This window comes from Pinus tabuliformis, chromosome 1_2 (genome assembly GCF_031772625.1).
Source record: "Pinus tabuliformis cultivar Carrire ecotype Pingquan chromosome 1_2, CPIR1, whole genome shotgun sequence".
Taxonomy (NCBI): Eukaryota; Viridiplantae; Streptophyta; class Pinopsida; order Pinales; family Pinaceae; genus Pinus; species Pinus tabuliformis.
In genome coordinates, this window is record NC_142298.1 from 747310327 (window position 1) to 747454505 (window position 144179).

General features: G+C 39.4%; 1 pseudogene; it reads left to right on the plus strand.

The window, feature by feature from the left end:
* The first annotated feature begins 58236 nt into the window (after window positions 1-58236).
* Window positions 58237-113286, plus strand: LOC149207924 (protein ASPARTIC PROTEASE IN GUARD CELL 2-like; annotated as a pseudogene).
* Window positions 113287-144179: the final 30893 nt, after the last annotated feature.

Sequence of the window (144179 nt, forward strand, 5' to 3'; positions counted from 1 at the left end):
ACAGTTTGAGGATTTAGATCCCAGCACTGTTAATAAGGAAATTCCTTCAGAGATTAATACATCCCCTTGTTCAGTTAGTTCCCCTTTGAATATCAGTCCAAAGAGAGCTTCCCATACTGTCCTTAAGTTCCCTTTGTCTCTGCCATCCATAACATTACTTCCTACCATTCAATCTGCCAATGTTCTTCCACATATCCCATTCATGGCTGGACAGCAAGCACCCACGAGGATAGAAAGAATTATTGCTACTAGATATGGACCTTTGGTCTTGCCTGTTCCTTTAAATCCCATGCCTATGGGAGAATATCAGAAATATATGCCCAGTTTCACTGGCACAGAGGGAGTAACAACAGAAGAACACCTTGAAGCTTTTTATAGTTATGCTTATAACTTAGATATAAGTGAAAATGATGTGTGGATGAGAGTTTTTGTCCAGAGCCTTGATGGAGAGGCCAGAAAGTGGTTTAGAGAACTAGCCCCTAGATCCATTGCTGATATTGAAGCTCTAAATGATGCGTTTTTGAAACACTGGGGAGATAAAAAGGATTTGCTATATTACGATATTGAGTTTGGCAACCTAAAGAGGGAAAATGGGGAATCATTGCCGGATTTTAACAAAAGATTCAACTGTATGTATAGTAAGATACCAGCTGAGGTAAAGCCTACCCCAACCTCTGCCAAACTCACTTATGCCAATGCTTTTGACTTTGATTTCTTCCTATTGTTGAGAGAAAGGAGATGTGCTACTTTGGCAGACATGCAGGATGCAGCACTAGAGGTGGAATCCAATATTATGGCTGCAGAAAAGCTAAAGAGTCATGCTGATAGAAGGAGATAGAGAGGTGAGGCTTCTACTTCCTTTGCATCATATTCAGAGCCTAAATTAGACAAAATGACTAAGATGATAGAGTCATTGGCTGCTGAAATTTCTAAGCTAAAGGTTGAGCAAAATTTAGGAAAAACAAGGCAGCAGAACACATTTGCTCCAAGAAATCCAAATCCATTCAGAAGAGCAAATGAACAGTTACAAATAATTCAGAGGGGTGAAGAAACAAAAGAAGAACAGAAAGTTAAAGCTCCTTTCCAAAATGTAGTCATGGAGGAGGAACAATTTGAATATGAGGATGAAATTCACTGCATGGAAGATAAAGGCAGTGCTGCGTTTTTTACATTGGCTGCGTATGAAGAATCATTGCTGCAAGAACAAGACAGTCAACAGTGGGACAAAGAAGCTGTTCTACAAACTCAGGAGTAGCAGAGATATAATTTGAGGTCAAATGCAAAAAATGTCAAAGAGAATCATGTCCAAAGAGCTGCTGTCTAAATAGAGTCACAGAATATCGGATAGAGAAGACCAGTAGCTGATCCAGTCATTCTCAAAGCTCCAGTTCAATAGGTAAAAGGTTCTGATAAGTTGTCTTATTCTCTCAGCTTTGAATCTGAAGTCCAGAAGATGAAAATCTCTGTGTCTCTGATAGAGTTGGTAAAGAGTGAAGTATTTAGAAAGCCTATCCTTGACGCTCTTGAGCTGGAACCACACAGACCTCCACTGACTCAGTTAATTTGCAAGATGATAAGCCTGTTGTTGTGCTTAGCCCCATGATTGAACCTGCTGATAATAATTCTCCATCTTTTTATGTCTCATTGACCATTCATGACAAAATCCTCCACAACTGCCTGCTAGACATAGGGGCCAACCACAATTTGATGCCTAAAGCTATCATGGAAGAGTTAGACCTTGATATCACCAGACCCTATCATGATTTATTCTCTTTTGATTCAAGGAAAGTGAAATGCATAGGATTAATCAAAGACCTGGCCATTACCCTAACTCAGCTGCCCATGAAGAGTATGATTATGGATATTGTGGTAGCAGATGTCCCTCCTAAGTTTGGCATGTTGCTGTCCAGAGGATGGATTAAGAGGCTAGGTGGGACATTACAGAATGATTTATCTTATGCAACAGTCCCAGTTTTTGGAGGAGAAAGCAGAAGATTATACAGAGAAGCACAGTTGGCATACATCATCAGTGATAAAAAGAATCCTACTAATCATCCCATATATGCTGTGGACACTGATTTTGGAGCATGTATCCTCCAAATAGAAGAATCTCAGAAGTCCTCAATGCAGCTCAGGAAACCAACAAATCAAGCAAAGGAAGAGCAAGGAAGTCAAGTTTGGGAGATGTTCTTTGATGGAGCATGTTCCAGGGAGATTGCAGGAGCAAGGGTGGTGCTGATATCTCCATAACAAAAAAGCACACAACTGTCTTTTAAGCTGGCTTTTCAAGTCAAAAACAATATAGCAGAGTATGAGGCTCTGTTGTTGGACCTTAACACAACAAAAGACAGAGGAATCAGAAACTTAAGACTGTTTGGAGATGCTGATTTGATCATTCAGCAAGTACATAAAACATTTCAGGCAAAGCACCCAAGGCTGAAAGCATACAGAGATGAGGTATGGAGACTCAAAGATTCCTTTGAAAATTTATGTATTTCATATATTCCTAGAGCCCAAAATCAGCTTGCTGATTCCCTTGCTGTGTCTGCTAGTCTGTTTATTCCTCCCATGCCTCCCAGACTAGTCTATGAAGTCCAAATGAAGTACAGACCATCCTTGCCTGATAATGTCTAGCATTGGAAATTTTTTAATGATGATGATGAGTTAAATAGGTTTCTTCAAGTCATTGATGAGTTTTTTGAAATGAAAATTGACCAAGATAATGAAGCCTTGGAGGAAAGTCCCAAATCCCAGCTTAGAAATAAAATTGGTAAAGATAGTATTGTCTAGCTTCCCAGCAATCATATTCCTAAGGGTTTAATTCCGCTAGAAAGACTGTTTGACCAGAATGATGTGCCTTACAAGGCCGCCCAAAAAGAAGATCAATCTGCAGTCTGTAAGCATGATATAGGAAGTCCAAGTCAGCCTAGATACATAAATCTATCCACTCATTTGTCTGCTAACCAAATTTCTGAATACTGCAAATTAATGAAGAAATTTGCTGATGTGTTTTCCTGGGAGTATAGTGACCTGAAAACTTATGATAATAAGATCATTCAACATAAAATCCCTCTGGAAAAAGACACCATTCCTTTCAAGCAAAAGCTGAGATGAATAAATCCTATGCTTCTTCCTCTAATTGAAAAAGAAATTAAAAAGTTGTTGGCTGCTAAAATCATAGTTCCTCTTAGATATTCCAAGTGGGTAGCCAATCTAGTAGTGGTGAGGAAGAAAAGTGGAGAAATCAGACTGTGTGTTGATTTCAGAAACTTAAACAAATTCTCCAAGAAAGACAATTATCCCCTACCAAAGATGGATCATTTGCTGCAAAAGGTCTCAGGAGCCAAAGTAATGTCTTTCTTGGATGGTTTTTCAAGCTTTAATCAGGTTGTTGTACATCCAGATGACCAAGAGAAGACTGCATTTACCACTCCTTGGGGCACTTTTATGTATGCTAAAATGCCTTTTGGGTTGATGAATGCTGGAGCTACCTTTCAGAGAGCTATGGATATAGCATTTGTAGGAGAGAAGGATAAATTTGTCCTTATCTACCTTGATGACATAACAGTTTACTCCAATAGCCATCAAAATCATTTGCAGCATTTGAAAAAAGTGTTTTTGAAGTGCAGAAGGTTTGGGATTTCAGTCAATCCTAAAAAGTCACAATTTGCTTTAGAAGAAGGCAAGCTGTTAGGACATGTTGTTTCTGCTACAGGTGTCCAAATTGATCCAGAAAGAGTAAAAGAAATACAGACTTTGTCTGTCCCTAGATCAAAGAAAGATATCCAGTCCTTTCTGGGAAAAATAAATTTTGTGAGGAGGTTTATACCAAATTTTGCAAAACTGGTGAAGCATGTTACCTCCATGTTGAAGAAAGGGTCAGAGGTTAGATGGACTGATGCAGCAAGAAAATCATTTGAGTCTATTAAAAAAGCCATTATGGAGGCTCCCACATTAATGAGTCCAGATTACAGCAAGGAGTTCCATATATTTTCATTTGCCTCTGAAGACACAATTGCAGTAGTTTTATTGCAAGAATATGAAGAAGGTTTAGAGCATCCGGTAGCATTTTTCAGCAAAAACTTGAGGGATGCTGAACTGAGGTATGACATTATAGAAAAACAGGCATATGCTCTTATTAAATCCTTGAAAGCTTTCAGAGTTTATATCTTGCATTCAAAGATAATTGCATATGTACCCTCTGCTGCAATAAAAGATGTCTTAACAAAACCTGATGCTAATGGAAGAAGGGAAAAATGTATTGCAAAGATGATAGAATTTAATATAGAATTAAAGCCCACCAAACTTGTTAGAGGTCAAGGTCTTGCTATGTTGTTAGCTGAAGAAAATTGTGGATCTTTGGATATTGATTCTCTGTGCACAATTACAGAAATTGGTCAGACAGATAAATAAGAGGAAACATCTGAACCAAACAGAGAGCAGTCAGTGGCAGAAAATATAGCTTCTTATGAGTGGTATTCTATAATAATTAATTTCTTGCTGAAGCTAGAAATCCCTTCAGGATTTACTCAAAGTCAAGCCAGAACTATTAAGCTTAGGGCAGCTAAATATTGCATTATTGAAAATCTGCTCTACTGGAGGGATCCATCTGGAGTGCTTTTGAGGTGTCTGGACAAAGAACAATCAATAGAAGTTATGCAACAGTTTCATTCCAGCATGTGTGTAGGGCATCATTACTGGAAGACTACAGCCCATAAGATTCTCAGAGCTGGGTATTATTGGCCCACTTTATTTTCTGATGTATTTTCTTTTATTAAATCTTGTGACAAGTGCCAAAGATTTGAAGGAAAGTAGCAGTTGAAGTCCCTGCCCTTAAAACCAATACAGGCAAAAGGACATTTTCAGCAGTGGGGTTTGGATTTCATTGGAGAAATCAATCCACATTCCAGTGGCCAACACAGATGGATATTAGTAGCTATTGATTATTTCACTAAGTGGATTGAAGCAGTCCATACCAGGAAGGCTGATCATAATGTGTTCATGAAGTTTTTAACAGAAAATATCTTTACCAGGTTTGGTTGCCCACATAAATTAGTCACAGACAATGCAGCAGCCTTCAGGGCAAAGGAATTGGTGGAAATGTGTGATTCAATGGGTATTAAACTTGTTCATTCCACCTCATATTATCCTCAAGGAAATGGTCTAGCAAAATCCTCTAATAAAAGTCTGATCAGGATAATTAAGAAGTTGTTAGAGGACAATAAAAAAATTGGGAATCAAAGCTCAAGTATGCACTATGGGCTGACAGAGTGACCATGAAGAAATCCACAGGGAATTCTCCATTCAGACTGGTATATGGCACTGAGGCTGTATTCCCAATTCAGCTAGCTCTCCCTATGGCAAAATTCCTTCAAGAAGATTAGAATGAAGAAGATGACATGGCAAAGAGGATCATTGATTTAGCAGAGGTACATCATATTAGAGAACAGCTGGTTGAAAAGGCTGTAGCACATCAGAAAAAGATCAAGGATGCTTTTGACAGGAAGACAAAAACAAATAATTTTCAGGTTGGAGACTTGGTTCTGAAGTGGGATGCATTGAAGGAAAAGAAAGGCAACCATGGGAAGTTTGATGCTTTCTGGACAAGCCCTTTTATTGTTTCTCATATTCAAGGGAACAACACCTTCATACTGAAAAGTATGGGAGATGAAGCAGTTTTTGATGGCCCGGTTAATGAGCGTTTTCTGTAAATTTATGTGATTTAAGGTCTTTTGGCCTTATAGGTTGTAAATATTTGTTTTTCTCAGTTTTAGTCAGACTCCATGCCCAATGGAAATCTAGGAATTTTTCTAATTTGTTTTCATCAGGAAGGCATTGATCTGCAGGTTCTTGAGACCTCACAGGGAGGATCTTATCCCCAGAAGGAGCCAGTGTTAGCTCTACTACATAATTTGGTTTTTGCCGGGTCAGAGACACTGTGACCGTGTGTTTTTTGTAAAAAGGGAGCTTGCAACAGTTCATTTGATCCTTCCCCATTCATTTGCTTTATACCCTTATAACTCTCACTACCTTTGTTTCCTCCTCCCCTTCCGTGCTCCTTATTCTCCCTTAACCCGTTATTGCTATTTTCTTCTATAATCCTATATAAATCCCATATTAACCCTTTTTTCCCCTCAGTCCCGAGTGCAAGGTTAAACCTATGTGACCGCAGTCATATAACCCCGCGCATACAAAAAATCAATACCACCGGGGCCCTCCCCTGTCACATCAATCAACAGACGTGTGCATTAATCCACTGTCGTCTGATCCTCCACCTCGTGATCCGATGATTTTCACAGCTCCTACTCCATGAACCTGCACGAACAATAACCCGCGGGGAAAGCGGTTTCCCACTGGACCCACTAGCCATGCATTTCTCGTTGAATGTGCTCGTGCCCCCACATATGGATACTTCCCACCTCCGATGAGCAGTGCGGGGAAACCACTTTTCGCCCACATGTATGTCCCCCGCCCATTAACGCCCGCACACCTTTCTCTTGCGATGACCGTTGGATCTGCTGCTCCCTGATCTGACAGCCCTCGTTCAACCGTGCGTATACCTCCCGATAGCCTCCGTAAGCTAATCTCCACCATTCAATTGCACGATCCGACGGCCCATGCTCCTCCATTCACACTTTCTCCCGATACCCCCTATGAGCTGATCATAGCCGTGCATCTGCGTGATCTGACAGCCAAAAGCTATTCTCATCAAACTCAAGCCCCTGCCATGAAGTCTACGCCACCTTAGCCTGTTCTCTTCTGCCGAAGAACGAAGGTGATCAGCTACCCTGTACCTGCACAGTTAATATCTCAACAACCACATTAACAAGAAGCATGGCCGAGGAAGAAAAGTACAGGAAAGAGCAATTAAAAGCATTTATCAGGCATGGAATTTCATCCATAGTTCACTCTAGCTGCCCAGGAAGGACAACGGAGTACAGAGAATGTCAAATTCACTCAGTGGAAGCAGCAGATTGTATCAGAGACCCATATCAGACAGTTAATGTGGTTGGTGGTCAGTTATGACCCCTCCACGCATAGCATAATAGATTTTTTGTAACCAACCTCCATGTATACCTAGAAGGAAGATGTAATGAGGGTTGATGAATGTTATTTTGATTTAAAGTTCAACTTCTGGAGACTGTAACTACTATGATACTTGCAGCTTATGTTCTTCATTTCCAGTTAATGCAAGCTTATTTTGCTGTTAATTGCTCATTTTCCACTTCTTCTTTGTTCCAAGTTGTGCCTTTTATGCATTTTTCATGTGCTCTTGATGTTTAGCATTAGAGGGGCTGTCATCCCACCTCTATGTTAGAATCTAGTTAGTATTATTGGATGTGTATGTAGGTTTCTGTTGTTTTAATGCCAGAGAGCTGTCATCATGTCTGTGCATTAGGAAACAGATTTACAGACCTTTGAACTGGTTGCAGCTAGCCATCACAGGGTCCTGTGCATCTGCTGGTGTGATCAGTATTCTCCATCTTCACCTGTTCCTCAAACTGTGAGTAATTGGTGGTCTAAAGCCTTGTAGTCTAGGGGTGTTCACCCATGTCTGGGGTTAAGCATAGTAGAAGTGGTTATCTGGCTTGAATATGCATCATTCCTTGCATTCATCCACCATTTTCAAACATTTTTGTTGAGTTTGTAATGTTCCCGAGCATCTCTGAGATACAACCTAGGAGAGTTTCTTGGGGTGACAATAACCATAATAGTACATTTCCAAAAGGTATTTATGTATGAATTACTTTTTGAATTTCTTTCATGTGGCCTTCATCTCACTAATCCTCTTCACTTTTTTTAGATCTTCCAACCAAATAGGATATTGACCATTCAAATTAAAAATTGTCACTCTTGATTTCATATTCCTATAATAATCATGCACCTGAAAGGTATTTCTTGATCCCAAGAAGCCACAATTCTCCTTCTTCACATATATTTACTCTAGAATCAAAGGTGGGCATCTTGGATATCCTAAATTCCTCTTGAAAGGGATCTTCGCAACACATATGCTTCCTTTTATGTTTATGAGATGTAGGTTTTGTGCCATTACTAGATGATTCATGAGAAATAATTACATCCTTATTAGAGGAATATATCGATGTCTCTTCACTTGATAGATGAACTATATCACTATAATTTCTTCTCCCAAAAGAACTCTTTCTTGCATTTCTCATGATTAGTAGCTAATATAGTTATTTTTTAATTTTAGATAAACTATGTGGTAGAGTAGTGTTTATCTCACTTTTTTGCTTAAGATTTTATTATCTTTTTATTATTTACTTTTCAACTTTATCAGGTTCTTGTATTTTCTCCTGAATCTAGGCGGTTTCAAAATTTATTTCTTCATTAGATTAAAATTATTGGAAATGTGATGAACCTTCCATGATGAATAGTATACCATACGCTATTCACTATGAGTCTTCACTTATTTCATTATTTGTGCTGGAAAAGGAAAATTATCTTCTTATCTTTATCTTAACATAATATTTTATTTTAAATTTTAATCCCCTTTATTGATCTCATATAAGTCCTTTGCTACAACAAATATTTGGTTCCTAGCCCACAAAATTCTAGTGTATGAGCTTGATGCAGGAGCGTTCGAGCACTCTTCATTAAAAAAGGAATCCAAAGCTAAGAAGGAGGAGACGTGGACAAATGTGCAAACCACGAGGCAAATTCTGTTACAACAGGGCTAAAATGATGGAATGGATAAAGTCTCTAGAAGGCTTATTTAATGTAATTTAATATGCCATGTATGTATATAGAGATATTTAGAGGTTTGTTGAGTGATTGTGGGAGAAATTCATGGATCGTAAATGATTCCTCCCTATTGTAACTTATTATATAAGAGAGTCTATGTAAGGACGTGAGAGAGAGAACGACAAATAGAGATTTGTATAAACAAAGTGTGGATTCAATGTAGTCGAGACGAGAAAGTGTGACCAAGGCTGAAATGCCTTAGTCAATGTAATCAAGTTCTGTGTAATATAAATCTGTGTGTGTGTGTGAATTCCATGTATCTATGTATGTATGCCTTTTTCAAGTTATTATGTGTTGTTGGAGTGTTGATCGACCATCGATCACTAGAAGGATCGATGGCGATCAAATGTTAATCAAATTATTGTTATATGGGTGTCGTGTGTGAAAACATAGTATGGCAGAGGAACTGTGTTTTAACGTAGATTCCATCAATAGCGAACAAAATCAAGTCAAAGAAGGAATAGACGGAGTAATGCACAGGAGCCGTCAGATCTTGTAGATCGACGGTTAGTATTGACAATCAATGGCGAAGACGAGAACTGATCTACATCGTCAGATTTACAGATGGTTGAAATCGACAGATATTGGGTCAGAAGATGCACGTCAGTTAAGTTAAAAACCAGACCCAATATCGATTAAATCATAGTTTAATATTCCCATCAGCTTTGTCCAAAGGAAATAGGCACGTGGAAAAAGTCAGAGCCGACCTTCTATAGATCGAGTGCTTATAATTCTCATCGACTCTGTAAGGGTGTTAAGTGTCGGGCAAGTGATCCACCCGATATCATTGTGGACCATAAAATCAAACGGATCTTGATCAATGATCATAAAGCATCGGGTTAATTTGTTGATCGGGGAAAGATATCAACCGTCGGATCAAGAACCAAATCGACGTCGTTGATTTAATCGCAAATTGCATTCGGTAAAAGAGTTTGGGTCTACGACGATGTTGCGAAGGACTATGGACCATTAGATCAAAGGGTTGATCGAACGGAAGAGGTTAACTCTCACATTTCACAGGGGAAACTGCGATGTGCGATGAGCCGAGAATGCGATGAAGCATCGACTGTTGGATCGTGAATATGATCAACAACAGAGATTGAAGAATAGCAAAAAGGCTTGGAAATATCAGATCCGAGAAGTTTATAGATGCGGGTTTATTCTATTTGAGATCCGGCCTTAGGCGTTCATGGTGCGGTTTCCATGTGTTTCTATGTATTTGCGCTGACTATTGTTGTCCTGGTTTTTAAGGCAAAAGCACCAATTAATGCTTTCGATAGAAACGTGGGCCCATAACCCATAGGTCCATGATTGATATTATAGAAATGAAATAGATATTGCCTTAGGGAAATTTCTCCTTTCCTCAAGTGGTATCAGAGTAGGGAAATTTTTTCCTGCGTAAACATATTTCTTGTAGAAGAAGGAGTGAAAGCAGAAAGAGAAGGAGGTACAGTTGTGTTAAAGCTTGGCGATTTTATGGTCTTTACTGTCATACAGATAGTAATAGAAGAAGGTGAGAAGACTTGCAACAACCTAGAGCAAGGAGTTCTTAATTGGTTCTAGAGGAGAGAACCAGAAGGATGCCAAAAGACTAAGCTCAAAGGAGAAATCTTGGTCAGGTATCATGTAGCAGAGAAGACTATTACTGTAGAGGTTTGGTTGCAGCTTACAAAAGATCATGAAGGCAGTTCCACTAAGGAAGTGGGTAGAATTGCTATGGCGTTAAGGAGAAGCATATGACCAGGAGGTCATAAATTTTTGTGCCTCGGGAGTCTAATGCAGGAGCATCTGAGCGCTCTTCATTAAAAAAGGAATCCAAGGCTGAGAAGGAGGAGACATGGAAAAACATGCAAACTAGGAGGAAAATTCTGTTAAAACAGGGCTAAATTGATGGAATGGATAAAGTCTCTAGAAGAATTATTTAATGTAATTTAATCTGCCATGTACGCATATAGAGAGATTTAGAGGTTTGTTGACCAATTGTGGGAGAAATTCATGGATCGTAAACAATCCATCCCTTTTGTAACTTCTTATATAAGAGAGTCTGTGTGATGAGGTGAGAGAGAGAGTGACAAATAGAGATTTGTGTAAACAAAGTATGGGTTCAATGTAGTTGAGAGGGGAAAGTGTGACGAAGGCTGAAATGCCTTAGAATGTAATCAAGTTCTGTGTAATATAAATCTGTGTGTGTGTGCGAATTCCATGTATCTGTGTATGTATGCCTTTTTCAAGTTATTCTATGTTATTAGAGTGTTGATTGACCATCGATCACTAGAAGGATTGATGGCGATCAAATGTTAATCGAATTAGTGTTATATGGGTGTCGTGTGTGAAAACAGAGTATGGCAGAGGAACTGTGTTTTAACGCAGATTCCATCAATAACGAACAAAATCAAGTCAAAGAAGGAATAGAAAAAGTAATGCACAGGAGCCATCAGATCTTATAGATCGACAGTTAGTATTGACGATCAATGGCAAAGACGAGAACTAATCTAAATCATGAGATTTGCACATGGTTGAAATCGACAGATATTGGGTCAGAAGATGCACGATGATTAAGTTAAAAACCGGAAACGATATTGATTAAATCATAGCTTAATATTCCCATCGGATCCGTCCAAAGGAAATAGGCACGTGGAAAAAGCCGGACCCAAACTTCTATAGATCGAGTTCTTATAATTCTCATTGGCTTCGTAAGGGCGTTTAGTGTCGGGCAAGTGATCCACCTGATATCGTTGTGGACCATTGGATCAAGCGGATCTTAATCAATGGTCATAACGCATCGGGTTATTTTGTTGATTGGGGAAAGTTATCAACCATCGGATCAAGAACCAGATCAACGGCAGAGATTTAATCACAAATCGCATTCAGTAAAAGAGTTTGGGTCTATGACGATGTTACGAAGGACTATAGACCGTTAGATCAAAGGGTTGATCGAATGACGAAGGTTAACTCTCACATTTTGCAACAGAAAATGCAATGTGTGATGAGCCGAGAATGCAATGAAGCGTCGATCGTTGGATCGTGAAGCTGATCAACGACAGAGATTGAAGAACGGTAGAAAGGCTTAGAAAGAGAAGATACGAGAAGTTTATAGATACGGGTTTATTCTATTTGAGATCCGGCCTTAGGCATTCATGGTGGGGTTTCCATGTGTTTCTGTGTATTTGCGTTGACTATTATTGTCCCGGTTTTAAAGGCAAAAGTGCCAATTAAAGATTTCGATAGAAACATGGGCCCATAACCCATAGGTCCACAATTGATATTATAGAAATGAAAGGGATATTGCATTACCGCAATCTCTCCTTTCACCAAGTGGTATTAGAGCAGGGAAATGTTTTCCTGTGTAAAAAGATTTCATGTAGAAGAAGGAGTGCAAGCAAAAAGAGAAGGAGGTACAGTTGTGTTAAAGCTTGGCTAGTTTATGGTCTTTACTGTCGTATAGATAGCGGCCGAAGAAGGTGAGAAGACTTGCAACAACTTAGAGCAAGGAGTGATGAATTGGTTCTAGAGGAGAGAACTAGAAGGATGCCAAAAGACTAAGCTCAGAGGAGAAAGCTTGGTGAGGTATCATGTAGCAGAGAAGACTATTACTGCAGAGGTTTGGCTGTAGCTCACAGAAGATCATGAAGGTAGTTCCATTGAGGAAGTGGGTAGAATTTCTATGGGGTTAAGGAGAAGCATATGACCAGGAGGTCATAAATTTTTGTGCCTCGAGAGTCTAATGTAGGAGCGTACGGGCACTCTTCATTAAAAAAGGAATCCAAAGCTGAGAAGGAGGGGACGTGGACAAACATGCAAACCAAGAGGCATATTCTATTAAAACAGGGCTAAAATGATGGAATGGATAAAGTCTCTAGAAGACTTATTTAATTTAATTTAATTTGCCATGTATGCATATAGAGAGATTTAGAGGTTTGTTGACCGATTGTGGGATAAATTCATGGATCATAAATGATCCCTCCCTTTTGTAACTTCTTATATAAGAGAGTCTATGTAAGGAAGCGAGCGAGAGAGTGACAAATAGATATTTGTGTAAAAAAAGTGTGGATTCAATGTAGTCAAGAGGGGAAAGTGTGACTAAGGCTGAAATGCCTTAGAATGTAATCAAGTTCTGTGTAATATGAATATGTGTGTGTGTGTGTGCAAATTCCATGTATCTATGTACGTATGCCTTTTTCAAGTTATTCTATGTTGTTGGAGTGTTGATCGACCATCGATCACTAGAAGGATCGATGGCAATCAAATGTTAATCGAATTAGCATTATATGGGTGTCGTGTGTGAAAATAAAGTATGGCAGAGGAACTGTGTTTTAACGCAGATTCCATTAATAGCGAAGGAAATCAAGTCAAAGAAGGAATAGACAGAGTAATGCACAGGAGCCGTCAGATCTTATAGATCGACGGTTAGTATTGGCGATCAATGGCGAAGATGAGAACTGATTTGAATCGTGAGATTTACAGATGGTTGAAATCGACGGATATCAGGTCAGAAGATGCACGCCAGTTAAGTTAAAAACTGGACCCGATATCAATTAAATCATAGTTTAATATTCCCATCGGCTTCATCCAAAGGAAATAGGCACGTTGAAAACATTGAACCCACACTTCTATAGATCGAGTGCTTATAATTCTCATCGGCTTCGTAAGGGCGTTAAGTGTTGGGCAAGTGATCCACCCAATATCACTGTGGACCGTCGGATCAAGCGGATCTTGATCAACGATCATAAAGCGTCAGGTTAATTTGTTGATCGGGGAAAGATATCAACCATCGGATCAAGAACTAGATCGATGGCGGAGATTTAATCGAAAATTGCATGCGATAAAAGAGTTTGGGTCTACGACAATGTTGCGAAGGACAATGGACCATTAGATCAAAGGGTTGATCGAATTGTGAAGGTTAACTCTCGCATCTCATAGGGGAAACTGTGATGTGTGATGTGCGATGAGCCAAGAATGCGATGAAGCGTCGACTGTTGGATCGTGAAGCTGATCAACGATGAAGATTGAAGAACAATAGAAAGGCTTAGAAAGAGCGGATCCGAGAAGTTTATAGATGCGGGTTTATTCTATTTCAGATCCGGCCTTAGGCGTTCATGGTGGGGTTTCCATGTGTTTCTGTGTATTTGTGCTAACTATTGTTGTCCCGGTTTTTAAGGCAAAAGCACCAAATAATGCTCCCAATAGAAATGTGGACCCATAACCCACATGTCCATGATTGATATATAGAAATGAAAGGGATATTGCCTTAGGGCAATTTTTCCTTTCATCAGAACTTCACTCTAATGCCACCTGTGACATAACCAATGCCATAATCACTATTAAGGAGGCGAGGTAATTAATCTCTATTTTAGTAAACCATCTTCCTAACATGATTGCAAGGCCACATCTAAGCTCATGGATGCCTTATTCTCATCAAGAGCTTCCTAAAAACTATACACTTTCTGAAATGTAAGCTCCAAATAAGAAATTACGGCCTTATAATGACTTTCACCTTCTTCACTTGATGACATCATCATTCCTAAATGGAACTTGAACTAAATTAGAATAATACCATGACATGTCACTCCTTTCATTTTTTTGGAGTCCCTCTTGTCATATCACACCAATATTCTCTTCTTGAGAAACATTTATTCACAGCATAAATATTTCCTTCTATGCCATGTCACACTATAGAATTTTATGGTGAAACATATAAAACCTACAAAAATATCTTTCCAAAAATAAATGAATCCTTTCGCCATTTATCACATTGTATAAAAGTTTATTTCCTTGCATAAAGGATGCAATTCACCATCATCCATTACCATATCACTTGTCTTCTTATGGTGTATCGTGCCACAAACGTTTTTTGCACGATAAGCCACACAACGTGAAATTTTCCTCTTGTGTGATGAAGAGAACCCTCCACTTCTTGGGCACCTTATCTATATCACACAAATATTATTTTTAGTTGTGTAAAAAACAATATATTACACAGATTATCCTTGTTTCATATGCTAAATTTCTCCAATTCCTCCTCTTTCCGTTCATTTCCATATCATTCCTCCAAAATTTAATCCTCATATGTATCAAACCTTCATGATTTATTTTTCCATGGCATGTCACACTTTACATTTTCAATTGCAGTGACTTTATCACACCAAATAATTATTCATTATTATTTATAACACTACATAAATTTAATATGTGCAGTGTATCACACTAGAAGTATATTGTTCTAATACAATTCATCATCAATCTTTAAATTTTATTTTTCCTTTGAAAATTTTAAGTATTTTTCTCCCTTTAGCTTCATTTTTCTTCGTCTTCCTTTTCTCTCTTAGTTAGTGTCTTTGTTGTATCACACAAATATTTTATTTGTATAATAAGAATTATATAACAGAAGGAATATTTTCATTCAAAATGTGCTTTATTACATGGCGATATTTTTTGTGCAACACAATTTTTTTCTAAGTTTTCCTTGGTAAAAATTCTATGTTTTCCTTTCCAAAAGCTATGTGATTTTACCCCAAGTTAATCGAAGGCGGTGGGACATCTTTTAAGTCATGTTATCTTCATAAAAGTATGGACTACCTAATTATTAGGTTCAAATTTTTCTAAGGCTTTCTGGCCAAAATATACTAAGTCCATATTGATATGTGTGTGCTTCCTTTCAACAACATAAAGTAAAATTCCAAGGTTCAACTTACATTTCCTTAAGAAGAAAGACTTGGATATTATGACCCCTAGACCCCGAGGATTTTAAATCATTGTTTATAATATTATAATACATAATTTGATAAAGGTTTGCAAGAGTCTCTTTCTTTTAATAGAGATAGATCCCACTTTCTAGGTAGTATGGATCATTCAATTAATTTTATAGGGAATAGTTCTTCAAAAATTAACCAAATATAGGGTCCACCTAAACCTCTTAATACATAATAAAAATTCTTAGACATAGAATATCTATTTTCGAGTAACTTTAGGTCTCTAACAAATAATTAATTGTCTCGTTCCATATCATTATATTAGAAATCAAATTTATAACACTCTTATTTCTGGTTAGAGAAACATCTAAAACTTAAGGCATTCAGATTGAGTATGATGGAAAACTAAGCTTAAATCATTCATACTTCACACTATAACACCAATTGATCCCTTAAAATTCAAATTCTAAATATAATAACATCACAAGATTATATCAATTGAGAAATCATAATATAACACTATTTTGAAGCATGATTCCTACAAGATACAAGCTTAGGAAAATAAACTTAATTCCTAAAATGTAGTAAAACAAATTTTACCCTTTTCCAAGCTTTCATAATAAATTCCCCCAAATGAATTCCTTGCCTCAAAGTCATGCTTGAATTCTTTCACATTTACTAGGGATAAACTATACATGTGATAACATAGAATTTCAAACACTTATCTATATAGAATGGTTTTCCAACCTACTAACTAGGGGTGAGAAATTTTCCACAAAACCATAGGCATAGTACCACTTTGATTTTATACAAATAACCATCAGTTAACTATGTGATGATACAACAAGGGAAAATTATAGCAACAATTAGATTTTTGGGGGGAATTTATAGTCTTTCATAGGTAAAATTATTCAAGAAAATCTCACCAATAACTTCACAAGGATCCCACGACTATTTAATTCCCCCTCTATTGGCCCTACATGGATCAAGAACGATATTTCTTCCCTACTACACAATCCCTTGAGAGTGTCCCCTTCAGACACAAGTATTGTTGTTGATGTTTTAGAGCCACCAACTAGGTCCATTGCCAAGACATGAGATAGAATCAAGAGCAAAGCTGGAATAAATGGTTAACTAGCCACCAATAATGGCATAGTCTAAAACCCTATAGCCAACTAGAGATAAAATGTAGCTGAGTTAGAATGATTTCAGAGTTTACGCTGCTTGCTAAAGCGTTTGGAAATTATGTCCTTATCCTTATAGTTTTTCAATAAGCCAAGATTTGTAATTTTATTCTAATTTTAATTGGAAATTATGTCCTTGTCCTTATAGTTTTTCAATAAGCCAATATTTGTATATTTTATTCTAATTTTAATTCTCATATTCTCAAGTAAACGAACTTCCCAACGAACGCCCCTTCCATATCGGTATGTGATTGCAATTTTTAAGTTTCTCTTGTTGAGAATGTTTATTAAGGAATGAAGATCCACATATGTGAGTATTCTTATTGATGTTTTGGAGCTACCAAGAAAGTCCATTATCAATACATGAGAAATAATGAAGAGCCTAGGAATAATAAATAGTTAAGTAGCCACCAAGAATAACACAATCTGAGACCCTATAGTCAACTAGAGATAGAATGTAGCTGAGTTAGAATGATTTCAGATTTTATGCCACACACTAACACATTTGAGAATGACACGTGTGTCCCTATAGTATTTCAAGAAGTCAATATCCACAATTCTTCTTGTAATTCCAATTCTTATGTTTTTAAGTAAATAAGATTCCCTTTGAATTCCTCTTCCATATCAAGCTATAGTTGCATTTTTTAAAGTTTTTATGGTTGGAGTTATTTTTTAGAAGCAATATCCATAGATGTGAGTATTTTCATTGATGTTTCAGATCCACCAACTATTTCCATTGTGAAGACATGAGAAAGAATTAAGAGCATGGGTGAAATAAATAGTTAACTAGCCACCGAGAATAACGTAGTTTGAAAACCTTATGGTTGACTAGAGATAGAATGTCGTTGGGTTTGAATGATTTCGAAGTTTATGTTTCATACTAATGCATTTGGGAATGACACACTTGTTACTAAAGGATTTCAAGAAGTAAATATCCACAACTCTTCTTTTAATTTTAATTCTCGTGTTTTCAAGTAAATGAACTTCCTTATAAATGCACCTTCCATATCAAACTGTGATCATAGTTTTTAAGTTTTATGGTTGGAATTGTTTATTAAGGAAGGAAGATCCATGGATGTGAGTATTTTTTTGACTTTTCAGATCCAGAAACCAGGTTAACCAGGTTTATTGTCAATACATGAGAAAGAATGAAGGTCAAGGACATAATGGATAGTTAACTAGTCACAAAAAATAGTGCAGTTTGAAATACTATACTTGACTAGAGCGAGGGTTTAGTTGATCTATATTTTTTTTTCGAGTTTATGTTTAACATTAACGTATTTGAGAATGACATAGTTGTCCCTATAATATTTTAAGAATTCAAGATCCTCAAGTCTTCTTCTAATATTAATTCTCATATTTTCAAGTAAATGAACTTCCCCATGAATTCCCTTTACATATCGAGCTCTAATTGCAATTTTTAAGTTTGTGTGGTTGAATTTCTTTATTAAGGAAGGAATATAAATAGATGTGAGTATTGTCTTCGACAATTTATAGCCACCAACCAAGTCCATTGTTAAACATGACAAAGAATAAAGAGCAAGGGTAGAATAAATATTTAACTAGCCACCAATAATAGCGTAGTATGAAACCTTATTGCTCACTAGAGACAACATGTAGTTGAGTTAGAATGATTTTAGGTTTATGCTAGATGCTAATGAATTTTGGAATGACATGCTTGTCCCTATAGGCTTTCAAGAATTTGAAATCTACAATTCTTCTTCTAATTTTAATTCTCATCTTTTTATGTAGACGAACTAACTCAGCTACATTCTATCTCTAGCTAGATATAGGGTTTCAAACTTCACTATTCAATGACTAGTTAACTATTTATTTCTCTCCCAATCTTCATTATTTCTCATGTCTTAATAATGGACCTTGTTGGTGGCTCTAAAATGTCCATGAAAATACTTACATTTGTGGATATTCCTTCATCAATAAATAACTTGAACCACATAAACTTCAAAACTACAAGTTCCTCTTCATTTTCCTTATCATTCAAGCTTACCAAAGCTTCAACCATTGCTAACACTCAATATCTTTATGAGAATTTTCCCACATGGATTAAGGTAGAAAACCAAGGGTCGTTGACTAGGTTCCATCACTAGTCAAATTTCTCACCACTTGGCTCCTTTCCAACATGGAAACTCTAATCCGCCCACCATTCTCACATGCAACCCAACCAAATTATAATTTTCCTTCTCCCTTGAAAGTTTGGTCATCCACATTCCCTCAAGAATGTCGTAAACCCATTCATTATATTTTTTATTGATAGGACTCTCTCAAATACCAGTGAATGCTTTCATAGTTTTGGGAGGTGACGACTTCCACCAACCTCCTTACACCCATTGAATGATTCGCTTGGATAAAAGAAAAATAAAGGGAAATTAAAAAAATTGATCTAGAAAGGTGGCTTGGGATCTAATAGACATGTAGAACCCCCTTATTTCCTCCCTCATTATTCCGTTATGGTAACATGGCCCCTATAAGTGTTTGTGCCTCAGTCAATTGATTATATTTTTCATTAATTGAAAAATTTAGATACATACAATGTTTTGACTTGCCTAGTTCAACTTCGCATGTAATGAAATATTCATGTTGAAATAAGACGATGCTAAACATAATAAATTACAATTAATTATTGGATCAAAATGGGGACATGATATTGTTAGGGCACATAAATCCTATACAAAATCCATCCTTTTTTTCAAATCTGTCATTTTCTTTAAAAAATTTCCTACAAAATATACTATATGGTATTTGTTATGCGCTCATCTAATAATCATATTTTGTTTTACAATTATAATGATAAAACAATATTCCTCTTCTTCCTTTCATAGAAAATGAATTATAGTAGTTTATGGAGTGGGTGTACTAAGTAGACAATGTTGAGCCTTGAGACAAAGAGAGAGGTACACAACAAAATTAATAAGTGATTCTATGCCAAACAAGGAGATACCCAAACATGAACAACTAAAATAAGGAATTAGTCTCGAGGGAAGCATGTAGAGACTGAGTAAAAATGAAGAAGCAACACAAATATGTGTAGATCACAAAGAGAAAAAAATTAGGTTAAACAAGTATAAATTACAAAGCATCCATAATATGGAGAGACATACCATACTAAAAGACGCTAAAAAAAATCTATGTCAATCTAATACAAATGACAAAGCATCCAAAACATATAGAAAAAAATTATGGCAAAAAACAAACTAAATAAAATAAAAACCAAAAAATCCATAATAAAAAAGATAGACAACATTAAGAAAGAAAATTAGTCAAATAATTATAAACCAAAAATCATCCACAATGAAAAGAAATTAGAAAAACAAAAAGCATCCACAACATAAAGAAATAAACAAACTATAAACTACAATAAGGAAATAGAGATTGTGTTGGGAACCAAAAAGAAAATGCAAGCATGCACCTCCAACTTTGATATATATAAACTTATTATTAAAAAATAAAGTAAGCATGCACCACCAACTTTGATATATATAAATTTTTATTAGTAAAAGGGAAAGTTCAATTGACATAACAGTGGCAAAAACAATCTTCCAATACCATTAAAAATTAACAATTTGGTTAGAATAATATGATTTTTTTTATATAAAAAATATATTTAAAGATGTTTCTAAGAATATGAATATTAGTGAGAAATTTTTATTTTCCACTTGAAAAACTTTATTACATGTCCCATGACAACTCATGTTATACAATCATTACCTCTGTTCATGAGGTCATGTTACACAATCATCATCTCTATTCATGAAGTCACCTACTATTAACAATAATTCATATGTTCTTTACCAAATAGATATATAAATGCATGGGAGAGTTTTAAATTTTATGAAAAATTAGAATTTTAATTTAATTAATTTAGGATCCACAAAAAGTGCATTACAAAATGACAAGGAAAATGGTCGGTCGACATCATGGAAGCAACTCAATAAATTGTGACATTTGCACTAGCATAAATTTATAAACACGACAACCACGAAACTGCACTTACTGTGGCATTTTCACATGTAAATTTATAAATATAACAAGAAGGGCTGCAAGGCAGCAAGTCCCTACTAATTGACCTTGCTAATTGACCTTGTGCGCACTAGATACTCACAACGAGTGGTATACTGCACAACCAACATATTCATAGTCTGGAAACATGAGTAAAAGCCCTTCAATTTCATACCATCTCACATAGACCTCAGTATGAACAGTTGGTGTGCTATTCAATAGTCACCAATCTCCTCATGAACATGACAACGCTACCACGTGTGATCGAACTAATGAGAAAGATCTATAGGGCCCCACAAAGACCCATGTATTTACAGAACTCAGTGGCGAAGAGGTTAAGTTTTCATGACGAGATAAGGTATGTATTTTTCTACAGCGTGCTACCTATAAGTTTGACGGGCCACCGATGGCATAAGGGAATGATCAAAGGGAATGCTAATTTTGCCATTTTATGTTTGACATTGACATTTAACAAAAGTGTAACCTGGTTTTTAAAGTATACTTATTGGCTCTTACTTTTTTTCTTTTTTACCCAATTTGACCCGAGGAATAACACCAGAACCCTATCGAGACTTCCTGCTTTAGTTACAGTGAGACTTTCTGCTTTAATTAACGCCCATAGAGACTACTTGCTTTAGTTCCAGGAAAGCGTCTTCTCCGGAGGACGCCCACCAGTACCTGCTTTAGTTCCAGAAATGCTTCTCCTCCAGAGGATGCCCACTAGTCTCATTTATTTCAAGTAGAAGAGAGAATCTGTGCATGGTCTTAAGTACCCGGTTGAGCACTAGTACACTCAAATAGGAGTGAGCGATACATACCGAAGATAGGAGCACCGGAGCGTGACCTACCTTTTTTGGCAAGCAACAGGTTGTATCAGTAGGCTTAGAAGTTGGATTGATTTCCACGTCTGGACCCCTAAGGGCAGCAACCTGTTCAGGGTGCAGAGGGATGTGCACTATTGGGAGCTTATAATGCCTGCATTGAGCGACTTTTGGTTTCAACACGTACAGCCTGCCAGAAGACTTCGTGCTACTGACGAACTTAAATATGTATCGAAGCTGAAGTCGGCTGCGAGGCATAAACTATTTGATGTCATAAGGAGAAAGAGTGAAGCCCTCGTTCAAGATTCCAGATTGCTGGTCAGGGAATTCTATGGGGACGAAGATAAGATCTTAAAGCCTTTGTCCTAAATACAATTATTTTATATATAATTCTAATCGATTTCGGGCCGCCTCCTGTACTTAGTAAATTCCAAGTCCCCTGATTTGTGTTTATGTTAGATATTGGCAAAATGAAATTCTGAATAAATTAGCCAGTGCAAAAGAAGACGATAAAACTCGCCATTAAATTCGCAAAGCTCGGCAAGGTTCAGGATTTAAACAGAAGTCCGAAAGGTTCAGACAAAGGGTTGAAATCATGGAATTTGTAAAGGCTTGAGAACATAAATTTGCACGCATACTCATAACAATGCAAAAATAGTTATTCATCCAGTGCATTAAGAGAATTTATCACATGATTTATCTATTGTTTAGAGCCCAGGTTCAAATGAAAATTTAAACAACTGCAACATCAAATCTGTTTCAAATCAAAACCAGTGCCAGAGTTTTCATGTAATACACCATTAATAGTTTCATGAAATATATTTACATAGTCATCATGTTCAAAGCATTTACGAATGTGAGAATTACCATTTTCATTTTGAAGACCTTGGTGTACACTTCGTGACATAAGTCATAGCATAGTTACATCTATTTGCCCACCAGTTTCTTAATTATACCACATGCCCAAGAATGAGGTGGTGACTTACAAGTGTCAGAGGCAACGTCTCTCTTGGAATTCATTATTTCCAACAAGTTTCCTGATGATACCACTTTCCCAGGAATGAGGTGGTGACTTACAAGTGTTTGAGCCAACGTCTCTCTTGGAATTCATTATTTCCATCCATTCCTGACAAAACACTTGAACAGATTGAGCAGGATAGCATCACCATACCTATTACAAGGGCTTGAAGGTACCGACATGCCGAGAACAACTTGAGCATGATAGCATTACCATACTTGTTACAAGGGTTTGAAGGTACCGACATGTTGAGAAGAGTAATACTTGTTACAAGGGCTTGAAGGTATCGACATGCTGAGAAGAAATGAATGACACGCTAAGAAGAAATGAATGAGCAGGCCGAATACGTATCATTTTGCTTTTTCTGATCGGTCTGGCTCATACGCTCCCACCAAGTGCACATAATGCATCGTTTACCCCCGGTGACAAATTTAGATCGAGCAGCAGTTGTATTTTCTCCAATACCTGTAAAATAGCTTCTAGATCCGTAGACCGCTGCATACCGCCTATCATTATAAGAAGCGAAGGCAGGGGCAGGAGCCAACACTGGGGAAGCAAAGGTAGCATCTACGCTCATTGAAGTTTATCTGGAACCACCAGCAGCATTAGTGGCAAAGCCAGAAGTGAAAGCACCTCTACTCCAAATTCAATCGAGGACTGGAAGCTGGGTCTAGCTTGCTGACTTAGAGGTCAAGGGAGCCAACCCTCCATCCGGTCCAGATGTATTTTCACGTATATAACAACCTCTTCATTCTTTCACACCATAGAAATTGCGAGTTGTAAAGATCAGTTCATGCAGATAGCAACAAATAGCCGTTTGTCTTGACAGGTGGCCAAACAATGTCAGTTATGCATGCATATAGCCACATATAGCCGTGTCGCTCAAGTGGCAAGTCAATATATACGTTTCCAAACCAAACATTCTGAAACCCAAACCAAATATTTATAGTTAAGAGACTAATGTCTACATTACTTTCCGATAGAAAAATATGAAGTACATAAATCCTTTGATACAAATAAATTCTGTGAAGAATATAGAGCATTGCCTGGGAAAAAGGCCAAATGAGATGATTAAAAATCTTATTGGCTGGGAAAATTAGTACAGCGTTCTGATAGGTTGAACCACAATATTTTATAAAATATGAAATTGAAACTTTGGTTAATTGTGACCTGAACTAATGCTACGGCACCATATCGATTACCATAGTCCCATGCTGTCAGACAGCAGGGACTAAAAATGAAGAAAATGTTATATAAAATCAAATTGTAATTTTTAAATGTGTTTTTAAAGTTGGGAATTGTTTTTCCATTCAACTGATGTGATGTAATTATGATAATCATATTAAAACATAGTTACTTTATAGCGTTTCATAAACTTATGGACTTCTCCATTGATTAATTCTATCATCCCAAAGGAGCCTAAGGAATTCAAAAAGATTCTTTAGAAAGGTCATCATCCATCAAGTTTAATTCCTTGTATATATGCTTAAAAGAAAGGAAATAAAAAAACATGTAAGGTCATGGTATGATATGTAATGGAGAGACAAGAAGCAAATTTCACATCGAAATTCTCTTATAAGCCTATTAAATAATAAGTTAAAATTCACCATGAACTTGAAGTCCATAAATTTAACCTTACTGTTAGAGCCCATACTCAAAGAATATCTTACATTAAAATAATGAGACTAAGAGAGAAATATGACCACTCTTACACCACAATTTAGAGGATGGCCCTGGCTTGGACCATCAAACATTTCCTAGGGAATTCTTCCACCTAAACAGCTATGAAAGGGAAACATTGCATCTTATTTTTGGGCTCAACCATATGTTCGTAGCTAATATAATAACCGAAGTTGATGTAGCTTCTAGGGGAATTTCAAAGCTTACAAAAATGTTAGAGTTCCTATCCCGTCAAATGAAGAACAAAAAAAATATCAGGAATCTTCAACTAGAGAAACAACCTTATATAAAATACATTCCCACATACACTCACTAAGAGTGAAAGAAATTTTCTTGAACTCTTGCAAATAAAACAACATAACAACATAAGGAAATGAAATAAAGATATGAGAGGAGGAATTCTCATGGGACTTACACAATGCGTGATGACTAAGATCAACCCATCCCCTCTTTACAACATTGTACTAGACTAGCAAATTGTTGTTCCAAGAAAGCCATAAAGATATGTTGCATTTCAATGGGGAATGAAACTTCCAAAGAGAGCTTCACTAATACTACACATAATCAAAGAAGATTTGCACCAAGATAGACCCACAAATAATATCAACCTCATCTTCATTTAAGTTAATAAATTTTAAATCTAGCTTGCCTATATATTACCTCCATTCCTCTACTTCCTTGTAACACCCCCTGCCACCCCCTAGTTCCTTCTAGGCTGAATGGGAGGTGTTACTTTATCCTAACCTGAAATCCATGGTCTCATTATGGAAATGGGGTAATAAAATTCCTACTTCTTCAAAGCTTGTGGAATTAACTTTGGATTACATCACCATACTCAACTAGTTAAGTGCTTTTCGAAATCACCCAATTAATAAACCAAACACGCCCAGTGGAATTACCACAAACAACCAACTTTGCACAAATAGATATCATCAATTAAAATGGCCCACCCAATTGACTTACTATGACCATATAGGATTAGTTGAAATGTCCCAACCAATTGAATTACCATGACTATCTGACCTAACACAAGTAGTTGACTTGACATGACTAGTCAAACCCCTAATCTAGGTCGATGAAAACTTAATGCTGACAATAAGTTGAAACCTTCGCATAGACTGACAATCAGTAATATTAATGCATATAATTGAATAAAACCCTCATAATGTCGGTCTAGGATAACAACATTGAATATGTCCCACGCTCTTCAGGCACCCCTACCCTACGTCGACATCTTTATACATGTAAGTAACGAAAAAGCCACACCATCATCGGTTGGTAACGTCACATGAATTGGGTCCCCAAAAATTTGGGTCTACCCATAATGGGTCCCATGCTAGCTATTGAGCACTCATCATCGAAATAAAACTACTTCCTAATGATGAACAAGGGGTGACTCATTGTAACCACCCCTCCCACATTTACCCAAATTCACCGACCTGTCGAGGTAAATGATCCAGGTGGATATTGGTGGCCACCCGCCAAGTCCACTTGGACCCCCACCATTATTTCTTTCAGCTTTTTAGTTTCCTTAATTGTAGCATAATTTACTATTTTTAGCAGTTTTTCGGGTCCTGAACTTCCGAAGTCATTTTGAGACCCTAAACGACGTTTTTTGGGAAAACTAGGAGGAACATGGGTCCATGGATTGATCTTTCTCTTCACAAAGTTGTAGTTCTCGGATAGATCTTTCTAACGAGATATTGTGCGCATCAAACAGAGATCGTATGCCAAAATTACGACCCCGGGAAGTTGATGTAACAATTTACCTAAATGGGGCCCACAGTTTGGCATTTCATCTTCTAAGGTTAGGTTTTTGGATGTTTAGGGTTTTCCATTGTTTCTCAACAATAAATAGGCCTTCAAGCCTCATTTTAACAGAGTTCAAAGGCATGTAGCCGCCACATCTCTTCTTAGAGATAATCTACCATCGCCCTCGTTGGTTTATTTCCATTTCTGTTTGTAAGCATATTTCAGTATTTTGCAGTAATGAAATGAAGTATTATTTCCATTGCATCTCTATATTTATGGTTATCTCTATGTTTTATTACGTTCCTGCTTAAATCTGGATCAGTGGTATCAGAGTAGTCTGCTTTTTCTCTATTTTTCTTTGCATGTCCCCAACGAGGTCGGGATATAAGGAGTTAGGGCTTGAACTGGTCAAACCTTTATATGACTAGCCTCACAAATCCTGACGGCCTCCCATGGCGGATGAAAAGAAAGATGAGGGGGAAGGAGATCCTATCAAAATCTTGCTCGAAGAAGCCCTCGAGTAGCAAAGGAATGCGATGATGGACAGCGTGGCCCAGATCCTTCAGTGGCTACCCAGAGGCGACGCATCGGCTTCCAACAGCTACTCTGGAAATGCCACGCCCTTTAAGGTACAAGTTAATTAAATCCCCATATTCGAGGGTCAAATAGACACAAATGTCGTAGATAAATGGTTAAATCTGCTAGAAGGGTATTTTTCTGTTCATGATTTTTCGAGTCGGGAAAAGATTATTTTCGCTCTTCTCAAAGTAGCCCCCCACGTCAAGGACTGGTGGGAAACCTACTGCGAGCAGAAGGATGAAAGTACGGGCTCACTATTTTCAGCCACACCCACTTGGAATTCATTCCGAGCTACCATTAAGGAGCAGTACTACCCTGTCGGAAGCTATGAGGATCAATACATAAAGTGGACCACACTACGGCAGGGAAGGGACCAAGACGTGCCAGAGTTTACCAATATTTTCCATACCCTTCACACAAAGTTGGGTATCAAGGATTCAAAGCAGCATTTGGTACTCAAATACCACAGTTTCCTACACAAGTACATCCAGGAAGAAATAAAATTCCTGAACATCTCCTCGCTCGGCACGACATACCGATATGCCGTCAAGGTCAAGCAAAAGTTTAAACAAAAGAAGCGAGACTTTGGATCTGCGAATCCGAAGTAGGGGAAAGGTGCCCCCAAACCATAGAACAAAGGACAAAGCCAAGGCGGGGCGGCCCAAGACAACCTGCCAAAGCTGCAAGCAAAGAACAACGTCGCGAAGCCGAAAAAGGACACGGGAAAGTGGTGTGAGTTCCATAAGAGCTCCACTCACAACACAAGTGAGTTTCGAGCCAAGTAGTCACTGGTGGCTAAGCTAAGGGTTTCAGAATCAAATGCATGTTCTGAATCTAAGTTAGAACCCAACAAGGGGAATGACAAAGGGAAGAAGATTATCAATGCAGAGCCCAATGCCACCGTTGCCACCACAAAGATCCAGAAGGAGGAACTCGAAGATCCATAGGAGGAGGAGCATCTCTTCCACTCCTAGATGTGGGTAAAGGGCTCCCCGCTACAATTCATTATCGACAGCGGGAGCCAAAAGAACCTCATTTCGGCAGAGGTTGTGAAGCAGCTAGGCTTACCAACCACAGCATATCCACTACCGTACACCATTGGGTGGCTTCACCAAGGATGGGATCTTCACGTAAGCCAGTAGTGTCGCCTTCCATACAACATCAAGCCCTTCACGGATGAGGTATTGTGTGATGTTGCTCCCCTTGATGTTTGTGATGTGTTATTAGGAAAACCATACTTGTGGAAGCGGCATGTTATGTATGAATCAAGGCCCCGTGCTGTTATTGTTACTTTGGGAAATAAGTTGTACAGGATACCGGAGGTAGCACCGCCTACTGTCATCTCTTTGGTTACTGTAAAACAATGCAGTAAGCTCATTTCCAAAACTGGGAAATTTGTTTTCCTAATGATACGCCCTCAAGGAAAGAAGAAGACAGTGGCCATGACCTCTAGACAGGGCCCCTCCACATGACAACTACAGATGGACAAGGCCGTGGAGGAGTATGAGGACATATTCACGTCCCCCGCCGGGGTTCCTCTACACTGTCAGGTCAAGCACTCCATCAATATGACCCCAGGTGAACCACTGCCTAATGGACCAATCTATCAGTGCTCCATTCTGGAGAACGATGAAATCAAGAGGCAGATTCAGGAGTTGTTGTAGAAAGGTCACATCCGTTCGAGTTCATCGCCTTGTGGGAGCCCGATCATGTTGGTACAGAAGAAGGATGGGACTTGGAGACTCTATATTGACTATCGGGTGCTGAAAAAGATCATTGTTTGTAATAGGTACCCGATCCCATGGATTGATGACCTCGTGGACCAAATTAAGGGGGACAAAATATTTCAGCAAGATCGATTTGAATTTAGGATATCACCAAGTACCAATCGAACCCTCTGATGTGTGGAAGATTGCCTTCAAAGCCAAGGAGGGCCTTTTTGAATGGTTGGTTATGCCTTTCGGATTGACGAATTCTCCTGCAACCTTCATGAGGCTAATGGATGACATCTTGTGGCCATTCACCAACTCATTTGTAGTGGTATACTTATATGACATCCTAATCTTCAGCTAGAGTTGGGAAGAGCACCTACACCACATCCAATAGGTTCTCCAAACATTGCGGCAACACAAGTTATGTGCCAATTTGGAGAAATGCACTTTCGGCATGTCCCAGGTTCAGTATCTGGGATACATTATTGATAACCGGGGGGTGCATGTGGATCCAACCAAGATCCAAGTCATTTGGGATTGGCCATCTCCAACCACTCTGACATAGCTCCGCAGCTTTCTAGGTCTTTCCAACTTCTACCGTAGGTTCGTGTTGGGATTTTCTTATATCACTTGGCCCTTGAGTCAAGTCACCAAGGGAGGAGCGAAAGCAAAATTCTTTTGGTCTAAGTCTCAACAGAAGGCATTCATAGAGTTGAAAGATCGCCTCTGCTCAACAACAGTGCTCGCATTACCAGACTTGAAACAACCATTTGAGGTTGAGACAAATGCCTCTGACTATGCTATTGGGGCAGTCCTTAGTCAACATGAGCATCTAGTAGCATATCACAGTGAGACACTTTTAGACACAGTCTGGAAGTATCCCACTTATGGCAAAGAGATGTATTCCATTGTACAGGCCCGTCAACAATGGAATCATTACATTTTGGGGAAGGAAACGGTCATCCAAATAGACCATTGACCCGTGCAGTTCATACAGACCCAAGGGAAATTGCATAATGATCCCCACCAGAAGTGGTCCACATACCTGCAACAATTCCATTTGAATATCAAGTTTAGAAGGGCAACACCAATAATGTTGCATATTGTCTTAGTTGACCACCAATCATGGCGTTAACCACTGTGCTCAACTCTTGTGGGCACGAGACTTCTGATTGGTCACTTCTCTACAAAAGCGACCCATAATTTGGCCACGCATACCAGACACTCTTGGAGGGTCAGCATGTTCTAGATTTTCACCTCCAGGATGCCCTGTTATGCCACAAGGGTCACCTTTGTGTTCCTTCAAGTGAGCATGCCAAGATGATTTGGGAAGCACACTACAGTTGGGCTGTTGGGCATTTCAGGGTCGAGAAAATAGTGACAGTACTGCAGAAGTATTTTTATTGGCCGAATCTTCGACAGGATGTCAAGAAGTACATCAGATCATGCACTGCTTGTGCCATTTCTAAACCAACCATCAAGAAGCAAGGCCTCTATACCTCGCTGCCTACCCCTAGTCGACTTTGGCAATCCATCTCCATGGATTACATATCGGGCCTTCCTTCTACTAAGCATGGAAACGACTGTGTTTTTGTGGTCGTCAACAGGTTCTTGAAGATGGTCATTATGGTGGCCTGTAAGAAGAATATCACAACAGAAGCCACTACTAAACTCTTCTTTGAACAAGTGTGGGTGCACTTTGGGATCCCATAGCCTATCATCTCAGATCAGGACAGCAAGTTCCTTAGTACATTTTGTTCTAGCCTCTGGTTGATGCTGGACACCAAACTCACTAAGTCCACAACCTTCCATCCTCAAATTGATGGCCAGCCAGAGGTTGTGAACATGATGATCATACACATTCTATGCATGTACAACTCAAAGCATCCACGCACATGGGATGAGAGCCTCCCCTATGTTTAACACAGCTACAACTGAGCTCTCCATAGCTCGACTGGCCACAACACTTTTCAGGTGGGCTTGGGATTCTAGCCACTATGTTGCATTGATGTGGCCATGCCATTTGCAGCTACTCACGTAGATTCGGCTCATGTCCAGTCTGAAATAGATAAGGCAAACAGCTTCATTGAGCACATCCAACATATTCGCCAGTAGTTCCATGACATTCTGGAGAAATCAAATGCCAAGTACAAGCAGCAACATGATCAACATCGGGTGCCACACAAGTTTCAGGTGGGTGACAAAGTTTGGTTGCATTTGCAATAGGAACGCCTTACCAGAGCCTATCAAAAACTCAGACCACTCTGATATGGTCCTTACACCATTACCAGAGCTGTGGGAGACAATGCATTTGAGCTTAGCATTCCCCCATTCCTTGGCCTGCACCCAGTGTTCAATGTGGACCACCTTCGGCCATACTTTCCACCATTACTGGACACATCCGACATTGTAGAACAACTCACACCCACAGAGTTAAATCTATATTGCATGGAACAAGTTGCAACTTATCAGATCATGGACACATAGATCAAGCACACTTGCCAACAGAATATCCAACTGTATTGAATTGTCAAAGTAGGCCAACTCCTTCACTAGGTCAAGTGGCTCACCATAGACCAAGTTCAAGAGAAGTTTCCTCATCTCATGGGGGAACTCAACGCAATGGGTACCATTGCTTCCTAAGGGGGGAGGAATGATCTAGGTGGATATTGGTGGCCACCCACCAAGTCCACTTTGACCCCCACCATTGTTTCTTTCAGCTTTTCAGTTTCCTTAATTGTAGCACAATTTACTATTTTTAGTAGTTTTTCGGGTCCTGAACTTCCCAAGCCATTTTGAGGCCCTAAACGACATTTTTTTGGAAAACTGGGAGCAACATGGGTCCATGGTCCAATGTTACTCTTCCCAAAGTTGTAGTTCTCGAATAGATATTTCTAATGAGATATTGTGCGCGTCAAACGAAGATCGTATGCCAAAGTTATGACCCCGGGAAGTTGATGTACCAATTTACCCAAACGGGACCCACAATTTGGCATTTCATCTTCTAGGGTTAGGTTTTTGGATGTTTAGGGTTATCCATTGTTTCTCAACAATAAATAGGCCTTCGAGCCTCATTGTAACAGAGTTCAGAGGCATGTAGCTGCCACATCTCTTCTCAGAGATAAGCTACCATCGCCCTCGCTGGTTTATTTCCATTTTTTTGTGTAAGCATATTTCATTATTTTACAGTAATGAAATGAAGTATTATTTTCGTTGTATCTCTGTATTTTATTGTGTTCCTGCTTAAATCTGGATCAGTAAAGATGAGAGGAAGAGCTAATATGACATGACCTGACCTCCTAGATCCAATTAAGGAAGTGGGGCTAACTACTGATGAAAAAATAACAACTCACCACATCCTATAAGGGCTACAAGTCACTCAGAGGTTGAAAAAACACCCCAGGTGGCCAAACCCTGAGTTATACCTCTTTTTCTCATCCTCACGCCCATAAACACACCCACAACAAGGCATCGATGTGGTAGGGAGCCTCCAACCACATGTGCAACACTGCATCCATGTGGCTGCAACCCAATTTCTCCAATTCAAAGGGTGCGGTCCCAGATTCTAAGCCTAAATTCCAGGTCAGCCTCCAGACCACTTCCCAGAACTCAGTGAGACTTTCCAAAATGATAATTGACATCAAGACAAAACTTGATCAAATACTTGACCTATCCTAGCCTAACCATTATAGTCATTTTGTCAAACATATAACGAACATGTAATCTATAGGTCATGAATGCATATACAAACATAAGGGTCTAAAAATTATCCGAGAATCACCAAGAAGGTCTAATGGCCTCTCATAATAGCTGCAATAACATTTTTTAGTTCATGTATTCATTAACCATTTATCAACTAATCATAATGTATCAAGAGTCATAGACAATATACATCATATAAACAACATATTAACCCAAAAATGAACAACATATAAACTAGGATAGAACAACCATCAAAGTCACATAATCTCAAGTACAAGTACTCATAAAATACAATACGAAAAGATCTCTTATTAACATATGCAAAATCCTACCAAGTTGGAGACTTCCACATACCACCCGACCATAGATTGGGTTGAACCAATTCTCTCTTTTAGTGAATCACCCCCACGCTATATTCCAAGCATGAATGTTGGATCTCATGGAATAAACCAAGTAGAACCAAAACAAGACTTCCAGAGGCCAAACCACCTCATCCCTCAACTAGTGATTCCACCTCACTAGCAGACATCATCAACACCAACCATATCGGTCTCTAGCCAAGTTTTCCAGAGTTCCAAGAACTAGTAACTCAACCCACAACCTTCCAGGGCTCTAGATCGTTTGTCCAATCCAGTCTCCAGAGCTGGTAACTCAACCCAAATTGTAACAAGGCTCTAGAGTGTTTGTTCCAACCCACAGCCATAAGTAATTATGAGCAGCAACTAGAAAACAATCAAGTGTAGAAACCCACAACACCATGGCTATCTAGGAAATGGCAAGGCAAGGCTAAAACCATTTTCAATCCAAGAAATCATCTACGCCAATGACAAATCATAACCAAATAATCACATGCATCTATAAATCAGAAAGAAAATAACAGATGCAATTTGTTACCTACAAAACAAGCCAGCTGTAGTTAATTATCCACCTGTTCCCTTACGCTTTGATGCTTTTCCTTTCTTTCTTTCTTCAAATCCAAAGTATGCCAAAATGCTTCAAGAGTGCTCCATGAAAACTCTAAGTGTGCAATATTATGAGAGAATATAGAGAGAGATCCAAAACTGAACTGGAAAAATATAGACCAAAATAACTTGTGAACTAATCCTTTATTGAGGCCTCTGTTTTCTTCAATTTCCACTATTTTTCCTTCAATTTTTCTCACATGAAAGTATGTGACCTTTCACCTTCCTTTTCTCCTACTTTCCATTATTTTGATAAATAAATGTCAACTAATGCCACTTTTCCTTTTTCCAATGCCTTTGCCAATTTCCTTAGCCATTAATTAATGGTCAGCGATAACACATCATTATGTTTTTCCCAACATTCATTTTGGAATACATGTCCCATGACCTTGGTTTTATTTTTTCCATTATTAACACTATTACATGAAAGTTTAACCATGGGTTATTACATACCCCTCCCCCTTAGGGGAACATAGTCCTCGGTGTTCACTGACACCTATGACCAACAAGAACGTTGAAACCAAAACATACTTCCCATGGAGCTTTATAACACAACTTGATGCAGTATTTACAATGAACATCCTGCTGAAAATAATAACTGACATAACAACATGACAACATAACAACCATACCACTTATTGGATATTTATAACAGAAGTGATTATGGTATTTACAATAACAACCACACACACACACGCATATATATACCAAAACTCCTTTTCCTCAATCGACAAACAATGAAGGATACATAACTTGCATTTGACCAGACATATCCCATGCAGCTTCATTGGGCCCAAAGTGCTTGCACTGCACTTTAACTTGCTTTATTTCTTGATTCTACAGCATGCACATATTTCGCTACAAAATGAACTGAGGTTCTAGCTAGAATTCTCCTTTTGGCTCCACAAGCAATACAAACCAATCAATCACATTATCAACATATTTCACATACTTCTTAAGAAATGACACATGGAAGACATTATATAATTTCACTGTCAGAGGTAGTGCAAGTCGATAGGCCACTGGTTCAATCCTATCAAGGGTCTCAAAAGGCCCGCAATACTGAGGTGTCAACTTGGCACATGACCCAATCCTTAAGGAGATCTTCTTGGGATTTATGTGCAATTACACATGTTCCCCAACCTAAAACTCCTTAAATTCATTGTGTTGTTCTACATAACTCTTCTTCTTGTCCTATGTTTCCTTTATATTCTTCTTGATAACTTACATTTCATGTTCCATTTATGCCAACATGTCTGGTCCAATCAATAGCCTATTCACTTGATCACTCCAACTGATAGGAGTATTACAACTCTGCCCATAAAGTGCCTATAATAGACTCATCCTTAGTGAACCCATTATTATAAGCAAACTCAACTAGTGGAAGGTACTCCTCCCACCTCCTTTGCTAGTGCATATCATACATCTTTAGCATGTCCTCCAAAATCCTATTAACTTCTTTGTCTATCAATCCATCTGTAGATGATAAGTTGTACTAAATGTCAAATCTATACCCAATCCTACAAAAAACTCCTTCCAAAACCTGGAAGTGAACTTGGCATCTTTGTCTAATACAATATTCATAGGAATATCATGCAATCTCACTATATCCCTAATAAACACCTGAGATACCTCACTAGATGAATTCATAGACTTCAATAGAATGAAGGGAGCTACCCTTTCAACTTGTCAACCACAACAATAATAGAATCATGTTTTATAGATGTCCTTAGAAAACTTGTAATGAAATCCATGGAAATGACATCCCATTTCCACTCTGGAATCGGAATCCAGTTCAATAAACCATCTGGATGCTTACACTCTACTTTTACCTATTGACAATCCAAGCACCTAACAATGAAATCTGCCACCTCTTTCTTCAAGTTTGGCTAATGGTATAACCTCTTAACCAGTCTCAATGTCTTTTAATATCCCAGATGAACTGAATATGGGTTGACATGAAATTATCACCTGATATATGATTCTTGGTATAATGTTGTCTGGCACATAGATCTTGTCCCTAAATCTGACCAAACCATCTGTCATGAAATGATAGTCCACATCTTGTTCATCTGTACCCTGCTGCTCTAACACATGCCTAAGCTACTGGTACCTATAAACTCATTTTCCTCCCTCCAAGAGTTGATCCTGTAAATCTATCCCATATGAACTCATAGTTGCAATGTGATTTACCTACACTCTCCTGCTAAGAGCATCTTCAACCCTATTCTATTTTCCATTAATGTACTTGATCTCAAAGTCAAACTCACTGATCAACCATCTAGCTTCCCTGGAATTCATATTAGGTTGGTAAAACAAGTATCTCAACCCATTGTGATCACCCTTCAAAATGAGCCTCGCGTCAAGAATATATTGCCTCCACATATTTAATGTATGGATGATCGTTGCCAATTGAAGATCATGCGTCACATACTTCTGGTCATGCTCATTCAACTTCTTTTACATGTAGCATACTACCTTTCCTTCCTACATCAAAAATCCACCAACTTCTCTCTTGCAAGAACCTATACATACCACAAACTCTTTGACTAGATTTGCAATATTCAAGACTAGAGAATGTGTAAGCAATTGCTTCAACTTCTCAAAACTCTCTACACATTCCTCTATCCATTCAAATTTCCCTCCCTTTCTCTGCGAGGATGTAATATGATAGAAAATCCTAAGAAGTTCCTAACGAACCTCCTATAGTAACCTGCTAATCCCATGAATGATATGACCTCATCCACATTTCTAGGAGCTACCCATTCCATGATAGCTCCGATCTTTTCCAAACCCACTGCTATGCCTTCCTTGGAAAAAAAATGTCCCAAGTAATATACCTTTGTCTGAAAGAAACTACATTTATGAATCCTGGAATGAAACTAATGCTCTCTTAGTAATCTCAATACTATTTCTAAGTGTTTGACGTGTTATTCTTCATTCTTAGAATATATCAATATGTCATCAATGAATACAATCACAAACTTGGCTAGATAAGGACATAACACATTATTCATCAAGCAAATGAAAGTAGATGGATCATTAGTCAAACCAAAAGGAACCACAATAAACTCATAATGCCCATACCTGGTCTAGAAAGAAGTCTTTAGATGTCCTCTTCTTTGATGCGTACCTGATGATATCCTGATCTCAAGTCGATCTTTGAGAACATTGTTTCTCCCTTCAACTGGTCAAACAAGTCATCAATTCGTGTCAAAGGGTACCTATTATTAATCATCACCTTATTCAACTTCCTGTAATCAATGCATAACCTGATAGTACCATCCTTCTTCTTCACAAACAACACAGGTGCACCCGAAGGTGACACACTTGGCCTTATGTATCCGTTTTCAAGCATCTCCTTCAATTGTATCTTTAGTTCCACGGACTCCAAAGTGCTCATCCTGTAAGGTGCCTTCTATTTTGGTGTTACTCCTAGCATCAACTCAATAGAAAATTCCACTTCCCTGTGAGGCAGTAACTCTGAAATATCTGCTGGAAATACATCCTAAAATTGCTACAAAACTAGATACCTCTTCAAGACTTTAGCATCTCAACATCCTTGCCTTTGTCACTAGAAATATGAACTGAAAACAATACACATCATTTACTACTACTACACTTGGCCTGCATATCTTTAACCATCCTCTCTGATGTAGGCATATTATTACCCTGTAAGATTCTCTTCTCTCCATTATTATCCAAACACTCAATATCCTTATCATAGAAATCTACCTTAGTCCTGAGAATGTACAACCAATCCATACCCAAAACATACTGTATGATATCAACAGAAGCACATTTAGATGCATTGATGTAGACATACTGTTCAACTCAAATGGACAAGATCTTACCCTTTGATGAAGTATTTTCTTATCCCACTCCCCTTTATTCTTCTCATTACCTTTCTAATCATGCTTAGACTCAATCTTGTGCTTCAATTGCTCATAACAATGCTTTAACTTTCTGATGGATTCCTATAGTGATCTAGGCTCATCAAACTCAATTTTTTCTTTGAATGATAGCGACAACCCACTGATGAATCTCTGAATATTTTATTTCTCCTCCTTAAGATAAGGCACATTTCTTAACAACTCTAAGAATATTCTAGTATATTCCGCATCGGTCATAGATCCCATCATCAACTATTAGAATTTATTTTCCCTGTCATCATAATATATCTCAAATAGATACTTCTTCCTGAGAAGTCTCTTGAACTCACTCCAAGTCAACTCCTCTTCCAAAATCCCTTTGACATTCTTTACATCTTCCCATGAGATGTTTGCTTTTCCTTTAAGACTGAAAGTAGCTATCTCAACTTTCATATTCTTTGAGTAAACATGAAATTTGAAAAACTTATTCATCGTAAGCAACTAAGCTTCTCCATCCCCTAACTTTTTCATTTCTCCATCAAATGTAGGAGGCTTTTCTTTATTGAACTCCTACGGAAAGCATTGTTTGTCACTCCTCCTATACATATGGTGGCAGTGATAATGATGTTGTCTCTCTGAACCAGAACTAGAATAAATCCATGGTAATTGCCCCTCTTATCAGGTGTGTCCCAAAACCTACCATCTCTAACTGTATCATCCCTGTCAAATTTGTATACTGATTGAGACCTACTGCCATATACCCATTTTCCATGACTGATCCTAAGTGGTCCATGTCTCTGCAAATTTGATAAACTCTAAAGGATGATTATATTAACCTCTAATTGCTTCTCATGTGCCCTAGAAAGTCTTTCCTGTGACTGAATGATTCTGTCATTATCTGCCTTACAACTTCTGATCTCTCCTTTCAAAATTATCAATATATCTGGTATGTCAAGGGAGTACTCATCACCATATTGTTCATATGATCGATAGGGAGTCATGTGAACTGTATTCCACCATTTTTGTTATCGTCTTTGATACTCTACTTCTTACAAACATATCATTTCAGATAACCAAATATAGACATGATCAAACATACCTCAGGAAGTTCAAGGGAGGTTATCTCATCTCCTTAGTTACTCCAGATTAGCATGACACATGTATATATAATAAAATCAACATATCAATCATCTCAACATCAACATAATCAAATTCTACAATATGACACTACTAAAACAAAATCTATCACAATATGCATAATGAATACATAGACAATGGACATGCATGCATGACGAATGCATTATGCCCATCTAGTCCAAGTTATTGAACTTGGGAGCTCTGGTACCAATCAGTTGGTATTAGATATCACCCAAAGAGAACAAAACCTGCTCTCATACCAACCTATAACCACCCCTCCCACATTACCGAAATTCACCGGCTTGTCGGGTAAATATGAGAGGAAGAGCTACTATGACCTGACCCAACCTCCTAGATCCAATTAAGTAAGTGGGGCCAACTATTGACAACAAAATGACAACTCACCACATCCTACAAGGGCTATAGATCACTAAGAGGCTGAAAAACCACCCCAGGTGGCCAAACCCTAATCTATACCTATTTTTCTTAGCCCTAGGCCCATAACCACACCCACAACAAGGAATCCATGTAGTTGGGAGCCTCCAACTACATGCAAAACACTGCATCCATGTGGTTGCAACCAAATTTCTCTAATTCAGTGGGTGTGATCCTAGATTCTGACCCTAAATTCTAGGTCAACCTCCAGATCACTTCTAAGAAATCAATGAGACATTCTAGAATGGTAATTGACATCAAGAAAAAGCCATTCATACAAAACTTGATTAAATACTAGACTTATCAAAGCCTAACCATGATAGTCATTTCGCCAAACATGTAATCTATAGGTCATGAATGCATATCTAAAAACAGGGGTATGAAACTTATCTGAGGATCACTAAGAAGGCCTAATGCCCTTTCATAATAGTAGTAATAACATCTATTATCTCACGCATTCATTAAACATTTATCAACTAATCAGAATATATCAAGATCCATAGATTTTAAAAATCATATAACCAACATATTCACAAACAAATTAACAACATAAAAACCATAAAACCCACATAATCTCAAGTACAAGTACTCATAAAATACAATAGGAGATTAGATCTTATTAAAATATGCAAAACCAACCAAGCCAGGGACTTCCATGTACCACCCAAACATAGATTGGGCTTAACCAAATCTCTCGTTTAGCTAATCACCCTAACATCATATTCCAAGCATGAATGTGGCATCTCATGGAATAAAACAAGCAGAAAAAAACCATGGATTCCAAAGGCAAAACCACCTCAACCCTTAACTAGTGATTCCACCTCATGGTCGGACATCACCAACACCAACCAGATCAATCTATACCCAAGTTATCCAAGGCTCAAGGAACTAGTAACTAAACCTACAACCTTTTAGGGCTCTGTTGTAGAGGCTACAAACACCCTCCAAAATTTTTCCTTAGCTTCGTTTTGGAGCCTCCCTACCAACCTTTCACATCAACATGTCTTGTCTTGTCAAGTACATAAGCTTCAATGATTTTCTTGCAGAATGACAGCCTGTCCATCAAAGCTTGTTTCATCCCCCTCACAGGTTGTTTCATCAAACTTAGGCCAACTACAGGCTGAGCAGCTCCCTCAAGAAATTGTGCAATTTTTGAGGGAAACCAGCCTTTCCTCCAGAAATTGTGTGATTCTGTCTGGAAGCCTGCTGGGCTCTAGAATTGCACAAATATGCCTATCACTGTTCACTCGAAAAATTGTACAATTCCTCCCAACAGGACTACTCAACCCAGAAATTGCGCAATCCTGGGCAGCAGTAAGCTGCTCTGCCCAGAAATTGTGCAATCCCTCTAGACATACAACCCATCTCCCTCCTAGAAATGCACATTTTTTCCTTCCAGCCAAGCAAATTGTTTCATGTGTAGTTGAGTTGATCGGCTCCCTCCAAGACCGAGAAAAATTGTTTTTTATGCATGATCTGCTCCTCCCAAGGAAGCATACAAAGGCATCCCTTGATTAAGGGATCTATTTCTAGCAGTTGGAGGTTACATGCAAGTATCATTTCAGAAACCTCCCACCAAGTGTCGCTTTCCCTAGATTTGTGGCATGCATGTCGCAACCTGGCTTTTATCAAAACTCATCAACCCTACACTATGAGTCGTCGGCAAATTCAGCTCAGTTGTTTTGGGGTAAGCCCGCTTTTCACATCTCGCGCTGCGTTTTTTACGCTTCTTATGTTTCGCTTCATATGAATGTTGTCTACTTGATTTCAGTGAGCGCTTGTTGTCATTTTGATACATACTGGCTTGTACTAGCACCATTTCATTTTTCATTAACATCTCACATTTTTTGCATGTATGATACTATTTTGCACATACGGTCGTCGTTGGGGCGACCCGATTCAAACTCTTGCTTGTTTTCCCATTTCTTGAATCATGCGCTTGTTTTTTGCATGAATGATCATTCACTCTTGTTTGCACTCATCTCATCATGCATTCACACTTCTCATGTTTTCAGTCACCCATCATCCATATTGGGCTGCCTTGGCCCGGACCATGCCTTCCCTCTAGAAATTGTGCAAGTCTAGCCTGGGACTAGACTACAGGCTTGCATTGCAAAATTCTTGGAGGCAATGTTGTGTTGGCCCCATAAATTACGCAATGCAGTTTGCTGGTTGCCTGTCACTGTTGACTAAAATTACGCATTGCACAATTTCAGTCCTTAGCAGGCTAGGTTGGACTATGCATTGCGTAGTTCCAGCAGTCAGTTAGCCTACTGACAGCTCGGACTGTGCCTTGTGCAGTTTTGGCAGTTAGTCTCCTGACCTCCCGGCGGAAATTGCGCAACCTTCATGATCAAGAACATAGGTATGTTGCAAGTCAGTTCCAAAGTTCATTTTGGTTTTCGACTGACAGATTGTTTTCCATCAGTGTTTCCCTATCTCCAGGTATCGCAGGTGTTCATCTACCTCTCGGCAGCACAGGTATAATGCTTTCCAGGAGAGTAGAGTTAAAGACACCATTCAGAGCACACTTGGGGATGTAGTCGATCAAGTGTATATGAAATTTCCTACTCACAAATACATCGAGTTGTTCGTAGAAAAGGACATCAAGATATGACGGCAACATCATCACAGCAAGCAGCACCATCCAACAGCTGAAGGTAGCATACCGGATGCAACGAACTCCGAAGGAAGGTTGTTGACAACAGAGAGGCGAAACAAAGTTGCAAACTTAAGTAGATCCACTTGTGAGAAAGAAACTTTGGAGACTGAGGCCATGAGGTGACAGTACGACATGAAGATTGCGCGAAGGTAGAGAACGGAACAGAGAAGGAGTTGCATGTGCTGAAGCAGCAACCCAAGGACAAACATGTTGGGTTGTGTTATATTCTTTCCACGTAGTTAACAGGGGGTTTGAGGGGCACCCGTAACCCCACTTTATGGGGTCCGGGGCAGCGCCCTGGAAAATTTTGGTTTTGGACCCTATGTTAGGTTAGGCGGACCCACATATGGTTTTGTGCATGATTTTTGCACATGTTTTTTGGACGCGATGGTTTTTTGGTCCATGGTATTGGACATGATGGTTTTCGGTCCATGGTATTGGATGCTTCGGCATGTATAAATATGTATTATAACATTGAAAGGAACATAATGAAAAATCAAGCTGATAGTCCCGTTTTGGGATCCAGGGGAAAATCTTTGTGTATATGTGTTTTATTTGTTCTGCTCTCGCATTATTTATTTTCTGTGTTTTAGAATTTGTATGCAGGTAATTTCTGTACGGGGTTAAAACCTACATTTGGTATCAAAGCAGATTTGGCTTCAAGGGGACGCCTTTATTGCTGAGGGGTTTTGCTCGAGCCTATGGTAGACCCTGTTCAGTGGGAGATCTGCAAGATCGATTCTAGTGGTGAAAAAAGATGGCGAGCAGTGGAAAGATAGAGATTTAGAAATTTAATGGTCGGAGTTTTGAGTTGTGGAAACTCAAGATGGAGGATCTATTGGTGAATAAAGATCAGTGGATCGCTGTAGATCCGGGTACTAAACCAACGGGAGTGTTCGATGAAGAATGGAAGAAGTTGGATCAGAAGGCAAAGAGCACAATAAGATTGTGTGTCTTAGATTCAGTATTGCTGAATATATCAGGGGAAGCTACAGCAAAGGCTTTGTGGGACAAGTTAGGGACTTTGTACCAATCTAAGTCTCTGGTGAATAAACTGTTCCTGCGGAAAAGGCTGTATAACTTGAGGATGAAAGATGGAGACTTGGTGACAGAGCATCCGAACGCATTTAATATTGTGGTAAGTCAGTTAGCATCTGTTGATATTAAAATTTTAGATGAAGATAAGTGCATCATTTTGTTGTGTTCTCTACCAGATCCATGGGATAGTCTGGTTATTGCAATAGGTAGCAATGCAACTATCTTGCAGTTTGATGAAATAGTCTCAGCCTTGCTAACGGAGGAGATGAGACGGAAAAACATGGAGAGCCAAAATAGTGATGCCTTGTCTATACGAGGACGGTCCCAGTACAGAAACAAAAATAAGTCATCGAGTGGGAGATCTAAATCTCTAGGAAAACCTGTAAAGGTGGTGTGCTAGAAATGCGGAAAGGAAGGCCACTTCAAAAGGGATTGTAAATCTAAAGCTCCTGACAAAGGAAAGGGATCTGATGAGGCTCCTTCTGCAGAGGTAAAAACCACCTCAGATGAAGGTGGAGATGTGTACTTGGCTTCTTCAAGTACACATGTAGATCATGAGGCATGGTTAATTGACTCAGGTGCATCCTTTCACTTCACTCCCCATAGAGAGTGGTTCTGTGAGTATGAGAAATATGACGGTGGTGATGTCTTCTTTGGGGATGACAAGAAGGCTAGAATCATTGGTCATGGAAAATTAAAGTTGAAGCTGCAAGTTGGAAGGGTTAGAACACTTTCGGGTGTTCTGCATATTCCTGCATTAGCTAGAAATCTGATTTCTATTAGTAAGCTGGATGATGCAGGTGTAAAAACAGTGTTCGAGAAGGATACCTGCAAAATGGTTCGGGGAGAACTGGTATTGATGTGGGGAGTTCGGATTGGAACTCTGTACAAGCTACAAGGTAGCACTATTGACGATGGGTGCAACAGTTCCGTGGTTCCTAAAAGTGGAGCAGAAAATCTAGTGGTCTCTGGAGAAAAGACCATGCTATGGCATCAAAAGCTTGGACATATTGGAGAGAAGGGCCTTCAAATACTTCATGGTAAAGGTATGGTAGAAGGTATGAGTAATAGCTCTCTGGATTTTGATTTCTGTGAAAATTGTGTATACGGGAAGCAGAATCGGGTGAGTTTCCCCTCTAGTGGTAAGAGGGCAAAACATATATTAGAGCTTGTGCACAGTGATGTGTTTGGACCTGTGAAGGTTCCATCACTAGGTAAGTCTGTGTACTATGTATCATTTATAGATGACTTCTCAAGGAATACATGGATATATTTCCTTAAGAAGAAATCTGAAGTCTTTGATAAGTTTAAATAATTTAAGGCTCTAGTGGAAAACCAGATAGAGAGGAAGATAAAGGTGCTGAGGACAAATAATGGTGGAGAGTTTTGCAATAAGGAATTTGAAGAATTCTACAAGAAGTGTGGTATAACACGGCAGAAGACTAATCCATATACACCTCAGCAAAATGGAGTTGCAGAAAGAATGAACAAGATGTTGATGGAAAGGGCAAGAAGCAATTGCTCAGTGGTGTCGGGTTAGGACAGCAATTCTGGGCAGAGGCGATGGATACTGCATGTTATATGGTCAACAGGTCACCTTCATCAGCGTTGGAGGATAAGACTCCACAAGAGGTATGGACTGGTAAGAAACCCTCCCTTTCACATCTGAGGGTATTTGGATGTGATGCATATGTACATGTTCCAAAGGAGAAAAGAACAAAGTTGGATAGTAAATCTGAAAAGTGCATCTTTATTGGGTATAAGGATGGTTTAAAGGGTTATAAACTTTGGAACCCAGTAACAAGGAAGGTTAGGTACAGCCGAGATGTGGTGTTCAGAGAGGTGAAAGATGTTATTAAACATGATGACCAACCAAAGGAACCTGAGAAGATAGAATTTGAGCTAAAGAAGGAAGAATCGGACTCTACAGCAGAGGAGGAATCAGAAGATGAAGAGCCACAAACTCCGGCTGTGAGAAGATCAGTTCGAGAAAGAAGGCAGCCAGAAAGGTATAGTCCATCTACTTTCTGTTCAAATTTTGCTTTGTCTGTTACTGATGATGATCCCAGAACTATGAAGGAAGTAGTGGATTCAGAGGATGGAAAACTCTGGAAACAGGCCATGGTTGATGAAATGGCATCTTTGCACAAAAATGAGGCTTGGGATCTGGTGGGGTTGCCGGCTGGAAGGAAACCCATTGGCAGCAAATGGGTGTTCAAAAAGAAGAAAAATGCAGAAGGAAAAGTGGAGAAATACAAAGCTTGGTTGGTAGAAAAAGGTTATTCCCAAGTGCCAGGAATTGATTTTGGTGATATTTTTTCTCCTGTTGCCAAGGTAACTTCTATTAGATTACTTTTATCTATTACTGCTTATTTTGATTTTGAGGTAGAACAGATGGATGTGAAGACAACATTTCTTCACGGGGATCTGGAAGAGGAGATCTACATGAAGCAACCTGAAGGCTTTGCGGTGAAGGGTAAGAAATAACTAGTATGTAAGTTAAAGAAGTCTCTATATGGGTTAAAACAGTCACCAAGGATGTGGTATCAGAAATTTGATACATTTATACGGGGACTTGGCTTCACCAGAAGCAAAGCAGATCACTGTGTGTATTTTAAATTAATTGGTGACCGTGTTATTTATCTGGTCTTGTATGTGGATGATATGTTGTTGGTTGGAAATGACAAAGAAGTTATCTAGGATTTGAAGACCCAATTGTCCTCCAAATTCGACATGAAAGATCTTGGTGCTGCAAACTATATTTTGGGCATGGAAATTAAAAGAGATCGGGCAAAGAGGAAGCTCTAGTTAAACCAGAGGAAGTATGTCGAGACAATATTGCAGAGGTTTAATATGCAGGATAGTAAAACGGTGAAGGGTCCTATTCCTTTAGGTGTGAGGTTATCTGTTGAACAGTGTCCCAAGACATAAGAAAAGGAAGAGGACATGTCCCGTGTTCCATATGCAAGTGCAGTCGGTAGCCTGATGTATGCAATGGTCTGTACTAGACCAGACATTGCACATGCAGTGGGAGTATTGAGCAGGTTTATGTCAAAACCAAGGAAGGAGAACTAGACAGTAGTGAAGCGGGTTTTCAAGTATTTTCGTGGCACTAGTGATTATGGTTTGTGCTACCAAGGAAGACCAAGATTGGATAGACTATTGGATATTCATGGCTTTGTTGATGCAGACTGGGCTAGAGATCTAGATCAGAGAAGATCTACAAGTGGGTATGTGTTTAACCTATCTGGAGGTGCAGTCAGTTGGATGAGTAAGAAACAATCTGTAGTGGCACTGTCAACTACAAAGGCAGAATACATGGCAGCCACTCATGCAAGCAAGGAAGTAGTTTGGTTGTAGAGATTGTGTTCAAGAATGGGGTTAGTATAGGAAGCTATAAGGATAAACTGTGACAGCGAAAGTGCAATTTTCTTGGCAAATAACCCCGCATATCATTCAAAGACAAAGCACATTGATGTTCAATATCACTTTGTGAGGGATATGATAAAAGACAAAAGGTGTTGCTGCTAAAGGTGAACACTTTGAAGAATACTGCAGATGCATTGACAAAATCTGTGAGCTCTGAGAAGTTCTCTTGGTGTAGAGAGACAATGGGCATTTCAGGACTGGAAAAATGACTAAGCTCTCTTATGGCCCCTTGTGGAAAGAAAACAACAAGTGGGAGAACGTTGGGTTGTGTTATATTCTTTCCACGTAGTTAACAGTGGTTTTGAGGGGCACCCGTAACCCAACTTTATGGGGTCCGGGGCAGCGCCCCAGAAAATTTTGGTTTTGGACCCTATGTTAGGTTGGGCGGACCCACCTATGGTTTTGTGCATGATTTTCGCACATGTTTTTTGGACGCGATGGTTTTCGTTCCATGGTATTGGATGCTTTGGCATGTATAAATATGTATTATAACATTGAAAGGAACATAATGAAAAATCAAGCTAGTAGTCTCGGTTTTGGGATCAAGGGGAAAATCTCTGTGTATATGTGTTTTATGTGTTCTGCTCTCGCATTATTTATTTTCTATGTTTTAGAATTCGTATGCAGGTAATTTCTGTACGGGGTTAAAACCTATAGAACATGGGCTACATAGACAATAGAAGGATTTGCAGTAGGAATAGGTACAATAGGGGGCACAACATGCACTCACGGATGAAATTGTGCCCATACAAGTTATAGATCCATCCCAGAAGTTGGCACAAAGCAGACAAGGTGAGTAGTGTTGTTGGTCACATGCAAGGGAATACATCAGCATGCATGTCATTGTGCACATGCATGTGATCCCACCCATTCGACACACTCATTGAGGCAAAGACAAGAATCAATTTCGACTAGAGCTGAACATGTACTCCAACAAGTTGATGCACACGGCCACCAGCACATGGCTGGAAAGCAACGTAGACATTATCCATCAACATGTTGCATGTCCAGTCGTACCAGGATGACCATGTGCATGATATCAGATGAGTTGGATAGAGAAGCCATATCAATGCACCCAGATGCAATGAAGGCAAGAGTTCGCTTAAGCAAGATGTCACCATTGAGTGCACGAACACCATCACAGACAACCGAGATTGGCATCAGCTCACCACCTTCGACCATCACAAGCATGTAAAAGAGTTGGTCTCACCACAATGGTCCGAGTGTCAATGATGTCTTGCATGGCTTCCTCAAGCCATTTTTTCTCACATGAGTACATGTGCATTGTAATGTAACGTCTTGTCAAGTGGAAGTTCAAGTTTCGATAATTAGATGTAATAATCATAGAGTATATGAAGAGTCATGAGGGTAGATGAACTCTCATAAATGGGAATGTCAAGGGTCACCCCACCCTTTGCTATAAATAGAACCTCATCACTCATTGTAAAGGCTTTTGGTCAGCCATGCTTTTGATAGGACTATCTTAGAGAAAGCTTGGACAATGTTGTAATGAGCCTTGGCTTCTCCACTGCACATTGCTAGTACATCTCTTTGGAGGAGCAAGCAGTTTTGGTTGTAATGTTCTGATGTCGGAACTAGTGGTTGGACATGGTTGTATTGTATGAATGGAACTTACACTTCTTAATATAACGGAGCCAACACGTATCATGAATATGTTGTATTATATTCTATGCTATCTGGTTTACTCTAAATGATGTATGTATTTGTTTGCTTACGCATGCATGTATGGACTATTCTGTATAAGTCTGTATGAATATTTCTTAAATGTGTTGTTGGTTTAACCATCACTTTGGATTGCTCGCTAGCTTGCTTTCCAGCTTGTGATGCATCTTCGCTCATGTGTTCCCTTACAAGCCACGTACTATTACAGGTTTCCAAGGGGCGCACTCACTTCATCCTCAATGTGTTAGAACCTCTCATGCACCTTCCTTGACTTACTGCAGTTGTCACACCCTTGCTACCAATAGGGACATCTTGCTTGCCTCTATGAGAAATCGCGGTCAAGGCATTACCATATGACCCACTGCTAGGACTTACACCAAATGGTCTGAGATCTAATTGGGACTTCTTACCCGGGAGATCCCCTTACATGTTGGCGGGTCCAGCACCATCAACATTTTGGCACTAGAAGGAGGGCCAGATGACACGTTGAGTCCTCACATCCATTTTGAATCTCTACATATCTATTATGAATAACTACCAAGTTCCTCTTCCAGACTGTAAGTCTTATGGAAACGACTTCATTATCTAGGAAGATCTCTCGGATAACTTGTCACATAAAACACATGATGGTGGAGGCCATGTAGCCTTGGTTAGGCACACGGTCAGTTTTGTAGGCTCATGCGAAAGACATGGAATCTTTAAAGAATAAATGAGTTACGCGTTGTTCATCTACACACTTCGAGGGAACCCAATGCACTGGTGTGCCATGCTGCTCGAAAAATCTATTCATTCTCTTGCTCATCTGGTCGCAAAGATAGACCATGCTTTGAATCACCTTGACCGTAAAGCACCCAACAAAGAAACTATGAAATTATGGAAAGCACCCGATGAATCCGTTGATTAGTTTTACACATGCTTTTGTAATATTGCATACCGATTCCCCAAAGATGATATTGATTGGGAATTTCTCGATGGAAGATTTGACTATCTTCTTCACATCTTCAAACCCCACTCAGAACACTTCAGTGATGGAGCTGCACAATCATAGGTAGGCACAGTTGCTGTCACAAGTGATTGTTTGCCTTCACCTCATCAAATAGCTCCACCACTGTAGAGTGATGTGGGAGAACATGGACACACATCTATTGAACTATCACATCCTCCCACCCCACCTGCTCTTGATATCTACATAGATTTGGAATGCAAGCCTGTTGGTTGTCACGTGGATTCACTCCCTCAACCTCCGTCCTCGCATTCTACTTATCCTCTGAATTGTACTATCTTGTGTTCTCCCATTCTGGACTTCTCACCTGTTGTGAACGAGGATCAAGTTGTCGACAGAGTTGGTGTTATGCAGCCAACCTGCTCCATCATTCATGATGAGTCTGTGCAGGAATCTAAAGAAGAACCGCAGTGAAGGATGACTCCCTTTCAACTACGCCTCATCTGCTTTTGACATCCCTTGTGATTCTGCCATTGCTGATTTCCCCTGTGAAAACCCATTTCCGGATGTTTCTACTTCCGATCATTCACAGGACACGTCAGATGTCAGTTTTTCATTACAGTGTGGAGAGGACACATCTTCCTCCGAAAATCCATCCAATATGTCATATGTCATTTCTGAAAACACATAGGGTGAACATCTTTGCTTCTCATCTACCCCTCTGCCCAATTCATCAGATCATGAGGATGCCGACAAACATCTTTAATTTTCTGATCTTGTTTGTCGTGATCTCTCTACCTCTTCATCTAATCACAATGTTGATTCAATCATTGTTAATATGTCTGTGACACTGGTCTACGTTGATCTATCTGTCAACGAAGTCAAAACCCACAGACTGTTGAGGCACTTCAGCCTGAGCTGATGGTTATGTCAGGCCCTCGCTATCCTAAGGTTGGTTTCACTTCCGGCCAGGAAATTGTTGAAACACTCAAGGCTCCTCATCACTCTCTGCTTTGCATTGAAGATCAACCAAACACCCAGATTTCTCTTCCTCCACTCGAGCTACACGATCCCATCACTCATGCATTGGAGGAATCTTACACAGCAAGCACACATGCACAACTTAAGTGGTCTAACTTTCTCATGTTTGCTTGCATGTCACAGTCAAGATAATTCATACACTCAACATCTGCAGGAAGTGTATCACATCACCATGTCAGCTCCACTGAGTGCATTTCATGCACTTTCACTCATCTTTGTTATGTGGTCGCTTGTAAGCTCGGAGTGTGTTCGTCTTCATCGTTATATCTTTCATGCTTGCTGGTTTGTGCAACTGCAATGTTTTCAAATCGTGCCTTCACCAACATGGGTCAACCAATGTGCCAGTGGCTGCATTGGAAGTATCAATTCATGTGAGATGACCCATGCACTGTTAGCTTAGGAGTAGGAGAAGTGTTTGCTTTTGATTTGTTTTCTTGCATGCATGTTTGCTTCTTTCTTTGTGTGTTTGTTTTCTTGCTTATTTGTTTTCTTACTCGATTTTCTTGCACATTTGCTTCTGCTTCTTTCTTTTCTTTTTGTTTTGTTTTCTTGTTATTGTCCATGGGTTACTTTTGCATGGACCTTGCGCAACTCTTGAAACAAGCTGGGTAAAGTACAAGAGGACTTGTACAACTATCAACATTTGGTTATCTTTTTTCCACTTTCTTATGTAATAACTTGTTGTCTTCAGTCCATGATACATCAATGGAAAATATGTATTGTTTAAAGTGAGCCTTGGTGAAAACACAACGCTTGCACGCTAACTAGTATCACCTGCTCTAGTCGGTTGTTTTTGGGTTAATCCTTGTCAGCTCAATCAAGTAGAGTAAGGTGAGGGGGAAAACCTTAACAAGCACGTCAGAGGTATAAATAAACTACTTCTCTGAAGGAAAAACCTCTTCTACTCTCAATAAGTCGAGATCCCTCTTCCGCCTCTGAAATGAATAAGTGTTATACACAGTTATGAAGATGAAAAATGAAAAAAGTGAAAAAGTGAAAAAAGTTTGAAAGAAAATGAAAAATGAATAAGGCGAAAGAAGAGAAAGGCTTCCTATGCAGAGAGGTGATGCAAGTAAATCCGTCGGGGTATTGACCAGGCTCGCTGCTAGCAGAGCCATGCTTGTGTTCCTGCGTGACTCCGCCGGGGTACTGTCCAGGCCTGCTGGTAGCGGAGCAACACTAGAGATGAAACTAAGACTCTGACGACTATACTGCTTGTGCATCATATACTCCTCAACCCCAATCGAAACAACTGTGTTGGCTTGGCTTGGAATGTGTGTTGACCAACCAAGGGCTTGGTATATGCTACATCTTACAATCAAGAAAGTGTGGAAACCAAGATGAACTAAGAACTGAACAATACTTCCGGAGGTGTTAGACTTGATTTTCACGAACAAGGTCCATTCAAAGAGCTGGAGTTCTACCAGTGTGTCACCAAGTGTTGTAGCGGCTACAACCACCCTCCAAAATTTTTCCTTAGCTTTTTTTTGGAGCCTCCCTACCAACCTTTCATAGCAACATGTCTTGTCTTGTCAAGTACACAAGCTTCAGTGATTTACTTGCATAATGACAGCCTGTCCATCAAATCTTGTTGCATCCCCCTCATAGGTTGTTTCACTGGACTTAGACCAGTTGCAGGTTGAGAAACTCCCTCAAGAAATTGCACAATTCTAGAGGGAAACTAGCCTTCCCTCCAGAAATTTCACAATTCTATCTGGCAGCCTGCTGGGCTCCAGAATTGCACAAGTCTGCTTGTCACTGTTCACTGGAAAAATTGTGCAATTCCTCCCAACAGGACTGCTCAGCCCATAAATTGTGCAATCCTGGGTAGTAGTGAGCTACTCTGCCCAAAAATTACGCAATCCCTCTAGGCAGCCAACCCAACTCCCTCCCAGAAATGCGCATTTTTTCCTCCTAGCTGAGCAAACTGTTGCATGTGCAGTTGAGATGATTGACTCCCTCTGGGACCACAAAAAATTGTTTTGCATGCATGAGCTGATCCTCCCAAGGGAGCATGCAAAGGAATCCCTTAATTCATGGATCTATTTCTAGCATTTGGAGGTTACATGCAAGGATAATTTCATAAACCTCCCACCAAGTGTCGTTTTCCCTAGATTTGTGGCATGCACGTCGCAACCTCAATTTTATCGAAACTCATCAACTGGATGCTACAGATCTCATTCCTCACATTTATCTTGCAGCTCTAACATCCCATATTGCATCTAGGAGTTGTCAGCACATTCATCTTAGCTGTTTTGAGGTAAGCCCACTTTTCATGTCTCACACTACGTTTATGGCACTTATTGTGTTTCATTTCGTATGAATGTTGTCTGATTGATTTCAGTGAGCACTTGCTATTGTTTTGATACATACTATCTTGTACTAGGACCGTTTTTGTTTTCATTGAAATCTCACTATTGTCGCATGCATGATACTCTTTTGCATGGATAATCGCTGTTGGGGTGACTCGCTTCACACACTTGCATGCTTTCCCATTTCCTAAATCCTGCACCTGTTGCTTGCATCAATGATCATTCACTCTTGTTTGCACTCATCTCATCATGCATTCACACTTTTCATGTTTTCAGTCGCCCGTCGGCCGGACTAGGCCGCCTTCGCCTGGATTGTGCCTTGCCCGGCTAACACTACGCATTTTCGAAAGAAAAGGATCTTCCTTCCCTTCAAAAATTGCACAAGTTTAGTGAGTTACTAAACTCTAGGCTTGCATTCCAAAATTCTTGGAGGCAGTGTCCTGCTGGCCCAGAAGTTGGGAAATGCAGTTTGTTGGTTGCATACTACTGCTGACTGAAATTGTGCATTGTGCAGTTTTAGTCCTCAACAAACCAGACTGGACTTTGCATTGCAAAGTTCCAGCAGTCAGTCAACCTACTAACAGCCCAGACTGTGCCTTGCACAGTTTTGGAAGTCAGTCTCCCGACCTCTCAGTGGAAATTGTGTAACCTTCATGATTAGTCACATAGGTATGTTGCAAGTCAGTTCTCAAGTTCGTTTTGGTTTTCAACCGACGGATTGCTTTCCATTAGTGTTGCCATGTCTCCAAGTATCGCAAGTGTTCATCTGCCTCTCAGCAGCACAGGTACAATGGTTTCCTGGAGAGCAGAGTTGAAGACACCATTCAAAGCACACTTGGGGATGCAGTCGATCAAGTGTCTATGAACTTTCCTACCCATGAAGACATCGAGTTATAGATCCATCCCAACAGCTAGCACATAGTAGACAAGGTGAGCAGTGTTGTTGGTTGCATGCAAGGGAATACAGGAGCATGCATGACAATGTGTGCATGTATGTGATCCCACCTATTCGATACACTCACCAAGGTGAAGACAAGAAGCAAGTCTGACTGGAGCTGGATATCTAATCTAACAAGTTGATGTGCACGACCACCAGCGCATGCTTGGAAAACATTGTAGACACTATGCATCAACATGTTGTCGGTCTGGTCGAAAAGGGATGACCATGTGCATGATATCAAACAAGTTGAACAGAGTAGCCATATCAGTGCACCTGGATGCAACAAAGGCAAGAGTTCGCTTCAACAAGATGTCACCATTGAGCACACGGACTCCACCACGGACAACCAAGCTTGGCATCATCTCACCACCTTCGACCATCACAAGCATGTCAAAGATTTGGTCTCACCACAATGGTCCGAATGTCAGTGATGTCTTTCATGGCTTGCTGAAGCAATTTTGTCTCACATGAGCACATGTGCATTGTAATGTAACGTGTTGTCAAGTGGAAGTTCAAGTGTCGATAGTTAGATGTAACAGTCATAGAGTAGATGAAGAGCCATGAGGGTAGATGAATTGTCACAAAGGGGAGTGTCAAGGGTCACCCCACCCTTTGCTATAAATAGAACCTCATAACTCATTGTAAAGGCTTTTGGTCAACCAAACTTCTGATAGGACTATCTTAAAGAAAGCTTGGACAGTGTTGTAATGAGCCTTGGCTTCTCACTGCGTAGAGCTAGTACATATCTTTAGAGCAGGCGGTTGTGGCTGTAATGTTCCGTTGTCGGAACTAGTGGTTGGATATGGATGTATTGAATGACTAGAACTTATACTTCATAATATAACGGAGCCGACACATTTCATGCATATGTTGTATTCTATTCTATGCTATCTAGTTTACTCTAAATGATGTATGTATTTGTTTTCTTACACATGAATGTATGGAATATTCTGTATAAGTATGTATGAATCTTTCTAAAATGTGTTATTGGTTTAACCATCACTTTGGATTTCTTGCTAACTTGCTTTCCATCTTGTGATGCATCTTCGCTCATGTGTTCCCTTCCAAGCCACGTACTATTACAGGTTTCAAAGGGATGCACTCACTTCACCCTCAGTGTGTTGGAACCTCTCATGCACCTTCCTTGACTTACTGCAGCTGTCACACCCTTGCTACCAACAGGGACATCTTACTTGCATCTATGTGAAATCGTAATCAAGGCATTACCGTACAACCCACTGCTGGGACTCCTACACCATATGGTCTGAGGTCTAATTGGGACTTCTTACCAGGGAGATACCCTTACATGTTGGTGGGTCCAACACCGTCAACAAGCTCCAAATCATTTTTCCAACCCGAATCCAGGGCTACTGAATCAACCCACCAAAGGCTCTAGAGAATTTATCCAACCTAGGCTCCAGGATAGTAACTCAACCCAAGTTTTTTTCAGGGCTCCAGAGCATTTGTTCCAACCCACAACCATAAGGAGTTATGAGCACCAACAAGATAATAATCAAGTGGAAAAACCCACAACACCATGGCTATCCAGGAAATGACAAGGTAAGATAAAATCATTGTCAATCTAGGCAATCCTATATGCGTATGATGGATCATAACCAAATAATCACATGCATATACCATGCATCCATAAATTAGTAAGGAAACTACACATGCAACCTGTTACCTACAAATAAATCTAGCTGTAGTTGTTGATCCACCTTTTCCCTTGCACTTTCCTACTTTTCTTTTCCTTCTTTCCTCAAATCCAAAGTATGCCAAAATTCTCCAAGAAAACTCTAGTTGTGAAAGAGTATGAGAGTGTGAGAGAATAGAGAGAGAGAGAGAGCTCCAAAACTGAACTAACAAAAGATAGACCAAAAAAAGTTGTGAACTGATCCTCAGAAGAATTTTTATCATTGAGGCCTCCATTTTCTTCAATTTCATCTATTTTTCCTTCAATTTCGCTCACATGAAATTATGTGACCTTTCACCTTCCTTTTATCCTATTTTCCATTATTTTCATAATAAATGCCAATTAATGCCACTTCGCCTTTTACCAATTTCCTTAGCCATTAATTAATCACCATTGATACCCCATCACTATGTTTTACCTAAAATTTAGCTTGGAATACATGTCTCATGACCTTGGTGTTATTTTTGCCTTTATTAACTTTATTACATGAACTTTTAACCCGAGGTTGTTACACTCATCGACTCAACTTGAACTTCAATTGACCATAAAATTAGAGTTCCATTTAGCAGACTTACATTGAATCTACGTTAGCTTTCCCCAATGTCAATGTGTGCCTAGCCTCCTTCCATCAACATCTGACAATGTAACAACCAACCCTCTCAGCCAAACATTGAATTTACTTTCTCATTGAATGGATCCCTATTGATGAGATCTGACTAATATACCATTTGATGCATTATACTCAGTCCTACTCAAAAAAGACATTCACAGTCTCAAAAATTCCGAGAGTTGAAATATTTATAGCTCTCCAACTAATCGAATTCACACATTGTCACATAATAGTCAACAACATTATGCAGTCATACATGATTAAAATAATAGTTGTGTTCTTCATGAATGTAATAACTAACAAAAACTCCTCTAAGTCCCCTCTTAATCACGAGAGTTATACATATACATAAAACATCTGACCATAGATAGACAAGAATAACATAGTCCTCTATTAGCATTACTGACACACACACACACACACATATGACATAGAAACAATACTCATCTTTTTAATGCACCAAGTACACAAGTAAGAAACTTATGTTATTGTCTTCAAATGACTAGTAAATAAGAGTGGGACTTCATCTCTCCACCCAACCATAGACTAATTCCACTTCAATCTTTCCTACAGTTGACCACCCTCAAGCTAGATTCAAAGTCTGAGGAGGTAAATTTTTCAAGAGTTCTCAACTATTCATACCTCGCAAGGGTCAATTTCTCATGTGATATCTCTATATATCTCCCAACTAAAACACCATAGTGACCTCAACAATCACACAACAACTAATAGGTCTCAACAAAGGCACAAAGAGTCTTGGTTCAGATTTGGAGATGGGTGACATAAGCACAATGGGAGTTTTATCAATTGGATTAGCTATGGTATTACTAAAGAGAATACTCATCTAGGTAGTTTATCATTGGGTTCTAACCCAAGCACTATCCACCCCAAGGCTACACCCGATGTTTATTAGCCCCAGCTAGTGCTAGAGTGCCTCAACCTAGCTAGTTGTTTTTCAACCAAACAATTTCCTAGTGGTTTATCAGCCCTAAGGCAAACTATTGTTTAGGTGGTCTATTAGTGAGCCCTCATGGGTTTATCAACTCAACAAGCACCTAAGTGTCACCAACCCACTGAAATCTTCATGACACACATCACACAAGAACCTACACTGGCCTTAGTAAAAAAGCACATAAGGACATACACAGGTACAAAATAGGACTTTGCAAACTCAGGGAATTTATTTCTCGAGTGTAGAACATAGGTTCTCACGAATTCTGAGTCTTCCAAGTAGCCACACCAACTACCAGAGCTACTTTGTGTTCTTCCTACTATTATGGGGAACTCACTCTCAATACATGAGAATCCATCCAATAACTCTCCCCCATCCTCAAATTCTCGACTTCCAATGATCAACTCCTAATGATAATGATCAACAATCAGTCCTCTCTTATCTCCACACCAAGATTTTCTTGCCCAAGTTTTTTCTTGCATGTTGACCCTGTTAGCAAGATTCATGAGAGTAAGTACGTTGACTCTTCCTCCACTCAGGAGGCCCATCTCCTCCTCTCAATGTTTGCACAATAGTTTCATTAAACCAACAAAGATTTATGATGAAATAAATGTAAGGTTTGGGTTTACAAGAAATATCCTCCTCCTCAGTCCTCTGAATCTGTGTCCATTTCTCAGCCACTCAATGTTTCACAATTCCACATAATTTACATCAATTAGAATTCATAATGATATTTTCCAGAGGGTTAGCTACAGGGGTTTTCATACTTTCTTCCCATCAAGGCAAGGTTCTCCACCAACTTCGAACCTACATGACCACTCACATAATGGTACTAGACTTTAGCATATTCTAAACAATGAATCCTACCTTCATTTAGTGATTAGATTAAAACCCCAAAGAGCCTAAAATTTCCCTTAACTACTATCCAAGGATCCTCCTTTATCTTACCTATTTGGCCATTACTAATTCTCCAAAACATCTAGTCATGAACAAGAGGAAAAGATTCAGCCAAATCCTTCAACATGATAGAACATTTTGAGGGATTACTAAAACACCTCTACCAATATTTGACTGACCGATTTTGTAATCATTTGGGTTACATCACTTTGCTTGATGGGGCCTCATTATGAGTGAGCCTCCACAAACTTCTAGCTACCATATTCACAAAAATAAAGATATTTTTTATACCCCAATCCCCCTACAATTTTGGAGTATCCAACTCGCTCGACTTAAAAAAATTAATCCCCATATTATGTGAGCCTGACCTAGGACAAAATACTTATTAGATTTTAGATGATGGAGGTCCCAAAGATAAAAATGCTCTCAAGGTCCAATTTATGTAGAACCACACTCCCATCAATGGAAAGGAGTCTACTAACCCTCAACACAATTCTAGCCTCAACCTTATTGAGAATCCCCAACTAACCTACAACCATGAACCCATTAGGCTAATGAAAAAAAGCCAAGATCTATATTTTTCAAAAGAAATGAAAATAAGACATGTAAAATCCATAAATATAACATATGATTCAAACATTTCAAATAAAACAAGTTCAATATAACTATGTTTGTTGGGCTGAATTATTGTTATCCTCTCTTAACAAGTTCAATTTTGACAAATGAAAATAATAATCATATATATTTATTTATGTATGTTTTATCACACTGATAGTAACCAAATGTGTTTAGAACATAATAGATATATACAATAAGATAAATTGTAAAAAATTAAATTTATGAAAATGAAAAAATAAAGTTAATCATCATAACAATATTTTTAAACATTATATGTGGATGCACACTATCGAAAATACCCAAGTTGACATCTAGATCTTTTCACAAGAAAGGAATAATAGACATATAGAATCCTTAAATATAACATGTGATTTGAATAATTCAATTAAAAGAAGTCTAATTATAACTAATTTTATTGGGAGGAATGATAATTATCCTCCCAACACAAGTTCAATTTTGACAAATCAAAATAATAATTATCCATATTTATTTATGTATCTTTTATCACATATACAATAACGAAATGAATTTATAGCATAACATAAATACATAATAAACTAAATTGAAAAAAATAAAATTAATCATCATAACAATATTTTTTAACACCAAATGTGGATACACACTATAAAAAATATGTAACAAACTTTTATGTATTCCTCTAATCAAACTGGAGGCCTAAAAATTGAATGAGAATAAAAATTTATCTATAAATCACCTCTCAGCATAGAACACCTCACACTAACAAAGGTCACTCACATAACCTGGATCATCAAACATACCAAAATGATTGAGTTGTATATTATCCATGGTTTTAGTTGTCATTTTGATGTCAAAAGTAAGAAAATTTTGTTAGATTCTATCCTTGCATACATGGGAATATGTGACATGTGGACTCTTCCCAGTAGTGAGGGAGCTTGTACAGGGTCCCACTTTTGGAGACTGATTCCCAAACTAATGATTTCTCACTATGGCTACTTCCAAACCATTTCCTAAGCTTATCACCACAATTTAGAATGTTTCACTTCACCTCCTATACTCCTTACCATGTTAGAACACTTTGAAATGAGTTTATAGATGGGAGAATTTGTTAAGCAAATGGATTCAATAAAGAAAAAGAAAGTGCCACAATTATTAATATTTATATAACTCACAAATTCTTTCGTTATGATTACATCAATGATATTTTTTCCAAAAGCAAGGTCTTCAACATCAATTAAGTCAATTAGATTTTTATAAATAAGAATTTTTTAAAAACAAAATAATTTATAAAATCGAGTAAAGCTATGTTTTAGATGAGTGGAAGAATCAAAAGTTAAAGGAAATAATTTTCATCATCAACCTTTTTTTATCACAAATAAATTCATTAACCTGTTTTATTTTGAAAATTCTTATGATGATCAAAAAATAGTTATGACTATTTAATTCATATTTATGATGTTAAAAGAATATTCATGACTATTTAATTAATATTTATGCAATTTGGATAATATTTCTACATCATATTAATTGGATATTTAATATTATAAATATAAATTTCTGGTTATTTTTTCTATCTTTTAATAGTTAAGAAAATCCTCAACATCTCTAATTCACTTACTTATATATTAATTGGAGATTTAATATTATAAATATAAATTTCTGGTTATTTTTCTATCTTTTAATAGTTAAGAAAAACCTCAATATCTCTAATTCACTTACTTTTAAATATATGGTCGGACATTCTAATTCACTTACTTTTAAAGATATGGTGGGTCATTCTAAAATAACTACTATCCACCTCATCTTTTTTTGAATTAGAGAATTTTATATTATAATTTAAGTATTTAATTATGATTTTACACATTATGAAAGTGCATCTATTTTTAAGTAAATTATTATTTTTAGGAAGGAATACCTAAGTTTAGGTAGGAATACACACTCTACCTAGCTCGTTTTGAACCTATGACCTCTTAGGAGGAAACACATGCTCTTAACCACTAAGACCACTCTTAAGAATAAGGTATAGAGCATTAAATTTTAATTTAAAATAATAAATTTTAAAATATTTTTTAATCTACTTAATCTTATTTTATCTCAGAAAGAATATTACAAGTACACACTTGACAACTATGATAAATATGTATTAAATAATTTTTCCATATCTTAGATAGTTGATTATTTTTATATTTACTTTGGAGAGCCTAATAAGTTTTCTAACCATCTACTATTCTCTTTGTAACATTATGATTCTAGTTTAAATAACAATTGAAACCAATATATAAGTACTTTTGCGACAACATCTAACAAGAATGGAAACCAATATATAAATACTTATGAGAAAACATCTATGGAGGGACATTATTATCATAGCTAATTGAAAGATAAATTTTTTTCATAAATTTAAGTATCATAATTAATATTTAGTTTAGTTAATAATAATAGTAATAAAATCTCCAATTTTTTTTATGAAAAAATTCAATAATTTTTTTCAAAAAATTAATATCAATAATTTTTGTAAAAAAAAAAATATCATCTATTATAAAAAAAACAACAATGAATTATGTTGTATTCATCTTAATATATGTGTTTATATCTAAAATTTGTTATATTTTATTTGTATAAATATGGGGAAAAATAAGAAGAAAATACCACTCTTTCTAACAAGTATACTATAATTAGTTTTCATTTTCCATACTTTTCTAAATTTCCTTATGGATAACATTTTCCCTAAAAATTTAAAAAATATACTAAATTTTCATTTCTATCTCTGACATAGAATAACTCTAAAAAGTAGAAAAGTAAAAATTTATAACATATTGATTCAACAATTTTGTAAAATTACTTGAAATCTTTAAATTTTTTATGGAAATTTTAATAATTGTTGTAATACAAATATTAAGGTCAATAACGAACCCTATTATATATATATATATATATATATATTATTATATTTATTTATATAAATATATAGAAGGATTGGAAAAAAGATGGAATTCTTTTTTGTGTTAAAATTACAATTAGTATTTATTTATCATGTTATTTTTTTCACAATAATGTTTATTTGAATTTTAAAAACTTTTTCTTTAATATCTAAAATTTAATATTTTTTACCTAAAAAAAATGAAATTCGATAATTCTAAGTATAAAAAGATGAAACAATATTATGTTGATTTGTGAATCAAATTTATCTTTATCATTTTTATTGTTTTTTTAATTGTGATTCACATTCACGAGTAATAATCCGGTGTCTGATTCACCCAAAGGGATCTACTCACTACTTGCCCACTTATCTAGTCGGGCCTAACCCCAAGGGTGTCGAGGAGATTTGACCCCATGACCTGCCAATTAGAAAGGTACTTAGTAATGAGAACTTACTAATTGAGCTATCTCATGGGGCTTATCATTTTTATTGTTTTTTTTTTGTCGTTCAAAATGGTTTTCATTAGATTTTCAAAATAGCATAGCATACAAAAATGATCTCAGCAGTCCCCACTCTCTCATTCTAACTAGAGTTTTTTAGATTGGGGATTGGAGAATACCAGGGAAGACAATTTGCATACATTATTTTTGTAAGGTGTTGTGGCCTTAGCATACTAGGAGTAACACAAAAAGAGACATGAACTGACAACAACATATCAAGGAGGGGGATGAGGGGGCATTACAGGGGGAGCTGCAAAGTGACCAGCATGATCATGAATATGGAAGTCAATGTGTTCCACCCACGCTTGCAAGCTGCGAAGGTGGTCATTTGTGCGACGATGACTACACCAGGGGTTGTCCAATGCTCCAGAATTGCATTTTGGCTATATTGGATATCAGTAAGATATGACATTATCTCATTATGGTCTTCGTACCTGTGGTCCCTGACTATGGTCTGCGATGGATTCCATGGAAGCGGGGGCCACAAGGTTGTTTTGTGAGCTAATTGGAGAGAGAGCCTTAACATCCTCTATTTCTCGACTGGGCTAGTTGGCTAAGGATGAATTGTGATCTAGCTCAGGACGCCCAATGTGGGCATGCGGCCCCCTCCCTCGGCAAGGACAACCCTGTTGGTGGGGCATGTAGAAATTGAGAGCAGATGACAACCAATTACAGGGAGAGTCCATAAAGAGTCCTTTGTTTAACCTTGCAAAAAATACAACAATGCCCAATACCACAAAACCATTGCCCCGAACGAATATGAACCACCAAACCGACACCACGACCAGAGGGGTCGGACGGGAAGAGTTCACCCAGACCAGAGAGCAAGGTAGAGCAGCTCCCATATACAACCCCAAAGCTTGATGCAAACAGAGAATGCTACCCCAATTACAGAAGAGGAGAATATTGTTACCTTCAGACTAGAGATGAGACCCAAGCCAATAACACAATTTATGAGAGACATGAATAATACCCACACACCTATGAAGACCAAAAAGATCCCTCGCGGACAGAGGTGAAACCAAAAGTTGCCGCAGGTATGAAGAGGTAATATAGCCTGTGAAGGCGTGGAAACTATACAAAACCGCAACTGTCCGGATCACTGGATCCCAAAGGAAGACAAGAAGACAGGACCCAACCCACACCCGAAAATTGCAGTGGTCCTCTACACTCCTCAACCAAGGCCGAAACCCAATAAAGCACCATAGACCCAAACCCCAACACCTTCACTCTCCTTCCAACCCAAATTCGTTTCCCAGCCAAATTGAAGCGGAATGCTAGCCAACTCTGAATTTAACCACAGATTGCGTGAGGGAGATTATCGCACATAAAGAATGAATGCAAAGACAATACATCAAAGGGAGTTAATACCCACGTGAAAAAGTAGTAGGCCTCGATGGCCTTGAATGTAGCACCACTGTGAAACACATTGAACATTCCATATATGACATTCAGTTGAGCAATAGTTATTATTTGTCCCATCTGACCATTTAATTCTCTCTTATTTATTTTTCCCAATGAACTTAGTCATTAAAACTTTTTTTTCTCCATATGTTCGGTGAATGTGTTAGCTACAAACATGGGGTGGCAATGAAATAGATTGATAATGATAATTTGCAAAAGAAACGACAAAGAAATGGCTGGGTTGGGAACGTGGAAGGTAAGGAGAGGAATTCAGGAGGTGACAACGACAAATTCAAGGGATGATCATCCATTAATTCCAGGCCAAGGAGTGGGAGGGTGAAGAAAGGAATTGTAATTGAAGCGTAGAAAGGAACGAATGCCTTTTCTAATGTCCCTCATATCTCGGGTCTCTGATCACCCCATTAAATAGATCCATGTTCTCGTAATTCGTTTATTCACCTGCACAGATCTGACACACTCCCTCACGCTCAGTTGGCTTGGCTTCACCCTTATAGCTTTCCATTCTTACATTATCGTGCAAACAAATGACAAGGAGATGGAGTTGCTTCGAATTCCTCGTGTATACACTTGCTATTGTTCCTCCAATCTGCAGAGTCGAGACTGATTTCTGCCCCAGAGTTGCTGGAGTATCATTCTCTGGATGTCGCGGCTTGGCTCATTGAGACCAAGATGGCATCCGTGCCAGGCAGAGTTGAATATGAAAAAGGAGAGACGAAGCCGAGAAGGATAGCTTGGAGCATGCAAGTGATGCACAGGGATAGTCTAGTGGTCAAGGATGCCCCCAACGCTATAGCATCCTACGAGCGCCGATTGGAGGAAAAGCTAATGAGGGATGCCAGACGGGTCCGTGCACTTGAGCAACGGATAGAGAGGAAACTCAGATTGAAGAACCCGACGGGGGGCTATGAGAACGTAGCTGAGATCACTGTCGAGTTCGGGAGCGAGGTCGTGTCGGGGTTGAAGCAAGGGAGTCCCGAATACTTTACTCGTATAGGTGTTGGGACACCGACAAGGGAACAATTCATGGTGCTCGACACTGGCAATGACCTGGTCTAGATTTAGTGCGAACTGTGCAGCGAGTGCTACTCACAGGTGGATCCCATATTCAACCCCGCTTTCTCTGCTTCCTTCTCCACCGTCGGCTGTGACTCCGCAGTCTGTAGCCAACTCGGTGCCTACAATTGCCACAGTGGCGGCTGCAAATACAAGGTCTCTTACAGCGACAGCTCTTACACCATTGGGAGCTTCACCACCGAGATGTTGACATTCGGCGCCACGTCTGTCTGTAATGTCGCCATCGGCTACGGCCACGACAATGTCGGTCTCTTCACTAGGGCCACCGGGTCGCTCGGCCTAGGAGCCAGGCTGCTCTCCTTCCCCGGACAGCTTGGCACCCAGACAGGATGCACCTTCTCCTACTGCCTTGTCGACCGGCCATCAAAATCTTCGAGTACTCTCGAATTTGGCCTAAAATCCGTTTCGGTCGAGTCAATTTTTACGCTCCTAGAGACGAATCCCGTTCTTCCAAATTTCTACTATGTCTCCCTCATGCTGATGTGTCACATGCTTACATTGGCGGTACTCTTCCAATCGCACTATAGGAGGTGCGGCACCGCCGATCACTTTTTTTTAACAATACTTGCGATCATGGACTACGCCTACTTTCTATACTTAGTTTATTTTTCAACTTTCCTAAGTATACTTTCATTAACACAGCGGAAACTTTCTTACATCATTCATCATTATTATCTTTTACACATATATGCACAATAGATAATAAACTGGGAGGGGCAACTCCCTAAAATATGAGTCTGCCCAATAATATCAATACTTCACAAATATTCAGTTTTACAGTCTTTGTAGGAAACCCCAAGTTTCCTTGGTACAATATCTGTCAAATCGTGCAAGTCAGCCTACACTATTCACACTGCCTGAACCACCGTTCAGAGTGCCCAAGGATACTTCCACCCATCGCACCTCGTTCACTGTCGCATTGTTCAGCACGTCGTTCACCTGCAGCTCATTCAGCCGAACACCCTCAACTCGTTCAGGCGGATGCCCTCGCACGTTCAGTGGTTCAGCCCAGTGCCCTCGCACTCCCTCGCCTATTCACTCGTTCGGCCCGGTGCCCTCTCACGCCTTCGCCCATTCGCTCGTTCGGCCCGGTGCCCTCGGCTGTTCGCTCGTTTAGCCCAACGCCCTCGCACACCCTCACCCATTCGCTCGTTCAGCTTGACGCCCTCGCCCAAATGCCTTTGAATGACTTCGCCCAAACGTTCACTCATTCGGTCATTTAGCCCGGCGCCCTCTCACGCCCTCGCCCAAACGCCTTCGCATGACCTCACCCAGTCGTTCAGACAAACGCCCTTGGATGCCCTCGCCCGGTCATTCAGCCCGACGCCCTCGCACGGTCGTTCGACCCAACGCCCTCACATGTCTTCGCACGACCTGCAGCTCCATTTTCTGCATTTGCCCTGGCTCAATGGTTCGGCCCAAGAGTCTGCCTACACCTTGCTAAATTTCAGTGTTCTCCAAGTTAGCTCGCCCTCCAACTCACATGAACAGTTGGAAACTTCCTTTAATGATTTTTGCCACCATCCCAATGCTTTACTTATATGGCGCTTGGTCCATCGTTTGGGGCGTCGACCCACCATTTCATCCAACTCGCCCCAACTTCGCTTTGGCCCATGGTGTGGGCACCCATGTGCAAGATCGCCCCCACATATAACTTTCCATTGCCCAACACTTATTCATTTTCACAAGATGACTTTCGCGTCGCATGTTTCCTTCGTTTGGTCAGCTCGTCGCACCGTTTGCCCGTGCCAACTCCCGTCAACCCGTCGGTTAAACACACCTGCTCGGCACGCCCGGTTCGTGGGCTTGACATACTCCCCCACTCTAAACAGTTGTCGTCCTCAACAACACCATCATACGACATCACAAAGTGTTTGCTAGCTCCAACATCCAATGACCATGTTGCCTGCCTTTGCTCTTCCATTGCACAAACCATAAAGGCTCATGTCTCCATGAATCAGAAAGTCTCCTCAATCCATGATCATCAACCATATCCGTCGCAATCCCCACATGCTTCTCCCACTGTGGAAGGTTGGTCCCTCCAACTCAAGCTACATGCTTACTGCAACATATTGTGTCGACCTCATCATGTATTGCCATCGTGTGAACTGTTGCCATGATACTCCAACACAATGCTAACACATTTTTGTACACTTTCGGACCCCATGATTTAAAGTAGTCGGGTAGCTAGCCCAACGGTCACGCTCAAATGATGAAAATGAACATCCTCATGCCATCATCAGTCATTTCTCAGACTCCTGTCACAACATCATATCGATCAAGAATCTATCTCCATCTAAGTAAGCCATGCCCAGGTCCATGAAGTAAACTCCATCTCGTCTGCAACATGTTGTCCATGATGTTTGGTGTTAATGTGCTGCATGAAATCAGCCACATCTATCCCAACATCATCATCCATATGTGTAAAATCCATCTCCTCAAAATGAAGAGATCCTCTCATCAAACCCGACTCTCGATGTGCCACATCCAGGTCCATGAAGCAACCTCCATCATATCTGCAATGTGTCATCCCTCAAGTCTGCCAAGGAAACAAGTATACACTTGTCTCATCTCCCATGTATCAAAAGTGGTCAAGTCTCGACTCAACCCATGCCCAAGTGTTGCCACCAAGGCATCATCATCGTTGTAACTCCATCACTCCAAAGTGTCTCATATCGATCCTCCACATCAAGTCACTCTCTCAAGCACACCCATACATGTACTCAAAAGTATGCACCCCATCCTGCATCAAAGTCCCTGACCTCAGCTCCTCAATGCATCAGATCCTCAAAGTCCACTAAAATATGAAGTCCCTAAGAGTCACAACCTCATGTCATTATGAGCTCCATTAGTCATCTGCAATCAACATCCTAACAAGCATACATATCTCGACCCAAAGGTCACTGCAAAATGCCTCGGCTCTCCATGTAGTAGGAATGCTTCATAGTCTACGCACAAATCCAACCAAGTCCATGACCTTGATGTACAAGAGTGCACAACCTCTCCATCGGCTCATAAGTAAAACATCTCCATGTCACATCAGCAAATCCACCCGCATAACATCCCTACCTTGGCACTCCTCATTGGATGCCCATAAGTGACACCTCTACAAGTTCTCCTGCATAATGTCCCTGCATAAGACTACCATGCTCCATGTCCCCAACTCGATGTCCATGACTCAAGTTGCCCATGTTGTCCAACTAAGTAGACCCATCACAACAATCTGTCATTCTCATCCAAGCCTGCAATTCGGTCTAGTGCCCATAGTCACCCAAACCATATCATCATCACATGAGTCTCTTCCACCATGGCTCCCCCATTGAAGGTTCCACCAAGACTTCCTCTTGCTCTCAGCCATGAGAAGTCCACCCAAGTATCATCAAACTCAAGTATGTGCCCTCCTCCATTCTATCCATGAGTCATGCTGAGCACTTAGCCAATTTCTCCATATGGCTAAAGCATGACCCATTCTTTCGCAATGATCATCATGTTCCTCCCTTGTCACGGGCATTTGCACCTTCTGCCATAAGGTCACAAATAACCCCAACAAATCCTGCAATAATCAATGGTCCTTGCCTTTCCATAAAAGGTCTCATCATAGACATCCATGGTATGATCCTCCATCGCATTGGCAAACTAATTTTGCTCTTCTCTGCATATGGCTCATCTACCAAAAGCTCAATTGAAACACAAGTATCAGTAGTACTTACTTCATCATTAGGCTCCTCCATGAGAGTATCCCCATTCACCAATGTTTGCAAACTGCACGATCCTGGTCCAACTTGACCAATTTAAAGTTCATCCTCCATCGTTGTCATATCTACAACATCCTCAAACATCACGACTTCCTCTTTTTTATCATCGCAATCTGCAGCTGCAACCTGCTCCATTGCTCAACCAAGTCGAAGAAGTTCATCTTTAACATTCCTTTCCAAGACTTCAAGTTCATCTCGAATCCGTGGGTTCTCCTCTTTCATCCACTTCAACTTGTATAAGGTCAGCAAGAGCCTCCCTTGACATTCTTCCAAACCTGCCATGTCTAGTCGTTCAGCTTGGCCCAAGCATGAAGCTTCACCCCTGTTAAACCTGTCACGAAGTGTAGCACTTCAATCTACAATTCTGAATTACCAAAGCCTGCGGAATACGGACCTCTGATACCAACTGTTGAGAAGTGTAGTGAGATCATCTTTTCTGCAAATCCGATTCTCTGAATTAGGGCTTTGATACCAACTGTCATGCCCCTACACTGGCGGTACTCTTCCAACTGCACTATAGGAGGTGCAGCACCACCGACCACTTTCTTTTTAACAATACTTGCGATCGTGGACTACGCCTACTTTCTATACTTAGTTTATTTTTCAACTTTCCTAAGTACACTTTCATTAACACAGCGGAAACTTTCTTACATCATTCATCATTATTATCTTTTACACATATATGCACAACAGATAATAAATCGGGAGGGGAAACTCCTTGAAATATGAGTCTACCCGATAATATCAATACTTCACAAATATTCAGTTTTATAGTCTTTGTAAGAAACCCCAAGTTTCCTTGGTACAATATCTGTCAAATCGTGCAAGTCGGCCTGCACCGTTCACACTGCCCGAACCACCATTCAGAGTGCCCAAGGATACTTCCGCTCGTCGCACCTTGTTCATCTTCACATTGTTCAGCTCGTCATTCACCTGCAGCTCATTTAGCTGAACGCCCTCAACTCGTTCAGGCGGATGCCCTTGCACACCCTCGTCCGTTCAGTCGTTTAGCCCGGTGCCCTCGCACACCCTCGCCTATTCACTCGTTTGGCCCGGTGCCCTCGCATGCCATCGCCCGTTCGCTCGGTCAGCCCGAAGCCCTTGCACGCCCTCGCCCATTCGCTCGTTCGGACTGACGCCCTCGCATGCCCTTGCCCAAACGCCTTTGAACCTCGCCCGATCGTTCAGACAAGCTCCCTTGCTCGGTCGTTTAGCTCGGCACCCTCGCATGGTCGTTCGGCCCGACACCCAACACGCCTTCGCACGACCTACATCTATGCTTTCTACGTTTGCCCCAGCTCAGTGTTTCAGCCCAAGAGTTCGCCTACACCTTGTCAAATTTCAGTCTTCTCCAAGTTAGCTCACTCTCCAGCTCACATGAACACTTAGAAACTTCTTTCAATGATTTTTTCCACCATCCCAATGCTTTACTTATATGGTGATTGGCCCATTGTTCAGGGCGTCGACTCACCAAGCCGACCCACCATTTCATCCAACTCGCCCCAACTTCGCGTTGGCCCATGGTGTGGGCGCCCATGTGCAGGACTACCCCCACATATAACTTTCCACTGCCCAACACTTAGTCATTTTCACAAGATGACTTTCGTGTCGCACCGTTTGCCCGTGCCAACTCCCACTGACCCGTCAGTTAAACGTGCGTACCCAACTCGTGGGCTTGACATACTCCTCCACTCTAAATGGTTGTCATCCTCGACAACACCATCAAACGACATCGCAAAGTGTTTGCTAGCTCCAACATCCAAAGATGCCCATGCTGCCTGCCTCTGCTCTTCGATTGCACAAACCATAAAGGCTCATGTCTCCATGAATCGGAAAGTCTCCTCAATCCATGATCATCAACCATATTCGTCGTGATCCCCACATGCTACTCCCACTGTGGAAGGCTGGTCCCTCCAACTCAATCTACATTCTTACTACAACATATCGTGTCGACCTCATCATGTATCGCTATCATGTGAACTGCTACCATGATACTCCATCATAATGCTAACACATTTTTGTACACATCCGTACCCCATGATTTGAAGTAGTCGGGTAGCTAGTCCAATGGTCACGCTCAAACCATGAGAATGAACATCCTCATGCCATCATCAGTCATTTCTTAGACTCCTGTCACAACATCAACTCGATCAAGAATCCATCTCCATCTAAGTAAGCCATGCCCAGGTCCATGAAGTAAACTCCATCTCGTCTGCAACATGTTGTCCATGATGTTTGGTGTCAATGTGTTGCATGAAATCAGCCACATCTATCCCAACATCATCATCCATATGTGTAAAATCCATCTCCTCAAAATGAAGAGATCCTCTCATCAAACCCGACTCTCGATGTGCCACATCTAGGTCCATGAAGCAACCTCCATCATATCTGCAATGTGCCATCCCTCAAGTCTACCAAGGAAACAAGTATACACTTGTCTCTTCTCCTGTGTATCAAAAGTGGTCAAGTCTCGGCTCAACCTATGCCCAAGTGTTACCACCAAGGCATCATCATCATTGTAACTCCATCACTCCAAAGTGTCCCATATCGATCCTCCACATCAAGTCACTCTCTCAAGCACACCCTTACATGTACTCAAAAGTATGCACCCCATCCTGCATCAAATTCCCTAACCTCAGTGCCTCAATGCATCAGATCCTCCAAGTCCACCATAATATGAAGTCCCTAAAAGTCACAACCTCATGTCATCATGAGCTCCATGAGTCATCTCCAATCAGGCCCAAAGGTCCCTGCAAGATGACTTGGCTCTCCATGTAGTAGGAATGCTCCATAGTCTGCTCACAAATCCAACCAAGTCCATGGGCTTGTTGTACAAGAGTGCACAACCTCTCCGTTGGCTCATAAGTAAAACATCTCCATGTCACATCAGCAAATCCACTAGTATAACATCCCTGCCTTGGCACTCCTCATTGGATGCCCATAAGTGACACCTCTACAAGTGCTTCTACATAATGTCCCTGCATAAGACTACTATGCTTCATGTCCCCAACTCGATGTCCATGACCCAAGTTTCCCATGTTGTCCAACTAAGTATACCCATCACAACAATCAGTCATCCTCATCCAAGCCTGCAATCCGGTCTTGTGCCCATAGTCACCCAAACCATATCATCATCACATGAATCTCTTCCAGCATGGTTCCCCCACTGAAGGTTCCACCAAGACATCCTCTTGGTCTCGGACATGAGAAGTCCACTGTTATGAAACTAGCTCAAGAAAAGATAGAAAAGATAGATCAACGCCTTAGAATTTAGCCTCTTCGAGGGGGCAACCTCCTTTACATTACATAAATGAACAATTCTTCAATGATTCAAATGACAAAACCTCATTTCTATATATAGGAATCTAAGGAGTCACAATATAACCCAGTCGACCTAACAATAATAATATAAAGCCACAAAAATAACAATAGAGGGATTCTATGGGGCATAGTAATAACAATATGGGGATAATAGGGGCACAACAATATTAATAATGGATGCAACTACAATAGTAATGGGGTAATCACTAGTATTTTAGGGACCCAACATGCCCCTTTCCTTCAAAAAAGTGTTGTCCTCAACGCTTGAGTAGTTCTAGATGCTTCTATATAAAATTCTCATCCTCCCATGTGGAATCTTCAACAGATAAGTTCTTCCACTTGATAAGATACTCCGAAATTGATCAATTTTGTAGCTGTCAAGTTCTTGTTTCTATGACTACTTCCGGTTCCAATATAATTTTTCCTTCCTCGTCAAGTTCTGGCAATATTGTTTGAACTGGGAGCTTGTCTCCTATAACCTTCTTTAAACATGAAACATGGAAAACTGGGTGCAATCGAGAAGCTGCAGGAAGCTCCAATTTGTATGCCATAGTACCAATCTTTTGCAACACCTTGTACGAACCATAATACTTTGGTGATAATTTATTATCCTTCTTAGCTTGCTTGAGGGACATTTGCTTATATGTTTGTAGCTGTAGGAATACCCAATCACCTACATCAAAACTTCTTTCGCTGCGATGTTGATCTGCCTGTTGTTTCATTCTATTCTGTGCCAACACGAGGTTATCCTTTAAGAGTTGGAGGACTTGTTGTTGATGTTCGATGTGATGTTCCACTGCTTGAACCTTAGAATTTTCTCTTAAATATGATGTGATGGATGGTGGTTGATATCCATAAAGTGCCATAAATGGGGTCATTTTTGTCGCTGTATAGAAGGAAGTGTTATACCACCATTCAGCCAGAGGCAACCATTTGACCCATTGTGTCTGTTTATCAGATACAAAGCAACAAAGATATCCTTCCAAACATTTGTTTACTATCTCAGTTTGCCCATCAGATTGAGGATGATAAGATGAGCTATGAGCTAACTGAGTACCAAGACAAGAAAATAATTATGTCCAAAAATTTCTAGTGAAAATGGGATCTCTGTCACTTACAATAATCTTTGGGTTTCCATGTAGCTTTTGAATTGTTTCCATAAATGCAGTAGAAACTGTACTGGCTTTAAATGGATGTGATAATGCACAAAAGTGTGCATACTTGGTAAGTCTGTCAACTACCACCATGATGACACTCTTTCTCTCAGACTTGGGTAAACCTGTGATAAAATCCATTGAAACCTCCTCCCAACATTGGCTTGGAATGGATAAAGGTTGTAATAGACCCGGTGTCTTAATTGTTTCAAATTTATTTTGTTGGCAAACCAAACATTCCTCCACAAATTTTTGAATATCTGATTTAAGGCCATCCAAAAAAAATTCCTTCTTAACCCTGTGGTAAGTTTTTAAAAATCCTGAGTGCCCTCCTAAGGGAGAAGTGTGCAATTCCATAAGAATCTTTTGTTTTAGTTGGGAATTCTTACAGAGGTATAAGCGATCTTTGTACCATAAAGAATCATTTTTCTAGCTAAATGTATTAGACGTACTGGAATCTTGTTGTAACTTTCGAATAAGTGCCCACACTTCTTCATCATTCTTCCATTCCTCCCTTGCTTCGTTTATCCAATCTGGTTGGATAATAGAAATGGCACACAACAATGCTTCCACATCCTCATCCTTTCTTGAGAGTGCATCTGCCACCACATTTTTCTTCCCTTTTTTGTAGATGATTTCAAAGTCATAACCCAACATCTTTGTGACCCACTTTTGTTGCTCTTCAGAGGATAATCTTTGTTCTAAAAAGTATTTAAGGCTATCATGATCTGTTTTTACCTTGAAGTGTCTTCCCATTAGGTAGGGTCGCCATTTCTTAAGTGCATGGAGTATTGCCAACATTTCCTTCTCATAAATAGCTTTGTGTAAAAATTTTCCCTTGATTGGACGACTTTCAAAAGCAATGGGTCTTTCATCTTGCATTAAAACAACACCAATTCCATTTCCTGAAGCATCACATTCCACAATAAAGGTTTTTGTGAAGTCCGGTGTAGCTAAGATCGGTGCTTGGCACATTGCCTCTTTAAGATGTTCGAAGGCCTTTGTTGCTTCTGGAGTCCATGAAAATGCATCTTTCTTCAATAATGTTGTTAGAGGTGCTGCTATTCTCCCATAATTCTTAACAAACTTGCGATAATACCCTGTCAACCCGAGAAATCCTCGCAGATGCTTTATGGATGTGGGGATTCCTTAATGGCTTTAATTTTGTGAAGGTCTACCTTAACTCCTTCGTGAGATACAATATGACTCAGATATTCCATCTCTTGTATTCCAAAGAAACATTTGGATCTTTTTGCATATAATTTCTTCTCCTCCAATAGTTGTAGCACCCTGTCAACATGTTCAACATGATCCTTCCAAGACTTGCTGTAGATTAGTATATCATCAAAAAATACTAACACAAATTTTCTAAGGAATGGTTTGAAAATGGAATTCATCAAACCTTGAAATGTTGAAGGTGCATTGGTAAGGCCAAAAGGCATGACCAAAAATTCATAATGACCCTCATGAGTTCTAAATGTTGTTTTCGGAATGTCTTCAGTCTTCATTCTGATTTGATGATATCCTGAACGAAGATCCAACTTGGTGAAGTAAATTGATCCATGCAATTCATTCAGTAATTCATCAATGACAGGAATGGGAAACTTATCTTTAATAGTGAGCTTGTTGAGCTCCCTATAATCTGGACACATGCGCCATGATCCATCCTTCTTGTGCACCAATACTACTGGAGCAGAGAAAGAACTTTGACTCGGTTGAATTATACCAGCCTCTAGCATTTCTGCAACCATACGTTCAATTTCACTCTTTTGGGCATAGGGATATCTGTACGGCTTGATGTTTGGAGGAACACTTCCTGGAATCAGATGAATAGCATGATCATGATCACGAATAGGTGGGAGACCTTTGGGAGTCTCAAATACCTTGGAATGATTGTCCAAGACTTTTTGGAGATCTGGAGAAATAGATGATTCCAATGTGGAAACATCTAGCGAACATAATTGTGCAATTACACCCTTTGTTCCTTTTTTAGAAGCTTTGTCATACCGTTAGAGCTGATTATCTTTCCCGGTTTCCCTGCAATACCCCTTAATTCAACTTCCTTTCCTTCCACAGAAAATTTCATGAAAAGTTCTTGAAAATTAAAAGCTATTGTACCCAAGGATTGTAGCCATTGGACTCCTAGTACAACATCAACATCTCCCATTGGAATGGAAAGCATTGGGCTAGTCAATACATATTCTCCCATGGATAGCTTGATATTATGGCACTTTCCAAAGAAATTTATTGTTCCTCCATTTGCAACCATCACTTGACACTCTGGTGCTGAATATAAGAAGCAATTCAATTCTTTTGCTACCTTACAATGAATAAAATTGTGGGTACTTCCTGAATCAATCAACACTATTACCTTTTTCTTCTTGATTTGTCCTTCTATCTTGATGGTTTGAGGAGTGGTAATTCCCACCAATGCATTACAAGATATGGTCGGATTCATTTCTTCTTTATCTAGGCTTTGTTCCTGGAGTATATCCTCTTCTTTTGACCTTTCTTGCTCCTTTTCTTCTTCCTCTTCACAATCTATGTAGAATAATTTCTTCTCAACGCACTTATGACCTTTAGTGTATTTGCTATCACAATCGTAACAAAGCCCTTTTACTCTTTTTTCTTCCAATTGTTGTGGTGTCAACCTTATAGGTTGTGGAAGACTAGGGGCAAAAACACTTCCATCTTTATAGTTGTGAGTGGTATGCTTCCTGGTTGCCATAATTTTGCTTTCCATTTTTCTTGCTAACCTGAATGCCTTCTCTAATGAATCAGGTTCCCAAAGGCAAACATCATGTTGGATATTATTCTTTAAAGTCCCTATGAACACATCAATCATATGCTCCTCTGGAATATTTTTCACCCTTATGTTCAATTTTTGGAATTCCTCAATGTGCTCCATTATTGAACCATTTTGTTTGAGACTTATCAATTGGCTAAAAAAAGTGTTGTTTTTTGTATCGTCATAATGTGCTGTCAATTCTTCCGTAAAAATTGCCCAAGTGATAATTCATTTACGAGAGAAAAGCCATTGATACCATACAAACTAATTTGGTTCCAAATATAAAGTTGCAATACGTACCTTTTGTGTGTTTTGCACATTATTGAGATCGAAAAATTGCTCCATCTGTAATATCCATGTTGTGGGATCCTTGCCATCAAACTTCCTCATATTGATTTTTGGAATATGGTGGGTCTTCGATCCCACATTAGGGTCTATGAAATCATGATTAATATTTCTTTCGTTCTCATCATGAGTTTCCTATACTACCTTTTCACCATTAGTAAGTATTTCTTGTAGAAAATTTGTCAAATCTGTCTTCAAATCTACCATGTCTGTCTTCAAATCTATCTTCAAATCTACCATGTCTCTATTCAAATCTGTCTTCAAATATATCTTCAAATTGTTCATCTTAGCTTCCATGCCCTTTATCTTAGATTCCACGCCATTTATCTTAGCTTCTATTAGATTTTGTGAGAGTGACATTGAACTTGTTCTTCTAATTTTGATATATCATGTAGCATTTCTTCATCTTCTTCATGAGTCATGCTAGAGCTTTCAGGTTGCTTACTAAGTGTTTGCATTTTCTTTCCTCGGGGCATCAGTTACCGATAATAATGCTCTACTATGCCCTTTGAATTCCTTCAAAATAAATTTTCAAACCAATCTTAAGCAAAAATTTAAAAGAATCTACACACCCTTTTTCACTTTGTAGGAGCTCGATATTGCCTCTAATGTATCTCTGTACTTTCAGATCATTCAGTTCTGAAATTGCGATATACAGTATCCCTCTATGTCCTCTTTCCAATGCCACCAGTCTGATCCAAATTGAGTTCTCCATGGAAGAGTTATGCGAAATCTCCCACAGTGACCTGATTATAGACTAGTTTAGTATAGTGAAACTATACGACGTGCCACGAGTCACTGTTTCGACCTTTGACCCTAAAAAATATATACAAGAAACTATAGTCCATCCTCTTTCTATACCTTCTTACAAAATTTCAATCCAATGCTCAGAAAGAAATTTATGATGACTTTCCCCAGGTCACCTGTTTGGAATGTAATTCAGGAGTCTGCAAAAATACCAACTTCTTCAGATCATATCTCTGCAAATATAGCGTGAAAAGCTCTGAAATTTAGATCCGAGGTTCAGCACGATTTCTTCTCAAATGGGTTTTTTTTTAGCTTTTGAAACGTCGCGGGAAAAAAGTTATAGCAAAAATTCCACGATGACCTATTTGGAGCAGTGAAACCCTAGAATCCAAAGCTCTGATACCAAATGTTATGACACCAACTCAAGAAAAGATAGAAAAGATAGATCAACACCTTAGAATTCAGCCTCTTCGAGGGGGCAACCTCCTTTAAATTACATAAATGAACAATTCTTCAATGAGTCAAATGACAAAACCTCCTTTCTATATATAGGAGTCTAAGGAGTCACAATATAACCCAACCGACCTAACAATAATAATATAAAGCCACAAAAATAACAATAGAGGGATTCTATGGAGCACAATAATAACAATATGGGGATAATAGGGGCACAACAATATTAATAAGGGATGAAACTACAATAGTAATGGGGTAATCACTAGTATTATAGGGACCCAACATCCACCCAAGTATCATCAAACTCAAGTGTGTGTCCTCCTCTATTCTATCCATGAGTCATGCTAGGCACTTAGCCAATTTCTCCATATGGCTAAAGCATGACCCATTCTTTCGCAATGATCATCAGGTTCCTCCCTTGTCATGGGCATTTGCACCTTCTGCCATAAGGTCACAAACAACCCCAACAAGTCCTACAACAATCAATGGTCCTTGCCTTTCCATACAAGATATCATCGTAGACATCCATGGTACGATCCTCCATCTCATTGGAAAACTGATTTTTCTCTTCTCTGCATATGGCCCATCTACCAAAATCTCAACTGAAACACAAGTATTAGTAGTACTTACTTCATCATGAGTCTCCTCCATGAGAGTATCATCATTAACCAATGTCTGCAAACTGCACGATCTTGGTCCAACTTGATCAATTTAAAGTTCATCCTCCATCGCTGTCATATCTGCAACATTGTCAAACATCACGACTTCCTATTCTTTGTCATTGCAATCTGCAACCGCAACCTGCTCCATTGCCCAACTAAGTAGACCCATCACAACAATCTGTCATTCTCATCCAAGCCTGCAATCCGGTCTAGTGCCCATAGTCACCCAAACCATATCATCACCACATGAGTCTCTTCCACCATGGCTCCCCCATTGAAGGTTCCACCAAGACTTCCTCTTGGTCTCAGCCATGAGAAGTCCACTCAAGTATGTGCCCTCCTCCATTCTATCCATGAGTCATGCTGAGCACTTAGCCAATTTCTCCATATGGCTAAAGCATGACCCATTCTTTCGCAATGATCATCACGTTCCTCCCTTGTCACGGGCATTTGCACCTTCTGCCATAAGGTCACAAATAACCCCAACAAATCCTACAATAATCAATGGTCCTTGCCTTTCCATAAAAGGTCTCATCGTAGACATCCATGGTATGATCCTCCATCGCATTGGCAAACTAATTTTGCGCTTCTCTGCATATGGCCCATCTACCAAAAGCTCAATTGAAACACAAGTATCAGTAGTACTTACTTCATCATTAGGCTCCTCCATGAGAGTATCCTCATTCACCAATGCTTGAAAACTGCACGATCCTGGTCCAACTTGATCAATTTAAAGTTCATCCTCCATCGTTGTCATATCTACAACATCCTCAAACATCACGACTTCCTCTTTTTTATCATCGCAATCTGCAGCTGCAACCTGCTCCATTGCTCAACCAAGTCGAAGAAGTTCATCTTACATTCCTTTCCAAGACTTCAAGTTCATCTCGAATCCGTGGGTTCTCCTCTTTCATCCACTTCAACTTGTATAAGGTCAGCAAGAGCCTCCCTTGACATTCTTCCAAACCTGCCATGTCTTGTCGTTCAACTTGGCCCAAGCACGAAGCTTCACCCTAGATAAACCTGTCACGAAGTGTAGCACTTCAATCTGCAATTCTGAATCACCAAAGCCTGCGGAATACGGACCTCTGATACCAACTGTCACGAAGTGCAGTGGGATCAGCTTTTCTACAAATCCGATTCTCTGAATCAGGGCTCTAATACCAACTGTCACAGCCCTACACTAGCGGTACTCTTCCAACCGCACTATAGGAGGTGTGGCACCACCAACCACTTTCTTTTTAATAATACTTGCGATCGTGGACTATGCCTACTTTCTATACTTAGTTTATTTTTCAACTTTCCTATGTATACTTTCATTAACACAGTGGAAACTTTCTTACATCATTCATCATTATTATCTTTTACACATATATGCACAACAGATAATAAACCGAGAGGGGCAACTCCTTGAAATATGAGTCTGCCCGATAATATCAATACTTCACAAATATTAAGTTTTACAGTCTTTGTAGGAAACCCCAAGTTTCCTTGGTACAATATCTGTCAAATCATGCAAGTCGGCTAGCACTGTTCACACTGCCCGAACCACCGTTTGGAGTGTCCAAGGATACTGTTAGAGTCAGTCCTTTGGCCTTCCTTCAGTGATCAAAATGGGCCTCTTATTATGTCTATTTTGTTAGATTTTTTGCACATGATCTTCAGCACAAAACATGTCATAAGCATGTTCATCAGGAGCAGCTCGGAAAAATCTTTCTAGCGGTATATCACACTCCCAAAACCAGCTCCCGAATCAAAAGATATGACCGAATGAATAAATGACTCAAAGATCTCTCGTGAAGCAGTTCATGTATTGAATGATCCAGAGGAAGCTAGGAGATGTCAGTGGCTAGTTTTGTGGCTGGATTGTGATAGAGAAGGAGAGAACATAGCATTTGAGGTCTATTACCGTGCTACTAATCCTCATCTCAACATATGGCGAGCTCGTTTCTCTGCTTTGATTGAAAGAGATATCCTGTGCAGAGGGCACTGTACATTGTTGACAGGGATATTGCTAGTGAAAGGTTTACAGCTGCTGGTCTCATGGTTCTTAAGAGGAATTACTTGGAGAATTATAAGTATGAATCTTGGGGAGGTTGCAATTGATGAGGAGGTAGATGTCATTATCTTTCGAGTGTTCCAAGATCAAAGTCCACTCAAAAAGGTTGTAGCTACTCAGGAGGAAAAATCTCTGGCAGAAGCTATGAAAAGAAAACTTCCAGTAGAGTTAATGTTATCAGAACAGCAAGTCCACAAGTGGTTTTTTCGTAGAAGGCAGAAGGACAAAAAGAGCAAGATAAATGATACCAACCAGTGGTGGTAAATAATATTGTGGAATTGGTTCAAGAATCTCAGTTTTTCTAGTCTCAGAAGGGTTGAAAACAAAATGGCATTAAACATTAGGAATCCCCGAAGTGCAGCCATTGGCTTGGAGCTTAGTGATGAGAATTTCAATCCAGGAAACTACAATGCTATAGAGAACACTTTTGTAAGAAATTATTTCATCACAGGAAAAATCAACATTGCAGAATGGGAGTCCTTGCAAAATGCAATCAACCAGATTGTGGTTACAGAATGGGAATTGTTTTAAAATGCAGCCAAATAGACCATTACACCAGAGGGGAAATCCTAACAAGATAGAATCAAAGAAGAGAAAGATAAAGTCGGAGGTAGCTACAGGACAGACATATGTGCAAGAGTTCAATCTGGACATAATAAATTCACAGCAGGAAGATCAGGTGGGAAGGTTCCTTTTTCCCCCTCGATATGCTCCAAATTCCAAGCGCCCCTGCATCAACAACACACACAAGTCAAAAAATTGAAGCCAAGTCAAAAAATCAAAAGTCAAGCCAATCTGGAGTGTGGCGCTGTGCTCCTGGCTGTGGCCCTGTGTTTCTAGAAGTGTGGTGCTGCACGTAGAACCTGTGTGTCGAGATGGGATTTACATTTTGTCAATGCACCTGTTGTCAATGCTTATCGAAAAGGAAGAGGAGATGGGAATTTTGGTTCAACAAATGGAAAATCGGGAAAGGGCCGAGAGGATTAAAGCCATTAGAGTAGTTCTGGGCTCTAAGAAATCAGATATGAATATGATATGCGCTCTTCACCTTGCAAAAAATGATATAAATAAGGCTATAAACATAATCTAGACAAGTTCAATATTAAATGAACCACACCAGGGGATGGGGCTCGATTTTCAATTACTGACAACCATGTTTCTTCAAGCAATCTGATGGAGCTCACCGCGAGATCCGAAGATTCAAAGCTTGATTCTGTTGGTTCCTTTTGAGCATGTTGAATCAAATATGTAAAGGGAAGTCATTTGCCCCTTTGAGAATGGTGATGGATGTTTTCCAACCTACGAGATAGAATATGAGTGGTGGCTTGTGGGTTGCTCTGAAATAATTGGTTTTTTCACTTGTAAGAGTAGGAGACTTAATTGGGGAGATGCTGTCACATTCTCTTTTTCCGTGCCTTGCAGTTCTGTCACCAAGCGCTGGGGAAGAGGAAGAGCTACTACTGCATTTTCAGAGATTGTGAGATTCTCCACAAAATAGCATGGTGAGCATACTATTGGCAGTCAGGCTATACATCAACAATTCAATCTTTCAAAGCTCAACTGGACTTCCACTGGAGTTGGTTTCTTCATCAACAAAGGATGGTACCATAAACCCTCTTCCAACATGGTTCTGATTGTTTGGCAAGGAACCATTTTAGAATGCTGTTGAGGTTGTGGAATCATGACCAGTAGTTGAAGCTCGTCCAGGAATTGGATGGACATGTTATACGTTGCGTGTATAGCCATCTTCAAGGGGTGCTGCGCGTAGTCATTTGGCGCTACGCGTAGGGCCATCATTTTAAAATTTTCCTGGTCTAATGTATAGTCCAATGAAAGCTGGATCATGTTCAAAAAAAGGTTAAGAGACAGGAGAATCACCCTTAAAATGACTGATAGTTAGGTAGTATGGGTTATGATCCAGGTTATGGTGCAAAGTCAGTAAAAGTGATTTAGCAGCATGTAGAAAATGAACTGGCGAAGGAAATATTTAGCGGTGATATTATGTTTCTTGTGCAGAGATTTAGGGCGATAATAAGGAGATTTCATGGGCAATTAAAGGACTTATGGCAGTCAATCAAATTTTTGAAAGAGATGTGGCATTATTCAAATATTTTTAGGAACCGGTGGTAGAGTTTGTAGGCTTGAAATCAATAGCTGTTAAACATTCCAGATTTCTAGCGAGAGTTCCAAACTAATTTTGGCAGGTAATTCGACTTGTGGCAGTAGATTTGATTTTTTTTAGATTTAATTTAATTCCTAAATTGTAATTTATTTTATTTTTACAAAAAAAAATACATTTTATTTTATTTGTTTATTTTTTATTCCTATGTAATAGGAATCAAAATAGCTTTGTAATTTAGTATATATAGGATTATTTTTAAAAGATAGAGGTTCGATTTTTTCAGCAGAGGAAGGCTGCCTTGGACTGTGCAAAGTTTCTTCTAAATATTATTTTTAATGGAGCAGTTTATGTCTTTTAGATTTGGGATCCATCATGATGTTTAATGTCCAGCATGTGTTTGTTTTTCTCGTAAATTCACTTACATAATTTGTTTTTTTTGCTGATGCTTGTTACAACATTATCTAAGGGAAGTGTTAGGAATACATTGACGCATGTTTCTCCTTTCGCAATGATTTTGTTGTTAAATGTAGTGGTTATCTTTGTAGAATCCATCCTCTGTTAGATGCTCTACTGAGTAACCCTTTGTTTCTCTTTCGTCTAACGCTACTACTGTGGATCCATCGCCTGTTTGATGCCTGCAGGGCAGCGGGATTTCTCTCCTATTCTTCTCACATTTGAAATATTTTATCTGGCTGAACATTGCACTTACTTTGCCCCAAGTTTGCTGGCAGAAATTGGCATCGAATCCATAGTCCAATGGTCCCTTCTCTTGTTGTTTTCGACCCAAAAACCTTTTAAACAAATCCCCGAACTCCATAGCTAGCCTAAAATTTCATATATTGCTGCCACATCTTGTTGGCAAAGAGAGAGCCCTCTCTGGTTTGGCAGGGCTAGATGCCAGATCAAAATCTTGGTCTGTGGTTACCTCGGAATTGCCTCTTCTCAGCCTTGAGGTTCATTCTGAGTGCTAACATTTTGGCGTCGTTGCCGGGGACTAGGTGATAGATCTTCTCTGGGAAAGATCGTTCAAGTTGCAGATCTGGTTGCTGATGGTGGACAACAGTCAGACACATACGAAGGGTGAAATCATCTACGTGACGATTTCATTGTTCAAGATCCCAAGCTTCAAAGTTTCAAAGCGACTTCACTGCCAACGAATCCAGAATCTAAATTTCAAAATGTTGATGGTAATCACCGATGACAGGGTATGTGGAAAATCCGTTATCTAGTGAAATGTTATTGACTTTAAGGGATGAGTTAGAAAAATTTCAGATTGATCTGAATTTCTCAACATCAATGTTTCTTTGTTTGAAATATAGCTGACTCACATCTGAAAGTAAATATTGTTCTCTTGGCTTAGTTGCTGAAAGATTGTTGAGCCTTAGACCTGCACTTCTTTTCACATCCCCTCAGCCTCCTTTTCCTATTCATTTCCCTCATTTGTCACTCATTTCCTCCATCAAATTGCTTAAATCATTGTATTTTAGGACTTTCACATCGTTTATTAATTATGCTAATCACTGTGTTGTTGGATTAGAATTTTGGTTCAAGACCTGCACTTTCCGCAGCTCACACAGGGTTTCCGCAGCTGATCCCAGTTTCCACAGCTGATCCCGGTTTCCGCAGCTGTTTTATTAAACGGCATGATCCAGGTGTCCTCCGGTCAGAAGAGCCACATGGGCAAGTGCGTGGAACCAAGGACATGGTGTGTGTCCTTCCAGCTCAGCCAAATCAGTTATAAACACCCATGGTCAACGAGGGGGCAACTATGGTCAACAAAGGTCATTGGCGGTGGCACGGCTCTGCGTGTTCGGTTTTAGAGCACGTGAAGCACAGCTGGCCTCTTCCTCAACCACGAAGATGATGGGGAACATGAATCCAACAGGAGATTTAATGCCCACCTCGACCGTTGCCTAAGTCCGTGGACTGTGCTAGATTACGTGTTTTTCACACAGCTGTTAGAATAGCGTAGTTTGTGATTAAGTTAGTTTTGTTTTTCTGCTATAAATAAAGCGTATCTGAACGCTGATTAGTTAGCTGCTGATATGTAATTTTGAACCCCACTGTACTTTCTATTTTGCTACGTAATATATGAGAAGACTGTTCTCCATTTGAGCGTGTAATTGATCTTTAAGCTGGCTGGAGTAGGCAGAGGGCCCCTGTTTACTTAAGGCTTGTACAGTGCTTTTCATTTCTTACATTTCTTCTTATCATTTCATGTATAATAGTTGTACAGAATGCTTTTGATTGCTATGTTTTGATCATGTACAATAGCTGTATATAACTTTGAATTCTGCTCATTTATATTTCTGCACTTTTCCATGACTGATCAGTGTGTTTTTGCAGATTTCTTAGGTGCCCGAGACAGTTTTTCTTTCTACTCTTTTTGCAGCTAGTGGCATTTGTGATCGTCTTATCTAGACTGCTGATCTTTATTTTTGATTTCCATTAGTATCACTGCTTTAGTTACACTTTATCTTCTGCTCATAGCTTATCAAGTTGTTTATCTTTTAATGGCTCTTTTTATCATAATCAACTAACTTTTCGTGGAGCCAGAACATCACTTAAGTGCAGCTTGGTTATTTTGTTTAAGACTCACATTGCTAACTTGCTCATAACTCTTTCCTATATGATCGATCCAGCTGAAGGCAGAAAGGTTAAGGGAAAATTAAGTAGTGTGATTTGTCACTTAGATTGTACATTGCTTAAGATTTAATTGAAAAGTTAAAGTAGTTGTTCTTGTTTCTAATTGAGTTAATGTAGATATCATTTTCAATCTCATTTTTATCAGCAGTAGAGGTACTGGGCCAATGCCATTGGTCTTTTATTTGATGCCTTCATTTTTCCTTTAAGAGTTAATTTCATTTCAGTTGTTGTTCAAAGCTTTCTTGTAGATTACTTTTAAGTTTTAAGAAATCATCTAGAACTCATCACAATCACACACACTTCACTCACTTTATTTCATTTCCATCACATCACTGTAGGAGAAATAGATTTGAAAACAAAACTTAAAAAGTTAAAAATGACAAAAACTTAAGAAACAGTTGCCTAAGTACATACAGTACACATCACTTCATCAGCTTACGAGCCCCGAGTTGACATTTAAAAGTTGCAATTTAGACATCACTAAATTGACCAAACATTTTGGCGCCGTTGCCAGGGAAGTGAAAATTAGGTAGCCAATTCTTAAAAAAAAAAAAACAAGGAATTTCAAGGAAGGAAAATTAATAACCTCTCAAAGTATGCTCTCCTCTTACACCTAGAGTGATCTGGAGGATCAGAAAAGAGAAAGTTATTGGTTTAATAGCTTCTTGAGTATGCTCTCTTCTTGCACCTAGAGTGACCTGGAAGATCAGAAAGAGAATTATTAGCCTGACTTGAAGAAAAAAATAAAAAAAAATGACATGCATAGAGCTAGAGATTCTAGGGAAACTACTATGACAGAGGAAGGAGGTGGTAGAGGTAGAGGTAGAGGAGGAGGAGGAAACAATGGAGGAGGAAGAGGTAACATTGGAGGAAATAGGGATGGAGATAACTCATTCGGGTTTCCTATAGTCGATGAGGACTCCCGAGCCACCATGAAAAACATCTCACCATCTGTCCTCCCAAAATTCCATGGGTTAAGGAATGAGGACCCTGAAACATTTCTATTTGAGTTTGAAGTCGTATGTCGAACTTATGGTTATCTGGATGACTCTCAAAAACTCAAATTGTTTCCTTCAACATTGAAAGGACAAGCTTTGAAATGGTTCATGGGATTACTCACTCAATCCATTAGGTCTTGGAATGATATGAAACAAACATTTTTGGATAGGTACCTGGACTATTGTATGCCCACCAATCACAAGGATGAGGTATTTAAAATGGTACAAAGAGAAGATGAAAATTTGGAGGATTTGCTTGAAAGATTTCAATACAATTTGAAAAGAGCAAAAATGAACAACTTAGATGAGGAGACCTTGAAAGCCCTTTTGTTAAAAGCCATTAGAGATGAATGGATAGACATTTTGAACATGATGGGGAAGGGAGATATATCTCAACTTTCACTCAATGATATAGCAAAGCTATGTGTCCATCTCTCAAGGGGGAAATCAAAAACTCAAAAAGGGCCTAGAGATCCTTCTCTCATCAGAGCGAACAAATCTGCAACTGGATCAGTAAGTAGGGCTGAGATCGGCAATATGCTTGATGAGTTTAAAACTGACATCTTAGGGAGTCTTAGTGAACAACTAGACACTCTTAAGATTCACAATAAACAGAAAGCAGAAGCTGAGGCTTTGGCCATCTTTTGCCCAAAGTGTAGAAAGAAACATGCTCTAAGGGAATGTCCCTTGGAAGCAAAAGTTGTAGAGACATGTGTAATTTGCTCAGAGAATCATGAGACCAAGGATTGTCCTTCAATCCCTGGGCTCAAAGCTGTCTTTCAAGAAGATCCAAGTACACTTGAATCTCTCTGTTTTGTTGCAAGGAGACCTTGGCAGGGGCAACAAAATCAAGGGTTTAACAACTCTATGAATTTTCAACCTCCACCAAATTGGAATCCTTGGCAACAACCTTGGTCCCAACCTCAAAATTATTTTCAAGCATGGGTACAAGGTATGCAGAATCCTTATGGTAGATTTGCTCAGTTCTACCAATATCCTCCATCTTTCCAAAACCAACAAGCTCCACAACTTCCAAATCAAAATCCACAACTATCATTACCATTTCCACAACAACAACAACCTTCTCAACAGAATCTAAATTCTCAACTCTTGCTTCCATTCCAACAGAAGTCAAATCAACTTCCTTCTCAGCCATTGCCAAACCCCAATAATAAGAATCCTCAAAATGCTTACATGTTGGAAGGTCAACCATTTCCTACCTATATGATTGTTCCTCTCAATGAAGTACAACTCAGATCAGGTAGAGTTCTAGATAAACCTTCTATAAATGCTCAACAGCAAAGCATTTCTGAGAAAGAATCTCTTGATGCCAATAAGGGTTCTGAAGCATCTCTTCAAAACCCAAACACTCAAAAAGAAAAAGAAAAAGAATCAACCCCCACAACTCCCATAGTTGAGCAACCTACATCTCTATCCACACCTCCTTTTCCTGAAAGATTACAAATTGATAAAGGAGTGGAAAAACAAATTTGGTTGCCTGACTATAATTTCCTAGATGAATTGAAAAATGTATGTATCAAGATTCCCTTGTTACAAGCCATTAAGGAAATTCCTATTCTAGCAAAAACAATAAAGGAGTTGAGCCTTAAAAGACCAGGAAGGAAACCAAGAGATACCAGAAGGATCCACCTGGTAGGAAAAATTGCAAACATCATGATGGGAAAGATTACTATGCAGAAATATGTAGACCCCAGTAGTCCAATTGTCAAAACACATATCAATGGGGTAGAAATACCAAATACTTTGATTGATTTAGGGGCTACTATTAACATTATGAGTAGACAGACTATGGAACAGCTAAAACTTCCTAATCTTCTTTTTACACCCAACTTGTTGCAACTTGCAGATCGATCCATTATTAAACCAGATGGTGTATTAGAAGACATTCCTGTCTCCTTAGATTCTTGGGAATATCCAGTGGATTTCATGATTTTAACTCCCAAGAGTAATCTAGGAGGACATCCTCTTATTTTAGGAAGACCTTGGCTAGCCACAGCTGATGCTTTCATAAGTTGTAGGTCTGGGGATATGTACATTTCTGATGGTAATTCGACAAAGAAGTTCAGTCTGTATCCTCCAGCAAAACAATCACAGAAATAGGAGATAATGAGTGGGTTGATGATGAAGATACTATACAACCTGTCTTTACCATTTCTGAGATTAGTGAAGATAGTCAAATTCTGAACACATTAGAAAACTTTGAACCATCTTCAGAATATGACCATACACAATTTCAGTTGGATTCTGACATTGAGTGTTTATCATCTAGACAAATGTCTCTTTTCTCTATGGAAGAATTTGGTAGTTCTGCCATTGAGATATTTCCAGGAAAAACATTAAACATCAACAAAAACTTGGAAAAATCACAACAGGAAGAGCTAACCAAAATCTTGCAAAGACATTCTACTGCATTTGAATGGGAGTATACCGATATGAAAGGTATTGATCCTAAGACTTGCATTCATCACATCTACATTGAGGAAAATAGTAGACCAATCAGACAACCTCAAAGAAGGATGAATCCAAATCTTAGAGAGATAGTGAAAGAAGAGCTCCAAAAGTTACTTAATGTAAACTTCATTTACCCTATTTCAGATAGCCGGTGGGTTTCCCCTTTGGTTATAGTACCTAAAAAGAATGGTAAATGGAGGGTTTGCATTGATTACAGAGAATTGAACAAAGCAACCTTGAAGGATCACTTTCCTTTGCCCTTTATTGATCAAGTATTAGATACTTTAGCAGGTAAAAAGTATTTCTCATTTTTGGATGGTTTTAGTGGTTACAATCAAATTTAGGTAGCACCTGAAGATCAGGATAAAACCACATTTAACTATCCATGGGGGACTTTTGCTTACTGAGTACTTCCTTTTGGATTATGTAATGCACCCGCAACATTTCAAAGGGCAGTATTAGGAATCTTTTCCAATCTAATTCATGATTGTGTAGAGGTCTATATGGATGATTTTACAATTTATGGTAACTCATTTGAAGAAGCATTAGAAAATTTGGAAAAAGTCCTTATTAGATGTAAAGAAACAAATCTTTCATAAAGTCATGAAAAATGTTTCATGATGTTTACTAAAGGGATTGTTTTAGGACATCATATTTCAGGAGATGGAATTAAAGTTGATAGATCAAAAGTTGAAGTCATCTCCAAGTTACCTATTCCAAATTGTCAAAAAGATGTTAGAAGTTTTCTTGGGTTTACTGGGTATTATAGAAGATTTATTGAAAACTTCACCAAGATAGCATCTCCACTCTTCAAATTACTTACCAAAGATTGTGAATTCAAGTGGGATCCTGACTGTCAATCTGCATTTGAAACTTTAAAAACTAGAATATCTGAAGCACCCATTTTGAGAGGGCCAAATTGGAAACTCCCTTTCCACATTTCTACAGATGATTCAAATACAGCTCTAGGAGATGTGTTGGGTCAAAAGTATTTAGTTCCTTATGCCATTTATTACACCAGTAAAAATTTGACTCCCACTGAGTTAAATTATACTGTGACTGAAAAAGAATTCTTAGCCGTTGTTCATGCAATCAACAAGTTTAGACACTATATAACAGGCTATGAAACTTTTGTCCATACTGATCATTCTGCAATTAGATATCTCATGAACAAACATGTTACTAATGGCAGAGTTACAAGATGGCTTCTACTTCTACAAGAATTCAACATTACTGTGTTAGATAGACCAGGAAAACAAAATACAGTAGCTGATTTTTTGTCTAGAATTCAAAATACTAACGAAGATTCTCCCGTAGAGGATAAGTTTCCAGATGAATATCTGTTTGTAGTAACTACTAAAACTCCTTGGTATGCAGATATTGCTAACTATTTGGTTACAGGGAAGCTACCTCCACACTTATTTCCTAATGAGAAAAGGAAAATCATTCAGGAGAGCTCAAAGTATTCTTGGATTTCTAATGAATTGTTCAAAACAGGGCTAGATTGTGTGATCAGAAGATGTGTTCGGGAAGATGAAATGCCTGACATCCTTAAGGCATGTCATGATGAACCGTGCGGTGGACACTTTGCTGGCAAGAGGACGGCCTATAAAATCCTTTCTTTAGGATATTATTGGCCTTCTCTCTTCAAAGATGCAAAGCAATATGTTAGAAGGTGTGACAGCTGCCAAAGAGTTGGGAGACCTACTCTTTCAAATGAAATGCCATTACAGCCACAGGTATGCATTGAACCCTTTGAAAAGTGGGCTTTAGATTTCATTGGACCCATTAATCCACCATCTAAGCAAAAGAAGTATATATTGGTTTGTACTGATTATGTTACTAAGTGGGTAGAAGCCAAGGCATTGCCTTCTGCCACTGAAAATTCAGTTGTTCAATTTCTTTTTGAGGATATTTTTACTCGTTTTGGTGTCCCAAGAGAAATTGTGACAGATCAGGGAAGTCAATTTACATCTAAATTGATGGAGAAGCTGATGGAGGAATACAAAATCAAGCATAGAAAATCTACTCCATACCATCCGCAAGCAAATGGTCAAGTGGAATCTACAAATAAAGTTCTTGAAAGCATCATCACCAAGACTGTTCATCTCCACAGAAGAGATTGGGCAGAAAGGCTTCCTGAAGCCTTATGGGCCTATAGAACTACATGGAGGAACACAATAGGACATTCTCCCTATGAACTTGTTTATGGGAAAGAAGTCTTGCTCCCCATTGAGTTCCAAGTCAAGACCTTCAAGATGGCAGTTCAATTGGGGATGAACCTGTCAGAAGCCCAAAAGCACAGAATGGAGCAGTTGAATGAGCTAGATGAGATAAGACAAGATGCAATTTTAAGGACTGATCTAGTTCAGCACCAAAGAACTAAGTGGCATGATCGACACATCAAAGAGAAAAAGTTTCAGAAGGGAGATTGGGCACTATTGTTTGATTCCAAGTTTAAGGACTTCAAAGGAAAATTTCAAACTCATTGGCTTGGACCATATGAGATTGATGAAGTCTTTAACAATGGAGCAGTTCGAGTAAAGACCATTGATGAGTTTCAGACTCCTCTCATTGTGAATGGCCACCGATTGAAAGTCTACCACAAGCCACTCTCAAAGGAGGAATTTGTTAAAATGTTCCAAGAAGATTCTGCAATGAGGCTGGTGGAGAAGAATTCTTCTCCTCCATCAGCCTAGTCTTTGTTTCTTTCAGTTAAAAAAAAAAAAAAAAAAAAAAAAAAAAAAAGGTTTCTTGTATAAGCCTGAAAACCAATCTTGAATTGGCGGTCTTATGCAGAAAATATAAGGTGAAAATCAGGGGCACCTGACACTTTATATTTTCCAAAAAAAAATCTCTCTCTCTCTTTTCATCTCATTCGCCATTCCATTTTTCATTCCACCTCATCTCCATTCCATTTCATTTTCCATTCCACTTCATTTTCATTCCATTTCATTCATCTCACTCCATTTCATCAATAAAATCCCTCTCGGGACTATTTCATTTAGTTAAGTCTTGTCTAACTACTTTTTGTATAGACAGAAAGGTGTTGTTTCAGTTTCTGCAGCCGAGAACTGTTTCCGCAGCTCGCACCAGTTTCCGCAGCTCGCACCAGATTCCATAGCCAGCACACTCTGTCTCTACAGCAGCAGTACTCTGTTTTCAAAAAAATCACAGTTAGAGGGCAACAAGGATGGGAGGCACCTGCAGGATCAAAAGGCAATCATGGATCAACAACTTTAATGGTAAACCCATAAAGGTATGATCAAATTTTTTTTTCCAAACAACCATTTAAACGTCATTTTGTGCATAATTATTAATCATGGACAGAGCCACTAAATGCAATGATTAGGCAAAGATCATCCCATTTCTCCGCCATGATAATCCTTTATCCACCTCATACCCACATAACGGTCTCATAATCACTCTTAGTTTAAACTCAAATCGAGATTGCGCTTCCATTAATTAGCCGTATGAGGAAGAAGAGACCTATCGTACTATGTCTCTTCTCCACCACGATCTCCGCAGCCAAAACCGAAACGTGTATGTAAGCCGTCCGACTCCAAGGGATTTGGCCGTTATTTCATTCCCTTATTACTCCATTTCCGTATGCATTTGAACTCATTCTCGTGCTTGTCCTCCACTCCTTCACACTTACACCATTTCCACTCTCGTTTTTGCTGTAAACTCCACGGCTTCGTTTCAAACCCCGCAGCTCTGTTTCAAGCTCCACAGTTCTGTTTCAAACCCGTATTACCTTGCATAACACTGCGGCTATTCCACTTACAGCCGTAGTCCATCCATCTTTTCCGTGAGCATCCTCCTTGAGTATCCATACACAGTCAAAGCTTCAGCCGAAGTTGAGATGGGGAAACTGCTTAGAGCCGAACCTGAAGGCTCAAAGTATCTAGAAGGATACCCACAGACAAAGGAAGCGTTAAAGAAGGCAAAATGGTTGAAGTTCATTCAAAAATTCAAAGGATATGATAAGGAGGTAACGAAAACGTTTGCTCGTTCATTCAATGGACATACTGTGGAAGTAGGAGATCTGAAATTCACAGTCACAGAGAACTCCATAGCAACAGCAACTAATCTACCTATGGTGGGAGACCGATGGTTCAAGAACAGAGGGGTGGAAGATCAGGAATGGAAAAATATGCTTAAGAATCCAGGTATGGACACTTCAATATTCACCAAAGGGATTCATGTACATGTTATTAAAGAAGAATGGACTGCATTGTTGTTATTAGTTCAAAAGTTTATCACATGTGAGGGCCGCTTTGGCACTATGTATATGTACCATGCTAGAATTATGATGAACTTCATGGAGGGCCATGCCATCAATTTACCCTATTTTCTATTAAGAAGCCTAACAAAAATGAGTTCTACTGTCCAAAAGAATATAGGCAATATTGAACCTCACTTGTATCATCATGGGTTCATTAGAATGCTCATAGAAGACCAATTGAAAAACAACAATGATACATGGGAAAAGTTTTTAGTCAGGAATCATTTTCAAGAGGTAACTGAAGCTTCCGCTAGCAGCTCTCCTAGAATCCCAAAAAGAAGTAGGAGAATGAAAAAGGATATTGCAGCCCAAGATCCTCCCATTTTATAAACTCAAGAGACTACTCAAGAAGAAGAAGTGGAGAGAGATAAAACCAAGAAACAGAAAAAGGATAAAGGGAAAACAGTTGTCCAAGAATCATATTCATCCCCTGAACCTTCAATAGAAGAGGACTATCAAACCTTGGCTGATAGACTAGTACAACTCCAAGCTACTGCCCTCTCAAAGAAGAAACAAAAAGAAAAACAAAGTAGTCAGCAAAAGAGTACTAGTGTACAAGTGAGAAGAAGCAGTAGACTTATAGAAAAGAAGAGTGTGACTAAAGAAAAACAGTCACATTTCATTGATTTGGGAGAAGGCACACCTGAAAATACTCCAATCCAGCTAGATATTGAGCCAAGTCCGCCACGAGAGGAAAGTCCCTTCCAAGAAAGAGAAAAGAGTCCTCAAGAATTCGAGTTTAGGCTGAGACAAACACCTGACATTGACCCTGACCAGTAGGAGGCATACAATTATTTGGAGACCTTGGAGCAATCAGTTGTAGGTCCAAGCACTATATTGCCTCTCGAGGAACAAGTCCAATCTCTAAAACAAGAGGTGTTTGAGTTAGAAGTCCTGAACCGGCATATTACACAGGAAAACGAAGCATTGAAAGAACAAAGCAAGGTGGACAAGATTATCCATGACAACACCATGCTTCACCTAGGACTCTAGCAGAAGAAGAATAGAAAATTGAAGAGAAAATGCAAGAAACTGAGCAGGGCCTTGATCAATTTGAAATTCAAGTGCTTAGTCAGAAAACCAAGGACAATTTTGGCAACAAGAAGAAAGAGAAGAAGGATGGATGTTTTGGCAGAAGCATCTGAGCACATGGACTGAAAAACACTGACAAAGTTTTGGTTGCATGAGGACACGCAACATCCTCACAGTGGGGGTATGTTGAGCCTCAGACCTGCACTTCTTTTCACATCCCCTCAGCCTCCTTTTCCTATTCATTTCCCTCATTTGTCACTCATTTCCTCCATCAAATTGCTTAAATCATTGTATTTTAGGACTTTCACATGGTTTATTAATTATGCTAATGACTGTGTTGTTGGATTAGAATTTTGGTTCAAGACCTGCACTTTCTGCAGCTCACACAGGGTTTCCGCAGCTGATCCCAGTTTCCGCAGCTGATCCCAGTTTCCGCAGCTGTTTTATTAAATGGCATGATCCAGGTGTTCTCCAGTTAGAAGAGCCACATGGGCAAGTGCGTGGAACCAAGGACATGGTGTGTGTCCTTCCAGCTCAGCCAAATCAGTTATAAACACCCATGGTCAACGAGGGGGCAACTACGGTCAACAAAGGTCATTGGCAGTGGCACGGCTTTGCGTGTTCGGTTTTAGAGCACGTGAAGCACAGCTGGCCTCTTCCTCAGCCACGCAGATGATGGGGAACACGAATCCAACAGGAGATTTAATGCCCACCTCGACCGTTGCCTAAATCCATGGACTGTGCTAGATTACGTGTTTTTCACACAGTTGTTAGAATAGCGTAGTTTGTGATTAAGTTAGTTTTGTTTTTCTGCTATAAATAAAGCGTATCTGAATGCTGATTAGGTAGCTGCTGATATGTAATTTTGAACCCCACTGTACTTTCTATTTTGCTACGTAATATATGAGAAGGCTGTTCTCCATTTGAGCGTGTAATTGATCTTTACGCTGGCTGGAGTAGGCAGAGGGCCCTTGTTTACTTAAGGCCTGTACAGTGCTTTTCATTTCTTACATTTCTTCTTATCAGTTCATGTATAATAGTTGTACAGAATGCTTTTGATTGCTATGTTTTGATCATGTACAATAGCTGTATATAACTTTGAATTCTGCTCATTTATATTTCTGCACTTTTCCATGACTGATCAGTGTGTTTTTGCAGATTTCTACTGTGCCCGGGACAGTTTTTCTTTCTACTCTTTTTGTAGCTAGTGGCATTTGTGATCGTCTTATCTAGACTCCTGATCTTTATTTTTGATTTCCATTAGTATCACTGCTTTAGTTACACTTTATCTTCTGCTCATAGCTTATCAAGTTGTTTATCTTTTAATGGCTCTTTTTATCATAATCAACTAACTTTTCGTGGACCTAGAACATCACTTAAGTGCAGCTTGGTTATTTTGTTTAAGACTCACATTGCTAACTTGCTCATAACTCTTTCCTATATGATCGATCCAGCTGAAGGCAGAAAGGTTAAGGGAAAATTAAGTAGTGTGATTTGTCACTTAGATTGTACATTGCTTAAGATTTAATTGAAAAGTTAAAGTAGTTGTTCTTGTTTCTAATTGAGTTAATGTAGATATCATTTTCAATCTCATTTTTATCAGCAGTAGAGGTACTGGGCCAATGCCATTGGTCTTTTATTTGATGCCTTCATTTTTCCTTTAAGAGTTAATTTCATTTCAGTTGTTGTTCAAAGTTTTCTTGTAGATTACTTTTAAGTTTTAAGAAATCATCTAGAACTCATCACAATCACACACACTTCACTCACTTTATTTCATTTCCATCACATCACTGTAGGAGAAATAGATTTGAAAACAAAACTTAAAAAGTTAAAAATGACAAAAACTTAAGAAACAGTTGCCTAAGTACATACAGTACACATCACTTCATCAGCTTACGAGCCCCGGGTTGACATTTTAAAGTTGCAATTTAGACATCACTAAATTGACCAAACAAAGATTAGAAAATGAAATTGAACTATTGGATGTTCAAATTAAATCACATGAATTCCGAGATCCCAAAAAGTTCTTGGAAAATCTCCCTCCTTCAAAACAAGAAACAATAGCGCTGCCCGTGGATATTTGCATTGATAGTTTGCAGCTGGAAGCAAATATTGAGGAGTTGGGGCAGCAAACAGAGTCTAGTTTCTTCGATCCTGTTGCAACGTACATGGAAATTTTTTTCAGTTTGAATGATAGATCAGATTGTCTTTTACACAACCAGTCTCATTATGTGCATGTATGGCTGTCAGCATTTACATTTGTGTCCTAGTTCAAGCACTTCCAAGCAACATCCTTGTCATAGTTACTTGATTGGTTGATCTGGCATTACAACATCACTTGATCTATTGATTTTGCTGCAAAGTAGGGTAGGTTTGTGTATAAATAAGCTACCCAAGGCAGCATTTCAGTTTCCGGTATTTGTTTATGTACAGGTTGCAGTATGTGTATGTTTTATGGATTGGTATAAGTTGTTTTGGGTTTGCAGCTATTTGACCGTATTGCCCAATGGATGAGGCACTAATCTACATGTTCCCAGAGAGCTACGGTTCTTGGCACCTCCAAGGAGCTACCATCCCAGATGGCGCCACTGTTTGTTGGCATTATGATTCAGGTGTTGTCCTTGATGGCAACCCATTCAGGTGATAGATCACTATTCTTGATGATCAGCTCTCTATTTTTAAGAAGGACGCAGGCAATCTGTTCAGAAAGTGCGTCCCCGCAGGTATACCATGCAGAACCCGCGTCCAGGGACGCAGGCCAGCCGTTCAGGGGGTGCGTCCACCCAGTGCACACATTTCAAGACAGAGAAAAGCACGTGGGGGTTTCTTGTGTGGTTTCTAGCCGACGGTTTTGTGTTTCTATGGTGTCGGCTCGTGGTATCGTTCCATGTTTTGGGGAGGAGCTTGCCTATATAAAGCAAAGGAGTTCATTTGGATTAATCATGTTTTTGGTTGAACATCTTATGAGGGTAAGATCTGGTCTAGATCTAAGCAAGGCGAATCTGATGGACCGAGATCTCTTCGACTCTTGCTCGGATCTGTGATCTGACTGTCTGGGTTATTTCTAAAGTCTTGAAATTCTCTTTGCCCAGAAGGACGCAGGTGCAGTAAGGGTTCAGGTGCGTCCGAGACGCAGGAGCGAAGCGTTTCAGGTGCGTCTGACGCAGGTGCAGTAAGGGTTCAGATGCGCCGGGACGCAGGCAGTTCAATAGACTCAGTGCGAGGGACGCAGGCTAGCAGTTGAGCAGAGTGCGTCCGGGACGCAGGCTAGCAGTTGAACAGGGTGCGTCCAGGGACTCAGGTCAGCAGTTGAGCAGGGTGAGTCCAGGGACTCAGGCTAGCAGTTGAGCAGGGTGAGTCCGGACTCAGGTTGGCAGTTGAGCAGGGTGCTTCCTTCTCTTAAAATCTTTGTTTATCATTGTTCTGGTTACTACAGTTGATTGGGTGATACTCTTACACTTGATGATCAATTGATGCTTATGGATTTATGAAAAATGGTCCTTGTATGAAAAGAAGTAGGGGGTTGTAGCTCCCTTCCAGGAGAGACTGGAAAACGAGAGAGAGTTGTAGCTCTCTGCAGGTTGCAGCCTGCGTACTGGTAAAGGACTGCACCAGTACAAAATCATTGTAAAAGAATTTCTAAATTGAAAGAAGATAGAGACATATTGCAGCAGGTGGTTTTCTCCCACATTGGGTTTCCACCTTACATCTTGTGTTCTTTGGTGTGACTGTCTATTTTCTTTGTTCATGCTCATTATTTTATGGTACTGATATGCAAGAATAATTCAAAAGATCAAATAAGGAAGATTTGTTAAATTGCTAGATAATACTGATTCACCCCCCCTCTCAGTATTATTTCCAACACTGTTAGAGTCAGTCCTTTAGCCTTCCTTCAATGATCAAAATGGGCCTTTATTATGTCTATTTTTTTAGATGTTTTGCACATTATCTTTAGCGCAAAACATGTCATAAGCATGTTCATCAGGAGTAGCTCGAAAAAATATTTCTAGCAGTATATCACACTCCCAAAACCAGCTTCCAGATCAGAAGATATGACCGAATGAATAAATGACTCAAAGATCTCCCGTGCAGCAGTTCATGTATTGAATGATCCAGAGGAAGCTAGGAGATGTCAGTAGTTGGTTTTGTGGCTGGATTTTGATAGAGAAGGAGAGAACATAGCATTTTAGGTCTATGACCATGCTGCTAATCCTCATCTCAATATATGGTGAGTTCGTTTCTCTGCTTTGATTGAAAGAGATATCCTGTGTAGAGGGCATTGTACATTATTGACGGGGATATTGCTGGTGAAAGGTTTACAGCTGCTAGTCTCATGGTTCTTATGAGGAATTACTTGGAGAATTATAAGTATGAATCTTGGGGAGGTTGCAATTGATAAGGAGGTAGATGTCATCACCTTTCAAGTGTTCCAAGATCAAAGTCCGCTCTCAAAAGCTTGTAGCTACTCATGAGGAGGATAAATATCCGGCAGAAGCTATGAAAGGAAAACTTGCAGTACAGTTAATGTTATCAGAACAGCAAGTCCACAAGTGGTTTTGTCGTAGAAGGCAGAAGGAGAAAAATAGAAAGATAAATGATACCAACCAGTGGTGGTAAATAATATTGTGGCATTGGTTCAAGAATCTCAGTTTTTCTAGTCTCAGAAGGGTTGAAAACCAAATGGCATTAAACATTAGGAGTCCCCGAAGAGTAGCCATTGGCATGGAGCTTAATGATGAGAATGTCAATCCAAGAAACTACAATGCTATAGAGAACACTTTTGTAAGAAATCATTTCATCACAGGAAAAATCAACATTGCAGAATGGGAGTCCCTGTAAAATGCAATCAACCAGATTGTGGTTACAGAATGGGAATCGTTTTAAAATGCACCCAAATAGACCATTACACCAGAGGGTAAATCCTAACAAGATAGAATCAAAGAAGAGAAAGATAAAGTCAAAGGTAGCTACAGGACAGACATATGTGCAAGAGTTCAATCTGGACATAATAAATTCATAGCAGGAAGATCAGGTGGGAAGGTTCCTTTTACCCCCTCGATATGCTCCAAATTCCAAGTGCCCCTACATCAACAATACACACAAGTCAAAAAATTGAAGCCAAGTCAAAAAATCAAAAGTCAAGCCAATCTGGAGTGTGGCGCTACGCTCCTGGCTGTGGCGTTGCGTGTAGCCCTTTGGCGCTGCACATAGAACCTATGTGTCGAGATGGGATTTATGTTTTGTCAATGCACCTGTTGTCAATGCTTATCGAAAATGAAGAGGAGATGGTAATTTTGGTTCAGCAAATGGAAAATCAGGAAAGGGTTGAGAGGATTAAAGCCATCAGAGTAGTTCTGGGCTCTAAGCAATCAGATATGAATATCATATGCGCTCTTCACCTTGAAAAAAATGATATAAATAAGGCTATAAACATAATCTAGGAAAGTTCAATATTAAACGAACCACACCAGGGGCCACACCAGAGGATGGAGCTCGAGTTTCAATTAATGACAACCATGTTTCTTCAAGCAATCTGATGGAGCTCACCATGGGATCTGAAGATTCAGAGCCTGATTCTGTTGGTTCCTCTCTAGCAGCCTGAATCAAATATGTCAAGGGAAGTCATTTGTCCCTTTGATAATGGCGATGGAGGTTTTCCAAACTACGAGATAGAAGATGAGTGGTGGCTTGTGGGTTGCTATGAAATAATTGGTTTTTTCACTTGTAAGGGCAAGAGACTTAATTGGGGAGATGCTGTCACATTCTCTTTTCCCATGCCTTGCAATTATGTCACCAAGCGTCGGGGAAGAGGAAGAGTTGCTGCTGCATTTTCAGAGATTGTGAGATTCTCCACAAAACAGCATAGCGAGCATACTACTAGCAGTCAGTCTGTACATCAACGATTCAATCTTTCAAAGCTCAACTGGAATTCCACTGAAGTTGGTTGCTTCATCAACATAGGATGGTACCATAAACCCTCTTCCAACATGGTTCTGATTGCTTGGCAAGGAACCATTTCATGAGGCTTTTGAGGTTGTGGAATGTTGACCAGCAATTGAATCTCGTCCAGGAATTGGATGGACATGTTATACGTTGCGTGTATAGCCATCTCCAAGGGGCGCTGCACGTAGGGCCATCATTTTAAAATTTTCCTGGTCTAGTGTATAGTCCAATGAAAGCTAGATCATGTTCAAACAAAGGTTAAGAGACAGGAGAATCACCCTTAAAATCACTGGTAGTTAGGTAGTATGGGTTATGATCCCGGTTATGGTGCAAAGTCAATAAAAGTGATTTAGCAGCATGTAGAAAATGAACTGGTGAAAGAAATCTTCAGTGGTGATATTATGTTTCTTGTGCAGAGACTTAGGGAAATAATAAGGAGATTTCATGGGCAATTAAAGGACTTCTGGCAGTCAATCGAATTTTTGAAAGATGTGGCATTATTCGAATCTTTTTAGGAACTGATGGGAGAGTTTGTAGGCTTGAAATCAACAGCTGTTAAACATTTCGGATTTCCAGCGATAGTTCCAAACTAATTTTGGCAGGCAATTCGACTTGTGAACGCAGATTTGATTTTTTTAGATTTAATTTAATTCCTAAATTGTAATTTAATTTATTTTTACAAAAAAAAATACATTTTATTTTATTTATTTATTTTTGATTCCTATGTAATAGGAATCAAAATAGATTTGTAATTTAGTATATATAGGATTATTTTTAAAAGATAGAGGTTCGATTTTTTCAGCAGAGGAAGGCTGCCTTGGACTGTGCAAAGTTTCTTCTGAATATTATTTTTAATGGAGTAGTTTTTCTTTTAGATTTGGGATCCATCACAGTATTTAATGTCCAGCATGTGTTTATTTTTCTCGTAAATTCACTTACATACTTTGTTTTTTCTGCTAATTCTTGTTACAACATTATCTAAGGGAAGTGTTAGGAATCCATCGATGCATGATGCTCCTTTCACAATGATTTTGTTGTTAAATGTAGTGGTTATCTTTGTAGAATCCATCCTCTGTTAGATGGTCTACTGAGTAACCCTGTGTTTCTCTTTCATCTAACGCTGCTACTGTAGATCCATCCCCTGTTTGATGCCTGCAGGGCAGCGGTCTCTCTCTCCTATTCTTCTCACATTTGCAATGTTTTATCTGGTTGAACATTGCACTTACTTTGCCCCAAGTCTGTTGGCAGAAACTGGCATCGACTCCATAGTACAATGGTCCTTTCTCTTGTTGTTTTCGACCCAAAAACCTTTTAAACAAATCCCCGCACTCCATAGCTAGCCTAAAATTTCATTTATTGCAGCCACATCTTGTTGGGAAAGAGAGAGCCCTCTTTGGTCTGGAAGGGCTAGATGCCAGATCAAAATCTTGGTTTGTGGTTACCTCGGAATTTACTCTTCTCAGCCTTGAGGTTCATTCTGAGTGCTAACATTTTGGCGCCGTTGCCTGGGACGAGGTGACATATCTTCTCCGGGAAAGATCGTTCAAGTTGCAAATCTGGTTGTTGATGTTGGACAACAGTCGGACACATATGAAGGTTGAAATCATCTACATGACGATTCCATTGTTCAAGATCCCAAGCTTCAAATTTTCAAAGTGACTTCACTGCCAACGAATCCAGAATCTAGATTTCAGAACGTTGATGGTAATCACCGATGACAGGGTATGTGGCAAATCCATTATCTAGTGAAATGTTATTGACTTTAAGGGATGAGTTAGCAAAATTTTAGATTGATCCGAATTTCTCAACATCAATGTTTCTTTGTTTGAAATCTAGCCGACTCACACCTGAAAGTAAATATTATTTTCTTGGCTTAGTTGCTGAAAGATTAGAAAATGAAATTGAACTATTGGATGTTCAAATTAAATCACATGAATTCCGAGATCCCAAAAAGTTCTTGGAAACTCTCCCTCCTTCAAAACAAGAAACAATAGGGTTGCCCGTGGATATTTGCATTGATCGTTTGTAGCTGGAAGCATGTATTGAGGAGTTAGGGTAGCAAACAGAGTCTGGTTTCTTCGATCCTATTGCAGCGTACATGGAAATTTTTTTCAGTTTGAATGATAGATCAGATTGTCTTTTACACAACTAGACTCATTATGTGCATGTATGGATGTCAACATTTACATTTGTGTCCTGGTTCAAGCACTTCCAAGCAACATCCTTGTCACAGTTACTTGATTGGTTGATCTGGCATTACAACATCACTTGATCTATTGATTTTTTTGCAAAGTAGGGTAGGTTTGTGTATAAATAAGCTGCCCAAGGCAACATTTCAGTTTCCAGTATTTTTTTATGTACAGGTTGTAGTATGTGTATGTTTTATGGATTGGTATAAGTTGTTTTGGGTTTGCAGCTATTTGACCATATTGCCTAATGGATGAGGCACTAATTTACATGTTCCTAGAGATCTACGGTTCTTGGCATCTCCAAGGAGTTACCATCCCAGATGGCGCCACTATTAGAGTCAGTCCTTTGGCCTTCCTTCAGTGATCAAAATGGGCCTCTTATTATGTCTATTTTGTTAGATGTTTTGCACATGATATTCAGCGCAAAACATGTCATAAGCATGTTCATCAGGAGAAGCTCGGAAAAATATTTCTAGCGGTATATCACACTCCCAAAACCGGCTCCCGGATCAGAAGATATGACTAAATGAATAAATGACTCAAAGATCTCCCGTGCAGCAGTTCATGTATTGAATGATCCAGAGGAAGCTAAGAGATTTCAGTAGCTAGTTTTGTGGCTGGATATTGATAGAGAAGGAGAGAACATAGCATTTTAGGTCTATTATCGTGCTGCTAATCCTCATCTCAACATATGGCGAGCTCGTTTCTCTACTTTTATTGAAAGAGATGTCCTGTGTAGAGGGCACTGTACATTGTTGATAGGGATATCGATGGTGAAAGGTTTACAGCTACTGGTCTCATGGTTCTTAAGAGGAATTACTTGGATAATTATAAGTATGAATCTTGGGGAGGTTGCAATTGATGAGGAGGTAGATGTCATTATCTTTCAAGTGTTCCAAGATCAAAGTCCACTCACAAAAGGTTGTAGCTACTCAGGAGGAAAAATATCCAGCAGAAGCTATGAAAGGAAAACTTGCAGTAGAGTTAATGTTATCAGAATAGCAAGTCCACAAGTGGTTTTTTCATAGAAGGCATAAGGAGAAAAAGAGCAAGATAAATGATACCAACCAGTGGTGGTAAATAATATTGTGGCATTGGTTCAAGAATATTAGTTTTTCTAGTCTCAGAAGGGTTGAAAACCAAATGGCATTAAACATTAGGAATCCCTGAAGTGTAGCCATTGGCTTGGAGCTTAACGATGAGAATGTCAATCCAAGAAACTGCAATGTTGTATAGAACACTTTTGTAAGAAATCATTTCATCACAGGAAAAAACAACATTGCAGAATGGGAGTCCTTGCAAAATGCAATCAACCAAATTGCAGTTACAGAATGGGAATCGTTTTAAAATGCACCCAAATAGACCATTACACTAGAGGGGAAATCCTAATAAGATAGAATCAAAGAAGAGAAAGATAACGTCGGAGGTAGCTACAGGACAAACATATGTGCAAGAGTTCAATCTGGACATAATAAATTCACAGCAGGAAGATCAGGTGGGAAGGTTCCTTTTGCCCCCTCGATATGCTCCAAATTCCAAGTGCCCCTGCATCAACAACACACACAAGTCAAAAAATTGAAGCCAATTCAAAAAATAAAAAATCAAGCCAATCTAGAGTGTGGCGCTGCACTCCTGGCTATGGCGTTGTGCTTCTGGAAGTGTGGGACTAGACGTAGCCCTTTGGCGCTGCGCGTAGAACCTATGTGTCGAGATGGGATTACGTTTTGTTAATGCAGTTGTTGTCAATGCTTATCGAAAATGAAGAGGAGATGGTAATTTTGGTTCAACAAATGGAAAATCAGGAAAGGGCTGAGAGGATTAAAGCCATCACAGTAGTTCTGGGCTCTAAGAAATCAGATATGAATATCATACGCGCTCTTCACCTTGCAAAAAATGATATAAATAAGGCTATAAACATAATCTAGAAAAGTTCAATATTAAACGAACCACACGAGGGGATGGAGCTTGAGTTTCAATTACTGACAGCCATGTTTCTTCAAGCAATCTGATGGAGCTCACCATGGGATCCGAAGATTCACAGCTTCATTCTGTTGGTTCCTCTCTAGCAGCCTGAATCAAATATGTTAAGGGTAGTCATTTTTCCCTTTGATAATGGCGATGGAGGTTTTCCAACCTACGAGATAGAAGATGAGTGGTGGCTTGTGTGTTGCTATGAAATAATTGGTCTTTTCACTTGTAACGGTAGGAGACTTAATTGGGGAGATGCTGTCACACTCTTTTTTCCCATGCCTTGCCATTATGTCACCAAGCGTCGGGGAAGAGGAAGAGCTGCTGCTGCGTTTTCAAAGATTGTGAGATTCTCCACAAAACAGCATGGCGAGCATACTACTGGCAGTCAGTCTGTACATCAACGATTCAATCTTTCAAAGATCAATTGGAATTCCACTGAAGTTGGTTGCTTCATCAACATAGGATGGTACCATAAACCCTCTTCCATCATGGTTCTGATTGCTTGGCAAGGAACCATTTCATAAGGCTTCTGAGGTTGTGGAATGTTGACCAGCAGTTGAATCTCATCCAGGAATTGGATGGACATGTTATACGTTGTGTGTATAGCCATCTCCAAGGGGCTCTGCACGTAGGGCCATCATTTTAAAATTTTCCTGGTCTAGTGTATAGTCCAATGAAAGCTAGATCATGTTCAAACAAAGGTTAAGAGACAGGAGAATCGCCTTTAAAATCATTGGTAGTTAGGTAGTATGGGTTATGATCCAGGTTAAGGTGCAAAGTCAGTAAAAGTGATTTAGCAGCATGTACAAAATGAACTGGCGAAAGAAATCTTCAGCGATGATATTATGTTTCTTGTGCAGAGATTTAGGGCAATAATAAGGAGATTTCATGGGCAATTAAAGGACTTCTGGCAGTCAATTGAATTTTTGAAAGAGATGTGGCATTATTCGAATCTTTTTAGGAACCGGTGGCAGAGTTTGTAGGCTTGAAATCAACAGTTGTTAAACATTCCAGATTTCCAGCGATAGTTCCAAACTAATTTTGGTAGGCAATTCGACTTGTGAAAGCGGATTTGATTTTTTTTAGATTTAATTTAATTCCTAAATTGTAATTTAATTTATTTTTACAAAAAAAAATACATTTTATTTTATTTATTTATTTTTGATTCCTATGTAATAGGAATCAAAATAGATTTGTAATTTAGTATATATAGGATTATTTTTAAAAGATAGAGGTTCAATTTTTTGAGCAGAGGAAGGTTGCCTTGGACTGTGCAAAGTTTCTTTTGAATATTATTTTTAATGGAGTAGTTTGTCTTTTAGATTTGGGATCCATCACGGTGTTTAATGTCCAACATGTGTTTATTTTTCTCATAAATTCACTTACATACTTTGTTTTTTCTGCTAATTCTTGTTACAACATTATCTAAGGGAAGTGTTAGGAATCCATCGATGCATGATGCTTCTTTCACAATGATTTTTTTGTCAAATGTAGTGGTTATCTTTGCAGAATCCATCCTCTATTAGATGGTTTGCTGAGTAACCCTGTGTTTCTCTTTCGTCTAACACTGCTACTGTAGATCCATCCCCTGTTTGATGCCTGCAGGGCAGTGGGCTTTCTCTCCTATTCTTCTCACATTTGCAATATTTTATTTGGCTGAACATTGCACTTACTTTGCCCCAAGTTTGCTAGCAGAAACTGGCATCGACTCCATAGTCCAATGGTCCTTTCTCTTGTTGTTTTCGACCCAAAAACCTTTTAAACAAATCCCCGCACTCCATAGCTAGCCTAAAATTTCATTTATTGCAGCCACATCTTGTTGGCAAAGAGAGAGCTCTCTCTAGTCTGGCAAGGCTAGATGCCAGATCGAAAGCTTGGTCTGTGGTTACCTCGGAATTGCCTCTTCTCAGCCTTGAGGTTCATTCTGAGTTTGATTTCTATCTATGTTGATTCATAGCTCGTCATCAAACAGGTGAAGGGAGAGTATCAAGCAAAGAATCCAAGGATTAGAGCCTATAGAAATGCAGTATTAGATATTTTGAGAATGTTTCCTTAATATACCTTGATAGCAGTACACCGAACTCAAAACATTATTGCAGATTCACTCGCCACTGCTGCAAGCCATTTGAAGATCCCAATGAACTCCAGCAACAAGTTTGAAATTCATATCAAACACTGGCCTGCTGTTCCGGATAATTTAAGGTATTGGCAAGTGTTTTGGGATGATAACGAAATGAATGCTTTTTTGCAGAATGAAGGAAAGTTCAAGGATGTTTCCATAGTTGATGTATTGCAGCTTAAAGATAATATTATTCCTAGAGGTCTCATACCTTTAGAGGAGCTTTTCGATCAAGATGATGTGGCTAAGAAACCAAGCTTGGTCCTCACTGAAAAAGGAGTTGAAGATGTCATTCTTGGAACAGCTGACAAGCCCAAGCTTGTAAAGTTATCAAAAGCATTGTCTCCCAAGGTAAAGGTCCAGTATGTTAAACTACTTTTTGAATTTTCTGATGTGTTTACATGGGATTATTCAGATGTGAAGGTGTATGACAAAGATATAATTTAGGATACCATTCCTATCAAGCCGGATCAGAAGCCTTTCAAACAGAAGTTGAGAAGGATCAATCTGAAGTTGCTGCCATCTGTCGAAAAAGAGGTAAACAGATTGTTAAAAGTTGGCATCATTGTTCTGATCAGATTTTCTGATTGGATATCGGATTTAGTCCCAGTATGTAAGAAGACTGGAGAAATAAGGTTGTGCATATATTTCCAGAACCTCAAGAAAGTATCCTTAAAGGATAACTATCCACTTCCAAATATGGATCATATTCTGCAAAGAGTAGTTGGAGAATCGCGGATGTCACTACTCAATGGTTACTTGGGCTACAATCAGATCTTGGTGCATGAAAAATACCAAGACAAAACTGCTTTCACAACACCTTGGGGAACTTTTCAGTATGCTAAAATGCCATTCAGATTGAAGAATGTTGGAGCCACCTTTCAGCGAGCAATGGACATCACTTTTGCTAATGAGAAGGATGTTTTCTTAGTTGTTTATTTAGATGATTTGACGGTATTTTCTGGTTCTGATGATGAACACTTGCACCACTTGAGGATTGTCTTTTAGAGATGTAGAAAGTTCGGGATTTCTCTCAACCTGAAGAAAAGTCTTTTTTCCATGGACGAGGGCAAGCTCCTTGGTCATATCATTTCTAAAGATGGTATCTGCATTGATCCTTCAAGGGTGGAGGCAATTCAACATATAGATTTTCCGCGCAACAAAAAAGAGATCCAGGCTTTCAATGGTAAGATGAATTTCTTACATAGATTTATACCCAATTTGGCGGAACATTTATGAGAAATGACTAATATGTTGAAAAAGGACAACACTGTAAAATGGACCGAGGATGCCATGAAGTCATTCAATTTGGTAAAGTTTGCTTTGACCACAACTCCAGTCTTAATTAGTCCTGATTACACTCAAGATTTCATTATATTTTCATTTGCATCCGAGCATACCATGGCTGCGGTATTGATGCAAAAGAGAGATCAGATTGAACAACCCCTTGCTTTTTTTAGTATGACTATTCGAGATGCTACCTTGTAGTATAATATCATTGAAAAACAAGCATTGGCTTTCACAAAAGCATTGAAGGATTTTAGAGTGTACATTCTGCATTCACATACCATAGCATATGTTCCTAATGCAACAGTAAAAGATGTTCTGATGCAAACTGATCCGGAGGGAAGAAGAGGTAAGTGGATAGCAGCAATGTTGGAATATGATTTGGAGATTAAACCCACAAAGCTGATCAAGGGACAAGGCTTAGAAAAACTGATGGCAGAATCAAATCTGCATGCTCTGGACATAAATCTTATTGCAGCAATGTCAGAAGATGAGGATGATGGCTCGCTCATTCTAGTTTCAGAAATGTTTCTTCAATCACCATGGTATTCAGACATAGTTTATGTTCTTCAGCATCTTTTGCCACCTCCAGGAATGTCTAGAAGCAAAGGTAGATCACTAAAACTCAAATCTGCAAAATTTTGCATTCTAAATAATGCTCTTTATTGGAAAGATCCGGGAGGTGTTCTACTTAACTATTTGGTTGAAGATGAAGCTCAGCAGGTGATGCATGATTTTCATAAAGGTGATTGTGGTGGTCATTTGTTTTGGAAAACAACAGCTAACAAAGTGTTGAGAGCAGGATACTATTGGTCGACTTTATTTTCATATTTGTATAAAATAGTGTTGAGCTGCCATGAGTGCCAAGTTTTTCAAGGAAAAAGGAAGCTGCTCGCTCTTCCTTTGAAACCAATTGAAGTAAATGCACCTTTTCAACAGTGGGGACTTGATTTCATAGGGGAAATCCATCCTAAATCATCCACACAGCATCGATGATCTTGATAGCTACTGATTACTTCACCAAGTGGATTGAGGCCATTCTAACAAGGCATGCTACGGATATGGTAATTATTGAATTTTTAGAATCTAATATCTTCTCTCATTTTGGTTTCCCTCACAAGATCATAATAGATAATGTAGTGGCATTTAAGTCCAAAAGGATTGTGGATTTCCGCAATAAGTACAATATTACATTGGGCCATTCAACAGCATATTACCCAGAGGGCAACAGATTAGCAGAGTCATCAAATAAGTCCTTGGTGAATATAATCAAGAAAATTTTGGAGGCAAATAAGAATAATTGGCATCGGAAGCTCGTTAATGCATTGTGGGCCGACAAAGTGAGCACCAAGAAATCCATAGGAATTGGTTTATGGCACTGATACAATATTTCCTACGTCACTTGCAGTCCCGGTCATGAGATTACTACAGGAAGTTTGCAGTGAAGAGGATGATAATCAGTGAAGGATTAATCAAATGATCCACCTTCAGCAAAAAAGGGAAGAAGTTTCTCAAAACACTTTCCGGTTGCAAGAAAAGATAAATAAAATCTATGACCGCAAAACCAAAGCGGAAAAATTTCAGCTAGAGGATGTAGTGTTGCAGTGGGATGCACGAAATGAGGACAAAGGAAAGCATGGTAAGTTCGATAATCTATGGAAAGGTCCATATAAGATTTCAGCATACAGAGGACAGAGTGCTTTTCTGCTCAAGGAGATGGATGGTCAAGATTGTCCAGGAGGGCCAATGAATGGTAGGCTCTTGAAGCACTACTACTTTTGAGGTGGTTCTCTAAAATTATGTCACTTTCATTGTATATACCATTTTCATTTTCCTTGCCAGATTTCAGGTACACAATCATTGAAGCTTGGGGCCTGAAGTGAAGGCTATAAAGCTTGAATGATCTATGTAAAGTTTGGTTTTTTTTATTTGGTTTATAATTAAAGTTTGGAGTCATGAGTCAGTCTCATTTTGCATTGAGTCAGTTTTAGTCTTCAAAGTTGTTGACCGTATTTCCCAATGGATAAGGCTACTAGGTCTACAGTGTTCTTGGCACCTCCAAGGAGCTACCATCCCCACTGGAGCCAATGTTAGTGTCAGTCTTTTCATACTTCCAACAGGGATCAAAATCTGCTCTTTGCATTTTCATAGTAGGAGTCCCATACTATAAATTTTTCATCACTCCATTAGGTCATGATATATGTATCCACCAATGGTTGTTTTCTCTTCAGCTCCTCCCTCATAGACTGTACTTGTTGATCCTCCATCATATTGTTTTCAGTCATGGTTCTTCTGCAGTTCATTTCATTAGGTCTAGGGTTTCATTACCAAGGTCAAGAAACTGATTTTCAAATGTGAATAAAGGTCAGCAAGGGTACGAGGATGATCAATAGATCAAATATGATGGCTTGGAAGTCATAACCTACTGAAAACATTATTTTTGTAACCTAATGTAATTTTCACCTCAAAAACATGTTTTTGAGGTGAAAACAGAGTATTTTGAATTTGTTTATATTTCTTATGTAATTTTAAGTTTCTATATGTAATAATGGTTCCCAGCTACTCCTAAGTATCTGTTCCTACTGCTTAAAAAAAAAGCATTGCAAAAATCAAGTCAGCATGAGCATTGATCCACCTGTAAAGACAAAATGAGAAAAGGCATTAAAAAAACAGAGTTTTGAAAAAGACAAGGAACATTTGAAAGTGGGTTTTTCTAAAGTGAAAAATCAAATTTGTACTCATATATAAACCCTCACATTCCATTTTCTAAGTCATTTTTCTCATCTTGCAAGCAAAGAAGTCCAAAGGTAAGAGAAAAAGGTGAAATTCAAGTGAGTTTGGGCAGAAGAAAATAGGCATTGCACGTAGGGATTAAGGCGCTGCACTTCTGGAGAAAATAGACCAGCGCCACGCGTAGGGGATAATGCATTGCACATAGAGCAGGGAGCTATGCTCCTGGAGATTTTCAGTAGTTCAAAATTAGAAAGGCACTGCGCATAGGACTAGGCGCTGCACGTCTAGGTGAAGGCACTGCGCGTTGGGCAGTAAGCCACCAAATCGTCCATAACACCACAAAATTCACCAAATTCTCTGCTATTTCCTCTTTTACAAGTAAGTTTCCCTTCTCTACTTTATTTTTAGCTTGCACAATGAAAGTTATAGACATTCTCTTCACACTTAAAATCAAACCCTAGTTTCTTCTACAAAACCCTAACTGCTTTGTTACCCATTATCCATCACTAGAATTAAAAACCCTCTTTACATCATTACCTGTCCCCTCATCCATATCCCCTCATTATATCCCTCATCCTAAAAACCCTTTCCCTCACTCTCATAATTCATATTTTGTCTAAATCTACCCTAAACACATCCCTACAATCCTAAAGACTCCCACTCATTCCCTTCAACCCTTTCTAAAGGTGTGCAACTAAAAATCTTGTAAACATGGATAGAGAAGATCATGGATATGAATAGGAAATCACAGTTAGTGACAGTTCAGCAGATGGAGCCAGGCAGCACAAAAAACCTCATAAGGGAGGCAAGATCACAGGAGAAGAGCCAACAAATCTAAGGGAATTGCAAGCTTTTCAGTTGGCTTTTTCATGTTTTATATATTAGGGATGATATGAATTTTGTGAACAAGTGGAGAGAGTACAATTTCACTCAGAGCTCACTAGACTCTTTGTAGCTCATATTCAAAACAATAAAGTGACTCTTGCTGGGGTAACTTTCACAGTGTCACCATCCATCATTTCAGATGCCACCAGGATTCCAAATGTTGGTGAAAAGTGGTATAAGGACCAAGATCTTGATGAACATTATCATGAGCCTTACGTTAAACCTCAGTACAGAAATCAGGTGAAGAGGCTCTTTCCTTTCAAATTTCTTGAGAACAAGTATGTCCCCTTGATGAGAATCATCATCAAATACTTCACTTGTGAGGGCAGATTTTCCAGGTTGTACACTTACCACATCAAGCTCCTCATGCATTTTACAAGGGTGAAGATGTTAAACCTCCCATACTTTTTGTTTAGAAACATTGAGAAAATGGCTTACCTTGTGTAGAATAAGCCATACCCTCAGCAGATGAGCAACATCTATCACTACTCCTTGATCAAAATTATTGTTCTTCATCATCTTAGTCTCCTCAACATCCCTTGGGAGACATTTATTGCTCATGACATGTTTAGGGGTCCCCAGATTCCTCCATCAGTGTTTCAAGAAATAGGTGGGCCTTCTAGTCATGTGGAAACGGGAAAGAGATCAAGGAGACAAGAACTATTGAGGTGCCAGTCTACTTGACATATGAGAAAGACACAAGGAGATTGTTTGCAGCTGCTAGGCAAGTGTTTGCTCCACGGGATGTGGAAGGGACCTTGCCTTCTTCATCAGCCCATAGGCAAATGCTAGCTCCACAGGATGTGGAAGGGGCTTTGCCTTCTTCATCGACACAGCAGGTACAGGTACAATAGTTGCACAAGGGAAAAGAAAAGATTCCAGATGATGATGAGGAGGAAAGGGACTTTGAGTTGGCAGAGCATGATGAACCTGAGCAGCATGACATTGAGACCATTGACTTAGAGGCTCAAGAGAGGGAAACAATAAAGGACATCATCATACAGGAAAGGGAAGCTCAAATACAAGCTTTGGCAGACAATTTGGAGAGGGCCAAATATGTCATCACATATTTGGAGAAGGAAAACAAGCAATTTACTGACAAACAAGTCCTCATGGAGCTAGAAATGCTCAAAATGAAACTACAAAGTGGCAAAGAGGCACAAGTCACATTGACTCCTATTGAGCAGGAGATTGAAAATGATAGGGAGACTTAGCTTGAGAGAGTAAATCTACACCTTGAGAAGCTGCTACAGAAGGCCAACAGAGACAATCAGATGCTAAGACACATGGCCTATCATTACAGGACTCGCAATAGGATTTGCAACATAAGAGTCAAGAAGCTGAAAGCTAGGTTAAGGTGGGCCTTGAAGGGAAAGAAAGAGGAAGATAGGCTTAGGATGTTGGCTAAAGCCTCCTTGGCTCATCAAAGCACATGATGGTGGTGCTTCACACAAATTTTGGGCAAGTTTTGGGCAAATTTTGTCATTTGCAAATTTTGAATTTTAGGTGGCGCTGCGCTTTTCCTAGGGGCATCCAATGGAGGAATGGCTTACATTTTTGGACTCAGGGTAGTGAGGACATGCACCCTGACAAGTTTCAAAAGTTTTGGAGCAGAACTGGTCCACCAAAAGGTCCAAAAACACCTTAAAAATGACAATTCTGCCACTTTTTTGACACACAGAAGCAGTCTTGGGAAAATCAAGTTTTGAGGGGAAAAATAAGCTCCAAATGCAGAAATTCTAGGTGTTCTAGAAAATAGACTTGAAGACCTATCCAATGAGATATCATGGGCACAATTTGGATGTCAGGAAGGCCTTCAAAAGGGACCTGAAAGTGGCGCTATGCGTTGAGCCAGTGGCGCTGCGCATAGACCAAATTTTGCTCAGGATGCCTATTTTTCCAGTTTTTTACTATGATCACAGATTCTCTCTCATGGTGGATGATTTACTATTGTAAATGATTTCATGGCTTGTAAATATGATGGTTAAAAAGTTGTAGAGGGTAGATTCATTTCTTTAGGAGTTAGTTTGAAGTCAAATGAATCAGTTTTTCACTTTTGGAGGCAAGTTGTTGATAATGCCTATATTCCTGTTCCTTGTTTAGTATCAGTTAGATCAGCTCCTCTTCTCATGGATTCGACCCCTGAGGCTAGAGTGGGTTGTTTTTATGCCTATATCATGTGTTTTCTTAGTCATTTGTAAGGGTTGGACTCACTTGGATGCTCAGAGCTTGATTGTAAATCATTGTAAGCAGTTTGGCAAGGAGATTAATAGGATTTGCAGCTATTTTTATGGGATCCCTGTGGTATGGAGTTTTAGCACAGTTTCTTCTTTTGTAATCATTTGTTTACATGTTTTATGTATGCCATCATCCATTTCATTGTTTCTTATTGAATGTTATCAAGTTAGATAGGTGGAATCCATTGTAACAGTGCTCTACCTTGGGAAATCATTTAATATTTCATGTTTTCTACTGTTTGAGAAGGATCCATGATTGTCACATGCCCTCCTCAGCTCCTCATCGGTCTTGAACACCTCACACCATTAAGCCTAGAGTGCTAAAGCCTATGCCTACCTTTCCCCATAGAACACCCTGCATTTTTTACCTAATTTCCCAGATCTAAACTGCCCAGCTTCATCTGATCCAGTAAAACACCAACAAATTCAATCAAAAACCCCCGTGCTACTATACCTAGCCTAAAATCCTTATCTGATCTAATCATTTCGACTGAGATTCTAAAGGAGAGAGCCCTCTCCCGGCCTTGTAGGGCTAGCTACAAGGCTAAGCTGGGTTTGTGGTTACCCTCGAAGTTGCCTCCCTTCAGCCTAAGGTAAATCTAGGTGCTAATAGATACTTCCGCCCGTCGCACCTCATTCACCGTCACACTGTTCAGCTCATCGTTCACTTGCAGCTCGTTCAGCCTAATGCCCTCAACTCATTCATTCGGACGACCTCGGCCGTTCAGTCGTTTAGCCCGGCACCCTCGCACGCCCTTGCCCGTTCACTCGTTCTACCTGCGGCCTCGTACACCTTCACCCGTTCACTCATTCGGCCCGGCGTCCTTGCACACCCTCGCTCATTCACTCGTTTGGCCTGGTGCCCTTACATGCCCTCGCCCGTTCGCTTGTTCGGCCTAACGCCCTCGCATGCCCTCGCCCAACCGCCTTTGAATGACTTTACCTAAACGTTCACTCATTTGGTCGTTCGGCCCGGCGCCCTTGCACACCCTTGCCCAAACACCTTCACACGACCTCGCATGGTCATTCAGACAAACACCCTCGGACGACCTTGCCCGGCCATTCAGCCCGACGCCCTCGCATGCCCTTACATGGTTGTTCGGCCTAATGCCTTCGCACGCCTTCGAACTACCTGTGGCTCTATTTTCTGCATTTTCCCCAGCTCATTGTTTCAGCCCAAGAGTCCACCTACACCTTGCCAAATTTCAATCTTCTCCAAGTTAGCTCGCCCTCCAGCTCACATGAACACTTGGAAACTTCCTTCAATGATTTTTGCCACCATCCCAACGCTTTACCTATATGGTGATTTGCCCATCGTTCGGGGCGTCGACTCACCAAGCCAACCCACCATTTCATCCAATTCGCCCCAACTTCATGTTGGCCCATGGTGTGGGCGCCCATGTGCGGGACCGCCCCCACATATAACTTTCCACTGCCCAATACTTAGTCATTTTCACAAGATGACTTTCACGTCACACGTTTCCTTCGTTCATTTGGCTCGTCGCACCGTTTTCCCGTACCAACTACCGCCGACCCGTCGGTTAAACGTGCCCGCCCGGCACGCTCAACTCGTGGGATTGACATGATCAGTGTCGGTGGTGCACTCCTCGACTCTGTTCCACTCGACGTCTTCCGCATTGACGAAACATCGGGTCGCGGAGAGTTCATAGTCGACTCCGGCACCACCGTCACATGCCTTCCGATAGCCACCTATGGCGCCGCGAGGGATGCCTTCGTCGCTGGCACTTGTCAACTTCTAAGAGCCAACGACGTCTCCATCTTCCACACCTGCTACGATCTGTCAGGCCGACCGTATGTGATGGCTCCAACTTTGGGGTTCCATTTTTCAAACTGAGAGAGCTTAATTCTTCCGGGTAAAAACTATATGATACCTGTGGATCTCATGGGCACGTTTTTCTTTGCCTTTGCACCAGCCACCTCGGATCTATCTATCATGGGGAATATTTAGCAGTAGGGAGTTCGTGTTTCCTTCGATTCCACTGACTCTCTCATTGGTTTCGCTCCCCACCAGTGTTGATAATGGCTCTCTAACACCCTGCAGAGTCTGTGGTGAGCACTAGTATTGCAGCAAAAATGCTGCAACTCCTGGGGCTTCCTACTTTACTTTTATTAACCCAGTAGTTTGTAACAAACTTGGAAGTGACGGTGTTGTATGCACAAGTACTAGCTCTGGCTGCAGGCTGTCACTTGGTTAGCTGGCACAAGATCACAAGGAGCTTAAGCCAAATTTTATGAATTCTTAGAGAAGCTTTTAAGTGTGATGAAAGAAAGCTAACTCTAAAGAGACTATTCTACTTGCAGAAAGAGAAAGGAGACTGGAGTGTAAAGCAAACCCTAGCAAACCCTAATTCTTCCAACTAACCCTACTTTTGCAGAAAGAGAGATGAAAACTGATGAAATAAGTGCCATTGACTACTAAGAAGGTAAATTACATCTATTCAAGCTACTTCTGAAAGGAAATGAGAAAAAAACATATTTTTTGGATTTTTGTGTATTTTATGTGGAATTGTTATGCTTGCAATTTATCTGTTTGTGGTTGTGGCAGAGGTTTGGTGGTGATGGAAGGCGACCTTGGGGTTTGAAAAGGTGTAGGAAGGTTTGGGGGAGTCCCAAGAAGCCTCCGGTAACCTTCTGGAGACATTCTCTACAATCGGACTTCAAAAAGTCACTTTCAGGAAATTCTACAGGAGGCTGCAGGGGATCTACAAGAGGATCTACAGGAGGATGCCGAGAGCTATTTTTAGAGGTTTGAAAGGTGGAAAAATGGTGGGAAAGGGTAACTAAAGATTAGAGGGAGGCGTTAAGGTGTTTGAAGTTCATAAAGAATGATTAGGAAGGAAAATTAAGGTTGGATTTTTTCAAGAGACAAGAGGAGAGATTATGAGAAAAATGCAGAAATTAGGGCAGATTTGTGAAGGGCTGTGAATGACCTGTGAAACATGTAGTAGAGGAGATGGTGATGGCTGATTTATTGATTTATCATGAGCAAATATGTACTGTAAGAGAGCTGCAAGTCAAAATACTGAAACTGAGCAAGAAAAGAGCTCGTTGTACCAAAAGACAGAATCAACTCATGTTATCCTAAATTCTAACCTAGAAACATAAAATGCTAAACAGTGTTATATGAACAAGAAAGCCTGTAAAGATACCTATTGCAGAAACATAAATGAGCATGGAAAACTAGATCTGAAGCAAAACATTAACCTCTAAATCAAACTATAACACTAGAAATTGCATGGGGAAAGCAAAACTGTGTTTTTATGGCAGCAAACAATCTTGACCTCAATTCATGGTCCCTGTTAGCGCTTGAATTTGGCCTCAGGCTGAAAAAGACAAAATCCAAGGCAACATCAAACCACTTAGCCTCGTAGCTAGCCCTACGGGGCAGGAGAGGGCTCTCTCCGGGTCTATCTCGGCGAAAGGTCTTCAAAGGGCGGAGATGACCAATTAAGAACACTGATTTTAGGCTAGTAAACTGATAGGGAAAGTTTTATTTTAAATTTTTAGAGTTTTGGTGGAAAATTGAGCACAACAATTTTGGGTGCGGGGATGAGACACAGTTTTTGCAGAGGTCTTTTTGGGGCAAGGTAGGAGATTGTCTTGATGCCTTTGAATTAAGTGAATGGATAGAAATGACCAGTGAGGAGCTAAAGAGAGCAAGAAATGTTTGAGTGTTCTCTTTAGACAGAGGAAAACATAGATATTAAGCAAACTTAAAGGCAGAGCATATAAATTATGAATTCTACCTTAACACTTCATTTACTTAATGTGCAGAAAAGAGAAGTTGGAAAATGATACACATAAAACACTTACAAGTACAAGAGAGAAGCACACCATCAACACAAATAACCACAAGAATCCCAAATAGTGCTGCAAAACCCTGGTCTTTCCTTTACCAAAATTGCAGAGATACAAAGTGTAATACAATAGAAGCTTATCCCTCAAGAGTCCAACCATGAAAATGACTAAGAAAGTACATGATATAGGCAAGATAACACCTTTCCTTGCCTCGAAGGGTCGAGCTCATCCTTCTAGGAGCTGTTTCAACCAATTCTAAACTGAGCACTAAAATCTAGGCAGTCAAAACAACTTGCCTCTATAAGCTAGGAAACCAATTCATTCATTAAATTTTTGACTTTTTATGAATGAATCTTCTAGAAGAGATAAATAAGTGCCAAGACATCATAAAATTACATCAATTACAACAAGGAGGATGAAAAATCACTCCAAAAAGTCAAAACTAGTCAAATCTGCGTTTTGCTGAGCTGTAGGTGAAAATCTGGCAAATTTCCCTAATGCGTAGCGCCCCAATTCTCTACGCGTAGCGCGCCTTTGAGCCAACTTTTGAAGCACTTCCTGGCATCCAAATGAGGCAAAAGTAGGCTTGTTGGAAAGTTCTGGATGTCTACTTTCCAACCCAAGTGGAATTTCTCAATTTGGTGTCCATTTGCCCCTCCAAAATTGCAATCTCCCAAGACTGCTTCCTGTGTGTCCAAAAAGTGGCAGAAAGTCATTTTTTGCATGTTTTTTGACCTTCTGAGGGCTCAAAACCTGATGAAATGTCTTGGCAATTGCTGAGCAAGTGTAATTTGTCATGAAAAATCCAAAAATGCTGAGTTTTTGAGAAATGGACTTGCCCATCTTCAGGGTAGCGCGCGGCGCGCTACGCGTTGAGGGCAAAAACCTGTTTTTTGACCAAAAAAAATTCAAAAATGACCAAAATTGCTCCAAATTCTCTGAAATTTGAGCTGAAGGTGTGTCATTTAGTGCCATGCTCCTTCAAGGAAGCCTCAGCCAAAATATGAAGGGGATCGGGCCTTTTTCTCCGTTTTAGTGCCTTGGCCAACCGTCCTTTGAGTACCTTCATTCTTGCTTTACACACATGCATTCGAGCCCAATAATGGTTCTTCATGTGGCGGAGCATGTCTTTGTCCCTGTTTGCCTTTGCTATTAACCTCTCTAAATGTGTGTTCACCTGAATGAGCATAGAGCTTTGCTCCTTAGGTGTCAAATCACCGGGTCTCTTGCGAGCCAAGTTCCGGTCTTCTCGGATCCTCCGCAACTCATCAAGAGAGTGTTCATCCTCTAATTGCTTGTTGCACTGCTCTAAATAAGTAATTGTCCAATTTGCCATCTCCAACTTTGAAATCGACTTGACAAGTATTCTCTTGAAGTGTTGAGAGGCAAATGAGTTACCAATGAGGAGGGAGGGGCTTTTATAGGCTCACTTTTGAATTTAATTTGCCCAAAACCCACTTTATAATGTTTTTGAAATGACACTTTTTTGAATTAATTACTGCTCACTTCTGGTTTCCTTTTTTCAAAATAAATTGGTTGAAATGATGATTTCTCTTGAAAATTTTTGCAGGGATAGCTTCTGAGATGTCTTGGCAAAGGAGACCAAGGCTGCATGCCAACTTTCGGAGAATTTGAACTTTTTACAAATTTTTACAAAAATGAGATAATGGCCTTTGTCTTCAAAAATAGGGTTTTTGAAAACAAGGTAAAAATTAGCTGTACAATGATAAGAGTTATTAAAATGATGCTTTATGACGGACATCCCTCTGGCCTGCTGGTCCTTTATGACATCTCAAGACAAAGCTTGACTCAACCCTAGACCTAAGACCTTGACATTTAAAACAGGGAAATGACCTTGTGAAGATTTTATTTACTCAAGAAAACATGATCCAGCAGTGCCAAACAAGAGGGGAATAACGACACAAACTCCCTCCACCAAGATTATGGCATGCCTAACGGAATGCAACATGATCACACTGATGGGACACCTAATCATGAAATGCAAAGAGCTTTGATCTCTGGTGGAGGGCTACTAGACCGACTCTAACATTGGCTCCAATGGGGATGGTAGCTCCTTGGAGGTGCCAAGAACCGCAAACCTCTGGGAGAGCAGACCAGTGTCTCCATCCATTGGGTAATGGAGTCCATTATTTCAACAAACAACCAACACAGACTTTGACCTATTTATGGACTGAAACTTGACTGAAATGATTGAAAAACTGACTCGGCAAACTTCTAACTAGAACTGTAATAAAACTAGAACAAAATACTGCCCTTTGGCTGCTTATTTATTTACAAAATCTACCCTGCTTTGCTGTAAAAACACTAGATCAGGTAATACTGAAGTGCCAGATCAACCATTCAAGTAAACCTAAGAATGATGCCGCTCGAGAATGCTTCCGCCAGGACACAGATGTAATTGTTGGCAGCCCTTCATACACGTAATGAGCCTGGTCACGTACAAGACAGCCTGATTTGTCAGTCAAACTGAAAAACGTTTCCATGTACATCGCAATTGGATCACGAAAGCCATACTCTGTTGGCTGCCCCAACCCTGCAATACATACCTCCAGCTGCACACTATCAATGTAAACATCTGTAGGCAATTCTATGATTTCTTGTTGCGAAGGAGGAAGGATTTCCAAGAACTTTTTAGGGTCTTGGAAATCATATGACTAGATTTGCTCATCTAAACATTGAATCTCCTTTTCGATTCTTACGACAACTAACTCGCAAAATCTAGTTTTGAACCAAGGGAACTTTGAAGATTTCAACCATTGAAGCAAGGCACTGAAAACATCTTCATCAAATTCAGTATCTGCTAACTCATTTCTTATTTCTTCTACAGCTTCACACAGGGTAGGGTTTGCCACATACCCTACCATTGCATGAATGGATCAGCAAGCGTTCGAATGTCTGAATCGAATTGGAGTCGCCAGGTGAATGGTTCAACCTGCATAGGTGTCTGACTGCTATCCACCATCAGCATCGGATCTGCAATTTGATTTCATGTACTGGGACAAGACAATCAACAAGTCGAATGTTCTCCCCAGTATGGTCGCCAATATGTTAGCGCTTGAATTTGGCCTCAGGCTGAAAAAGACAAAATCCAAGGCAACATCAAACCACTTAGCCTCGTAGCTAGCCCTACGGGGCAGGAGAGGGCTCTCTCCGGGTCTATCTCGACGAAAGGTCTTCAAAGGGTGGAGATGACAAATTAAGAACACTGATTTTAGGCTAGTAAACTGATAGGGAAAGTTTGATTTTAAATTTTTAGAGTTTTGGTGGAAAACTGAGCACAACAATTTTGGGTGCGGGGATGAGACACAGTTTTTGCAGAGGTCTTTTTGGGGCAAGGTAGGAGATTGTCTTGATGCCTTTGAATTAAGTGAATGGATAGAAATGACCAGTAAGGAGCTAAAGAGAGCAAGAAACTTTTGAGTGTTCTCTTTAGACAGAGGAAAACATAGATATTAAGCAAACTTAAAGGCAAAGCATATAAATTATGAATTCTACCTTAACACTTCATTTACTTAATGTGCAGAAAAGAGAAGTTGGAAAATGATACACATAACACACTTACAAGTACAAGAGAGAAGCACACCATCAACACAAATAACCACATGAATCCCAAATAGTGCTGCAAAACCCTGGTCTTTCCTTTACCAAAATTGCAGAGATACAAAGTGTAATACAATAGAAGCTTATCCCTCAAGAGTCCAACCATGAAAATGACTAAGAAAGTACATAATATAGGCAAGCTAACACCTTTCCTTGCCTCTAGGGGTCGAGCTCATCCTTCTAGGAGCTATTTCAACCAATTCTAAACTAAGCACTAAAATCTAGGCAGTCAAAACAACTTGCCTCTATAAGCTAGGAAACCAATTCATTCATTAAATTTTTGACTTTTTATGAATGAATCTTCTAGAAGAGATAAATAAGTGCCATGACATCATAAAATTACATCAATTACAACAAGGAGGATGAAAAATCACTCAAAAAAGTCAAAACTAGTCAAATCTGCGTTTTGCTGAGCTGTAGGTGAAAATCTGGCAAATTTCCCTAATGCGTAGCGCCCCAATTCTCTACGCGTAACACGCCTTTGAGCCAACTTTTGAAGCACTTCCCGGCATCCAAATGAGAAAAAAGTAGGCTTTTTGGAAAGGTCTGGATGTCTACTTTCCAACCCAAGTGGAATTTCTCAATTTGGTGTCCATTTGCCCCTCCAAAATTGCTATCTCCCAAGACTGCTTCCTGTGTGTCCAAAAAGTGGCAGAAAGTCATTTTTTGCATGTTTTTGACCTTCTGAGGGCTCAAAACCTGATGAAATGTCTTGGCAATTGCTCAGCAAGTGTAATTTGTCATGAAAAATCCAAAAATGCTGAGTTTTTGAGAAATGGACTTGCCCATCTTCAGGGTAGCGCGCGGCGCGCTACACGTTGAGGGCAAAAACCTGTTTTTTGACCAAAAAAAATTCAAAAATGACCAAAATTGCTCCAAATTCTCTGAAATTTGAGTTGAAGGTGTGTCATTTAGTGCCATTCTCCTTCAAGGAAGCCTCAGCCAAAATATGAAGGGGATTAGGCCTTTTTCTCCGTTTTAGTGCCTTGGCCAACCGTCCTTTGAGTACCTTCATTCTTGCTTTACGCACATGCATTCGAGCCCAATAATGGTTCTTCATGTGGCAGAGCATGTCTTTGTCCCTGTTTGCCTTTGCTATTAACCTCTCTAAATGTGTGTTCACCTGAATGAGCATAGAGCTTTGCTCCTTAGGTGTCAAATCACCGGGTCTCTTGCGAGCCAAGTTCCGGTCTTCTCGGATCCTCCGCAACTCATCAAGAGAGTGTTCATCCTCTAATTGCTTGTTGCGCTGCTCTAAATAAGTAATTGTCCAATTTGCCATCTCCAACTTTGAAATCGACTTGACAAGTATTCTCTTGAAGTGTTGAGAGGCAAATGAGTTACCAAAGAGGAGGGAGGGGCTTTTATAGGCTCACTTTTGAATTTAATTTGCCCAAAACCCACTTTATAATGTTTTTGAAATGACACTTTTTTGAATTAATTGCTTCTCACTTCTGGTTTCCTTTTTTCAAAATAAATTGGTTGAAATGATGATTTCTCTTGAAAATTTTTGCAGGGATAGCTTCTGAGATGTCTTGGCAAAGGAGACCAAGGTTGCATGCCAACTTTCAGAGAATTTGAACTTTTTACAAATTTTTACAAAAATGAGATAATGACCTTTGTCTTCAAAAACAGGGTTTTTGAAAACAAGGTAAAAATTAGCTGTACAATGATAAGAGTTATTAAAATGATGCTTTATGACGGACATCCCTCTGGCCTGCTGGTCCTTTATGACATCTCAAGACAAAGCTTGACTCAACCTTAGACCTAAGACCTTGACATTTAAAATAGGGAAATGACCTTGTGAAGATTTTATTTACTCAAGAAAACATGATCCAGCAGTGCCAAACAAGAGGGGAATAACGACACAAACTCCCTCCACCAAGATTATGGCATGCCTAACGGAATGCAACATGATCACACTGATGGGACACCTAATCATGAAATGCAAAGAGCTTTGATCTCTGGTGGAGGGCTACTAGACCGACTCTAACAGTCCCCAAAGGAGGAAAGGAGGTCATGCTGTGTTGATGGCCTTTTTGTATCTTTCTCTTACCACTATTTAACCTACTTCAACAACTGAAATGGAAACAGCTATGTAAACCACCAAAAGCAACCTATTCTACTAAGGAAAAATGAAGCTATCTAACATAAATTAATTCATGAACTGAAGCAAAAAAACATATAATTACAAAGCAAGAGGTGTTGGGCAACTTGGGTTGGGCCCTAACCCAAGAGCTTCAGCCCTCTGAAAGAAATCAATGCTAGCTCAGAAAATATTTCATCTCCATTATCAAAATAAAAGTCACATTACATAAACTGTTCACAAAAGTAAGCTCGAAATGAGTTGAGCAAGCGCTGCAACAAAAGTGCGAAATTTGACTAACCACCAACTAAACTACTGAGCACCTAAGCCCTCCTATTTATACAACTGGAGCCTCCAACAGCTCTCCTAAAATCAAGGAGGCTTGGCTCCCAAGACTAGAGATAGACAACAATTCTTCTTCACTTGCTCGGCTGCCCCTTTGATGCATTGATGTGGCTGCTTGTGCTCCGAGCTTTTTGAAGGAGGATTCGAGGTAGGGTGTCATAAATGAAGGGGACACCCTCCTACAAATCCTCTCCCTTGTTTTCCTAGAATATTGGCTGCCAAATGCTCATTAAACCTTTGACTTTGTCTACATAAAGCACACATTAGACTTCATGGCATAATGACTAACCCAATTCACTCTATTAGCATAAATATAATAAAAAACATGCAATAAACTAATGAGAATGGTGGATTAAGCTAATTTAGGAGGCCAAATGATCCCATATAATTACCCATTTATGGGGCTCATCATCACCCCCCTAGTGAATGTGTTGCTCATCCTCTAAGCAACTAGTCTATTTCCTCATCCTTGATGGCCCTGATGGTCTCCCTGACATCCCATGCCTCTGATGTGAGATCCTCTTCCCTATCATGGAATCCAACCTTTCTATCCACCTCTTCCCACTGTTGTCTTTCTTCTTCCTCCTTTGTGCCCTCTAGTAGTCCTAGTAGTAGTGGGGGACTAAATTTGAGGCCAATCCAGTTGGCCTTCAAACTCTGCATAAAGTGCTTGTATAGAGGCACTCTCCTCAATGCTTCTTTCATCCTGTTTGGGGAGTGATATTCCTTGATTTTCAAGTTGTGTGGTAAGGTATTCCACCTCCTCATACAAGCATGAATACAGTTATCCCCAAGTAATCTTTCCATATCCTAAAAATGTGCAATGGCTTGTGCTTGATCACTTATATATCTAGGGGAAATTTGAGGATTATTTGCAAGTAGCTATTGTGCTGGGTTGCGGATCAGGTTCTTGTGGCTCTGTAGCTTCCACCTTCTTTTTTCTTCTTCTTTTTTTATCTCTATTTGCTCTGTTTCTCCCTTTTCTGTCTCTTCATCCTCCTCCTCTTCTATCTTAGTTTCTTCCTCCTCCTTTTCTTGTCCTGCTAAGTCATCAGTTGCTTCACCTTCTCATAAAACCTCCTGTCATTTTGTTTATGCTTCCTTGGAAAACAAACTATGGAAATGGAGAAAAATTTTTTTGAAGAAAAACAGAGAGACAGAGACTGTGTTTTTTTTTTTTTTTTTTTAACAATAAGCAACAATTTTTTTATGAATTTCCTCCACCCAATAGTTCTATTTTCTCCTCAAAAACTAAACCACTATTAGCATATTTTTGTATTCAATGGAGGTATGCCAAGAACCTACCTCTGCAGCCCAAGAATTGTGCTAAAAACTGTGTTTTTCCTCTCCAAAACAACTTACTGGCCCTCCTGTAGCACTGGTTGTAGGCGTTCCTTTAGGACCTGTTACTGCTCTTGTAAAACCCGATAATGTTCCTGTCGAACCCAATAAGCGGAGGAGTTTTGAAAATGACAGAGAGCAATGGTTTCGAGGCTCTGGAGGTTGTAGGAAGCTCGTTGCAGTCGAGGACACAACGATAAAAATGGAAACAAAGGTGGTAAATAAGCTCAAGAGAGCATACTTATGCTTATGGGAGAGGTTTCCGGTGACGAGGTGAGGTGGCAGAAAGGGTACATTACCATTATTCAGACCATTGGTCCCCACTACAGTGTCATCATGAGACTTTATGATTTCTGCCTGTAATCACTTCCCATCATTGGCGCTTGAGTTCAAAACATCTGCCACTACCTGTCTTTTTAGATTTTCCGTGAGTTTACTAGACACAAGTGCAGTGTGATCTCCAGATGAGTGCAATCGAACTGGACGAGGGTGGCCAGTTAATTGGTCACCTTTCTAGTTTAATCCCAACCATTCCATTCATTTATGAAGTTTCAAATTATACAAATGTGATAGAGGAACGGGTTAGACACTTACCTGCAAGTTGAATGCTTGTGCTGCGGTGCTGCTTGGTTCTTTTGCTTATGCATGCTCATACTCAATTTCTGCATGCCTGTATCCCTTCTGTTGTATGCTTTTTTTTGTCTGATGTGTGCCTATTTTTCTTGTGTAGGTATCCTCTAGCTGGATCTAAGTTGCAGGAGTCTGCTTCAACCTTTAGATTTGCACCCTCATGCTGTTGATGCTAGATTTTAATGGGACAGTGACTTGGTTTGTCCATATCTCCCAAACGATAGACTGGATTGACCTGAAATTTTCTGAGCATGTTTCCATCATCATTATGCACCTCCCATAGAAAAATTTTGGTCAATGGATGCATGGATTTCGAGAAAAATTGAAAATGGCTGAAGGTGATGGAGGTTGATTTCTTGGAAACTGTGCACTAGAATTGGCTGAAATTGCTTGGGCATGTTACCATCATCCATATGCATCTCCCCATGAAACAGTTTTTTAAATGGATGCACGGATATGGAGAAAATGCAAAAATGGCTGAAGGTGATGGAGGCCAATTTCTTGGTAACCGTGCACTGGAATTTGCTGAAATTGCTTGAGCATGTTACCATCATCCATATGCAACTCCCCATGAAACAATTTTTTAAATGGATGCACGGTTTTCAAGTTAGAGAAAAAACAAATTTCTGCTCTATGTATTTTTGTATCAGAGCATCCTGCAGTTTTTGGACAGTAAAAAAAAATGAGCTTGGGCTGTAATGCAGACTTGGAAATGATGGAAGAGAGGTTTGAAGACTGTAGGAGGATTTATAAACCCTTTATGAAGCTTCCCTATTCCCCAAACTGCTTTTAAAATCCATTTCTAGCTCTCTGTAATTTCTACAGGAGCCTCTTGTAGAAAACATAGTTTTCAGAAAAGAAGCACAGTGAGGTGGAAAGAATGTCAAGAATGATGGAGAAAGGTGAGGGAATGTAGGATAGGTGCCATTATTGGTTTCAGATCTTTCTTGGCACCTGCTACTGCTTCCTGAAGTTCTCCTTCAAACCTGGAATACAACTGGAAATTCATTTTTCTTTTTTTTTCTCTCTCTTTTTTTTTTTTTTTTTACAACAACTAGGGCGCCTCAGAGAGCTTTTCACCCTAATTTCCTGCCCTAGGCTCCTCCAAGGGAGGTTTTCACCCAGGGATCTTATTCTTTTTTCCTTTTCTCTTCTTTCCAACCCATTGACCACCTCATGGAGGTTTTCAATCAATGAGCTAATCTGAGGCACCTGCAAGGAGGTTTTCACCTTAGATTTTTATTTTTTCTCTTATTTTTCATTTTTTTTTTCTACCCTACCCTACTTGAAAAACAATATCACTTTCATGTATAAAAATGCTTCCAATGGATCCATGTGCACATCGATATGATAGACAAAATGATGTGGAGGCTGGAAATGTATGCTTTGACATCTATCCGAATTTCAGAGACCAAATGATTTGACTTTGAAGGGATCAAGCATAGTTGAGGAAGACAGTGATGCTGCAACTTAGTGACCGCCTGGAACCATATCTCAATATAGCTATGATTTCCTCAGCCCTTCTGCTGATCTGGATCATTCTTCATGTCTTCTTCTACCATGACCTTCATATCTTCCTATTTTTGCTGATTTTTCTCTTGAATACATGGAGGATTTGATGGTAACCATGAGGGAGCTCTCTTGATCTCTGATTTTGATGTCTTCTCTTCATCAAGTGTTGTTTGATCTTCTCTTTTGAATCTTCTTCTACTGGATGTGGTCCTTCAATGATATCAATATAATCTCTTTTTTGCAATACTCTCCCTGAGCTATGGTGAATATCATTTAGCTCAAGAGGAGTTGTTTGGAAGTGTTGTACCTCATCATTGTAATTGAGTTGAGCTACTTCAACATGTGGGTTTGGAAATGGTGGTACGGGTAGTTGAGTGGGAGTGTATATTTGAGATGGATGTGGATGGGGTTGTGGTTGGGTAGGTGGTGGAGGTAGAAGAGCGGCAAGAGAGATGTATTGGGGCCTCCACCCCTGATGAGATGCATTCCAATGAAGTTGCGGTTGAGCATAGTGTTGAAATGAATGGATGCCTGGTTGTGCATGATATGGAGATGTGAATGACCTAGGAGGAGGTGTGGACCAGGAAGGATGAGCAGGGAGGCCCCAAGAAGGTATGGATGTGACTTGGTTGGAGTTGTAGTATGCCTAAGATGTCCCTTGCATCCCTTGTTGGTATGGTCTAGGTCCATGCGGCCCCCTTTGGTTTATGTAATAGATTTGTCCAGTGACTCCTGCGGCCCCTTGGTATACAGCTTTAAGTCTGGGCAAGGAAGGGCACTTGTCTTTAGAATGATTTTCTTCACATATTGAACGAACCTCTATAGAGTTCAATGGGCATTCATTCCTAGGATGCCTCCTAGTGCATCTAGGGCAAAAAATGGCCAAAGCCCTCTCTGATTCCTCTTGTTTTCTTTTGACATGCAAAGCAAGAATCTGCAGCATATCACTCTTGAAGTCTTCCAGCATGTTTCCAATTTCACCTTTAATGGATGAGTTGGGAGAAAAGGTACTACTCCCAACATTTCTGTTTTCAGTCATTGGCTCCAGAGGAACATTTTCTTCTTCTTCTTCCCTTATAGGTTCTTCAAATATGTCTTGCTATTCACCTAAGGGTTCTTCTTGATCGCAGCCACCAAAGAAGAGAGAAGGTTGGTTGTGTGAAGTAGTGGGGGTGTTGGGCAAGAATTTTCCTGAATTATCTCTATTCCTACGAGGCATGAAAGGAAATCTTTTTGGTTGGTTTTTGTTTTTTTCTGCTTGTACCTGCAAAACTGAAATTGATTGAACAAACACATTACAACTACTGGAATGAACTTGTTGAAAGGAAATTGCAGAATCGAAATGAAAGCAAGGAAATGACTAATCTGGAATGAAAATTGTAGAATTGAAAGGACTAATCTATTTTTGCGGAAATGGAAATTGCAGAATTGAAAGGACTAATCTACTTTTGCTGAAATGGAAATTGCAAAATTGAAATGAAAGCAAGGAAATGCAGAAATTGAAAGAAACAACTACTCTACTTTTGTTGAAATGAACTACTTAGCAGAATGTTGCAGTAGAAAATAGAAGAAAAGCAGTAATCACAAAATACTCTGACGCTTCCCCAACAATGGTGCCAAAAAGTGGTGAGCACCAGTATTGCAGCAAGAATGCTGCAACTCTTGGGGCTTCCTACTTTACTTTTATCAACCCGGTAGTTCGTAACAAACTTGGAAGCGATGGTGTTGTATGCACAAGTACTAGCTCTTACTGCAGGCTATCACTTGGTCAGCTGGCGCAAGATCACTAGGAGCTTAAGCCAACTTCTATGAATTCTCAGAAGAAGATTTTAGCTGTGATGAAAGAAAGCTAACTCTAAAGAGGCTATTCTACTTTCAGAAAGAGAAATGAGACTGGAGTGTAAAGCAAACCCTAGCAAACCCTAATTCTTCCAACTAACCCTACTTTTGTAGAAAGAGAGATGAAAACTGATGAAATGAATGCCATTGACTACTGAGAAGGTAAATTACATCTATTTAAGCTACTTTTGAAAGGAAATGAGAAAAAAACATCTTTTTTGGATTTTTGTGTATTTTATGTGGAATTGTTATGCTTGCAATTTATCTGTTTTGTGGTTGTGGCAGAGATTTGGTGGTGATGGAAGGTGACCTTGGAGTTTGCAAAGGTGTAGGAAGGTGTGGGGGAGTCCCAAGAAGCCTCTGGTAACCTTCTGGATACTTTCTCTACAATTGGACTTCAAAAAGTCACCTTCAGGAAATTCTACAGGAGGCTGCAGGGATCTACAGGAGGATGCCGAGAGCTGTTATTAGAGGTTTGAAAGGTGGAAAAATGGTGGGAAAGGGTAACTGAAGATTAGAGGGAGGTGTTAAGGTGTTTGAAGTTCATCAAGGATGATTATGAAGGAAAATGATGGTTGGATTTGTTCAAGAGACAAGATGAGAGCTTATGAGAAAAATGCAGAAGTTAGGGCAAATTTGTGAAGGGTTGTGAATGACTTGTGAAACATGTAGCAAAGGAGATGGTGATGGCTGATTTATTGATTTATTAAGAGCAGATATGTATTGTAAGGGAGCTGCAAGTCAAAACACTAAAACTGAGCAAGAAAAGAGCTAGTTGTACCAAAAGATAGAATTAACTCATGTTAGCCTAAATTCTGACCTAGAAACATAAAATGTTGAACAATTCTATATGAAAAGGAAAGCATGTAAAGAGACCTATTGCAGAAACATAAATGAGCATGGAAAACTAGATCTGAAGCAAAACATTAACCTCTAAATCAAACTATAACACTAGAAATTGCATGGGGAAAGCAAAACTGTGTTTTTATGGCAGCAAATAGATCTTGACCTCAACTCATGGTCCCCAAAGGAGGAAAGGAGGTCAGACTCTATTGATGGTCTTTTGAATCTTTCTCTTACCACTATTTAACCTACTTCAGCAACTGAAATGGAAACATCTATGTAAACCACCAAAAGCAACCTATTCTACTAAGAAAAAATGAATCTATCTAATAGAAATTAATTCATGAACTAAAGCAAAAAAAACATATAAGTACAAAGCAAGAGGTGTTGGGCTGCTTGGGTTGGGCCCTAACCCAAGAGCTTCGGTCCTCTGAAAGAAATCAGTGCTGGCTTAAAAAATATTTCATCTACATTATCAAAATAAAAGTCATATTACATAAATTGTTCACAAAAGTAAGCTCGAAAATGAGTTGAGCAAGAGCTGCAACAAAAGTGAAAAAATTTGACTAACCACCAACTAAAACTACTGAGCACCTAAGCCCTCCTATTTATACAACTGGAGCCTCCAACAGCTCTCCTAAAATCAAGGAGGCTCGACTCCCAAGACTAGCGATAGACAGCAGTTCCTCTTCACTTTCTCGTCTGCCCCATTGATGCATTGATGTGGCTGCTTGTGCTCCGAGATTTCTGAAGGAGGATTCGAGGTAGGGGGTCATAAATGAGCGGGACACCCTCCTACAAATCCTCTCCCTTGTTTTCCTTGAATATTGGCTGCCAAATGCTCATTAAACCTTTGACTTTGTCTCAAAATTGACCAAAAATCTACATAAAGCACATATTAGACTTCACGGCATAATGACTAACCCAATTCACTCTATTAGCATAAATATAATAAAAAACATGCAATAAACTAATGATAATGGTGGATTAAGCTAAGTAAGGAAGCCAAATGAGCCCATATAATTACCCATTTATGGGGCTCATCAGTCTGCAACATACTATTAAATAAAATTTCGTAATAAAAATAGCGTGCATATTTACATCTCCGCAAACGCATGCATTACATTAATTTAGATTTGTCTCATCGTAATTTATCGTAAAACGATGTTATAGTCCAAATCCAGTCTGCAAGTTTTCGTTCATTCGGGCATGAATGTGATTATTAGCTTGTAAAGCCAATTACTTCGATTGATTTTAAGGTGCCAGTCCCTTTCAAAAAGAAGAAGCTCTAGTCTTGCTGGCACAAGTAGTTTCAAAATGTTGAACTTTCTTGTCTTGTTAGGACGATCAATACATGAATAATTGTTATCTTCCCTACACAAATTTAGTTTTCTCAAATGAAAATAATAATTATCTTTATTTATTTCTATATTTTTTATCACACTTATAATAACGATAATAACAATGAATAATTGTTATTTTCCCTAACACAAATTTAAGTTTGGCAAATGAAAATAATAATTATTTTTATTTATTTATATATCTTTTATCACACCTATAATAACTAAATGAATTTACAACATAATAAAAATAAATAATAAATTAAATTGAAAAAAAAAAATTATGAAAATAATAAATAAAATTAATTATCAGAACATTAAATGTGGATGTATACTATCCAAAAGAAAGCTAGATCTTTTGGAAAGAGAGGAAGAAGTGATGTTAGATGAAACAAACACCGTGCCCATTAACTTTATATAAATGAAAAAGCTAAAGTGAAACACTCCATCTAGCTTTATGCTTCGTCCTTGGTGAACACTCCATCTACAACAACAAATTTAGTCTTTCAAGGGTGCCCATCTTCAAAAAAATTCTTATCAGAAAATTCCCAACAAAATCCCAACTACATAATATTGCAATATCAGACACGACCAACAAACTTCTAGCAACAATGAGTATGGTTAGGGCATGGCCAACTATGGAAGACTAACCTTACGAAATGATGGATAGTGCCTCCAAAATCACCAAAGATTTCTCTACCATGTTTGTGTATACACTCGAAGAATCTCAATCAAATTAGGAATGATGCCTACTTTCACCACCTTGGCTTTATTCTTATGCACAGTACACAAATGAAATAATTCCTTCCTCTTGAAACAACTTTGGTTATCTATTTGTGATTCCTTCTCTTGATCTAATTACTCTGGCATAATTTCTATCATTTTCCAACTTTTCTACAATAGATATTATGTCCATTCGAGTCTCAAGAGTGTATTTTTCCAACACCCTTTCTAGGGTGACAAACACAAAAGGCCTCAAGAACCCTATTTCGCTAGATATATCACCCATATAAAAGTTACCACATGTTACAAACTACAAACAAGAAATGTTTTTCATAGAAACACTTTAACAATGAGAAAATTCTTTTACATCCGAAGAAAATAAAAAATTTCTTGAAATTTAAATTAAATTAAGTAGTCCATACATGAATAGAGAACAAAAAAAAATGTGCTCAAGGAGAAGGAAAATATATAGAAATTTGAATCAAGAAAGTTCATAAATTCCAGTGAATCCTAATAAAAACAAAATCTCCATTCAAATCATGAACCTACTTAAAAGTTGCTTGCAAATTTTAAAATATATAAAAAGTCAGTTCATTTTACAAAAAAATATCTGTAACAATTAAAAACTATTAAGAAATAAAATAAAAAACTGAAAATTAGATAAAGAGGATCTCTCATTAAATTATTTATTTAAAAAAATGAATTAGATAACCTAAAATTAAACGAAGAATTTTGAGGATTAAAATTATTTACTAAATAAAACATGGCTGGAATATTATTTTGTTAAGAAAAGGCTGGTAAAGAAATAATATAAATTCAAATGTAAGAAGATTAAAAACTAATTCTCATAGATAAAGATATAAAGTGAATGTATACATAATTTTTGAAGATACAATTGTAAACATAATTCTTTTCAACAAATATTTACACAAAATGTTTCCATATTTTATTTAGAAATTCTTGTAAATGCATAATGCTTGTAAAGATTAAGAATATAGGTATAGTTCTTGAAAATTAAAAAACAGTGGAAAAAAATGCATGTCTCTCTACAATAGTTAAGAAGAATGCAAAAATAAAGATACTCTAGAAATCATCAGGACTTCAATCCTCTGGCAACAATTGGTTGACTACCTCCATGTGTGGACTAAATTTGGCTCACATTTTGTCAACTCTTCTCATTAGCATTGAATCCTCACTGCCAATGCTCTTTATGACCACTTCTCGACAACCTTGAGCTAATTTCTTATAACAACCCCGAGTTAAAAAACCATGTAATAAAATTAATAAAGGTAAAATAAGACCAAGGTCATGGGACACGTATTCCACGCTTAATGTTAGGAAAAACATCCTAGTGGGTGTTCATTTGGTTTTTATGGCTAAGGGAAATTGACAAAGGCTTTGGAAGATAATAGGCATTAATTGGAATTTTGTTTATGAAAATAAAGGAAATTAGGAGAAAAGGAATGTGAAAGGTCACATGTTGCATGTGAGGAGAAAAATGAAGGAAAATTAAAGGAAATTGAAGAAAATAGAGACCTCATTAATAAAAAGGCTTTTGAGGATCACTCCATGACCTTTTGTATTTTTTAGCTTGGAGCATTCTCTCCATTCTCTCATACTCTTGCACACTTAGAGAATTCTTTCAGCACTCTAGCATTGGAGGAAGGAAGGCAAAGGGATGGCAAGAAATCAAAGGGTAGCAAAGATCTAGCAAGGAATAGTTGGATCAAGTGGCTACAATGGGATTACTTGCAGGTATCGAGTTGCATGTATGATTTCCTTGCTAGTTTTGGCATGCATGGCACGCGCATGTTTGTATTTGGTTATCTTCCTGTCAGTGGCATGGGATTTTCCAGGTGTGACAGTGGTTTTCAGCGTTTCCTTTCCATTTCCGAATATACGTGGTGTGATGGGGTTTCCTCTTACTTGGTCGAGTTCAATTGTTAGATGGTTTCAAAACTAAGTCTGGTCTCAGGAAAAATCACAAGGCCTAGGAATCCCTAGAGCAGTAAAGATGGGATTGCGGTAAATACTGGTTGTGTATACGCTAGTTAGGCCTAGGAATCCTTCACAAGTAAATGGTGGGATATATGTTAAATCCTAAGGGGGGAGATGAACAAATTCCTCATAGATTAGGTAGAGAGATCCAGAGGCATCCATGCTTGTGTAGGCCTAGTGATCCCTGGACTCGTATATGGTGGGATTGTTGTAAATCCTGGTAGCATATGTTTCTTGTTTGGGCTTAGGAATCCCTTAGCGGGATATACAGTAAATCTTGGTTGTATTGGTGCTTGTTCCGGGACTATAACTCCTTGAACGGTTTGGCAGGATATGCGGTAAATCTTGAGAAGCATGGTAGTTTTTGTTACGAGTCCCACATTCATGCTTGGAATATGGCATGGGGGCGATTGGCTGAAAGAAATATTTGGTTCAACCCCATATATGGTCGAGTGGTACATGGAAGTCCCTAACTTGGTTGGCTTTTGCATATGAATAATAAGCATATTTTCTCTTAAGTTTTATAAGTAAATGTGCTTGTTACTATGTGATTTTAATGGTTGTTTTATCATTGTTAGTATGTTGGTTATAAGCATGGTTTATGACATAATTTGGGTTTAGCTCTCATAATGTGTCAGGCCAGGAGGTAACTCCTCAAATGGATTGTGATTTTCCATTGAGGCTGATCATAGATATATACATGGAGGGAGAGACTCTTAGACTTCATCTCCCAATATCTCTTCATATTCCTATTCTCCTTATTTTCTATTTACACTATTTTACATATATTCACCCAATCCCAATGATTAGGTGTCAAAATTCCCCCCTTAATATGAGGGGATGTTTGTGAGTCTAAGCATTGTTCTGAATCTTTTGAAATTTTCTCTTCCAAGCGCTTTGGTGAATATGTCTACAATTTTCTCAGTTGTGGAACAATGGCATAGATGGATTGTATTGGCCTCAACATGATGTCGAATCATACGATATTTTTTATTGATATGCTTCGTTTGATCATGGAATTTTGGGTTCTTGGCCAACTTTATTGCAGAAATGTTTTTGATGTGAATTGGATCCATGAAAATAATCAAAGAGTCATGACTGTATCAAAATAGGACAGAATTCAAAATTTATGAACACAGAGTGATCAAGAAGACCTCTGACAGTGGCAGTTTGCAACCAGCGAGGAACGACGAGGACCTTAGTCAAAAAACGCTGACTGAGGCCCATAGAGACCGCGCAAGAGGAAAAACTGGCCATTGGGAAGCCTGGATCAGGAAAAATACGGCATTTCTGGTCGCGCTAAGCTGGGCAAAACCCCTTGAGAAGGAAAGGCCCCGAGCGCTCGGTCGCATGGAAGCCGGGAAAACCGTGGGGATAGCACTGAAGGCTAAAGGCAGGACCCGCGCTCCAAAACCGGCGGTATATCGGGGGCACCCTTGGGCAGTGAGCGGATTTGGAGAAAAATGAGCGACTCCACCCAGCGCCCGATGCGTGGCAGGCGGAGGAGAGAGAAAACCGCCACTCATCGTGCGCTAACGGTCGAGCAAGTCAACCGCGCGAAATGAGAAAATGTCGTAGGATCTGGGGGCTCCAGATCTAATGACTAAGATCGCGCCCGATGGAGAAACCAGATTTGACAGGGGATTAAGCCGCGATAGAGAGAAGTTTGATGTTTGATTTGACCGCTGAGGTGGTGGATGAGTCATTCCATAGTGAAACTGGAAAACTGAACCGACGAGGAAGAGCTGGCGTAGTTCGTAAAAGGACAAGTGGCCACTCCTTGTGAGTCGTTGATGAAGACGCAGAGACAGGGACCTCCAAGCGAGCAGCAGTAGGCGATCTGATGGGGGCGCAAGAGGAAGAGAGCAGTCATGAGACAGACTAGCTTTTAGCCATGTACAGACAAATAACAGAACACAGAGAGAAGGGAGGAAAGCGAGAGTGAAGAAAAGATAGTGAAGAAAGAAGCAGAAAGACAGAGGGTCGTGCTAACCTGCAGCATAAGGCAGCATCGAACAATCCCTAAAAGGATCTATCGGGAATTGAGCACCACATTGGGCTCCTCCCATTGAAGACTAGAGAGGTCAAGAGCTAGTAAGGAAAAGAGTCTATGCACTCTAGTGGCTTGGGGAATCCAAGGACCACACTGTGAAGCAATTCTATTTCAGGAGACTTAGATCGAGCTCCTCATTGTAAATCTCTGCTTTAAAGACACAATAAAAGAAGGCCACCACTGAAAGTTGTACCAGAGACATAGCCCTAGAGGATAGGGTGAACTCCTTATTAATTTGTTGTGTTCTTGTATTTGCTTACTGTGTTTCTCTTGTTGTTTTCCATATTTCCAGTGTCTATGTATTTTGCAATCTGATTGATCCATTTCCTAAAATAACATAGACACACACCAGCACATGAGTCTGTAATACCTTCATTCATAAATTATTTAACTGAGGTCACTCAAGGGTGATTTTCAGATCAAGTGGTATCAGAGCTCTAGGTTGTTAAGGTTAGACAAGCTTGTGTTGGTTTAGTTGTTGAATGCTAACTAGATCAAAGCTCAAGTTAGGAGAAGGAGAGTTGGTTGAAACTAATCCTGAAATTGGGAGAGTCTATCCTCAGAAGACAATGTCAAAAGAAGGTTCTGTAGGACCAGACCCTCAATTCATAGATAGTTTCCTAGCCATAAAGTCCATGGTAGAAGAAATGTATAGGGACTTTAGAAAACATAAGGAGGAAGATTCATCAGGCTTCAAGCAAGACAAAGGAGAAGATGAGTCTCACTTCCATGACCACTCAAAAGGAAAAGGGAAAGAGGAAAGCTTTCTCACACCTCCTAATAGCCCTGAACACAAAAAGAAAGCATCTTTGATCAAACTAGATGTTAAATTTGATTTACCTATATATGATGGAGAGTTGAATGCAGAAAAGTTGGACAATTGGATTAGACAAATTAATGTTTATTGCAGAGTATACAACATCAACTCAGACAAGAGCAAGATTCAGCTAGCAAGCCTACGCCTAGGAGGCACTGCCTTACTTTGGTGGGAAGGCAGGACCCAAGTTGACATGAAAAGACATGGTAAGACTATCTCTGTCTGGAGTGAATTTTTTTCTGTAATCAAAAAGCAATTCTATCCATTGGCCTACATGCAACAAGCCATGATGAGTTGGCAAACTCTTCGGCAGTTGAAAGGGAAAAGTGTGCAAGGGTATACTCAAGAATTTAGAAAGAGAGCATTGATTCTAAGAATTTCACTAGACTCACCTGAGACTCTGTTGAAGTACATTGGTGGTCTACACAGCTACATGAGGCACACTATCCTCATGTTTAATCCTGCTAGTATAGATGAGGTATCTGTACAAGCTACTCATCTAGAAGCTAGAGGAAAGAATGGAAATTCAGAAGTTGGGGGACCATCCCAACCCATTGCAAGCAAGGGCAAGGAGAAAAGAAAGCAGAAGTGGAAGGCAAGGTAGGCTAACATTGCACAGAAGAGCAAAGCTTCATGCACTTACTGTAAAAAGGATGGGCATGATGATGAGCATTGTTGGATTCTACATCTAGAGCGACCTAAGAAGTTCGAAGGCAAGAAGAAGAAGACTGCTGCAGCCATTCAGAAAGATTTGGGGTCAGACTCGGGAGATGAAACAACCATTGCAGCCATAGGTATAAAAGGTAAGAATTCTGAAGCATCTACTAGTAATTATGCACAATCTATTATTGATGAAGAAAATGAGAGAAAAAGACATGAGCTTTTCCATATTCAAGTTATTTCCAAACATCAAAATATTGATACTTTGTTTGATAGTGGCTCACAAGTAAATTTAATTTGTGAAGCAATTGTAAAGAAGTTGGGATTAGCAACTACACCTCACAAGAAACCATACCCATTAGGATGGTTGAATGATAAAGCACAACTACAAGTGACTAGACAGTGCAAACTCAAGTTTTCTTTTGGGTCAGCATTTGTTGATGAGGTTGAGTTAGACATAATTCCTTTGGATATATGTGAAATTGTTTTAGGAAGTCCTTACTTGTATGATAGGAAATCTATTTTCTATAGAGTTAAGAACAAGTATCTGCTTGTCAAAGATGGAATCTAATACTTTGTAAGAGCTCATAAGCTCAAGAATAATTATACTCTCATAAACTCAGGGTAGATGAAAAGAATGATAAATTCATGCAAACAATTCTTACTGATGGTTGTAAAGGAAAAGAAACCTGAAAAAACCAATGTATTTGAGGGCTGTAATGCTAAACGGCAAGCTAATTTAGAAAAGGCCGTTTCAGAGTATGATATCTTGTTTCAAGAACCTAAAGGTCTGCCACCCAAAAAGGAAATAGTACATGATATTATTTTGCAGCAAGATGCTCCATTTCCTAACATTAGAATGTACAGGTTGTCTGCTTTAGAGAATGTTGAAATAAGAAGCAGGTGTAGGAGTTGCTCGAGAAAGAGTTCATCAGACCTAGCACATCACCATGTGGGTCACCAATCATTTTGGTGAGAAAGAAATATGGATCGTGGAGAATGTGCATTGATTACCGAGCACTGAATAAGATAACAATAAAAATTCGTTATCCCCTTCCTCGCATAGATGATATTTTGGATCAATTGAAGGAAGCTATTTATTTCTCCAAGCTAGACTTGCACAGTGGATACCATCAGGTCAGAATTGCAGAACAAGATGCATGAAAGACTGGTTTCAAAACAAAGCAGGGATTGTATGAGTGGTTGGTTATGCCTTTTGGCTTAACTAATGCTCCTGCTACTTTCATGAGATTAATGAATGATGTACTCAGACCTTTTCTTGATGATTTTGTTATTATGTATCTAGATGACATTCTGATATTTAGCAAAACATGGGAAGAACACTTAAATCACGTTAAGCAGACACTAGAAGTTTTGAAAAGAGAAAAACTTAATGTTAAACTCTCAAAATGTGAAATTGGCAAAACATCTCTGAATTATTTGGGTCATATAGTAGGGGGTGGTGAATTGAAGATAAATCCCTCTAAGGTGGCAGTCACTGTAAACTAGCCTAAAGCCAAGTCTACTACAGAAGTGAGAAGCTTCTTAGGGGCATCACATTATTGGAGAAAGTTTATTTCTAACTTTTCCTCAATTGTAGCTCCCTTACATGCTTTAATAGGATTGAACAATGTGTTTCAGTGGGGAGGCAAACATCAGAAAGCCTTCGACACCTTGAAAGAAAAGATTAGTACAACACCTGTACTAGCACTGCCTGATCTTCAAAGGCCATTTGAGATCCAAATAGATGCCAATGACTATGCCATGGAAGCAGTGTTGACACAGCACAATAAACCCATATGTTATCATTCTGAGACTTTTAATCCTGTAGTAATTAATTATCCTACATATGATAAAGAATTGTATGCATTAGTTCAGAGTGTGAAAAAGTGGAAACATTACTTAATGGGCAAAGAGACAGTAATGCATACTGATCAACAACCACTTCAACATCTACACTCCCAAACTAAGTTGCAACAATCAAGACACTACAAATGGATGGGTTTTCTAAAACAGTTTCATTTACTCATCAGATATAAAAATGGCATACATAATAAAGTTGCAGACATGTTATCAAGACCCATTATAAGTGCATCTACTATACTTAAGCATAATTCTGTGTTACATGAAAGTTACATGGAACAATATGCTCAAGACATAGACTTTAAAGATGTATATGCAACTTTAAGTCAAGGCAGAAGAGTAGAAGAATTGGACTATCATGTAAAGGATCAACTCTTATACCATTGTGGGAAGTTATGCATTCCACAAACTGAAAGAGTAAAGATAATTCGAGAAGCACACACTTCTCTAATATCAGGTCACTTTGGGGTAAGTAAAACAACTGCAAAGATTTTGTTATTGGCGAAAAATGAATGAGACAGTTTTTAGATATGTAAAAGAGTGTACTATGTGTGCTAAAATCAAGGCCAACAATACAAAACTAGGCTTGTACACTCCATTACCAGTTCCTTTCCACCCTTGGGAAAGTGTTTCCATGGATTTTGTTGGAGGACTGCCTAAATCTAGGAAAGGTCATGATTATCTATATGTTGTTGTGGATAGGTTCAACAAAATGTGTATTTTGATACCTTGTAATAAATAGATTATAGTTGAACAAACTGCAAAATTTTTCTTTGAACATGTATGGGTTCATTTTGGATTACCCACTTCCATTGTATCTGATCGATACATCCGATTTGTGGGAAAGTTTTGGTCAAATCTGTGGGAACTGATGGACACCAAACTGAAGAAAAGCATCGTTTTTCATCCACAAACTGATGGCTAGACAGAAGTAGTTAACAGGACAGTGATCCAGTTACTTCGAGGATATTGCAGCAAACATCCTAAGCTTTGGGATGAACACTCGTGTTATGTGCAGCATGCTTACAACAGAGCAAAAAATTCTTCTACACAGAGATCTCCTTTTGAGACCTGTTTTGGTTTCACACCAAGGTCTCCTTTGGATTTTGTCTTTGGTAAAGATACCATAGTGGAGGGACACAGTGATGTGGACAGGGCAACTAGGTTCATTGAACAAATCTAGGAGATCCATCAGGAAATATAGGAATAGCTGGAAAAGAGCCAAGCCAAATACAAGGCAAGGCATGACAAGCATCGAATGGAGCATAGTTTCCAAGTTGGTGACCAAGTCTGGCTGTATATCAACAAGGACAGGATGCAAGGTGAAGGTAAAAAGCTAAAGCCTATCAGGTATGGACCTTTCAAAATACTTGAGAAGATTGGTGAAAATGCTTTTCGCCTTGATCTACCAGCTTACATGCACATCTACTCAGTCGTAAATGCAGATTGCTTGAGATTGTTTGAACCTTCTCTAATTGAAGATCTAGAAGAGAAAAGTCAATTGCCTTCTATTGATGACCTTCTACCTAAATATCTTAATGAATTGCAAGAAGACACAGTTTTGGACAGGAAGGTGAGGACGACACGCAGAGGAGATGTTGAGTACCTCAGAATTGGGCTCAAAGGTTCAAAGCCGAGCAGTGCAAAGTGGATAGAGATTGGACAAGTGAGATAATTGTACCCTCACTTAGTCGATGCTTGAAAACCAACTTTTGGTGGTCCAAAAGCTTTTTCAGTGGGAAGGCCGTGATCCGAATTGGATCCATGAAAATAATCAGAGAGCCATGACTGTATCAAAATAGGACAGACTTCAAAATTTATGAACACAGAGTGATCAGGAAGACCTCTGACAGTGGCAGTTTGCAGCCAGCGAGGAACGACGAGGACCTTAGTCAAAGCACGCTAACCGAGGCCCATGGAGACCGCGCAGGAGGAAAAACTGGCCATTGGGAAGCCCGAATCGGGAAACAGAGAGAATTTCTGTTGCGCGATTAGCGCTTAGCGCTATCACGCTAAACTGGGAAAAACCCCTCGAGAAGGAAAGGCCCCGAGCGCTCAGTTGCACGAAAGACGGGAAAACCATGGGGGAAGCGCTGAAGGCTAAAGGTGGGACTTGCACTCCAAAACTGACGGTATATCGGGGGCACCCTTGGGTGGTAAGTGGATTTGGAGAAAAATCAGCAATTCCACTCAACTCCTGATGCGTGGCAGGTGGAGGAGAGAGAAAACCACCGCTCATCGCGCGCTAACGGTCGAGCAAGTCAACCGCGTGAAATGAGCAAATGTCGTAGGATCTGGGGGCTCCAGATCTAACGGCTGAGATCTCACCCAATGGAGAAACCAGATTTGAGAGGGGATTAAGCCGCAACAGAGATAAGTTTGATGTCCGATTTGACCGCTGAGGTGGCGGATGAGTCATTCCATGGTGAAACTGGAAAACCAAACCAACGAGGAAGAGTTGGCGTAGTTCGTAAGAGGACAAGTGGCCACTCCCTGTGAGCTGTTGATGAAGATGCAGAGACAGGGAACTCCAAGCGAGCAGCAGCAGGCGATCCGACGGGGGTGGAAGAGGAAGTGAGCAGTTATGAGACAGACTGGCTTTTAACCATGTACAGACAAAGAACAAAACACGGAGAGAAGGAAGAAAAGTGAGAGCGAAGAAAAGATAGTGAAGCAAGAAGCAGAAAGACAGAGGGTCGAGCTAACCTACAGCATAAGGCAACATCGAGCAATCCCTAAGAGGATCTGTCGAGAATTGAGCACCACATTGGGCTCCTCCCATTGAAGACTAGAGAGGTCAAGAGCTAGTAAGGAAAAGAGTCTGTGCACTCTAGTGGCTTGGGGAATCCAACGACCACCTTACCAAGAAATTCTGTTTCAGGAGACTCAAATCGAGATCCTCATTTTAAATCTCTGCTTTAAAGACACAATAAAAGAAGGCCATCACTGAAAGCTGGACTGAAGACGTAGCCCTAGAGGATAGGGTGAACTCCTTATTAATTTGTTTTGTTCTTGTATTTTCTTAGTGTGTTTCTCTTGTTGTTTTCCATATTTCTAGTGTCTGTGTATTTTTCAATATGATCAATCCATTGCCTAAAATAACATAGACACACACCAGCACAGGAGTTTGTAATACCTTCATTCATAAATTATTTAACTGAGGTCACTAAAGGGTGATTTTCAAATCAGTTTTCAATCATGAGTGGAGTTGAATGCACTTGTTTCACCTACAAATCTTCCAGAATTATCCTGAGCCACAAAATTTCCTTTGTTTCTTGAGCTACTACCACATATTTTGCCTCAGTTGTGGAATCTGTTGGAACTGATTGTTTCTGTGACCTCCAGGAGACAAATATTGATACAAGACTCATAGCATAACCTGAAGAAGATACCCCAATTTATTTATCTCCATCGAAGTTTGAATCAGAGTATCCAATCAAGCTGAAGTCACCTACCAGTTTATACTTAAGTCCAAAGACTTGAGTTCCCTTCAAGTACTTTAGAACTCTTTTCACAGTAGACCAATGTCCCTCACAAGGATTTTGCATAAACCTGGAGAGGATTCCAACAACAAATGAAATGTCTAGTCTGGTAGTAGTCAGGTAGTTGAGACTTCCTACAAGCTGTTTATACTTTTTTGCATCCTCAAATTATTTTCCTTCAATGGATGTGAGCTTTAAGTTATGTTCCATTGGAGTAGTCAAAGGATTGCACTCAGCCATGCCAAACTTGTTTAACAAATCTCCAATGTACTTCTTCTGAGAGAGGAATATAAGCTTCGGATGTTGAGTTACTTCAATACCAAGATAGTAGTGAGCATACCCCAACCCTGTCATTCGAAAACCTTTCCTCAATTCCTTCTTTATGGATGCAATATAGTTCTCATTGTTCCCTATCATCAAAATATCTTCTACATACACCATAATATATACAACTGTTTTGCCAACTTTATTGGCAAAAAAAATTTCATCATCAAGATCATAATGTTTGAATTTTAGTTTCAGAAGATGCTCAGTTAACTTCTCATACCAGGCTCGCGGTGCTTGCTTGAGGCAATAAAAGGATTTTACAATCTTGCATACTTTATGTTCTTAACCCTTCACAAAAAATACTTCTGGCTAGGACATAAACACATTCTCTTTCAGATCTCCATTCAAGAAAGAATTTGTTACATCCATTTGATGGACTTCCAACCATTCTGAGATGCCAAGGCAAAGAGTGTTCAGATGGTATCCTATTTTGTTGTGGGGGAAATAGTCGCCCCCTTCCTTCTATGCAAAACCTTTTTCCACAAACCCGGCTTTGTGCTTTTCAAGTGAGCCTCTGAGCCATCAGCTTTATACTTGTTCTTGTATACCCACTTGCAACCTATTGGTTTGGTTCCCAATGGAGGATCAACCAGCTTCCAAGTGTTATTCTTTATCAAGGCATCATACTCTTTTTGCATCGCTTCTTTCCATTCATCATGATAAGCGACTTCTTTGAAGGAATTTGGTTCAAAATCTGAAGATAAATTTAGTTCACAATCATAAGAAACATCCATATCAACAGGTGAATGAGAATAATTTTCATCATCTCCATTCTTTCTAGTAAAGCTCCTTGTTCCTGTCTTTCCAACCTCATCAGGATGAACACTTTCAAGTGCCTATGTCAGCCATTTTGGAGGACCTTTTTGAGATGGCTCAGGCTTCTCTGTTGACTTAGTTGGGGTTGAATCAATATTGAGTCTCCCAATTCTGTCAATCACATCACTCAAAGTGTAATTAGTGGTTGGAGATTCATGTGGCACTACAAGAAAAAATGATATTGGTGAGGGGCGAAAAATGTCACCATAAGATCATTAGTGACTATCAAAAGAGCATTCGTCACCAAAAACTGAACGTCACCAAAGGTGGCGTCACCAAAAGTATAGGTGTTGTAGTGACATATAAAGTCCGTCACCAATAATGATTTATAACGACCGATAGCGACCGTCACCATTTCATATGAGAAATGGTGATGGACCATAGCCTCCATCACCAAAAACTGAACGTCACCCAAGGTGGCATCGCCAAAAGTATAGATGTTGTAGTGACGTTCAAAGTTCGTCACCAATAATGATTTATAATTACAGATAGCGACCGTCAGCATTGCATATGAGAAATGGTGACGGACCATAGCCTCGGTCACCAAAAATTGAACATCACCAAAGGTGGCATCACCAAAAGTATAGGTGTTATGGTGACATTCAAGGTCCATCACAATTACGGATAGTGACCGTCACCATTTCATATGAACCATAATGATTTATTGTGATGGATCTTTAATGAATGTCACTATTGGTGCATATATATGGTGACGTTCACTGGCCGTCACCAAAAGCTGCATTGCTAGAAGTATTGGTTTTGTGGTGACATTCAAGGTCTGTCACGAATAATGACTATAATGATGGACAACGACCGTCACCATTTCATATCAACAACAATGATTTATGGTTACGGACCTTTGAGGGTCGTCATTATTGATGCGTATATATGGTGGCATTCGTTGACCGTCACCATTTCATATTTTTGGTGAGGGTCGAAAAATGTCACCAAAGCTCATTGGTGATGGTCAAAAGAGCCTCTGTCACCAAAAATTGATCATCGCCATTCCATATGGATGTCAAGGCACGATGGAATTGAACCACCAACCTCCTACTTGTAAAGCAAGTGCTCTTCCATTGAGCTAGCACCCTTTAAAGAATTATATTTTTAAAAATTAGACCTTGAAACTTCATAAATTGTAAATTCTACTACTTTCAATAAATTAAAGTCTAGGAAATATTTTACTAAACAAGCAAAGAAACATCGAAGTTGTAGGTCCCTACCTAATGGTTATTGAAGTTATGAAAATTGGGTGGAGGGAAAAATGGTTATGTATAAGAGAATCAATATGTTCAATTGAATACTCAATTAGAAGTGAAATTCTCAAGACATTTATAACCTATAAATGACCTATAACTATGAAATGCACCAAAGATTGCAAAGGAAATGTCATAAGTGGATAACATATGGAAGAAGAGGAGGCAGGGACTTGGAACCCTTTTACATCTTGGCATGCCTTAGCACTTGGCACATCTTAGCTTGTTTGACATGTCTTCGTACTCTCCGGCACATCTTAGCATGCCCTAGCATTTCCTAACACACCTTGGTAGTCATGACCTCACAACTAGCATTTCATTTTTCCATGACTTAGGAACCTTACATTCATTAGAACACCTTAGCACTCCCTAGTTGTCATGACCTTTGTTATCCTCCATAATGTCCCAGGCTAATGAGGAGATCGATGAAGGTAACCACGGAACAAGCTTTTAGTTTGGTAGTTAGCCCTAGCAAACTAGAGAGGGCGCTCTCTATGAAATCACAACCAAGAGATGACTGGAATGTAAAGGATTTTAGGCTAGATAGCTAGGCTCAGGTGGGTTTTTGGAAAATTTATGGACTTAGAACTCTATCCACTGGCGTCTTGTCTAGTAGGGACTTTGACAAGGAGGCAAGGACTTGGAACTCTGTCTAGGATAAAGCAACTAACATGCATGACAAAAGCTCCATAGAATAGAGTACCTCCTTCCTAGAAGAGTGTCCCCTGCTCAAAATATAGAACCCTTCTCTACTGTGCACTTTTCTTAAAGATAAATTTGTGCATAAAATAGTACTAAGAAAAACACCTAAATTAAGAAAAGTGAGCATCTAAGTCAAACTATAAAAGTATAATAAATATGGATTTATATAATTTTGGGAAATACTAGACAAGCATGATTTCATAAAACAACAATAAGATGCCTAAAATCGATGTGATTCTTTCAACGTTGCTATAACCTCACAACAAAACTGGAATCTATAGCATGTACCCCAAGGCTATGTGCATCTACTGAAGGTATAGATTGAAAGGATCTATTGAGATGAAGTACTATTGAAGGAGAAATGCCTTCAAAACAATATATAAAGTCTATTGTGAATTCAGCCCATTTCCACACATACCAAGGATGCTACTGGGTACACTTCTCCACTGAATGGAAATTGCAATGTATTGTAGTGTTGCTAAAGAAAAAACACCTTTAATGCAACATGGATAAAACTCTAACAGATATTGTCACTGTGGCCTTGGTTATCGATGATATCATCAATATAGGTAACAACTTTGATAATTGAAAAACCAAAAGGTGAGATGCATAGATCAATTGAAATGATAGATTTGGGCATACTTTATTATTGTTTAGGAGTGTTAGTATATAAAATGCAAGGTAGCCTATTTCATCTTAATGTCACAGGCCAAGGATGCGAAGAAATACATAAAATATTAAATAGCATGGTATAATTCAATTGCAGGTTCTTTTGAAACGGGAATGGAATTCTCCTTGTACGGGTTCTAATCTATTGGGTATAACTTTAAATAAGAAACTAATAGTTATGGGTTGAAA